The 121896-nt window shown below is 41.3% G+C and overlaps 4 protein-coding genes and 2 pseudogenes across 7 annotated transcripts; 3 read left to right on the forward strand and 3 right to left on the reverse strand.

Annotated features, from left to right (window-relative positions):
- Positions 1-50074: 50074 nt before the first annotated feature.
- On the forward strand, positions 50075-50629 carry LOC308422881 (deubiquitinase DESI2-like; annotated as a pseudogene). Its single transcript has one exon. The product of its transcript is annotated as a deubiquitinase DESI2-like (transcript).
- Positions 50630-56801: 6172 nt separating this feature from the next.
- LOC308423044 (cystatin-A-like) lies at positions 56802-64990 on the forward strand (the record flags this gene model as incomplete). Its single annotated transcript, XM_080919667.1, has 3 exons — positions 56802-56867; positions 62186-62287; positions 64865-64990. 3 exons carry the CDS (start codon positions 56802-56804, stop codon positions 64988-64990), a joined length of 294 nt encoding a protein of 97 aa, XP_080775793.1.
- A 10216-nt stretch (positions 64991-75206) lies between these two features.
- Positions 75207-93764, reverse strand: MIX23 (mitochondrial matrix import factor 23). Of its 2 annotated transcripts, XM_080918986.1 has the most exons (5): positions 93349-93764; positions 83826-83951; positions 81676-81822; positions 77366-77425; positions 75207-75475 (listed from the first exon to the last, which is right to left on the reverse strand). In XM_080918986.1, exons 1-5 carry the CDS (start codon positions 93397-93399, stop codon positions 75425-75427), a joined length of 435 nt encoding a protein of 144 aa, XP_080775112.1. In that variant the 5' UTR covers positions 93400-93764; the 3' UTR covers positions 75207-75424. The 2 variants fall into 2 exon arrangements, with proteins under 2 accessions (XP_080775112.1, XP_080775113.1); XM_080918987.1 differs by lacking the exon at positions 83826-83951.
- A 73-nt stretch (positions 93765-93837) lies between these two features.
- Positions 93838-118770, forward strand: FAM162A (family with sequence similarity 162 member A). The gene is made up of 5 exons (XM_080918857.1): positions 93838-93959; positions 110374-110496; positions 112307-112415; positions 116444-116552; positions 118514-118770. Exons 1-5 carry the CDS (start codon positions 93926-93928, stop codon positions 118604-118606), a joined length of 468 nt encoding a protein of 155 aa, XP_080774983.1. The 5' UTR covers positions 93838-93925; the 3' UTR covers positions 118607-118770.
- Positions 102515-102875, reverse strand: LOC308422569 (replication protein A 14 kDa subunit-like; annotated as a pseudogene). Its single transcript has one exon. The product of its transcript is annotated as a replication protein A 14 kDa subunit-like (transcript).
- Positions 118771-120127: 1357 nt separating the features above from the next.
- Positions 120128-121508, reverse strand: WDR5B (WD repeat domain 5B). Its single transcript, XM_080918856.1, has one exon. The coding sequence runs from the start codon at positions 121137-121139 to the stop codon at positions 120159-120161; it is 981 nt and encodes a 326-aa protein (XP_080774982.1). The 5' UTR covers positions 121140-121508; the 3' UTR covers positions 120128-120158.
- Between the last annotated feature and the right edge of the window lie 388 nt (positions 121509-121896).

Raw genomic sequence — 121896 nt, forward strand, 5'->3', positions numbered from 1 at the left:
CAGCAAGCCAATAGCCAACGTCAAACTAAATGAAGAGAAACTTGAAGCAATCCCACTACAATCAGGGACAAGACAAGGCTGCCCACTCTCTCCCTATCTATTCAATATAGTACTTGAAGTTCTAGCCAGTGTAATTAGGCAACAAAAGGAGATCAAAGGGATAGAAATTTGAAAGGAGAAAGTAAAGATACCACCATTTGTAGATGACAGGATAGTATACATAATATCTCCCAAAAATCTCTGAGTGAGCTCCTACAGCTGATAAACAACTTCAGCAAAGTAGCTGGATACAAAATTAATTCAAACGAGTCAGTAGGTTTCCTCTATTCAAAGTATAAATGGGCTGAGAAAGAAATAAGGGAAACAACACCATTTACAATTATAATAATAATTGTAATTGTAAATATAATACCTTGGGGTGATGCTAAACAAGCAAGTTAAAGTTTTATATGGCAAGGACTTCCAATTTCTGAAGAAATAAATCACAAAAGGCCTCAGAAGATGAAAAGATCTCCAATGCTCATGGATTTGTAGACTTAACATGTAAAAATGGTGATTTTAACAAAAGCAGTCTAAAAATTCAGTTTAATCCTCATCAAAAATTCCAACTCACTTCTTCACAGAGTTACAAAGAGCAATCCTCAAATTCATTTGAAATAATAATTTAAAAAACCAAGATATTGAAAACTATTCTGAACAATAAAAGAACTACCAGGGAAAACTCTTTGCCCTCTAGTTAGTCTAGCTAAGGGTTTATCAATCTTGGCGATTTTCTCAAAACAAAAACAGCAACAAAAAAAAAAAAAAAAACAGCTCTTGGTTTTGTTGATTCTTTATATAGTTCTTTTTGTCTCTATTTGTTTGATTTCTGCTCTGAGTTTGATTATTACCTGCTATCTACTCCTATTGGATGTATCTGCTTTTTTTTTTTAATTCTAGGGCTTTCAGCTGTGCTATCAAGCTGCTAGTGTATGCTCTCTCCAGTTTCTTTTTGGAGGCACTCAGAGCTATGAGTTTTCCTCTAAGTACTGCTTTCATTGCATCCTAGAAGTTTGGATATGTAGTGTTGTCATTTTTGTTAAATTGTAAAAACTCCTTGATTTCTTTCTTTATTTCTTCCTTGACCATGTTATCATAGAGAAGAGCATTGTTCATCTTCCATGTGTATGTGGGCTTTTTGCTATTTTTGTTGTTATTAAAGACAAGCCTTAGTCTATAGTAATCTGAAAGGATGCATGGGCATACTTCTGTCTTCTTGTATCTGTTGAGACCTGTTTTGTGACCAACTGACTGTGTTGTCAATTTTGAAGAAGGTGCCGTGAGGTGCTGAGAAGAAAGTATATTCTTTTGTTTTTGGATGAAATGTCCTGTAGATGTCTGTTAATTCCAGTTGGTTGATAACCTTGCTAGCTAGATTTTTCCTGTGTCTTTCCTTATCTTTTTTGATAACTTTTGGTTGAAATTTTATTTAATTTGATATTAGAATAGCTACTTCAATTTGTTTCCTGGACCCATTTGCTTGGAAGGTTATTTCCCAGCATTTTATTCTGAGGTAGTGTCTGTCTTTGTCTCTGAGATGAGTTTCCTGTATGCAGCAAAATGCTGGATCCTGTTTATGTATCCAGTCTGATAGTCTGTCTTTTTATTGGGAAATTTAGTCCATTGATGTTAATAGAAATTATGGAATTATGATTTTCATTTCCTGTTATTTTTGTTGTTAGAGGTAGAATTGTGTTTGTGTGCTTTTCTTCTTTTTGGTTTCCTTGTGTGATTTTTTGTTTGTTTGTTTTGTTTTTCATTGGATGTAGTTTCCTTCCTTGTGTTGGATTTTTCCATTTATCATTCTTTGTAGGGCTGGATTTGTGGACAAATATTGTGTAAATTTGGTTTTATCCTGGAATATCTTGGTTTCTTCATCTATGGTGATTGAGAATTTTGCTGGATATAGAAACCTGGGCTGGCATTTGTACTCTTTTATGGTATGTATGACATCTGTCCGGGATCTTCTAGCTTTTATAATCTTTTTTGAGAAGTTTGGTGTAATTCTGATTGGTCTGACTTTATATGTTACATGTCCTTTTTCTCTTACAGCTTTTAGAATTCTTTCTTTGTTTCGAATATTTAGTGTTTTGACTATTCTGTTTTGGGAAAAGTTTTTTTTCTGGTCCAATTTATTTGGAGTTCTGTAGACTTCCTGTATGTTCGTGGTCATCTCGTTTTTGAGGTCAGGGAAGTTTTCTTCTAATTTTGTTGAAGATATTTACCATGCCTTTTAGTTGATGTTCTTCACCCTCTTCTACACCTATTGTCCTTAGGTTTGATCTTCTCATTGTGTCCTGGATCTCCTGAACATTTTGGGTTAGGAGTTTTTTGATTTTTGCATCTTCTCTGTTTTGTCTATGTTTTCTATGTTGTCTTTGGCCCCTGAGATTCTCTGTTCCATCTCTTGTAGTCTGTTGGTGATGTTTGCATCTATGACTCCTGATTTCTTATTTTGGTTTTCCATCTCCAGGGTTGTCTCTTTTGTGTTTCCTTTATTGTTTCTATTTCTGTTTTCAATTCTTTTATCTGTTTGGTTGTGTTTTTCTGTAGTTCTTTGAGTGAGTTCTCCTGGTTCACCTGTAGTTGTTTAAGGGAGTTATTTATGTGCTTCTCCAAGATCTCCATCATTATCATGAAGTATGATTTCAAGTCTATGTCTTATATTTCTGGTGTGTTTGGCAATCCACCACTTGCTGTGGTGGGAGAGCTGGGTTCTGATGTTGCCAGATTGTCTTGGTTTCCATCACTTAGGTTCTTTTGCTTTCCTCTTGCCATCTTGTTATCTGTGATTATAGGTGATCTTGTTGTCTCTGAGTGGAGCTTGTCTCTCCTGTGAATCTGAGGGCCCGTAGCTCAGGAAAGAAATTGCTTCTGGGTGTCCGGCTCTTCGTAGACAGGCAGTGAGTTCTGTGAGTTGCAGTGACTCCATTCTGTCTCTGTGGGCTCAGGTGGGAGAGCTCTTATGAAACTATTCTGGGAGCTCAGCCATGTGCAGTCGGGTCCTGAGTCTTGATGGCGGTCACCCTGCCCTCTCACTAGGCAGGAAAGGACCCGATCCAGAGTGCACCATGCTAGTTTACCTCCAGGGGCTCCAGGCTATCCCTCCCTGGCCAGCCTGAAGGGTGTGTGGCAAACTCTCTGTGGGCTCAGTAGATAGAGCACTTGCAAGGCTGTTCCAGTGTCTCAGCCATCTGAGGGTGAGTCCTGAGTCTTGATGGCAGTCAACCGGCTCTCTTGTGTAGGCTCAGGTGGGAGAGCGCTTGCAAGGCTTCTCTGTGGACTCAGCCATGTGCAGACAGGTACTGAGTCTTCCGCTTAAGGATGGAAAGAGTTCCTGCTGCTCTTCTGAGCATCCAGGTACCTGTGCGCAGGCGAGCTGCCCGTCATGATGCAACTGGGCCCAATTGGGCCGGTAGTGTGCACCCCCGTTCAGTTCCACTGCTTGAACCTCGAGAGTTCTGGGCAGACTTTCCCCGGGTAGAATGTGGGCAGAAGAAGTTGGCTTGTCTTTTCACTTAGGATGGAAAGTGTTCCTGCTGCTCTTCCGAGCTCCTAGGAACCTGTGCACAGGCAAGCCTCCCGTCCCAGTGCAACTGCCATAGAACTAATTATATTGATCAGTTTTCTCTGTCCTCTCTAGGAAACATCGGAGTAAAGAAAAAGGGAGCTAATCTCCTTGTCCTTCACCTTCAAATTATTGTTAGTTTCATTCATTTGGGAGCTAGCCAGGCTGAAGAAGAACTAGACACCTTTTAAGCTTTACATAACACAGGACTATTAGAAAGGCTACATAACTTTTTCTGGCTATCATAAAACAATTACCTACAGAAGAGTAACCAGCAGGTTATAATGAATTAGGATGGTAGTCCATAGGGATGCTTAATCTCAGGTGATTTAAAGAGATGATTATAGCATATAGCATGCACTCATCGTATGTGAAACAAGCACTAAATAATTAAGCCATGAAATATTGTTTAAGTACAAAACATTTAATAACAGCCATCTTAGAAGCTGGTCCTCAACTAGAGTGGCTTGCATAGTGGAGAGAGGAGGCTTTGGCTATAGAGCAACAAATAGAACTAGGATCAGTTACTAGATGCATGTGAATATGCTGAGTTTCAAATGCAGATTCTGTTTTAGTATGTCACCTTAGATCAATGCCTAATGGTAGATTTAAATGTTTGAGACATTTACCAAGATATCCCAGGGCTCAGATGAAACTTTTAGTGATTTTTTTTCTTACAATGATTAACTTCACCTGTGAAAAGAGCAATATCAGATCCAGATGAAAAAGCATCTAGTAATTAAATCTTTAGCTTTTAAAAACATTAATGCTGACAGGCAGATCAGGCACACTGACATCAGGACTTGTGACCTGCCCACAGAGAACTGAGCGCCCAGGGGACACAAAGGAGTGTTCTCCCCACTGAGCCCAGGGGTGATCCCAAGCTCTCTCTCTCCACTGATTGTCTGGGGAGGACCTCCTAGAACTCTTGGGGCACAGGGATCGAGGTGCAGTCTGGGATCAGACTGGTCCAGCCTCAATCTCAGCCCAGAGGCACAGGCAGATCAGGCACACTGCCATCAGGACTCACAGCCTGCCTGCAGAGAAATGAGGAAAGATGCGGGAACACTCTTCTCACAGAGCCTATGGGCCTCCATCTACACCCAGAGCTAGAGCCGGTTCATTGCCATCAGAATTCACAACCTGCCCATAAAGAGCTGAAAATTGATCAGGACTGGCAGCCTGCCCACAGGTTGCTGGACACTCTAAAAAGCCGAAAAGGGCTCTCACTTCTGGGCACAGGGGTGAGTCCACATTTCCTTCCCACTGCCTATCCAGGGAGAGGCCACAAGGAACTCACAGGGAGCAGGAAGAGGTGCTCCCTGGGAGCACATACTTCTGTCCCAAAGCCAGACCTAGTCCAGTTTCATCAGGACTGGGCACTGCCATTGGAACTCACAGCCTACCCAGAGAGCCAAATACCCAGGAACAATCTCTCTCTGGAGACCACAGGCCCACAAACCCACAGGAGAGAAAGGCTTCGGTAAAAGACAACAAGATCACCTAGCATCGCAGGAAGCTCTGAAGAGCTGCAGGAGCACTCTGCATCCTAAGTGGAAGGGTGAGTCAACTTCTTTACCCACACCGGGAGAGGCCACCCAAAACTCCTGTGATACAAGCAGCAGGACTGCCTAGGAGGACACCTCCAGCCCAAGGCCAGACTCAACCCAGTTTCATCAGGACCTGCGACCCACCAACAGGTCACCAGGAGCTAATAAGAGCTGCAGGAGTGCTCTCCATCCTAAGTGGAAGGGTGAGTCAACTTCTCCTACCCCAGGGAGAGGCCACCCATAACTCTCGAGGCACAGGCAGCAAGCAGTACTGCCTGGGAGTGCTCACTTCAAGCCCAAGGCCAGACCCAGCCCAGGAGCATCAGGACTGAGCTCTGCCATTGTAACTCACAGCTTACTCTGAGAGAGAAGCAGCCAGGAGCAATCTCCCAATACCACAGGCCCACATACCCACAAGAGAGACAAGCACCAGTAAGAGAAAACAAGATCACCTAGCATCACCTATAACAAGATGGCAAGAGGCAAGCACAAGACTAAGAAATGGAAACCAAGACAACCTGGAAAAATCGGAACCCAGTTCTTCAACCACCACAAATAGTGGATATATCAACTCACCAGAAAAACAAGATTTAGTCTTAAAATCATACTTCTCTATGATGGTGAAGATCTTTGAGAAGCTCGTAAATAACACACTTAAGGAAGTACAGAAAAACCAGGAGAATATACAAAAAACAAGTTGAAGCCCTTATTGAGGAAACACAAAAATCACTTAAAGATTTAAAGAAAAGCACAAACAACCAGGTGAAGAAACTGAAAACAGAAATATAAACAATGAAGAAAACACAAAAGAAGACAACCATGAAGTTGGAGAACCTAGGAAAGACATCGGGAGCCATAGATGCTAGCAACACCAACAGAATATAAGAGATGGAGTAGAGAAACTCAAGGGCAGAAGACACCATAGAAATCATTGACACACAATTAGAGAAAATGCAAAAATCAAAAAGATTCTAACCCAAAACATCCAGGAAATCCAGGATATGATGAGAAGACCAAAGCTAAGGATAATAGGTATAGAAGAGGGCGAAGAATATCAAATGAAAGGCATAGTAAATATTTTCAACAAAATTATAGAAGAAAACTTCCCCAACCTAAAAAAAAAGAGATGACCACGAATATACAAGAAGTTCTCAGAACCCCAAATAGACTGGACCAGAAAAGAAATTCTTCCCAACAAATAATAGTCAAAACAACAAATACTCAAAACAAAGAAAGAATACTAAAAGCAGTAAGAGAAAAAAGACAGGTAACATATAAAGGCAAACAGATCAGAATTACACCAGACTTTTCAACAGAGACTATAAAAGCTAGACAATCTTGGACTGACATCATACAGATCGTAAGAGAACACAAATGCCAAGCCCAGGTTACTATATCCAGCAAAATGCTCAATCAACATAGAGAGAGAAATGAAGATATTCCCGGAGAAAAGGCAAATTTACACAATATCTGTCCACAAATCCAGCACTGCAAAAAATAATAGATGGAAACTCCACCACAAAGAGGGAAACTTCACCCTAGGAAATTCATGAAACTAATCTTCTTGCAACAAACACAAAAGAAGAAAAACACACAAACATAACTCTACCTCTAAAAACAAAAAGAGAAGAAAATAACAATCACTATTCCTTAATTTCTCTTAACATCAATGGCCCAATTCCCAGTAAAAAGACAGAGACTATCAGACTGGATGTGTCAAAAGGATCAAGCATGTTGCTGCATACAGGAAATTTATCTCAGCAACAAAGACAGGCACTACCTCAGAGTAAAAGGTTGGAAAAAAATTCCAAGCAAATGGTCCCAAGAAACAAGCTGAAGTAGCTATCCTAATATCAAATGAAATAGATTTTCAACCAAAAGTCATCAAAGAAGACAAAGAAAGTCACTTTTACTCATCAAACGAACAATCTATCAAGATGCACTCTCAATCCTGAAAATCTATGCTCCAAATACAAGGGCACCCACATTCATTAAAAAAAAAAAAAAAAAAAAAAAAACCCTCTACTAAAGCTCAAACCATGTATTGCAACATACACAATAATAGAGGAAGACTTCAACAACTCATGCTCATCAATGGACAGATCATGGATTCAGAAACTAAACAGAGACACAGAGAAACTAACAGAAGTTATGAACCAAATGGATTTAACAGACAACTATAAAATATTTCATCCTAAAACAAAAGAATATACCTTCTTCTCAGCACCTCACTGCACCTTCTCCAAAATTGATAAAATAGTCAGTCACAAAACAGGCCGCAATAGATACAAGAACATCAACATAATCCTATGCATTCTATCAGAAAACTATGAATTAAGACTGGTCTTCAATAATAACAAAACAACAAAATGCCCACATACACATGGAAGTTTAACAATGCTCTACTCCGTGATAACTTGGTAAAAAAAGAAAGAAAGAAAGAAAGAAATCAAAGACATTTTAGAATTTAATTAAAATGAAGGCACAACAAAACCAAACTTATGGGTACAATGAAAGAAGTACTGAGAGGAAAACTCATAGCTCTGAGTGCCTCAAAAAAGAAACTGGAGACAGCATACACTAGGAGCTTGACAGCACAGCTGAAAGCTAGAACAAAAAGAAGCAGATACACCCAAGAGGAGTAGACAGCTTGAAATAATCAAACTCAGAGCAGAAATCAACCAACTTGAAACAAAAAGAAAGAACTATGAAAATAATCAACAAAACATTTTTTGGTTCTTTGAGAAAATCAACAAGGTCAATAAATCCTTAGCCAGACTAATTAGAGGGTACAGAGAGAGTATCCAAATTAACAAAATCAGAAATGAAAGGGGAGACATAACAGCAGAAACTGAGAAAATTCAAGAAATCATCAGATCCCACTACAAAAACATATACTCAACAACATTGGAAAATCTAGAGGAAATGGACAATTTTCTAGACAGATACCAGATACCAAAGTTAAATCAGGATCAGATAAACCATCTAAGAGCCTCATAACGCTTAAGGAAATAAATGTGATCAAAAGCCTCCCAACCGAAAAAGCCCAGAATCAGATGGGTTTAGTGGAGAATTCTATCGGATTTTATAGAAGACCTAATATGTATACTCTCAAAAATGTTCCACAAAATTGACACAGGGAAGACTACCCAACTCATTCTTTGAAGCCACAATTACGATCAATCCTAAACCAAAGACCCTTAAAAAAAAGAGAACTTTAGACCACTTTCCCTCATGAACACTGATGGAAAAATACTCAATAAAATTCTTAAACAGAACCCAAGAAGACATCAAAATGATCATTCACCATGATCAAGTAGGCTTCATCCCAGAGATACAAGGATGGTTCAATATACAGAAATCCATCAATGTCACCCTGTATATAAACAAACTCAAAGAAACAAACCACATGATCATCTAATTAGATGCTGAGAAAGCATTTGACAAAATTCAACACCCCTTCATGTTAATAGTCTTGGAAATGCCAGGAATTCAAGGAACTCATACTTAAAAATAGTAAAAGCAATATACAGTAAACCAGTAGCCAAGATCAAACTAAATGGTGAGAAACTTGAAGCAATCCCACTAAATTCAGGGTCTAGACAAGGCTGCACACTCTCTCCTTACCTATTCAATATAGTACAGAAAGTACTAGCCAGAGCAATCAGACAGAAAAGGGAGTCAAAGAGATACAAAATCAAAGGGAAAAGTCAACATATCACTGTTTGCAGATGATATGATGGTATACTTAAGTGGCCCAAAAAATGTACCAGAGAACTCCTAGAGCTGATAAACAACTTCATCAAAGTGGCAAAATATAAAATTAACTCAAACAAATCATTAGCCTTCCTCTATCAAAGGACAAACAGGCTAAGAAAGAAATTAGAGAATTGAAACCCTTCACAATAGTCAAAAAGAATATAAAATACCTTGGTGTGACCCTAACCAACCAAGTGAAGGATCTATATGACAAGAACTTCAAGTCTCTGAAAAAGGAAATTAAAGAAGACCTCAGAAGATGGAAAGATCTCCCGTGTTCATGGATTAGAAGGATCAGCATAGTCAAAATGGCCATCTTGCTGAAAGCAATCTACAGATTCAATGCAATTCTCATCAAAATTCCAACTCAATTCTTCACAGAGTTAGAAAGAACAATTTGCAGACTCTTTTGGAATAATTTAAAAACCCTGGATAGTAAAAACCATTCTCAACAATAAAAATACTTCCGGGGAAATTACCATCCCTGACCTCAAGCTGTATTGCAGATGAACTGTGATTAAAAACAAACAAACAAAAAAAACAAAAACAAAAACAAAACTGCATGGTATTGGTATAGAGGCAGGCAGGTAGATCAGTGAAGCAGAACTGAAGACCCGGAAATGAACCCACACATGTATGGTCACTTGATGTTTGACAAAGAAGCTAAAAATTCAATGGAAGGACAGCCTCTTCAACAAATTGTATTGGTTCAACTGGCAGTCAGCCTGCAGAAGAATGCAAATCCATCCTGTCTTATCTCATTGTACAAAGCTCAAGTGCAAGTAGATCAAAGACCTCCACATAAAACCAGGTACCCTGAAACTATTAGAAGAGAAAGTAGGGAAAAGCTTTGAACACATAAGCACAGAGGAAATTTTTCTGAACAGAACACCAATGGCATATGCTATAAGATCAAAAATTAACAAATGGGACCTCATGAAGTTTGCAAGGTTTCTGTAAGACTAAGGACACTGTCAAGAAGACAAAATGGTAGCCAACAGATTGGGAAAGGATCTTACCAATCCTACATCTGATAGAGGGCTAATATCTGATATATACAAAGAACCCAAGAAATTACAATCCAGAGAATCAAACAATCCTATGAAAAAAATGGGGTTCAGAGCTAAACAAAGAATTTTCAACTGAGGAATACCAAATGGCTGAGAAATACCTAAAACAATGTTCAACATCCCTAGTCATCGTGGAAATGCAAATCAAAACAACCCTAAGAGTCCACCTCACACCAGTTAGAATGGTAAGATCAAAAACTCAAATAACAGCAGATGCAGGCGAGGATGTGGAGAATGAGGAATACTCCTCCACTATGGGTGGAGTTGGAAGCTGGTACAACAATCCGGAAATCAGTCTGGAGATTCCTCAGAAAACTGAACACAGGGCTGGAGAGATGGCTCAATGGTTAAGAGCACTGGCTGCTCTTCCAGAGGTCCTGAGTTCAATTCCCAGCAACCACATGGTGGCTCACAACCATCTGTAATGAGATCTTGATGTCTGTTATGTCTGAAGACAGCAACGGTGTACTCATATAAAATATATAAAATAAATAAACCTTTAGAAAACTGAACACAGTACTATCTGAAGACCTAGCTATTCTACTCCTGTGGATATACCCCAAAAATGCTCCAACATATAACAAGGACACATGCTCCACCATGTTCATAGCAGCCATATTTATAATAGCCAAAAGCTGGAAAGAACCCAGATGTCCTTCAACAGAGAAATAGATACAGAAAATGTGGTACATTTACACAATGGAGTACTACTCAGCTATTAGGAACAATGACTTTATGAAATTCCTAAGCAAATAGATGGAACTAGAGACTATCATCTTGCGTGAGGTAACCCAGTCACAAGAGAACACACATGGTATGTACTCAAAGATAATCAGATACTAGCCCAAAAAGCTCTGAATAGCTAAGAAACTATTCACAGACCTTATGAATCTCAAGAAGAAGGAAGGCCAAAATGTGGATGCCTCCATCCTTTTTAGAAGGGAGAACAAAACACTCATGGGAGGAAATACAAGGTAAAATAGAGGAGCAGAGATTGAAGAAAAGAGCATTCAGAGGCTGCCTCGCCTTGGGATCCACCCTATATTGCAGCCACCAAACCCAGCACTATTGCTGATGCCAAGCACTCTTCCTTAATGGCAAGAACCAGATAGAGATGCCTCCTCAGGTGCTCTGCCAGAGTCATAAGGATACAGCTGAGCATGCTTGAAGCTAACCATCGGTCTGAACACAGGGAACCCCACGAAGGCGCTAAAGACTGAAGGAGCTGAAAGGGGTTGCAACCTCAAGGGAAGGACATTAACCAACCAAACCCTTTACAACTTTCATGGTCTAAAACACTAACCATTGAGAACACATTGAGAGACCTATGTCTCCAGTTAAAATATAACAGAAGATAGCAGTGTCTGGCATCATATGAGAAGAGGCCTTTGGTCCAGTGAGGGCAGGTTTCCCAATGTAGGGGAATGCCAAGGTACTGGGGTGGAGAGGGTAATTAGACCAGTGCACCTTCATGGAGACTAGTAGAGGGGGGAAGTGGAAGAGGGATAGGGAAGGGGATAAATTTTCAAATGTAAATGCAGAAAGTAATTTTAAAAAAATATGGGTTTGGCAAATAGATAATGTCTTGTAAGAGTCAATAATTAACTGAAGAATTACATCCAGGGTGTAAATAGTATGTAACAGCCAGGAGTGTTTTATTTTGTAGAGTGCATCATGTTAGAGACTCCCATTACCATGAAAGAGACCTCAAAGTGAGCTATTGCACCTGATTTAAAGCACATTAATAAATATTCAGGGTAGGGGACCTCTAACTTAATCTGCTGAGTCTATCACCAGGGCCATTTTAGAACCATTATTTAGGCATATTGGCTACAAACTGTTGTTGTGGTAGACTGTACACTGTTGTTGACCTGTTGTCCTGGTTGAAGGCCAGAGGCCACGGCAGCTTTTGACTAGTAAACTATAAACATTATGCTCTTATATGGATAACCTGAGTTTCTAAATATGGTTTCTAAATTGTGAAGAGATCCTTAAAGAAAATACTTAATAATGTCAAGGCAGGTTGCTTAAGATCCACCCAAATTTATAAAGATAAAAAAAACTGTCTATGATGGATTTTACTTGTAGTTTCAAAACTGTTTGTCGTCCATACATGAAGAATAAAGTGGCGAACACCTTCTTTCAGTTTCCCCACCTCCACTCAACCTTATTTTTTATTTACTTACTTACTTACCTACTTACTTTTTGAGAGAGGGTTATTATGTGCACCAAACATCTGCTGTTATGGAACAAATTGTATAGACCAGGCTGGCCTTGAACTTCCAGATATCTGTCTGCCTCTGTCCCCCGCCCCCGCCCCCCCCCCAACTGCTAGAATTAAGGATGTGTGCCAAGTCCAGGGATTCTACTTTGGTTTTTGGTTTTTGGTTTTTGGTTTGTTTTTAGACAAAATTGCATGTAGCCCAGGTTGTCCTGAAACTTACTCTGTAGCCTAGGTTTTCTTTTTTTTTATTATTATTAGATACTCTGTATTTACATTTGAGATGTTATCCCTTTACCCCACCCCACTCCCATCTTCTTTCCTATCCATTTGCTTTCACAAAGGTGCACTTGCTCCTGATCACCCTCTACACCCCAGTGCCTTGACATTTCCCTACATTGGGAAAATGTGCCCTCCCTGGAACAAAAGCCTCTTCTCACATTGATGCCAGACACTGCTATCTTCAGCTACATGTGCAACTGGACCAATAGGTCTCTCAAAGTTCACACAAAGGTTGTTGTTTTAGTCCGTGGGAATTTTGAAGGGTTTGGTTGGCTGATAATGCTGTTCTTCCCATGAGGTTGCAGCCCCTTTCAGCTCCTTATGTCCTTTCTTTAGCAACCTCATGGGGCCCCTGAGTTCAGACTGATGGTTAGCTGCAAGCATGCTCAGCTGTATCTATATGACTCTAGCATAGTCCCTGAAGTGGCATCTCTATCTGGTTCCTGCCAGTAAGTACTTTTCAGGATCCGCTATAGTGCTGGGATTTGGTGACTGCATATGTGGTTAGCCTAGGCTTTTCTGAAAATCACTATAGAGCTTGAACATCCTACTATCCTGCCTGGATTACAATCCTGTCCTTGCATGTTTGATCCTTCTGACTCTGCTCCCCAAGGGATGGGATTACAGTCTTTAGGTAACTGATCAATTAATGGCCCAACTATTTAAATTGCTGTTATTCATTACTCGCTGTAGAACACCTGTTGGGTGTCAAGAGGGAAGTGCTAAGGATAACAGGGAATAGAGCACAGCAAAGGGACAGAGGCTTGCTGCTCACCCATCCCTGAGTAGTGGGATGATTCCATTAGAGAGAAGGGGTTGTAGACATGTTGAGTTCTGAGTGACAGAAACATAGATATCTGTTATCTTATTGTGTTCTTTTGTATTTAAATAATTCTAAAACAAAATAAGATAAAATATGCATATCTAAAAATAACTAAAATTTTTTCCAGGAGGCTAAAATTGTGTCCAAAATAAGGTTCTATATCACCTGTCTTTAGATTTACCAAACCCACAGAGTGTCTGGTAATCTCTATATAACATCAGAATCTTAGGCTGCTTCTTTGAAGCCTTTAAGTCAATGGACACTTTGTCAGTTTGTAGATTTCTGTGAGGTTTGGTTTACAGAATAGAAATAAGGCTGTCCAAATAGAAGGAAAGGGAGCTTTGCTTGAGAGACTGTTGTCAAACGTTCTTCAGTGAGGTACGGAGGTTTGTATCCAAGGTCTTTCTAACCAAATCCTAACCTGTTGAGAGGACTAACTATCGTGATGGTCAACCAGAATTTTTTCTCAATAATTTTATTTTTTCTAATTTTGTAATTTTAATTTCCCATAGCACCGTATCGATGTTGAAAACAATACAAATACAAAGATGCTCATTTTAACAGTTTATGCATGAGTACGTGTCACACCATTTTTTTGGGAGGTGGTGGTGGGGGACAGTTTTGACAACCGAACAAATCTAAGCTATGGACAAAACAGAAATCAGATAACTGGTCCTGACATTCCATGCCCCCAACATTTAATATATGTCACTCAACGGACACCTGAATCAGTTGGAAACACAGTAGCAGAACATTGATGTGTATCTCTACATTTCTAATCAATGTTCTGTGCAATAGAACTTCAGACAGAACACTGGGCCCACAGCTCAGACATCAGAGCCGCACCTGTAGGACTGTGTAACGTGTAATAAGACACAACAACTTGTTAGTTTTAAAAATAAACATTGTTATTTAATAATCAGAGAACTTTTAAGAGAATTCAAATGTCCTCATTCAGCTAATTAAATCTGAAATGTCCATGCATATTCTCAAAAGCCCAGACTAGCTACTTAGAATATGCCAAAGAGTCTAAAGTTAGAGTAATAGCCACCAAATTGTAAGGAAATATAAAAAATTAGAAAAAAAATCCATCATATATTATATTTATATATATTTACATATTAAAAAACCCTCAAAAGGAATATACTGTTTGATTTTTATCTTTTCCATAAAAAACCAGAATGATACTCTTAGAATATGGTTAATATATATTGCCAACACAAGCATCAGGAACTGAACCCCGGTGCTGTTCAACTGTGTCAAAGTAAAACCAATGAACATTTAAGCCAAGAGACTGATTATTAAGGCCATACGTAACTAACAAATCTAGACAAAGTGCTCCTAACTCTTAAATAATATTTTCTTGTTCTCTTTACCCTAAGTGAAAGATACTAACTTAATTTCTCCCCTAAGTCTTTGCAAAGCAAATCTGGTTATTTAAAAAGAAAAAGGAATGTGTACAAACCTAACCATGTCATTTTATAACATTTCCCTTCCATACCCAAGGAAGACCTGTCAGCCCTCTACCTTCCTCCCTCTCCCCTCACCCCTCACTGCTAAGCAGCCACTGTTTCCTTCTGTCTGCATTTGCTAGTTATTGACACTACATTGTCTGTATCTGTGGATGCACACTAATGGAATCACTGCTTTGATTATTTGTAATTGCCTTTTTTCTATGAACAATTTTAAATATTCATTAATACAACATCATTTTATACCTTTTTATACTTAGTAGAGCACCTTTTTTATAACATATTCTATGAATAGGAGCAAATGAACATATTGGTATAATATGTTTGGTTAGCTGGTTGTATGTTTGTTTGAAACAGATGGCTGCTATGTAGAGCCCAAACTGATCTTCAATTCAATTTAACTCATGATCTTCCTGTCTCAACCCTTTGAGCACAAGATTACAGATTGAGAAGGCTAGACTAATTCCATTACCTGCATCAAACTGTCAGTTCAGGAGACTATGCCTAGAAACTGGGCAAATTCAGGCAAGTCAAGGCAAGTCAGTTACTAAAACAAAACAAAACAAGAAAACCCTCTGCTTCAGGCAGCTAGTCAAAAACTGCCCTGCTCTCTGAAGCTACCCTACCACCTGACCCGAGACATGACAGTAGGTCAAAAACAGTTTCAAGGACACATTTGCAAGTTTCTCTCTAGGACAGGGAGTGTTTTTGTGTGATATGTTCTGTGTCCTAGTGCTGTGTGGGGATCTCAGGCAAGCTCAGACCTCCAAACATGGCTACTTTCGGGAAGACCATGCTACTGATGAACATTCACAAAGTTCCAGAAGACTTCAAAGGATAAGGTGACCTATGAGGACATGCATGTGAATTTTAATCGGGAAGAGTGAGCTTTGCTGGATCCTTCTCAGAAGAATCTCTACAAAGACTGGAGACCTATAGAAACCTCACTGCCATTGGGCTGGAGAAATGTCTCAGGGGTTGAGAGCACTGACTGCTCTTCCAGAGGTCCTGAGTTCAAATTTCAATGACTACATGGTGGCTCACAAATATATGTAATGAGATCTGATGCCCTCTTCTGGTGTGTCTGAAGACAGCTGTAATGTACTTATAGATAATAAAAAATTTAAAAAAAAAAAAAGAAACCTTACAGACATATAGCCTACATTTTTGAAGAGTACTGTGACTTGCAATAGGCTTACCACATTGCTTATATTTATAGGGATTCTAACAATTTGTATTCTTTTATGTCTTAGGAAATGCCTAAGACTAAGACTAAGCCTACCTACATTTTCAATGTTCTACAAGACATGGAAGGCATGAAAGGACTTCTATGGAGAGTAACTTAATGGGTAAAAGTGGTAAAGCCTCTGCATATGTGAGTCATACCCAAAGACAAGAAAGAACACATAAGTGAAAGGAACCCTATAAATGTAAACAATATGATAAAGTTTTTGTACAATGGAGTGATCTACAATATCATAAAAGAACACATAGAAAAGAGAATTCCTATGAATGTAAACTATGTGGTAAAGACTTTGTGGGAAGGAGTGATCTCCAAAGACATAAACAAACACACACAGGAGAGAAACTGTGTGAATGTAACCAATGTGGTAAAGACTTTGCAGGAAAATAGTGGTCTCCAATATTATGAACACATATAGAAGAGAAACTTTTTGAATTTAACCTATGTGGTTTTAAACCTTTTCCACAAAGCAGTATCTTCCAAATACATAAATGACCACATACAGGAGAGAAACTCTACAAATGTTATCAATGTGCTAAAGCCCTATTACAACACAGTTGTCTTCAAATTCATAAAAGAACATGTACTGGAGAGAAATACTTGAATGTAACTAATGTAGTAATGCCTTTACACAAAACAGTCATCTCCTAAGACATAAAAGAATACAAATTGTTAGAATCCCTATAAATATAAGCAATGTGGTAAACCTATTGCAAGTCACAGTACTCTTCAAGTAAATAAGAGAAGACTCATTCAAGAGAAGCCCTATAAATGTCATCAGTGCAATAAAGCCTTTGCAAATAGCAATCATCTTCAAATACATAAAATAATGCATAACAGGTGAGAGACCATATGAATGTAAGCAATGTGGTAAAGCCTTTGCATGTCAGTCATATTCAAAGAAATGAAAGAAATCATACTGTAGAGAAATCTTCAAGTGTATTCAATGTGATAAAGCCATTGCGCATTTCCATAAGTTTCATCAGCATGAGATAATCCATACTGGAGAAAAACTATGATTTTATTAAAAATGGTAAAATCTTTACAAATTTTACAAGTCTTCATTATCATGAAAGAGAAACCTTATACATGCATTCAATATGGTGAAGACTTTAAATATTTCCACAGTCATCATCATCATGAAATTATTCATGCTCTAGAGAAAGTCTATGAGTGTAAACATTGTGGTAAAGTCTCTGTGTTATGAGGTCTTCTCAGATCCAACACATTCAAACTCTGGTAACACAAATGACAGAAATTTATTGTAATAAAGCTGCTGCTAGGGCTGGAGAGACAGCTCAGTGGTTAAGAGCACTGACTGCTCTTTCAGAGGCCTTGAGTTCAAATCCCCAGCAACCATCTGTAATGACATCTGATGCCCTCTTCTGGTGTGTCTGAAGACAGCTACAGTGTACTCATATATAATAAATAAATAAATCTTTAAAAAAGAAGAAAATCGTGTATATATATATATATATATATATATATATATATATATATATATATATATATATATATATATATATATATATATATATATATATGCTGGATGCTGGCCAGAGGTCATACTCTGGTACCTAATACACCTGCCTCCCTACTGTGAGCCAGAATGTTATAGAGCTGCCATTCCATAGTCAAAAATTCTGATGCAGAATTATTCCTGTCTGTAAGAACTGCAGGAACAAACATAGAGAACAGCCTGAAGAAAGGAAAGCCTAGTGACAGGCCCAAATGGGGATTTGCATCTGTGGGAGCCCCCAAGTTGTGACAGTATTGCTGATGGTGTGATTACAAACAGTCCTAGCATGGCTGCCCCCTGAAAGGCCCAACAAGCAGTTGAAAGAGTCTGATGCAGATATTTACACTCAACCAATAAACACAAACTAGTAATACGTGCGATTGATTAGGGAAAAGCTAGAAGAAGCTGAGGAGGAGAGCCACCCCATAACCTGGTCTCCCAGAATCCCTGAGACGCTGAGCCACCAACCAGACAGCATACACCAGCTGATATGAGGCCCGCAAAACCTATACAGAAGAGGAATTTCTAGACTAGGCTAAGAGAATATTACCTAACCCTCAACAGACTTGGGACACAAAGAGTGGAGATGTCCTGTGTGTTGGGTGGGGGACATCCATTTGGAGATGACAGGAGAATACATGAGTTATAAAACAGTCGTGAGTTGGTTGGATGGTAAGGGGGACAAATGCTGGACTGTTAAGGAAAGAAAAAAAGAAAGAAAGAAAGAAAGAAAGAAAGAAAGAAAGAAAGAAAGAAAGAAAGGAAGGAAGGAAGGAAGGAAGGAAGGAAGAAAGAAAGAATAAAAACAAAAAAGAAAAACAGAAACCTTTGTGCCAAGTTACAGCTACATTTTCCCACCAATCAAGGTTTAGGGATAGGGTCTTATGTAGTTGACGGTGTCAACTGTCATAGAATGTAGGTGTCACAATGTAACCGGTCATATCTATTTGGGTTTTGGTGGTGAGGAACAGGAGTTATGTTTTGAGGAGCATGTGAGGATTAGCAGAAGGCATTGTCAGAGACAGTCATTATGTTTTCCAGAACAAAAAAATGAGTAAGTGGAGGGAGTCTCCTAATGGGACGTCGCCACATTCCCTCTGCTTTGAACCTGCGTATGGAACTTCACCATACGATTAAATGGAGGGTGAGTAACAACAGGATATACAAAGAGTGCTGTCATTTGTTTTGTTTGTTTTTATTTTTTATCTTGCTAGTTCTCAGTTATGGTAGATTGGTTCTAATGCTACGGGTGATAAATTGGTTCTTAAATCGCAAGAGAATGCAGCATTTAAGACACTGATATTCCCTGCTCCCAGCTGGTTCTAATGGGCAAAAAAAAAATTGCCAGCTGGCAATGGCAAGGCCGGGTGATAGGCAGGACTTTTGGATTCGTGGGCAAGAGGACCAATGGAGATTGACATGGCAGAAAAGTAATTGGATGCAGGATTGAGGGGTGGAAAAGACAGAGTACCAACCCTGTAAAAGCTGGGGAAGAGTGGCCCCATTGGACCCTCCCCCAATTGCTACTGATGTAATAGAGATGAGATATGAAAATTAGTAAGTAATAATTTAGGAATATAAGGGATGCCATTAGCAATGTGGAAGTTTGGGCGTGGCTCAGCAAATAAGCTGACTTAGGCTTATTAAATAAAGTTGCTTGTGTATTTGCTTCTTTCAAAAATCCATAGCATTTGTAATAGAGCCAGAAATGTAACCAATGTAAACAAAGCCTTTGTAGAAAGCAGTTGAATCCAATATCATGAAAGAACAAATACAGGAGAGAATTCCCATGAATGTTGAAAATGTGTAGTAAAGCCTTGGTATGAAGGTGTAATTTCCCAGTACATAAATGAACACATAAAGGAGAAAAACCTTATCAATGTAACCAGTGTGGTAAAGCTTTCTCAAAAGTCAATATTCATCAAATACATAAAAGAATTTAAAACAAATTCTTTGACTGTAAGCAACGTGGTAAAGCTTTTTCACAAAGCTATGGTTTCCAAAATCATAAAAGAACAGATAGAAGAGAGAAACTTGTACAATTTCTACATAACTGACATAAGAGAATCTCCTGGGTTATCCTGTGAGCTCTCACTACAATAGAGCTAGGAACCCACCTTAGTGTTGGGACATCAAAGCAGGTGCTAAGGAGGCCAAAGTCAGGGATATACTGTCTAAATTGAAAAGTGACTGCAAGGGGTAAGAGGACTAAAGTAAGAGTATTTGTTGAAGGAAAACAGGGCACATCTCCAGAAGGTGCTTGATTACCCTTTCTCTGGGGAAACTGGGCCGGGAACTTGCTGCCTACACTCTTTTGGTGACCACTGGTGTTGTTTAATGTTTCCTGGGTGTATTGAGCAGATGGTGCCAGATAAAAACAAGGAATGAAATAAAACTAAAGATTGTTTGTTACTATAAACTTCACTTCAGTGCAACATACTAATAAAAATTTACACATGATTACATTTGTAAAAATACTGCTGTGTTCTGCAGTCTGAGTGCTTCTGACATGTTGGCACCCGCCAACTTCTGAGAGCTTGTCTCCTGTCTTCCATACAAAGTGGGCGTGCCTTGGTTATGGAGGTGAGCAGAAATCACACAGTACCTAGATAGGGATAAATCTCAGGCATATTATACTCCACTGTTCAGCATAAGCATGAGCCACACAGTATTGGACATTTTTGCAAGAGTAAAAAAAAAAAAAAACTTTATATTTAGTTGAACATCCAACCCCAATGGTTGGTTCTATTTAACAAGAGCCTATGCCTTTTTGATCTGTGCCAAGGTCACATTGCCATCTCCTGGTCTCTTCTGGATTTGGAATGGTAAAACTCCTCTTGCTTTTGCATTGATCACCACCTCTGTGAGTATCATTCAAGGGGTCCCAGAAGAGATCCAATTAGAACCTCATCCTACTCCAGTAATAGTTCTAAAATATCCCTAGTGATTGACTCAACAAATTAAGATAGAGGTCCCCTACCCTGGAATTCTCCTAATGAGCTTTACATCAGGCCTGTGAGCTTAGTTCTATTCAAATTAACCCTTAACCCTGGTGGTGACTGGGTGTCTCTCCTACCTTTTGCCTTACATATCCTAAAAACAACCCCTATACTTTAGGTTCCACTCCCTTTGAGATCCTATATGAGAGGCTTCCTCCCATACTGCCTAACCTCCAGTCTGATATCTTAGCAGAATATGACCAACATAAGTTTTTTTAATCCTTAAAAGCCCTCTATAGAGTCTAGAAAACCCTTTGTCAGGCCATCCACAAGATTTATAAATCTGTTTCTCCTCCTAACCCTCATTGCTCTGAACTAGGTGAAAAAGTCTAGATTAAGAGACATAACCACAAGACTTTGGAACCTCACTGGAAAGGACCTCACACTGTGATCCTGACAAAGCCTATGGCCGTTAAGTTGGAAGGGATCAAGACATGAATACGCCATCCCTTCTTTAAGCCTGCCAGAGAGCTATATGATCCAGCAGTTGAGGTCACAGCAGAAGAGATCACAGGGGAACTGCCCCAAGAACAATGACAGGTCCATCTGCTGAAGCTGCTGTTCCAGTGCTCCTGATCCTTCTTGCTTGCTGCTTATTCTCTGCTGCATAAGCCACCAGCCCTTTTACTATCTGGGTGCTCCCAGGGGGCAATGTAACAACCTTGTCATAAGTTCATAGTGGGTGGAAAGAGACTACCAGTTCTAACTCCTCTCATCCTAGACTTAACACAAAACTGTTGTTTACTGGACAGAGACTCTACATTGAAAATAAGATATCCCCAGCCTATCCCAACCTCTAAAACAACCTCTATCCTACTGTTATAGATACATGTTGCCCCCAGAGAATGCTTGGTGGGCTGGTACCTCAGGGCTTACTCCATGCATTTGTGTCCTGATTGCAAATAGAACTGAGGATTTTTATATCCTAGTACAGCTTGTACCCAGAGTGACTTATTACTCTGGAGAGGATGTCTTCAACCAGCTAGCACCTCCAAACAATTAAGTTAAAAGGGTGGCCATTTCTGCCTTGTTACATTATTCTCTCCTTGACATAGGGCTGGCTAAAGCTGCAATTCCTACAAGGCCCTACAGATGGTGATAGATACAGATACATAAGAGATCAAAAAAAAAAAAAAAAAAAAAAGTCCATCATAGCCATGCAAGATTTCGTATCCTCCCTGGAAAATGTAGTCTTACAGAACAGAAGAAGACTAGACTTACTATTCCTCTAGCAGGGACAACACTGTACAGTTTTAGGTGAAATATATTGTTTCTATGTTGAACATTCAAGGTTGGTTAAAAAAAAGTCTATGGCCTTGATTAAAAAGAAACTAACACACACACACACACACACACACACACACACACACACACACACACACACACACACAAGTTAGCTTTGACTTGTGGTCCTTAATAATCAAAGTTTCAGTTAGGTTTGTAAGGAGCATATTTATTCTCAAACAACAATACCAGCCCTTAGAAACATCTCAAGGTTCAAAATGGCCCATTGCTGACAGAGGAGAATAAGAAGGCTAGGCTGAAAACATGACAGGCTTAAAATTGGCCGTTCAGGAGACTATGCCTAAATACTGGGCAAGTCCAGACAAATCAGTTAATAAAGAAAAAAGAAAAAAAAAAAAGAAACTATCTTCAGGCAGCTAGTCAGAAACTGCCCTGCCACCAGAAGCTGCCCTGCCACCAGAAGTTGTCTTTGTCACTTGGCCTGAGACAAGGACAATAGGTCAATAACAATTTCCAGACATCCCCAGTAACAGTTTCCAGTCTAGACACCCTGATGATGTCTCTTAACTGTTTCAAATCATAGACTCAACAGACTGAGATAGAGGCCACCTACTCAGAAAATTCTCTGATATGCTTTAAATCAGGCCTGAGAGTGTTAGATCCTCAAAGCAAAGACCCCAACGCTCCATCCCAGGAAAAGAAGCACCTCAAATCACTCACGAGAAGCGGTCTTGATGCAAACTGCAAGAGGATTTTTATTCCAAGTGCGCTGGGGCCCACAGTCGTACACCACACCGGGGTAGAAGACTGCAGACCCTGAGTGCAAGATTGGGACAGCTTTTATAGGGTTCACAACAAAGCCCACGAATCCCAAACCAATCCTGGCAAAGCCCTCAAATCATAAACCAATCATTTTAAATTATCTAAGCCCACACTCTAGGGACCAATCGTGTTAAACTATCTAAGCCCAAGCTCCATGGACCAATCAGTTCCCTGTAGTCTCAGAGGTCTGTATTTGTGCGGTCTCCTGAGTGGGGGTGACAATGGCACTCAGGATAAGTCACTAGGACGGGGGGCTTCTATGGTGCAAGCAGTTTGCCGAAGCCAGATAAGAGTTAAGTCAGCTTATCTCCTGTTAACTTACTAGGCCCGGCTCTCGTATCCAAGGGCCTGCTCTATGCTCTTTCACCCAGTTTCATACAAGAAGCAGGCTCTGGAACAGCAAGGAGTGTGACCTTATATCTACTTACTGGCAGAGAGCAGGGTCTAGAATTTGAGTTATTTAGGGGTTCTTAGGTGTGGGGATTAAGGCTCCTTTAGAGTAAGGTAACTTGGGGTCCTTGAAGGGGTTAGGCTATAATTTTTATCCTTTCAAGAGCTCTCTTCAGGGTCTCTTTCTTGGTAATGGGAGTAACCAATATGATACACTCTACAAAATAAAACATTCTTGGCAGTTACATACTATTTAAACCAGGGATATTATTCTTTAGTAAATCATTGACCCTTACAAGACATGTATTACTTTGCCTAACCCACATTTTCATAATCTTATTATATTTGAAAATTATAGCAATATATATTTATTATTGTAAGGCTTTTATGAAATCACATTTGAGGTTTTATAAAGATATGGAGAAATATATATAAAACATAGCTTTTGGCTGGGCAGTCCCTCAGGCAGCCTACCTTCTCTGCCATGTGTCTATCCATGGAATTCTCAGTGCCCACATCCCAGCTCTGTCCTTTCTCCCTTCATCTTCCTTCTGTGTCTGTCTAGTCCTCTCTGCATCTGCCTGCATCTCTGCCTGTGCAGACATTCTACCCATTCTCCTCTTCTACCTCCAAGCTATCAGCCTCCAAGCTATAATGCAAAAAGCCACACTGCTTACCCTACCAGCTGACATTAGGGGCTATATTGGGGACTATATGGCCTTCACCAGGGCAGCTTGCCATTCTTTTTGAAGCAGGTGAGGATGTGACAAACATTTAAATATACTGCTAGACTGGCACTGGGTCAGTTAACAATTGAAAGCACAGGGACACACTTTCTCATAGCTAATAAAATATTTGTAGGTTTTCCCAACATTTCCCCCCTTTAGTTAAAGAAATGGCTTTATCTGTAATAACAGTATATTATATACAACAAATAACTATGAGAATTATTAGGGTAAGAATTATTTTTACAGTGTTCAATCCATTTGTATTTGGCAACTAATGGAAAAAAATATTTTAAGCTGGCCCACTGACGTCAGGACTCAGCCTGCCCGCAGATTGCTGAGCACCCAGAGAAGCTTCAGGACCATTCTTCCTCCTGAGCCCACACGTGAGCTTCTACTTTCTCTCCACTAACTATCCAGGAAGAGACTGCAAAGAACTCTCAGGGCACAGGTCTATTGGAGTTGCTTGGGAACTGACTGTTCCAGCCCTCATCTGTACCTGGAGCCAGAGCCAGCCCACCACCATCAGGAACTAGCAGCCTATCCACAGAGAGCTGACCACAGGAGCAATCTCCCTTCTGAGCCCATAGGCCTAAGACCCACAGGAGAAACAAGCTCCAGACAGAGACAACAAAATCATCTAGCATCATTAAAAAAATGGCAAGAGGCAAGCACAAGAAACCAAGACAACCTGGCAACATCACAACCCAGTTCTCTTACCACAGCAAGTAGTGAATATCCAAACAAACCAGAAAAACAAGAGTTGAACTTAAAATCATACCTCATGTTGATGATGGATAGCACCCAGAAGTATATGAATAACTTCCTTAAAGAAACTGAAGAAAAGATCACTCAGAAACTGCCTCACCTTGGGATACACCATATATGCAGTCACCAAATCCAAACACTATAGCTGATCCCAAAAATTACTTACTGGCAGGAAGCAGACAGAGATGCCCAGTCAGGGACTATGCTAGAGTCATATAGATACAGCTGAGCATGTTTGCAGCTAACCATGAGTCTGAATTCAGGGACCCCAATGAGGTTGTTAAAGAAAGGACCTAAGGAGCTGAAAGGGGTTGCAACCTCATGTGAAGAACAACATTATCAACCAACCAAACCCTCTAAAATTCCCATGGACTAAAACACCAACCTTTGTGCACACTTAGAGAGATCTATTGATCCAACTGCGTATGTAGCTGAAGATGGCAATGTCTCATCATTGTGAGAAGAGGCTTTTGTTCCAAGGAGGGCATGTTTTCTCAATGTAGGGGAATACCAAGCCAATGGGGTGTAGGGGGTGATCAGGAGGGAGTGCACCTTTGTGAAGGCAACTGGAGGGAGAGGGGAGATGGGAACGGGCAGGGTAAAGGGATGACATCTCAAATGTAAATACAGAGTATCTAATTTTTAAAAAGCAAAATAAAAAAATGAAAGAATACACGTAAACAAATAAAAGCACTTAAAGATGAAAAACAAAAATCACTTAAAGAGCTATAGGAAAACACAACCAAACACATAAAAACAATTGAAAATGAAAATAAAAACAATAAAGAAATCACAAAGGGAGACAACATTGGAAATTTAAAAAAAAAAAAAAAAACTAAGAAACAGATCAGGAGTCATAGATGCAGCATCAACAACAGAATACAAGAGATGGAAAAGAGGATCTCAGGGGCAAAAGATACCATAGAAAACACTGACACAACAGTCAGAGAAAATGCAAAAATAAAAAGGCTAACCCAAAACATCCAGGAAATCCAGGACACAACAAGAAGACCAAACCTAAGGATAATTGGTGTAAAAGAAGGCAAAAACTCTCAACTAAAAGGTCCAGTAAATATCTTCAAGAAAATTATAAAAGTAAACTTACCTAACCTAAAGAAAGAGATGACCATGCACATACAAGAAGCCTACAGAGCTCCAAATAGATTGGACCAGAAAAGAAATTCTTCCTGACATGTAAAAGTCAAAAAACAAAATGTGCAAAGCAAAGAAAAAATATTAAAAGCAGTAAGGGAAAAAGGACAAGTAAAACATAAAGGTAGACATATCAGAATTACAACAGACTTCTCAAGAGAGACTGAGAGTTAGAAGATCCTGATCAAATGCCAACCCAGATTACTATAGCCAGCAAAACTCTCAATTACCGTAAAAGAAGAAACCAAGATATTCCAGGACAAAAGCAAATATAAAAATGTCTGTTCACAAATCCAGCCCTACAAAGGATAATAGATGAAAAACTCCAATATAAGAAGGGAAATCACACTCAAGGAGAAAAAAGACAATAGTCTTCTTACAACACACCAAAAGAAAAACACACACACAAAAATAATTCTACCTATAGCAACAACAATAACAGGAAAAAAACAATCACTATTCCTTAATTTCTCTGAACATCAATGGACTCAATTTTCCAATAAAAAGACATAGACTTTTTACATACATAAACAGGATCCAGGATATTGCTGCAAACAGAAAACTCATCTCAGTGACAAAGATAGACACTACCTCAGAGTAAAAGGCTGGCAAAAATAAATTTCCAAGCAAATGATCCCAAGAATAAAAAGCTGGAATAGCCATTCTAATAAGAGAATAAAAAAGATTTTAAACCAAAAGTTGTAAAAAAGATAAGAAAGAACACTTTTTACACATTAAAGGAAAAATCTGTCAAGATAAACTCTCAATCCTGAACATCTATGTTCCAAATACAAGGGCACCCACATTCATAAAAGAAATTCTACTAAAGCTCAAAGCATATATTGTACCTCACACAATAATAGTGGGAGACTTCCCCAGTCTAATTAATGGACAGATCAGAGGCAGAAACTGAACAGAGACAAAGCAAAACTAACAGAAGTTATGAACCACATGGATTTAACAAACATCTATAGTATATTTCATCCTAAATCAAATATATATATACCCTTTTCTCAGCACCTCAGGGTACTTTTTCCAAAATTAACCATATAGTTAGACACAAAAAAAAACAAAAAAAACAAAAAAACAAAAACAAAAAAAAAAAAACCAAAGAAAAACAAACAAAAAACAAAAAAAGAAACTTAACAGATACAAGAAGATCAAAATAATCTCATGCATTCTATCAAATCACCGTGGACTAAGGCTGGTCTTTAATAACAAAAAGAACAAAAAGCCCACATACACATGGAAGCTGAACAATGCTCTACTTAATGATAATTTGTTTAAAAAAGAAAAAAATGAAGAATTTTTAGAATTTACAAAAATAAAGGCACAATATACCCAAACTTATGGGATACAATGAAAGCAGTGCTAAGAGGAAAACCCATAGCTCTGAGTGCCTCCAAAAGGAAATTGGAGAGAACATACACTAACAACAAGACAGCATACCAGAAAGTTCTAGAACAAAAAGAAGCAAATATGCCCAAGCAGAGTAGATGGCAAGAAATAATCAAACTCAAAGCTTAAATCAACCAAGTAGAAACAAACAAACAAACAAAAACTATACAAAGAATCAATAAAACCAGGAGCTGGTTCTTTGAGAAAATCAACAAGATTAATGAACCCTTACCCAAACTAACTAAAAGGCACAGAGTATCCAAATTAACAAAATCAGAAATGAAAGGGGAGAGATCACAACAGAAACTGAGGAAATTCAAGAAATCATTATTCCTACTACAAAAGCCTATACTCAACAAAACTGGAAAATCTAGAGGAAATGGACAATTTTCTAGACAGATACCAGGTACCAAAGTTAAATCAGGATCAGATAAATCATCTAAACCGTCCCATAATACCTAAAGAAATAGAAGCAGTCATCAAAAGCCTCCCAACCAAAATGAGACCAGGACCAAATGGGTTCAGTGCAGAATTCTATCAGAACTTTATAGGAAACCAAATACCAATACTCTCCAAAATATTCAACAAAATATAAACAGAAGGAACAGTTCCCAACTCATTTTTCAAAGACACAATTATGCTCATACCTAAACCACACAAAGACCCTACAAAGAAAGAGAACTTCAGACCAAATTCCCTCATGAATATCAATGAGAAGGTACTCAATAAAATTCTTGCAAGCTGAGTACAAAAACACATCAAAATGATCATTCACCATGATCAAGTGGGATTCATGCCAGGGATGCAGAGATAGTTCAATATAAGAAAATCTATCAATGTAATCAACTATATAAACAAACTTAAACAAAAACCACATGATTATTTTATTAGATGCTAAAAAGCATTTGACAAGATTCAACAACCCATCATGTTAAAAACCTTGAAAAGATCAGGAATTCAGGACTCAAATTTAAACATAGTAAAAGCAATATACAGCAAACCAGCAGCCAACATCAAAATAAATGGTGAGAAAATTGAAGCAATCACACTTAAATCAGGAACTAGACAAGGCTGCCAACTCTCCCCCTACCTATTCAATATATTACTGGAAGTCCTATCCAGAGGAATTAAACAGCAAATGAAAGTCAAAGAGATAAAAATTGAAAAGGAAGAAGTCAAAATATTGCTATTTGCAGATGATATGATAATATACTTAAGAAACCCGAAAAACTCTACCAGACAACTCCTACAGTTGAAAAAGAACTTCAGCAAAGTGGCTGGATATAAAATTAACTCAAACAAATCAGTAGCCTTCCTCTATGCAAGGTGAGAAAGAAATTAGAGAATCAACACTCTTCACAATAGTCACAAAGAATATAAAATATATTGGTGTGACCCTAACCAAGCAGGTAGAAGATCTATATGACAAGAACTTCAAGTCTCAAAAGAAAAATTGAAAAAGATCTCAGAAGATAAAAAGATTTCTCATGCTCATGGATTAGAAGGATCAACATAGACAGATACCAGGTACCAAAGTTAAATCAGTATCAGATAAACTATCTAAACAGTCCCATAACACCTAAAGAAATAGAAGTAGTCATCAACCAAAAAAAAAAAAAAAAAAAAAAAAAAAAAATCAAACCTCCCAACCAAAAAAAAAAAAAAAAAAGCCAGGACCAGATGGGTTCAGTGCAGAACTCTATCAGACTTTCATAGAAGACCTAATACCAATACTCTGCAAACTATTCCACAAAATATAAACAGAAAGAACACTACCCAATTTGTTCTTTGAAGTCACAATTAAGGTCATACCTAAACCACACAAAGACACTACAAAGAAAGAAAACTTCAGACCAATTTCTCTTATGAACATGAATACTCAATGAAATTCTTGCAAAGCGAATCCAAAAACACATGATCATTCACCATGATTAAGTAGGTTTCATCTCAAAGATCCAGGGATGGTACAACATACAGAAATCCATCAACATAATCCACCATATGAACAAAGTCAAAGAAAAAAACCACATGATCATGTCATTAGATGCTGAGAAAATATTTGACAAAATTCAACACTCCTTCCTGTTAAAAATCTTAAACAGATCAGGAACCCAAGGCCCATAACTTAACATAGTAAAAGCAATATACAGAAAACTGGTAGCCAACATCAAAATAAATGGTGAGAATATTAAAGCAATTCTGCTAAAATCAGAGATTAGACAAGGCTGCCCACTCTAACCCTACCTTTGCAATATAGTACTGGAAGTCCTGGCCAGAGCAATTAAACAGCAAAAGAAAGTCAAAGAGATAAAAATTGGAAAGAAAGAGTCAAAATATTACTATTTGTCGATGGCATGATAGAGAACATTTACAGCTGATAAACAACTTCAGCAAAGTTGCTGGTTATACAACTAACTCAAACAAATCAGTAACCTTTCTCTACTCAAAGGACAAACATGCTGAGACAGAAATTAGGGAAAAGATACCCTTCAAAATAGTCACAAACAATGTAAAATACCTTGATGTGACCCTAACTAAGCAAGTAAAAGATCTGTATGACAAGACTTTAAATATCTGAAGAAGGAAAATGAAGTAAACCGCAGAAGATATAAATATGTCCCAGGCCCATGGATTGGAAGCATCAACATGGTAAAAATGTTTATCTTACCAAAAGCAATCTACAGATTCAATGTAATCCCCATCAAAATCGCAACTCAATTCTTTTTAGACTAGGAAAGAGCAATCTGCAAATTCATCTGGAGTAAGAAAGAATCTAGAATAGTGAAATTTATTCTCAACAATATAAAAACTTCTGGGGGAATCACCATCCCTGACCTCAAGCTATATTTCAAAGCAATTGTGAAATTAAAAAACAAACAAACAAACAAACAAACTAAAACTAAAACCGCATGGTATTGGTACAGAGTCAGGAAAGTAGATCAATGGAACAGAATTGAAGACCCAGAGAAGAATCCTCACACCTATGGTCACTTGATCTTTGACAAAGGAGTTAAAAACATTCAATGGAAAATGGACAGCCTCTTCTACAAATGATGTTGGTTCAACTGGATGACAGCATGCAGAAGAATGTAAATCAATTCCTTCTTATCTCCTTGTATAAAGCAAAATTCCAAGTGGATCAAAGACATCTACATAAAACCAGATACACTGAAACTATTGGAAGAGAAATTGTGGAAGAGCTTAGAACACAGAGGCACAGGGGAAATTTTCCTGAGTAGAACACCAATGGCTATGCTCTAAAATCAAGAATCAACAAGTAGGACCTCATCAAATTGTAATGTTTCTGTAAGGCTAAGGACTCTGTCAAGAAAACAAACTGGGAAAAGATCATTACCAATCCCACATCTGATAGAGAGAAAATATATACAAAGAACTCAAGAAATTAGACTCTAGAAAATCAAATAATCCTATTAAAAATGGGATACAGAGATAAACAAAGAATTCTCAACTGAGGATATCAAATGTCTGAGAAGCACCTAAAGAAATGTTCAACATTCCTTGTCATCAGGGAAATGCAAATCAAAACAACCTCACACCAGTCAAAATGGCTAAGATCAAAAACTCAGATGACAGCAGACACTGGCGACAATGTGGAGAAAAAGAAACACTCCTCCATTGTTGATGGGATCTTTAAACTGGTACAACCACTCTAGAAATCAGTCTTGCCTCAGAAAATCGGACAGAGCACGTGTGTCCTGAAGACCCAGCTATTCCACTCCTGGGCATATACCCCAAAGATGCTCCAACATATAATAGGAACACATGCTCCACCATATTCATAGAAACCTTATTTATAATAGTCAGATACTGGAAAGAACCCAGATGTCCTTAAACAGAAGAATGGATACAGAAAGTGTGGTACATTTATACAATAGAATACTACTCAGCTATTAGAAACAATGATTTTAAGGAATGCCTAGGCAAATGGATGGAACTAGAAAGTATCAAACTGAGTGAGGTAACCCAGGAACTAAAAAAATCACATGGTATGCACTCACTGATCATTGGATACTAGCCCCAGAAAGCTCTGAATATGCAATAAACAGTTCACAGACCTTATGAAGCTTAAAAAGAAGGAAGGCCAAAACGTGGAAGCCTCAGTCCTTCTTAGAAGGGAGAACAAAACACTCATGGGACGAGGTACAGGATCAAGTGGAAGAGCAGAGTCTGAAGAGGGTATCCTTCAGGGGCTGCCTCACCTGGAGATCCACCCCATGTGCAGCCACAGAGCCCAAGCACTATCACTGATGCTGGGAGGTGCTTGCTGTCAGGAACCAGATAGGGGTGCCTCCTTAGGGGCTCTGCCAGTGTCATACTGCTGAGCATGCTTGCAGCTAGCTATCTGACTGAGCACGGGAACCCCAGTGAGGATGCTGGGGTGAGGGATAAAGGAGCTGAAGGGGATTGCACCCTCATGGGAAGAACAACATTGTCAACCAACCAAATCCTCCATGTCTCTCATGGATTAGGACACCAACCACTGAGCATGCACTGAGAGGCCCATGGCTCCAGTTGCTTATGTAGCAGAGAATAGCAGTGTCTGGCATCATTGTGAGAAGAAATCTTTGGTCCAGCGAAGTCACAATTTCCCAATGTACGGGAAGCCAAGGCACTGAAGTGGAAGTTAGTGCACCTTCATGAAGACAGGTAGAGGGGGAGGGGTGGGCAAAGGGAACAACATTTTAAATGTAAATACAGAGAATAACTAATAAAAAAAATTTTAAATAAATAAAGAAAAAGAAACTCAGATTGGCTTTAAAAATATGTAATGGATAGTCCCCATATCTTTTTATTATTATTATTCTATGAATTTACATTTCAGATGTTATCCTTGTCCCACAATCCCATTCCCCCTCTCCCTCCCATTGCCTCCATGAAGGTGCTCCCTCTCAAAACTACTGTATCCCACCTCAGTACCTTGGCATTCTTAAAACTGGGAAAACAAGCCTTCACTGAACCAAAGGCCTCTTCTCACACTGATGCCAGAGAATGCTATCCTCTGCTGCATATGAACCTGGAGCCATGGGTCCCTCCATGTGAACTCATTGGTTGGTGTTTTAGTCCCTGGAACCTGTGGTGGGTTTGGTTAGTTAATCATGTTGTTCTTCCCATAGGGTTGCAGACCCTTTCAGCTCCTTCAGTTTTTTTTTTTTCTAGCTCCTTCATTGGGGTCCCCGTGTTCAATCCTAAGGTTAACTGCAAGCATCCTCCTCTGTATCAGTATGGCTCTAGTAGAATCTCTGAGGAGGCATCCATTAAAGGTTCCTTCCAGTAAGCACTACTTGCCATCAGCAAAAGTGCTTGGGTTTAGCGGCTACATAGCTGGGTGGATGCCCAGGTGAGACAGTCTCTGGATGATCTTTTCTCCAATCCCTGTTCCTCTATTTGTTCCTTTATCTCATCCCATGAATGTTTTGTTCTCCCTTCTAAGAAGGACTGAGGCATCCACATTCTGGCCTTCCTTCTCTTTGAGCTTCATAAGTTCTGTGAATTGTTTATTTATTCTGATCTTTTGGGGCTTATAAGTGAGTACATACCGTGAGTATTCTTTTGTGACTGGGTTACCCCACTCAGGATGATAGCTTCAAGTTCCATCCATTTGCCTAGGAATTTTATGAAGTCATTGTTTTTAATAGCTGAGTAGTATTCCATTGTGTAAATGTACCATAATTTCTGTATCCATTCCTCTATTTAAAGACATCTGGGTTCTTTTCAACTTCTGGCTATTATAAATAAGACTTTTATGAACATGGTGGAGCATTTGTCCTTGTCAGATGTTGGAGTGTCTTTTGGGTATATGCCCGGGAGTGATATAGCTGGGTCCTATGTCCAATTTTCTGAGGAACCACCAGAATGATTTCCAGTGTGGTGGTTGCAGTTTACAATCCCACCAACAAAAGAATGTTTTTCCTTCTCCACATTGTCACCAGCAGCTGCTGTCACCTGGGTTTTTGATCTTAGCCATTCTAACTGGTGTGAGGTGAAATCTCAGGGTTGTTTTGATTTGCATTTCCCTGATGAATAGGAATGTTGAACATTTCTTTAGGTGCTTCTCAGACATTTGATATGCTCAGTTGAGAATTTTATTGTTTAGCTCTGTGCCCCATTTTTAATAGGATTATTTGATTCTCTAGAGTCTAACTTCTTGAGATCTTTGAATATATTGGATATTAGATCTCTATCAGTTGTGGGATTGGTAAAGATCTTTTCTTAATCTGTTGGTTCCCATTTTGTCCTTTTGACAGTGTCCTTTGCTTTACAGAAACCTTGCAATCTCATGAGGTCCCATTTGTCATTATCTTCTATTAGTTTCAGTGTATCTGATTTATGTGGAGGTCTTTGATCCACCTGGACTTGAGCTTTGTCCAAGAAATGATCTATTTACATTCTCCTGCATGCTGACAGCCAGTTGAACCAGCATAATTTATTGAAAAGGCTTTCCTTTTTCTACTGAAATTTTTAACTCCTTTGTCAAAAATCAAGTAAGCACATGTGTGTAGGTTCATTTCTGGGTCTTTAATTCTTTTCCACTGATATGCCTGCCTGTCTCTGGGCTATTACCAAGCAGTTTTTATCACAATTGATCTGTAATACAACCTGAGGTCAGGATTCCCCTGGATGTTGTTTTATTGTTGAGAATAGTGTCTGCTATCCTGGGTTTTTTATTATTCCAAATGAATTTTCAAATTGCTCTTTCTAACTCTATGAAGAAATGAGTTATAATTTTGATGGAGATTTTATTGAGTAAATTGCTTTTTGCAAGATGGCCATTCTTAATATGTTGATTCTTTCAATCCATGAGCATGGGAGATCTTTCCACTTTCAGATTTCTTCTTCAATTTTCTTCTTCAGAGACTTGAAGTTCTTGTCATACAGATCTTTCACTTACTTGGTTAGGGTCACCCCTAAGGTATTTCATATTGTGTGTGACTATTTTGAAGGGTGTCTTTTCCCTAATTTCTTTCTCAGCCAGTTTATCCTTTGTGTAGAGGAAGGCTAATGATTTGTTAAAGTTAATTTTATATCCAGCCACTTTACTGAAGTTATTTATCAGCTGAAAATGTTCTCTAGTAGAATTTTCTGGGTCACTTAAGTATACAATCATATCATCTTCAAATAGTCATATTTTGGCTTCTTCATTTTTAATTTGTATCCCGTTGGCCTCTATTTGCTGTATGATTGCCCTGGATACTACTTGCATTACTATATATAATAGGTAGGGGGAAAGTGAGCAGCCTTGTCTAGTCCCTAATTTAACTGGGATTGTTTCAAGTTTCTTACCATTTGGTTTGACATTGTCTACTGGTTTGCTGTATATTGCTTTTACTATGTTTAAGTATGGATGCCTGGTCTTTCTAAGACTTTTAATATCAAGGGGTGTTAAATTTTGTCAAATGCTTTCTTACCATCTAAAGATATGATCATGTGAACCTTTTTTTTTCCTTTGAGTTTGTTTATATAGTAGTTTATATTCATGGATTTTTATATATTGAGCCAGCCTTGCAACACTGGGATGAAGCCTACTTGATCATGGTGAATGATTATTTTGATGTGTTCTTGGATTCGGTTTGCAAGAATTTTATTGAATATTTTTGCATCAATGTTCATGAGGGAAATTGGTCTGAAGTTCTATTTCTTTGTAGGGTATTTGTGTGGTTTAGGAATGAGTGTAATTGTGGCTTTGAAGATTGAGTTGGGTAGTGTTCCTTCTATTTTGTTAACTTGTTGAAGAGTATTGGCATTAGGTCTTCTATGAAAACCTGATAGAGTTCTGCACTAACACCATCAGGTCCTGGGCTCTTTTTGTTTGGGAGGCTTTTGATGACTGCTTCTATTTTTTTAGGAGTTATGGGACTGTTTAGATGGTTTATCTAATCCTGATTTAACTTTGGTACCTGGTATCTGTCTAGAAAATTGTCCATTTTCTCTAGATTTTCCAGTTTTGTTGAGTATAGGCTTTTGTAGTTGGATTTGATGATTTCTTGAATGTTGTCAGTTTCCGTTGTTATGTCTCTCCTTTCATTTCTTATTTTGTTCATTTGGATATTCTCTCTGTGCCCTCTAATTAGTCTAGCTAAGGGTATATCGATCTTATTGATGTTTTCACAGAACCAGCTCCGTGTTTTCTAGATTCCTTATATAATTATTTTTATTTCTATTTAGTTGATTTCAGCTCTTAGTTGATTATTTCCTGCTGTCTACTCCTCTTGGGTGTATGTGCTTCCTTTTGTTCTAGAGCTCTCAGGTGTGCTGTCAATCTGTTAGTGTATGCTCTCTCCAGTTTCTTATTGGAGGTGCTCTGAGCTAAGAGTTTTCCTCTTAGCACTGCTTTCATTGCATTTTATACATTTGGATATGTTGTGCCTTCGTTTTCTTTAAGTTCCAAAAGGTCTTTGATTTTTTTTTAATTTCTTCCTTTACCAAGCTATTGTTGAGTAGAGCATTGTTCAGCATTCATGTGTATGTGGGGTTTTTGTTGTTTTTGTAGCTATTGAAGACAAGCCTTAGTCCATGGTGATCTGATAGGATGCATGGGAGTATTTTGATCTTCTTGTATCTGTTGAGGCCTGTTTTGTGACAGACTATTTTGGTCTATTTTGGATGAAAGTGTTGTGAGTTGCTGAGAAGAAGGTATATTCTTTTGTTTTAGGATGAAATACTCTATAGATGTCTGTTAAATCCATTTGGTTCATAAATTCAGTTAGTTTCACTGTGTCTCTATTCTGTTTTTGCTTCCGTGATCTGTCCCTTGATGAGAGTGGGGTGTTGAAGTTTCCCACTATTATTTTGTGCAGTGCAATATATGCTTTGAGCTTTGGTAGTTTCTTTTATGAATATGGGTGCCCTTGTATTTAGAGCATAGGTGTTCATTCAGGATTGAGAGTTCATCTTGATATTTTTTTCTCTGTGATGAGTAAAATGTGTCCTTCCTTGTCTTTTTGATAACTTTTGGTTGAAAATCTATTTTATTTGATATTAGGATGGCTACTACAGCTTGTTTCTTGGGATGATTTGCTTGGAACTTTTTTTTCCATCCTTTTACTCTGAGGTACTGCCTGTCTTTGTTGCTGAGATAAGTTTCCTATATGCAGCAAAATGCTGGATCCTGTTTATGTATCCAGTCTGATAGTCTGTGTCTTTTTGTTAAGGAAATGAGTCCATTGATGTTAAGAGAAATGAAAGAATAGTGATTGTTTTTTCCAGCTATTTTTGTTGATAGAGGTAGAGTTACATTTGCATGCTTTTCTTATTTAGTATTTGTTGCAAGAAGATTACTTTCTTGTTTTTTCTATGGTGAAGTTTCCCTCTTTGTGATCCAGTGTTCCATCTATTATTTTTTTGTAGTGATGGATTTGTGGACAGATATTATGTAAATTTGGTTTTGTCCTGGAATACCTTGGTTTCTCCATCTATGATTGTTGAGAGTTTTGCTGGATATAGTAATCTGGGATGGCATTTGTGTTCTCTTAGAGGCTGTATGACGTCTATTTAGAATCTTCTAGCTTTCAAAGTCTCTGTTAAAAAGTCTGGTGTAATTCTGATCAGTCTGCCTTTATATGTTACCTGTCCTTTTTCCCTTACTGCTTTTAGTATTTTTTTTTTTGTTGTTGTTGTTTTGAACATTTGTTGTTACAACTATTATGTGTTGGGAAGAATTTCTTTTCTGGTCCGATCTATTTAGGGTTCTGTAGGCTTCTTGTATGTTTATGGTCATCTTTTTCTTTAGGTTAGGTAAGTTTTTCTTCTATAATTTTTTGAAGATATTCACTGGACCTTTAAGTTGGGAGTCTTTGCTCTCTTCTACACCTATTATCCTTAAGTTTGGTCTTCTCATTCTGTCCTAGATTTCCTGGATGTTTAGGGTTAGAATATTTTTAATATTTGCATTTTCTCTGACTGTGTGTTGATGTTTTCTATGGTATCGTCTGCCCCTGAGAGTCTCTCTTCCATCTCTTGTATTCTGTTGGTGATGCTTGCATCTATGACTCACAATGTCTTTCCTAGGTTTTCCAACTTTAGTGTTGTATCCTTTTGTGATTTCTTCATTGTTTCTATATCTGTTTTCAATTCCTTCACCTGTTTGGTTGTGCTTTCCTGTAGCTCTTTAAGTGATTTTTGTGTTTTCTCTTTAAAAGCTTCAATTTGTTTGAATGTGTTCTCCTTGCTTTCCTGTACTTCTTTAAGCGTGGTATTTATGTGCTTCTCGGGGATCTTCATTACCATCAGGAAGTATGATTTTAAGTCTAAATCTTGTTTTTCTGGTGAGTTTAGATATCCACTATTTGCTGTGGTGGGAAAACTGGGTTCTGAATGTATCTGGTTGTCTGGGTTTTCATTTCTTAGGTTCTTGTGCTTTCCTCTTGTCATCTTGTTATTGGTGATGCTCGGTGATCTCACTGTCTCTGACTAGAGCTTGCCTCTCCCATGGGTCTGTAGGCCCATGGTCTCCAGAGGGAGATTGTTTTTGGGTATTTGGCTCTCTGGGTAGACAGTGAGTTTTGATGACAGTGCCCAGTCCTGATGCAAGTAGGCTGGCTCTGTCTTTGGGCCAGAAGTGTCTGTTCGCAGACAGCACTGGTACCTGTGCCCTGAGAGTTCAGTGCGGCCTCTCCTGGAATAGACAGTGAAGGAGTATGGACTCACACCTGGGCCCAGGAGTGAGAGCCACCCTGTGGCTCTTCTGGGCGCCCAGAAACCTGTAGGCAGGCTTGGTCCCTATATCTTTGTTATGTTATAAACTACTTTGAGAATGCACATCAGGCTGTCTTCTTTGTAGTGTAAAATTAGAGAAGCTTAGAGCTTCCATCAGTGTAATACTCCCAGTGGTTTTGAAGCATGAACCTAGGACCAAGACCTTCAGGATAAGAACTGCCAGGTTTTTTTTCCTTTTAATCAGAATAATAAAAGTTTTGTGTTCAACAGTAGATATTGTGTTGTGCTATCCCTTCCTATCTTAATCTTCAAATGCTACTAACCAAAGTTTACCATTACATATGTCATTCTGATGAACATTATATAAGCCTGAACTTGTGCGTGTGTGTGTGTGTGTGTGTGTGTGTGTGTGTGTGTGTGAGAGAGAGAGAGAGAGAGAGAGAGAGAGAGAGAGAGAGACCACACTGACTTCTTAACATAGGTGTGAGGAAAGCTTTCTGTATTCACAAGGTAAAACATGATAACTATCCAATCATCCAATGGATTTTAGGGTCTCCCACTTGCAAGTATCTTAATTAAAGAACACTGATAGAAGTGAAGCTACAGTTGAGACAACAGATAAAAATTGAAACCGTGTTTGATGGAGGTCCCAGTCTAACTTTAATGAAGTAATTTAATCCAGAGACAATTTGAGATTTGTACTCAGTGGCCCTGAATTTTTCATATTTCTCATTGGTTTTCTCTTCAAGCAGTAGTCTGACCTTATGAGAAGAAAATAAGAGATGATGTTAGGGCTGTGTTGACTCAGTTTATCTAAGTCACAAATCTGGGAACCTGATCCTGCTGAGAGTCCTCAGAGATGCTGATGAGTGTTGGCTGGCTGTTCAAGCCTCTAGCCTCTAATCTCAGAATTTGGAAGACTGAGGGAGGAGAATGTTATTTAAGAATGTTATTCAGCTTGAGGTATATTGAAAGTTCCAGGCTAGTTGAGGCTACCTACTAAATACTGCTTTAAATATCAACACACACACACACACACACACACACACACAAAGCAAAAAAAAAAAAAAGTGTACATAGTCATGATTTGCAATGAACAACTCCAAGAGGTACATCTATATTTGATCAATTACAAAGTAAGTGACTCTTAGTGTAGATTTTCTCTGGACTCCTTCAAATCATTCAAGGGACACAATAACCCTCTCTGGCCTGACACTGCGTGGGGACCTAACCAACCATAATCTCAGAGGAGTAGATTGAATTTCCTGACATAAACGGGTCTTTCTGTAGTATCTGCCAAGGGAATGATTGCTGTGATTGAGAAAATGCTTCCTAAAAACACAGTTTACTGCCTGCATATCTGCCTCCCAACACTGTAGTGGGAGTTGTCCCATCAGGCTTTCTCCTGCAACACAGGACAGGTGAGTGACATCTGGGAGCTGAGCCACCACAGTGTACCTGTTCACCTGACAGTAAAGGGGTTGGCAGCAGTGCCTAATGTCCTGTTATCTTAAACCTGTGATCATGAAACAGTGCTTAATTAAGATTTTTTCTATAAAATTCCCTAGGCATTTTGATTTCCTCTACACTATTAATTTGGAGGAGTAGAGCTGGTTTCTTTCAGTGCTGTATTTAGCTTTAACATTTTGTAGCCTGATGCTCAAAACACAAGGGAGACTGAAAATTTTTTGTGGTAGAGGCTGAGCAACTGGTGGGAGGGAGACCTGGGCTGCCGGGGAGCAGAGAGATCTCTGCGGAGTGCACACGGAAAGTGCACACCCTGCCTTGCCCTGCCCTGCCTTACCCGATCCAGTGATTGGGAACAGAAAATTAGAACTTCTGTTTCCACCTGGAGGCGACTTCAGGACACAGAGCAGAGCCTGGCCCATCTGCCACCCAGAACGGCGGCTCGTAAAGGCAAAGCAACTGGTGGGTGGGAGACCTGGGCTGCCGGGAACAGAGAGATCTCTGCGGAGTACACACGGAAAGTGCACCCCCTGCCTTGCCCTGCTGTGCCGTGCCTGATCCAGCAACCAGAAACAGAACGTTGGAACTTCTGTTCACACCCGACGACTCTGAGGCATAGAACAGGGCTCAGCCCATCTGACACCTGGACCAGTGGAAAACCAGGGACACAGACCAGATACAAGGGAAAGGCAAGAACATATCACTGACAACAAAATGGCAAGAGGAAAGAGAAAGAGTATATCCCAAGGAAACCAAGACAATCTAGCAACACCAGAACCCAGCTCTCCCATAACAGCAAACACCAGAATTACAAACACTCCAGAAAAAGAAGACACAGACCTGAAATCATACCTCAAGATGCTGATAGAGATACTTAAACAAGAAAGGGAGGAAAAGCAAAAAGATTCAGAAGCTTTTAAAGAAGAAACAAGAAAAACACTAAAAGAACTCAAAGAACTAGAGGAAAACAGAACCAAAGAAATAAAGGAATGGAAGAGGGAAATTAAAACAGAGATTGACACAATAAAGAAAACACTAAAAGAGATAACCCTAGAGTCAGAACACCAAAAAAAGAAATCAGGAGTCACAGAAGCAAGCATTTCCAATAGATTACAAGAGATCGAAGAGAGAATCTCGGGGGCAGAAGACAACATGGCAAACATAGACAAAACAGCCAGAGAAGATGCAAAAAACAAAAAGCTCCTAACCCAAAATGTCCAGGAAATCCAAGACACAATGAGAAGACCGAACCTAAGGATAATAGGAATAGAAGAGGGAGAAGAGTATCAACTAAGAGGCACAGTAAATATCTTCAACAAAATCATAGAAGAAAACTTCCCTACCCTCAAGAATGAGATGACCACGAGCATAAAAGAAGCCTTCAAAACTCCAAATAGGTTGGACCAGAAAAGAAATACCTCCCGACACATAATAGTAAAAACATCAAGCGCCCAAAGCAAAGAAAGAATACTAAAAGCAGTAAGGGAAAAAGGTCAGGTAACATATAAAGGCAGACCAATCAGACTCACACCCGATTTCTCAACAGAGACTATGAAAGCTAGAAGAGCCTGGACAGACATCATGCACTCCTTAAGAGAGCACAAGTGCCAGCCCAAGCTGCTATACCCAGCAAAACTATCAATCACCATCGATGGAGAGACAAAGATATTTCAAGACAAATCAAAATTCACACAATATCCGACCACAAACCCAGCACTACAACGAATTATAGGTGGAAAACCCAATACAATGAGGGAAAATACAGCCTAGTAAAAACAAGAAAACTCCTAAACAAGAAAACTAAAAGAAGAAAAAAACACAGACACAACTCAACCCAAAAAAGCAATAATGGCAGGAAACAGAAACAACTATTCCTTGATATCTATTAACATAAATGGTCTCAACTCCCCAATAAAGAGACATAGACTATCAGACTGGATTCATAAACAAAATCCAGCCTTTTGCTGCATACAGGAAACTCATCTCAGAGACAGAGACAGACACTATCTCAGAGTAAAAGGGCGGGGAAAAACTTCCAAGCAAACAGCTCCAAGAAGCAAGCTGGAGTGGCTATTCTAATATCGAATAAAGTAAATTTCCAACCAAAAGTTATCAAAAAAGATAAGGAAGGACACTTTTTACTCATTACCGGGGAAATCTGTCAGGAGGAACTCTCAATCCTTAACATATATGCTCCAAATAAAAAAGCACCCACATTCATAAAAGAAACCCTACTAAAGCTCAAAAATACATTTCACCCCACACAATAATAGTGGGAGACTTTAATACCCCACTCTCACCAATGGACAGATCAGGGAAACAGAAACTGAACAAGGACACTGCAAAACTAGCAGAGACTTTGAACCAACTAGAATTAATAGATATATACAGAACATACTATCATAAAGTAAAAGAATACACCTTCTTCTCAGCACCCCATGGCACCTTCTCGAAAATTGACCACATAATTGGACACAGAACGAGCCTCCATCGATATAAGAAGATTGAAATACTCCCATGCATTCTCTCAGATCACCATGGTCTACGGCTGGTCTTTAACAACAACAAAGACAACAAAAAGCCCACATACACATGGAAACTAAACAACATTCAGTTAAAGGGTAGCAGGGTCAAAGAAGAAATAAAGAAATTAAGGACTTTCTAGAATTCAATGAAAACGAAAACACAACATACCCAATCCTATGGGATGCAATGAAAGCAGTATTGAGAGGAAAACTCATAGCCCTAAGTGCTTCCAAAAAGAAACTGTAGAGAGCTTACATCAGCAACCTCAAAGCACAGCTAAAATCCCTAGAACAAAAGGAAGCAGATATACCCAAAAAGAGTAGACGGCAAGAAATAATCAAAATTAGGGCAGAAATAGACCAAATAGAAACAAAAAGAACCATTGAAAAAATCAACAAAACAAAGAGTTGGTTCTTTGAGAAAATCAACAAGATTGATAAACCCCTAGCCAGACTAACTAGAGGGCAAAGAGAGAGTATCCAAATTAACAAAATCAGAAAGGAAAGTGGCGACATAACAACTGAAACTGAGGAAATTCAAGAAATCATCAGATCCTACTACAAAAACTTATACTCCACAAAATTGGAAAATGTGGAGGAAATGGATGAATTCCTAGACAGATACAAGATCCCAAAGTTAAACCAGGACCAAGTAAACCATCTAAATAACCCTTTAACACCTAAAGAAATAGAAGAAGTCATCAAAATCCTCCCAACCAAAAAAAGCCCAGGTCCAGATGGGTTCAGTCCAGAATTTTATCAAACATTTATTGGGGATAGAACACCAATATTCGCCAAACTATTCCAAAAGATAGAATCAGATGGAATATTACCCAACTCATTTTTTGAGGCTACAATAACCCTCGTACCTAAACCACACAAAGACCCTACAAGGAAAGAGAACTTCATACCAATCTCACTTATGAACATTGATGCAAAAATACTCAATAAAATCCTTGCAAACCAAATCCAAGAACACATCAAAATGATTATTCATCATGACCAAATAGGCTTCATCCCTGGGATGCAGGGATGGTTTAACATAAGGAAATCCATCAACGTAATCCACCATATAAACAAACTCAAAGACCAAAATCACATGGTCATCTCACTAGACGCTGAGAAAGCATTCGACAAAACCCAACACCCCTTCATGTTAAAAGTCCTGGAAAGAACAGGAATCCAAGGTTCATACTTAAACATAATAAAAGCAATATACAGCAAACCAACAGCCAACATCAAACTTAATGGCGAGAAACTTGAAGCAATCCCACTAAAATCAGGGACTCGACAAGGCTGCCCACTCTTTCCCTACCTATTCAACATAGTACTGGAAGTCCTGGCTGGAGCAATTAGACAGCAAAAGGAGATCAAGGGGATACAAATCGGAAAGGAAGAGATAAAAACATCACTCTTTGCCGATGACATGATAGTGTACTTAAGTGACCCCAAAAATTCCACCAGAGAACTCCTAGAGCTGATAAACAAGTTCAGCAAAGTGGCTGGATACAAAATTAACTCAAACAAATCAGTAGCCTTCCTATACTCAAAAGACAAACATGTGGAGAAAGAAATTAGGGAAAAGGTACCCTTCACAATCGTCACAAAAACTATGAAATACCTTGGTGTTACTCTAACTAAGCAAGTGAAGGACCTGTACGACAAGAACTTCAAACCTCTAAAGAAAGAAATTAAGGAGGATCTCAGAAAATGGAAAGATCTCCCATGCTCATGAATTGGAAAAATCAACATTTTAAAAATGGCCATCCTACCAAAAGCAATCTACAGATTCAATGCAATCCCCATCAAAATTCCATCCCAGTTCTTCATGGAATTGGAAAGATCAATGTGCAATTTCATATGGAATAACAAAAGACCTAGAATAGCTAAATCCATCTTCAACAACAAGAAAACATCTGCGGGAATCACTATTGCTGACCTCAAGCTATATTACAAGGCAATTGTGCTGAAAACTGCATGGTACTGGTACAGAAATAGGCATGTGGATCAACGGAATAGAATAGAAGATCCAGAAAAGAGCCCTCATGTATATGGTCACCTGATTTTTGACAAAGGAGCAGTAAACATTCAATGGAAAAAGGACAGCCTATTCAACAAATGGTGCTGGTCCAACTGGCACTCAGCATGCAAAAGAAAGAAAATAGACCCTTTCTTATCTCCTTGTACAAAGCTCAAGTGTAAGTGGATCAAAGATCTCCACATTAAACCAGATACACTGAAACTATTAGATGAGAAAGTAGGAAAAACCTTAGAACACATAGGCACAGGAGAAAATTTCCTGAACAAAACACCAATGGCTCAAGCTCTAAGGTCAAAGATCAACAAATGGGACTTAATGAGATTGCAAAGTTTCTGTAAGGCTAAGGACATCGTCAAGAAAACAAAACGGCAACCAACAGAATGGGAAAAGATCTTTACCAACACCACATCAGATAGAGGCCTAATATCCAAGGTGTACAAGGAAGTCAAAAAGCTAGACACCAGAGAATCAAATAACCCTATTAAAAAATGGGGTACAGAGCTAAACAAAACGTTCTCAGTTGAGGAACACCGAATGGCCGAGAAACATCTGAGGAAGTGCTCTACATCCTTAGCCATCAGGGAAATGCAAATCAAAACAACCCTGAGATTCCACCTCACACCAGTCAGATTGGCCAAGATCCAAAACTCAGATGACAGCAGATGCTGGCGAGGCTGCGGAGAAAGAGGAACCCTTCTCCACTGTTGGTGGGGTTGCAAGCTAATACAACCACTCTGGAAATCTGTCTGGTGATACCTCAGAAAATTGGATATAGTACTACCTGAAGACCCAGCTATTCCACTTCTGGGCATATACCCCAGAGACACCTTAGTAAACAACAAAGATATATGCATCACAATGTTCATAGCGGCTCTATTTATAATAGCCAGAAGCTGGAAGGAACCCAGATGTCCTTCAGAAGATGAATGGATACAAAAATTGTGGTACATATACACAATGGAATACTACTCAGCCACCAGAAACAATGACTTAACCAAATTCTTAAGAAAATGGCTGCATCTAGAGAATATCATCCTGAGTGAGATAACCCCGTCACAAAAGAACAGACATAATATGCAGTCACTGATAGTGGGATGCTAACCCCAGAGGCTTGCACTCCCCCAGAAACAACTCACAGACTGTATGAAGTCCAAGAAATAAAGAAAACAAAACAAAACAAAAAAAAATATTTACAAAACAAGAAAACTTTAACTATTTCCATGTTACATTTTGTTTTACATGTACTTTAGCTTATTGTAACTATTAAGTTTTCAAGGCATACTATCAAACCTTGAAAAAAATCAAGTACTGACTAAAAAATATATTCATATAGTTTTATGTAAAAATTATGTTAAAATCTGAAAAAAAATACTGACAAAAAATGTATAATTTTAAGCAAAAGAAGTTTAAAATCTGTACATTTATCTTTGTTTTGTAAAATAAAGTTGTTTTTAAAAAAAAAAGAAAATTTTTTGTAATGGTTCATGGCTATGTATCTTTCACAGGGATTTAAGCCTGAGGCCCGGGCTTTCACAGAGTAGGCAAGTTAGCTGTATTCCTTCCCTCTAATACCTGCAAAGCTCTCCAGGGTGCTAAAGCTATGCAGTGGAAAGAACAGGATAGTTTCTTATTTAGATGACTCTTGAGCACTTTGAGTCTTGGTTTCATTATCTAAAAATAGGATGGATTGCATCCTTGCCTGTCTGGGGGCTTTGAAGATGAACTGAGAGGTGGGACAGAAACCAAGGCTTTTAAAACAGCAAAGCTCTTTCTAGGGTGAGGTGGCCTTGTTAATATCCATGTCTCCTTCTACTTGCCTAAGATGCAAGGAAACATTTCTAAATAAACTTTATCACTGAAGTTGTGGGAGACAGGTGGTGTCATTAGCAAGATAAGCCTTTCCAGTAACTACCTAACTTAAAACTTATATGATCGAAGAATGTTTTATGTATATATCAAGTCCTCAAGGAACTAACGAGAATAACATGTACAAGAATTATCCTAACTAAAAGAATGACACACTCAGTAGCCCTTGTCACTTTAAAGGCTAGAGGCAAAAGGTTTATCTAAATGTGAGAGGTTTGGACCATTTGAAGAAATAGCAAGACCACTGTTTCAAAAGAACAGCTATTTTTGGATAATCAGATGATTAGCTATTAAACATAATAAAAAATCTGCAAAGATTTCTTTATTTTAAATAACCGTATTTTTCTCTCTATCCCTATAGAGCCCTGGATCCTGGAATATGTCAGTGGAATTTTTATTTCAGCCAATCTAAATATCAACTGGGCCTCCTCTGTGTTTACTTGTTTTTGAAAAACTTTTTATTCAAAGTATTTTAGTCCTTTTATCTCTTTCTTCTTAACATGAAATTGAGGACATTTCATCGGCATCCAATTTAAGACTCTAGAGCCTCCAAGCTTTCTAGGATGCCTCATATCTGACCCTACAAGAAAAGTGAAATCATGGGTGAGACTGCCCACACTTCCAGAGACCTTTTAAGAAATGTGGACACGCAAGCCCATCTAACCCTCTTCTGTCAGATCTGCATGTAGAGCCACGGGTGACTTGTGTGCACACTTAAGGTTGACAATACCAACTTGATGTGAGAATTGTAATGAAGGTATAAAGATTTAATATTCCTCGAAAATAAAACACTTCGAGATATTTATTGAAATAAACATGAATCAGAACTATTTAGCCTTAAATATTTAGTCATTAAATTTAGGCCTGTGACCCCTCTCTAAAATATTCAGTGCCCTAAGCATGAAGGCTCCCATCTGTTCTACTCACATCAAATCTGACAGTGCCTAGCGTGGTGGCACATGCCTGTAATCCCAACACGTGAGAAGTGAGGCTGACGGGGTGCCTTGAATTTGAGGCTAGCCTGGGTTAATTACACACTACACCATCTGGAAAAACTACATGTGAAACATACATAAGAACAAACCAGCGGTCAACAAACCAAACTGATCTTGACCTCCAGGATGATGTGGTTTCAGAGAGGAAAACAAGTTAATATAAGAAAATAAGATGACAGATTACAAATGTACCTTCATAATTTGAATGCATTATTTCTCTTTTGTAAAACACGTGACATGATACATTTTTATTATTTAGATGACAGTAAGGCAAGATGTATTAACCTGCTAGAAATATTGAATTCTATTTTGACAGTGATGGTTTGGTGGGCATTGCATCCTGGAATCAGCTCAGGAATTCTTGATAAGCTTAGGAACCTTCACACATCAGCTTCAACTAGTGGAACTGGAAAATTCTATCAGTAATTAGAGCTCCTGGGATCAGACACATGAGGTTTAGAGATAATCCAGCATAAATTCACCTTCAACAACTGGGGAATTAGAGGCTGCAGTAAAGAGTGGCCAATTTTACTATAGGGGTGTTAAAATTACTCTGGTTTAATGTTCCTCTTTTAGCTGTATCAAAGTCTGAACGAAGCCCATATATTTCTGGTTTCTGTCATTTCCCACACTCTTAATGCAGTGCGGAATTGTGAATCAAATTATGAAAGTTTGGTTTGGGATCAAAATTTTTCCTGACGTACATCAACTCACCTTGTCAGCAGTCTCCTGAATTTCTGGTATAGCAGGTCTGGTCTCTGACAAGCCTCCCTTTATTGTTCTGGTGTGTTGATTCATTGCTGAGCAGGATGCTGGGAAGAAATGATCTGGCAGGCATGAAGACTCAGGATTTTAAAGGTGTCTGTAAACTCCTCCTCTACAATGCATTATCTCCACAGCATCTCAGGGACTGGGGAGGTGAGTGTGGTCTCAGGCAATCTTACTGCATCCCTGAGAGGAGATGTGGAGTGGAGTTGGGGGGAAATGAGGTGGGGTAGTGAACAAGCGTGTGTGCCCAGGACTTGGGTGTGGTGAGAACGCTTCCTCCCTACACTCTCAGTGCCAAAAATGTCATGCTGTTGTGTCATGTGAGGAAAGACATGTGTAACCTGATTTCTAAAGGTGGTAAACCTCAGAGTTCTTTAAAGAGAATACTTAATGATATCATGGCTGGTTGCTTAAGATCTACCCAGTTTTATAAAGATAATAAAACTGTCTATGGTGGATTTGTAGTTTCAAAAATGTTTATCTCCAAGCATAAAGAAAAAAATGGAAAATACCTTCACTTCTGCTGCTGTTGATTCTCTGGGGGTTTTCTTGGTGTTTTGTCTTGGTTTTGTTCTGTTTTGCTTTTTGAGTCAGAATTTCTCTGCTTAAAAGTCCTGGCTGTCCTTTAACTAACTCTGTAAATCAGACTGGCCTTGAACTCACACTCTTCCTCTGCCCCACAAGTGCTGGGATTAAAGACATGGACCACCATGGCCAGTGATTACCTTTTTTTTTCAGTAGGCCTTGCATGTAGCCCAGGATGTCCTAGAACTCACTCTGTAGCCCAGGCTGTCCTAGAACTCACTCTGTAGCCCAGGCTGTCCTGGACTCACTCTGTAGCCCAGGCTGTCCTAGAACTCACTCTGTAGCCCAGGCTGTCCTAGAACTCACTCTGTAGCCCAGGCTGTCCTGGACTCACTCTGTAGCCCAGGCTGTCCTAGAACTCACTCTGTAGCCCAGGCTGTCCTGGACTCACTCTGTAGCCCAGGCTGTCCTAGAACTCACTCTGTAGCCCAGGCTGTCCTGGACTCACTCTGTAGCCCAGGCTGTCCTAGAACTCACTCTGTAGCCCAGGCTGTCCTGGACTCACTCTGTAGCCCAGGCTGTCCTGGACTCACTCTGTAGCCCAGGCTGTCCTAGAACTCACTCTGTAGCCCAGGCTGTCCTGGACTCACTCTGTAGCCCAGGCTGTCCTGGACTCACTCTGTAGCCCAGGCTGTCCTGGACTCACTATGAACCCAGAATTCCTGGCTCTTCTGCCTCCACCTGCAGAGCACTGGGATTCCAGGCATGGCCTTGAATGTCTGATCTTCTGCCTCTGCTTCCCAAGTGATAGGATTGCAGCCATAGGTAACTTGTCAGGTAATATTCCGACTATGTAAAAGGAAAGGCTTCACTTTAGAAGAAATGCTGATGTCAAGAGGGAAGTGCTGGGATAACAGAGAATAGGGTACAGCAAGGAACAGAGGCTTGCTACTCACCCATCTCTGCCCGCTGAGGAAATGCCACTGAAGAAAAAGGGAATAGACAGGAACAATTCTAAGTGACAGAGACATAGACATCTGCTACTTTATTGTGTTTTTTGGTATTTAAACAATCCTAGAAATCAAGATAAACGTGAATATCTATAAGCAGCCAAAATCCTTTATGCCAGGGGGTTAAGACACTGTCTTTAACAACAGTGAGGGTGGGGAAGCCTGATAAATCACCTTCCTTTACACTATAGAACCCAGTCACTGGGTCAGATTTATCGGTTTGTTGATTTCTATGAGGTTTGGCTTATAGAAAAGAAATTAGGCCTTTTAAAATGAAGGAAAGAAAACTTTGCTTGAGAGACTGCTGTCAAACATTCTCCACTGAGGTGCAGAGGTTTGTATCTAAGGTCTTTCTAACCAAACCCTGACAATGCTGACAGGATTAACTACAATGATGATCCACCATGGCTCTAATAATTGATTTCACTGAAGATAGAACTTTGCCTTTACGTGCATGCAGGCTTTCCTTGAATACCTCGTCTAGTCCATTTTGATCTTGAACTCATGATTCTGTCTCTCAAATTCTGGGATTATAAACATGTGCCTTTGTGTCCAGTGCTAGCATCTGCTAACTTTAAATGGCTTGTTCTTGTAACTTACTTTAGTGATGTTGAGTCTTAAAAAAAAAAAAAAAAAAAAAAAAAAAAAAAAAAAAAAAGACACATTGAGGATGTAGGTCGGGGGTAGAGCTCTTTGCCAACCTTGCTCAAGGCACTAGGTCAATTCATAGTATGACCAAAAAAATATATTCTTTCCAAAGGCAAATCATAAAACCCTTCCCTTGAAGCCCCCCATAAAACCTAGAACCTTTGTTCAAAACGTCCCCGAGCCCTTTTGTGTAGATTGCTTAACCTGCCTTGCCTGGTAGCGGGTCGTAAAATCATTCTAGGAGGGATTCAGCCAAGTACCATAGAGATGGACCTCCTCACAGATAGACCAGGAATCTGAACAGACCAGGATTGGTGGTTCTCCTACCCAGTCTCTCACCCGGAGGCCATAAACCTCCCCGCAGTTAGCTGTCCATTTTGCGTCAAATGAATGCAATTTTCCAAGGAGTCCTGTGTCATTGGAAACTTTAATTACGAGGTCAAGCCCTGCCTGAGGCGCCTGGCCCACGGGGGTGGCAGCGGCCTCCACCCTGTGGATATGGAGCGGAAGATGGAGGCTAACGAGTTAGTGATGCTCCGCCATCTACGTGTACTGGATGAATGAATACACCTCATCTATTGGAATTGGAGTTTTTCATTCTGGAATTGAAGTCTATGGCAAAGGACTTGCTTATGGTGGCCATCCTTATCCTCTTTCTGGGATATTTGAAATTTCCCCCCAGGGAATGCTTCTGAGCTGGGAGAAACATTTAAATTTAAAGAAGCTGTTGTTCTAGGGAATACAGACTTTCTAGAAGGTGCTATAGAACGGGCTGTAGAAGAACTGGGGAAAGAATATAAAGCAATGGCTGCCATCTGATGCACACAGACTGTAATCTCTTTTCTTCAGTTCTCTCAGATTCTCTGTGGGAAAGAGCTTCCTGGCTGGACCAACCGGCTGGCCCGCTTCAGCTCCTGCATACCCATTCTACAGAGTTGCCTCCCAGAGGAGTGGCTCACTCCTGCGGCACTCCAGTCTAGCATCTGCCAGGAACTCCAGGATGAAGTGGAAGAAGCAGAGGATGCAGCCGCAACTGCCAGAACTGGGCTTCACACCAAACTGTAAGCTCTCTCAAGTCAGGCCTTCAGCTGCCTCTGGCAGGCGAGTATCACTAGAGAAAAAGAAAATAGAGTACACGTCGTTTGGATATTTTTGTATGCAAAATGGCTCTCCCCCAAATCCCAGTTTTTCAGCTCAGGATTTTATTTGTAATCAAAAGCAAAACACCAAAAAGAAGAAAAATCACTTGGCACCTTTGTATGAAGCTGCCCTCTTTTACTTTTTAACCCACTTGTACCTTTTGAACCCACTTGCAAATTTGGACTCACCTCCTCTGTTTTATACGAGCTCTGTTAAATTACGTTTCCAGTATTTTGTACCACTGTTTACAAATCTTGCGTGGACTTCTGCCGCCGTGAAAGAAGAATATCCTCATCTTCAAGAGTGAGGCAGATCATCTCTGTACACCTCCTGACAGCTGCCAGAGCACGGCATAAACAGTAGGTACAAGGACAGTTCTCACCACCTCCTTACAAGCTGTCCCTTAGATCTGCCTTTGTTTTATTGCCATTTTTGGCACCCAGATACAGGAATCCAAACCTGCCTGAGATGAAGGAGCGCTCACAGGCAGACGGCTTGGGTCCTGGGTCCGTTCCTCTCCATGCCCTTCTTCCCATTCTGAATAGCACATTTCCCAAGGTGCCCGTGGAGCAACTAGTTTCATCCCAAATATGCCCACCTCAGCAGGATGGCATTTTTGTATCTGCCTGGCTCGAAGCCCCTGATTCTTTAATGAAGATACTCTTATAACTGATGAGTGGTTTTGCACATGTGTTAGGAGAGGGGCTTCATTTTCATTTTGATACTTTTGAAACTCCTCCCTGTACAGGATATTTCTGGTGGGGTGGGAGTATCCTAACATGGGTGGGGTGGGAGTAACTGTTTGTTAACTAGCCAGGCTACCTTCTGTACTGGACATTGAAAACTAGAGTCTAAAACACACCCCAAAGGCAATTCTTAAACATTTAATACTTTGTGTACACCATATCAGAAATGGCTTATTGGAGTTTCTTGGTTCATGATGGGAGTAATTGCACCTTATAATAGAGATTCTATTTTCATTGATATCTTATTGAAAAATCATATTTTTGTGTGTCTTAAGTTTATCTTTTTATGTTCTCAAATGTATGTCTCTTACATAACATGCTCTTAAGAATGCAGTTTGCTACAGATTAAGTCTCTAGTAAGGAAGTCATCTGTTGGAGTCCAACCCCAACTGACCCTTGGATGTAGGACCAATCATTACATGTCACAGTCAATGTTCTTCTGCCTTGAGAGTGAGTGTCCTGTGTAAGTAGTGGATGCAGGGTAGGAATATCCAAGGCACTGACTGAAGCCTTAGATATGTGGTTAGTGTAAGAGTCACATTCTCTGTGTGAGGATGTCTTTGAGTAAATTACATCTTTAACTTTTCCATGAGTTGATTTTGATTGATACTTATTAACATAAGTGCACATTCTTTATAGGGAAAGTGAACCTTGAGTTATTGAACACTGGCCTGGGGAAGATGAAGTCATTTTGTGCTGTATGAAAATGAGACTTAGGACAAAATACGAATGCTCCCAAGAGGTGTTCACTACAAGAGCCCATGCCCTCAGCCTAGCTTAGTAGGAGATGCTTGGTACAGTTGACTTGGGTTTTTTGTTTTGTTTTGTTTTGTTTTGTTTTGTTTTGTTAATAGTATGGACCGTGGTGTTTTCTAATCCATTGAGATATAAATGTTTTGACTCAAGGAAATGAGCCCTCAGTTAGACATTTGTTGGTAAATAACCTGGAACATCTCTGTGCTCACCCACATTTCAGCAGCTCAGCACACAAGTGACTTTCCATTCTCATGCCTGACTGTGATATTTAAAGTTTGAAGTAGTTTAAAAGTCTTCTAGGAAATAAACAGTGCATGTGCAGGTCGCCTGAGAATCAGGATACAAGATTCCTTGCACTTTAATGTACCTGAGGTTGAGAGGGGAAAAAATCTCATTTAATGAGACCTTCTCTACAGTACAAATTAAAAATGGGTTAATTAACTTTGCTTTTCTTGCCCTCAGAAGAAAGCAATCTTATTCTTAACATGAATTCATAAGAAAATCCCAAGTCAGAACTCTAGTCATGAATTTACATGTGATCTATGAAGTCAGACACAGCTTTTGTAGTTGCAACCAAGTGAAACTGTTCCTCCTGGTAGGTGCTTGAGCAATAGCAAAAGATCAGATAGCTGGTTTCTGGTGCTTGTTTCAAATATGCTTGGGCTTTTTAAATCCTCATTGGGGGCACTGGCTTTAGAAGTGTGGCTTAGAGGGCTGTAGAAGGTGGTAATTGTCCTAGAGCACCTCCAGCCTGAACTCCAGCCAACTATTGCTCTGACTCACAGCAGTAGCATACCTACCCATCACCAGTACCTTAAAGAGCAGGGAATTTCAGGTTTAGTCTGCAGAACTCTGTTTCCATGGCTTCTTCCATCATAAGACAGGTAGAAACTCGGTCACTGCTTCATGGGTCTAATCCATGTGTCGTCTTATGGCTCCATTATATATTTACTGTAGTTTTGGTGTGTGCTATGTTTTCTTTTTAAATAACTAATTTTAATTTTTTCAGCAGTTGGCCATCCTGTCATTATATCCCATTCTTGCCAGTATAGTTTGAGACTGTAGCCTGATTATTGGACCTTTGTTGTCTGCTTGGCCTATTCACACACATCTCCACTGTCAACAAGTGGGACGGCTGTCAACTGATCTTCATGGACCTGAAGAGAGTTTCTGTGCAGTTGAATGCAAGTGTACTGTCATCCACAGTGTTTATAAAACACCAGGAACCTTCATTTTTACTACCTTGATATAGCATTGGGTTATCATGTTACAGCAATGAAATACACTTATTTATTTAAAACTACTTTTATAAGAAAAAAAACTTTGATTATAAAACAATTTGATGACACAAACCTGCCCCACTTCTCTTCCTGTGCCGTATGTTGTTGTAGGGGTGTGGACGAAGGAAGGAGAATGAGCCTCATCTTCTTGAGTGCCCCCACATGACATTCATTTTAGGTGTAAAGTATGCTTCATTGACACACCTTGCTTTTCAAATAATTTTCCCTTATTTGTGACAGTGTTTCACTGAGTAGCCACAGCTGGTGTGGAAATCACTATGTAGATCAGGCTTGCTTTGAACTCAGAAATTTCCATGTGCCTCACATGTGCTAAGATTAAGGGTGAGTACCACCATGCCTGGACGACAACCTCAGAATGCTAGTATGGTGTACATATGCTTGGCCCAGCAAGTGGCACTATTTGGAGGTGTGGCCTTGTTGGGGTAGGTGTGTCACTTTGGGCATAGGCTTTAAGGGCCTCGTCCTAGCTGCCTGGAAATAAGTCTTCTCCTATCAGCTTTCAGACGAAGATATAGAATCCTCAGCTCCTCCTGTACTGGATGGTGCATGCTCCCACCTTGATAATGGACTGAACCTCCGAACCTGTAAGCCAGTCCCGAATGTATATTGCATATGAGTTAACATGGTCATGATGTCTGTTCACAGCAGTAAAGCTCTAACTAAAACAAATGTCAACATCTGGTTCTTTGTAGTTGTCCATACAATAAATACAGCAAGAGCATGAAGAACCAAGGCATGTTTTTTTTTTTAAGTGTGTCAAAAAACATATTTCAAAAATTGGCTCAGTGCAAAATGAATCATTACAATGAATATCATGTAGGGGCACATGAGACGGTAAGACTCATCCTCTTTTTTCTAAGGTTTACACTCCTATGGCAGCATACAGAACAGGAAAAAAAGACGGGGCAGGTTTATGTAGTCAAAGTTTAAACTAAGAGGAAACATTGAAAATTGAGTTCTAAATACCCAAGAACAGCAGCTGCCTAGTTTTAACATTTTTATCTGACCCAAAATGGACAACTAACTGCAAATGTGACTGGACAGGGAGGTTAGTGGGTGACTGGTGAGAGACTGGGTAGGAGACCCAGCAAGGCTGGTCTGCTCAGATTCTTGGTCTATCTGTATGGAGGTCCATCTCTATGGTACTGGGCAGAACTCCTCCTAGAATGAAGATTTCATGACCTACTACCAGGAAAGGCTGAGCCAGCATCCTGGTCACGATCATTTCCTACACAAAAGGGCAGGGGGAATTTTGCACAAGGTTTCTAGGCTTTATGGCTGTCTTCAAGGGACTGGGTAGAGTTCTATGATATGCTTTGGAAAAGAATGATTTTTATCTTGGTGGTACTAGGGATTGAACCTAGTGCCTTGAGCAAGCTTGGAACAGAGCTCTAACACTGAGCTACACCCCCAACTTTAAGGTGTCATTTACTGATTCTGAACATCAGCAAGAAATTTTCAAGAACAAGCCATTTTAAATTGACAGATCTTAGTACTGGGCACTGAGGCACTTGTTTCTAATTTCAGGATCTGAGAGGCAGATTCAAGTGGATCATGTATTCAAAGTCAAGATGGAGTACATGGGGAGTTCAAGGAAAGCTTGTGCCTCATAATAGCAGAGCTCTGTCTCCAATGAAATCATCTATTAGAACTCTGGCTGACAATCATGATTGTTATTCCTGCCAACTTGACAGGATATGGTTAGAAAGAACTTGGAAATCAAATCTATACCTCACTGAAGCATGTTCAGTATTGAGTCATTTAAAGTGGGAATACCCATCCTAAATATAGGTGACATCATACCATGGTCCTAGACGGAACAAAAATGAGAAAATGAGCCAGCACGTGTCCTTCTCTGCCTCCTGACACCAGACATATGAGACCAGTTGCCTCTCACCTACAGCCATGCCTTCCCCACCATGACAGACTGGCATCATGAGCCAAAAATTCCAACTGTTACTGAAGTCCTGGTTTCTTCATGCTTAATGGTCAATATTTTTGAGACAACAGCTAGTCAGAAATCCAGGGTTTACCCCAAGGAAGTGCTTGAGGACTTCACAGCAGAGGAGGGCTGTCATCTGCAAAGTTTCATCTTGACCAACTTAAAGGGTACAAAAAAGTTGTATAGGGGAAAGCACATAGCAGAAAAGGAAGCATGCAGTGGATCTGCATTATTCCGGGCACATAGCTTTGTTTCCTTCTCCAAAGCATCAGAACATATCAACAGACAATGGCCCCTCGAGACAAGTTCCCTTCCCTTCTTTTTAGACAGCTGTGTTTCTTTTCTGAAAACTAAAGCTCCCAGGAATCTACAGCCTGTGTCAGTTGATGCACAGGATTTTCTTTAAAGAAGTCTACGAATCTGGTGTTATATAAAGATCACCAGACACTCTGAGTTCTGTACATTTCACAAAAGGAGATTTAGCAGTTTTGTTTTGTTTTGTTTTGTTTTAACAGAGTCTTAGCCTTCTGGTAAGAAGGTCTTTGATTATTCTTAGATATGTGTATTTCACATTTATCTTGATTTCTAGGATTGTTTAGATACAGAAGAACACAAGTCATGTCTTTAATCCCAGCACTTGGGTGGCAGAGGAAGGCAGATGTCTGTGAGTCTGAGGCCAGCCTCGTCTACAGAGTGAGCTCCAGGAGAGGCAGCAGCTGCTTCACAAAAAAAAAAAAAAAAAAAAAAAAAAAAAAAAAAAAAAAAAAAACAAAAAAAAAAAAAACCCTGTCTCAAAAACAAAACAAAACAAAACATTATCATCAAAACCAAAAACAAGAAAAGCAACAGTAGCAGAAGAAATGAAGGTGTCTGTGATTTTATTATTCTTGTTTGGGAATAAACATTTTAGAAACTGAAAGTAATAATCCACCATAGATTTTTATTATCTTTTTAAAGTTGGGTGGATCCTAAGCAATCAGCCTTGACATTATTAAGTATTCTCTTGTCTTCAAGGCTTAACATATTTAAAAACTCAGGTTAGACATGTCCTTCCTCTTATGACACAGTAGGATGACATTATTGGCACAGAGACTGCAGGGAGGAGCCATGCTCACCATGCCTGAGTCCTGGACACACCTACCTGATCATGCCCACCTCATTTCCCTCCAACTCCTCTCAGGCACGCAGTAAGCCTTGCCTGAGGCCACAATCATTTCCCCATTCCCTCAGATTCTGTGGTGACTGTATGTTACATAGGAGGAGTTTATGGATACCTTTAAAATCCTACGTCTCCCTGCCTGCCAGATCATTTCTTCTCAGCATCCTGCCCAGCGAAGAAGTAACTCACCAGAATGATACCTGGAGGCTTGTCGGAGGCCCGACCGGCCACACCAGAAATCCAGGCGATTGCAGACAAGGTGAGTCGATGTACTTCAAGAAAAAGCTTGGTCCAATTTTTTTTTTTTTTTTTTTTTTTTTTTTGCGAATTTGATTCATAATTTCGCTCTGCCTTATGAATGTGGGATATCATGGAAACCAGAAATACAGGTTTTGTTCAGACTTTTATAACAGCTAAAATGGAACATTAAGCCTTTCAGGGTAATTTTAACATCCCAAGAGTAAAATCGGCAAAGCCACACTCTGCTGCAGCCTCGGTTTCTGAATAGCTGAAGAGAAATCCATCCAGGATCATCTCTGACCCCAGGAGCTCTAATTACTGATGGAATTTTCCAATCCCACTAGTTGAAGCTGATATATGGAGATTCCTAAGGTTGCTAAGGAACCCTGAGCTGATTCCAAACCATCACAGTCAAAACAGAACTCAAAGTTTCAAACAAATGAATACATGTTGCTTAACTACAACTGATATAAAAAGATGAGCATCGTATTCCATATTTTACAAAGGAAAAATGCATGCAAATTATAGAGGTGGGTTTGGAATCTGTCACTTTGTTTTCTTAAATCACATTGTTTTCTTCTCTGAAGCCAAATCATCCTGGCAGACAAATCAGTTTGGCTTGTTATTTATTTGTTTCTCTGTGTGTTTGTTTGTGACTTGGTTTTACTAGATGGTCTAGCCTGCAGGTAACTCAGACTAGCCTCAAACTCAAGACACTCCTGCTGCCCAGCTTTTCAAGTGCTGGGATTACAGGCTTGTGCCACCATCAGTTTCTATGTGAGTAGAACAGATGGGGAGCCTTCATGCATAGGGCATTGAACGTTCTAGAGGGGATCACAGGCCTAAAATTAATAACTAAATGTTTAAGGCTAAATAGTTCTCCCTAATGGGTTTATTTCAATAGTTTGGAACATTTTATTTTTGAGGCATATTAAATCTTTATACCTTCATTAGAATCCTCGAATGAAGAATCAAGTTGGTACTGTCAACCTTAAATATGCACATGAGTCACCTGTCACTCTAGATAAAATACTAATCTGATGAAGAGAGCTTCCAAGAACTATTCCCAGGTCTCTGGAAGAGTAGACACTCCTACCCATGACTCCATGTTCCTGTAGAACCTGATATATCTGCCATCCTAGAAGACTTGGAGATGGAGCCTTAAAATAGGAAACCAAGGAAAAGTCCTCTATTTCACCTGTAAGAAGGAAGAGCTAAAAGAACCAACTAAAATAACATGCACAAAAATGATCTCAAAAACGAATATACAAATGAGTCATAATTGATTTTTATGTTGACTTAAATAAAAAATCCCCCTGAGATATTCCAGGAACCAGGGCTCAAGGGAGATAGACAGGGAAATACAGTTATTTGAAATAAAAACTTATTGCTATTTTAATAATGTTTAATAGTTGATCATCTGGTTATCTAGGTTCTTTTGAAATAGGAGTCTTGCTTTTTCTCAGAGTAGTCCAAACCTCACAGGTTCAAGTGATTCTTTTACCTCTAGCCTCCCAAGTACCTGGGACTACATAAGTGTATCATCCTTCTGGCTAAGATATTTTTGAATATGATATTTTCATTAGTTCTCTGAGGATTTCATATATACATAAGATGTATTTGTATTTGATCATATAATTTTTAAGTTAGGACGCTACTGAAGGGACTTATCTTGCTAATGACACCATCTATAGACACATATTGAGTAATAAAATTAATTTAGAATTGTGGTCTTGTGGTTCCAGAGAAGCAGAATGAGACACAGATATTAACAAGGTCATCTCACCCTAGAAGGAGCTTTGCTGTTTTAAAATCAGCCCCACCTCTCAGTGGACCTTCAAAGACCTCAGGCAGGCAAGAATGCATTCCACCCTAGTTTTAGAGGATGAAACCAGACTCAAAATACTTAAGATTCACCCAGATGAGAAACTAACCTGTCCTTTCCCACTGTACAGCCTCAGCACACTGGCAGCTTTGAAGGTATTAGAGGGAAGGAATGCAGCAAACTTGCCTTCTCTATGAAAGCCAGGGCCTCAGGCTTACATCACCATGGGAGATGCATAGCCAAGAACCATTACATAGAGACATTTCCTGAGTCTCTCTGAGGTGTTGAGCATCAAGCTACAAACTATAGAAGCTACATAAAGAGCTGAAATAAATGGCCTCCACTTCCCCCAGAATAAATAGTGTAGAGGAAATTAAGATATTTAAGAAAATTTTTTAAATAAAACTTAATTAATCACTGTTTAATGATCACAAGTTTAAGGTCAAAAGCACATTAGGTGCTGCTGTTAATCCCTTTACTGTCAGGTGAGCAGGTACAGTGTGGTGGCTCACCTTCCAGATGTCACTCATCTGTCCTTTCTTACAGGAGACAGCCTCAGGGGACAACTCCTATAAAGTGTTGGGAGGCAAAGCAGCAGGCAGTAAACTCTATTTTTAGGAAGCATTTTCTCAATCACAGCAATTATTCCCCCTCCAGAGAACAATGCCATGGGGCATATACTACGAAAGTCCTTGTTAAGTCAAGATATTCATTCAGTCTGCTCCTCCAAGATTATGGCCTGTTGGGTCCCCACACAGTGTCAGGCCAGAGGGGGTTATTGATGATCTGAGGGGGCCCAGAGAAAATCCCCACTACCTGTTATTTACTTTGTACTTTTATACCTTTATATTTTAAGATACATTTTTTTTTTTAATTTTCAAAAATCCACTGTTAAGTGGTCTTAGAAGAGAAACTTGTGGGTGTTAGCAGGCTCCCACCAGGGAGGAAGGAAGGAAAAAATTGGAACAGTCCCCACATAAAGAAGAAAAGGACCACAAAGAAATCATACCTTCATGACTTGGGAATTGAGTATCAAACCCACAGAAAGGCAAGCAGAGGCACTGGGATTGGGAGGATGGAAGAAATTTCAGGGGAGACAGGTATTCCTAAAGTCTGTCCTTCAGAAAACATTGATTATCAGGTGGCAAGGTGGCTCAGTGGCTCAGAACCCCCATGATGAAGTTTATGATTGCCAGGCAGTATTAACACAGGTCTTTAATTTCAGTACTCAGGAGGCAGAGGCTGGCAGATCTTTGAGTTCAAGGCCTGCCTGGTCAACAAATTGAATTCTAGAACAATAGTCAATGTCATACAGAGAAAAACTTGCCTTGAAAAAACAAAAAGAAAAAATAATGTTGAGATATAGATAGATAGATAGATAGATAGATAGATAGATAGATAGATGATATAGATAGATAGATAGATAGATAGATAGATAGATAGATAGATAGATAGATAGATAGATAGATAGATAGATAGATGATAGATAGGTAGGTAGGTAGGTAGGTAGATACACACACACACACACACACACACACACACACACATACACACACAGCACTGAGTTGCTAAGTAGGGAAGGAGGACATCAAATAGTCTCTGCCCTCAGGGGAAAAAATTACAAAATAGACTGGGAAGTAAGATTATCATAAAATAAAATAAAGAGACATGCATATTCCCACCCATGAAAAACCAAACCATGTCCAACAATACTGCCAACGAAATAGCTGGTTTCAGTACCAACTCCAGATTGCAGCTGGTAATCTTTTATGATTTATGTAAGCAGCCATTGGATGAGAATTTCAAGTATGTTTATCAGAGGAAAAGCAATGTTATTTTAAGGATTATTTTTAGAAGCACGGGCTGTGATTACATATGCAAATGTATGTGCCTACTGCGCATGCTCATCTTCACCTCAGAAACCTGGCTGATGAGCACCACCCTTGGAGAACACGTTAAGCATGAGCTTCATTGGCCAGGAGGACACCACACAAATGCCTCTGCACTTTAGCTACTCATGGCTCCATTGACGTGTCTACAGATTTACGTTCCTTTCTCTCCCACCTAAGCTTTCTGGTCAATTCTGTTGTCCCATTCCCGGAGACCCTGCCTTTCAGTCGCACGAGAATCCCAAGGCACCTACCCTCCAGTCTTGTCAGAACATGCCTAAATCCACTTGGTCACTTGTCCAGGGTGGATGTTTTTCTACACTCCTCCACTCTGACTCTTGTGATCCTATGATCTATGACATCTCAATCTTCAATTAGAGATCACTCCCTCTGCCCTCCCTCCACCTCCACTTCTGCTCCAGGGAGTCATAGAACCACAGAAAGCTCACCCTTCCAGCGTGATGCAAGAATATCCATCTCATCAGGACCCTGGGGACAACACAGCATCCCTGTAGTTATATTTGCTGTTGTTTTTCTAGAGGTCTGTACCTTCTGTCTCTGTCTCCTACCCCACCCTGCCTTCCATGCTCTTTCCAGCAGGTTTCTCAGTTCTTACTCTGCTTGGAAAATTGCTGGCATCTAGCAAGGGAACACCCTAGCTCATCGTATTGCTTCAGGTCTAACTACTTCCTTCAGTCCTACACCTTCCTTCCCTCCACTTGGTCTAGTGACTGCATTTTCTTGTGCCCTTCATGTTCTTCTTCATATTTCCTTCTAAACGTATCAGTTGACAAATGTCCTTAGGACACGTCCTACTAGCCTTACCATTTTTTTTTTTATTCTGCCCTCTGAATCCTCTTTTCTTACAGGAAATTTCCTTTAAATAACATCTGTCTACCTTGCATCCAGCATCTTCTATCCATTCTGCTATGAAGAATGATTGCAGGTTAGGGAAATGCATTGGTGTTGATGCCTCCCTGGCTCAATGCTTCAGATCCTAGAAAACTAACAACTCAAATATTCACAGCAATTGGAAACGCTGGAACGACTCTGGAGTAACTGTATTTACTGGTGCCCCTTCCCTAGGGAGGACAAAGTGACAAATGCCTAGTCAGACACTGCAAGGACAGCAGCAACCGGGTACCACACAAGCCCTGTCTGTCACACCAGGCTCCATGGATGGCTTCTGACACCTTCCAGTACCCCTCCTGGTGCTTCACTCGGCGTCAAGCTACTTTCTGATTCTCAAATTATCACTAACAATCACCCCGCTCACCTCTTCTCCTACTTCTCAACTTTCCAACATCACTTAGGTCCATAGAATCCCACATTAAAAGACACAAATCAGTCTTACTACAAAGGGGAGGCCCTAAACTGTGACTGTTTTGTAATACTGCAGTGATTTGATGTTAAATCAGCCTCATGCAATATAATTTGACTTTTTGCCCTGTGTAAAGGTTTTTTATTGAGGAAAAAAAAAATCCTCCTTTAGAGACTTGAGCTACCAGTCCAGGCACATCAACATCTCTGAGCACTCTCAGCAAGACGAGGTTCCCAGATTTGTGACTCAGGTAAACTGAGTCAACACTGCCCTAACATCGTCTCTTTCTTTCTCCTCATAAGGTCAAAACACAGCTCGAAGAGAAAACCAATGAGAAATATGAAAAATTTGATGCTGTTGAGTATAAAACTCAAGTCGTCGCTGGAGTCAATTACTTCATTAAGGTTAGATGCCGACCTCCCTCAAGTACCGATGTGATTGTTTCCTATTGCTCCAACAGTAACTTCGCTTCTACCACTGGTCTCTAATTAAGTGTAAGAACCCCAAATCCATCCAATGACAGGATATTTATCTTGTATTTCCTCATGAATACAGAAAGCTTTCTTATGTGGTTCTTAATTTCTAGAACCCTATAGAAAAACAAATGGTGTAAGAGGTGAGACATTGGTTTGTGGCCACGTTGTTTGTTCCATCAGATGGATGTGGAGGTTAACATTTTAGTGTATGGGACCAGTGTCTTAAAGCATTTTCCACCTCATAACTTCCTAGTTCTGTGTGTTCAGATTAAAGGCTCCTGAAAAGGACTTCAGTCATTAGCTGAAGGAATAATTCAAGACAATTTAATCCTTTAAATGGGTAATTATTAATATAATTTAAGTAATTCTTTTTTATTATTTTTATGCATATGAGTGCTCCATCTACATGTATGCCTGCATGCCAGAAGAGAGCATGAGGTCCCATTATAAATGGCTGTGAGCCAGTATGTGGTTGCTGGAATTGAACTCAGGACCTCTGGAAGAGCAGTCAGTGCTCTTAACTCCCGAGCCATCTCTCCAGCCCCCAAATAACTCTTTCCACAATTCAAGCAGGTCCAACTGATGGCACTCCAGCTACAGTTTAAGACATAATATTTTATAAAATACATTTTAGGAGCTGAAGAAATGACTCAATTGTTAAGAGTGAATGTGACTTTTGCAGAAACCCCAGTGTCCAGCATCCACATCAGGTGGCTCACAACCACTTGTAACTCCAGCTGTAAGAGATCTCTGGTCTCTGAGGGCACCTAATCCTATGAGTGCATAGACACACACTCATACACACATTTTTAATTTAAAACAAATTTTATATCAAAAATTAAATTACATGGTTTCCTGATTAAGTTCTAATGAAAAAGATATTTTCACACTCTTGTGAATCAACGTCAAAGGAACCAATTAAAAAATTCAGCTGTGGATTATAAGTAGGAGCTGCATCTATCTCTTTGTATTAAACAATGTCAATTTTGACTCAAAAGGTAATAGTCAAGTGCCTTTCCCTCTCCTGCTTTGTCATTGGAACACAGTTACATTGCACAGTTACATTTTTTTAAATTTAACTATATGTTTTTAATGTGTTTGGTTTGTTCGTTCGTTTGTTTAATGACATGAGCAGAGCTGGCCAGCTCAAGATGGCCACTTTCAGTTCTGGGTTGTATATTAGGACTGGAAAAGCTCAGTTTAATCAAATTTGAGTTGCTGGTGTGTTCCATGCCTGAAGAAACACGTGAGCGAACCCCAGCAGTGTCCTCAGAAGGAATGGCTTCCTTCCATGATCTTTCTTCACATCTGAGAAAAAAAAAATTTTTCAGGAAAAACGATTATATTGAGAGATAGGAAATTTTTCACTAAAGTTGTGATTATTTTAATAACTTTGATTATCCAGATATGAAATTTTCATATTAACTCCCTCACATATTTCTTTTTAGAATTTTCATCAGAAAATTATCTTGGCAATCTCTTCCCTTGACCGCACTACTTCAATGTGACTTGCTTGCTCCCCAGACCCATCCCCACACCCGCACCCCGCTCCTGGCTCTCTCCCTAACCCTCCATTCTGCTACTGAGTCTTAGTTCCCTCATTCCTCCCTGCAGGCTGGTTGTTGGCCCCACTGCTCTCTGCCACTCACTAGATTATATTTGTTAAGGGTATAATTTGTTAATTATATTCTGTCTGTCTTGAATCCCCACTGAGAAAGTAGTAAAGGACCATAGGACCCAATGTTAGGTTGTCCCAGGATTGACCTTTGTCCTACTGCTCTACTTGTTCAATCTGTTCATACATGTTCCATATGATCCCAAGATCTCCTCCCCTAAGTCTAATAACCCCCTACACTGAACAGTGACGATAAAAACCCAAGGTGGGCTTAGGATGTGCCAGGTACTGTTCTACAAGCAAGCCATGCTCCTCTTTACCTAATCCTCACAAAAAGCCATAAAACAAAACCCACTTTTTCTCTCAGTTTAGAAGTCAGAAAACAGAATCACCAAAAATATAGGCTACCCTCTCTTCTTGTTTCAGGCATCAAGAAAATAAAATATAATTCTGGAATGTAGTCTGTGCCAGGATTTTAATGATAAGTCCAATAAATGAAATCCGGATGGAGAAATGGACTAGTGAATAGGCACATTGGTTCTTGCAGAGGACCTGGGTTTGGGAAGCTCACAATTATTTCCGACTGCAGTTTGGGAGGATTTGACACCCTCTTCTGATGTCTTTAGGCACTGCATGCATGTGATGAACTCAAGAACAAATAAATTGAATAAAATTTTTTTCTAAAAATACATCCAGGAAATATGTTTTCTGCCATACTGCTAGCTGCTCTCTTTCCTAACATACAAGTCGATGGGAATTCAGTTCATGGGTTCTGGTCTGGACATTAAATCTTAACAAGAAAGAAAATCTGTCATACAATGGACAGCCATGTGAATAATTTCTTTTTCTTTCTCTCTCTCTTTCTTTCTTTCTTCTTTTATGTCTTTCAGATGGATGTAGGGGGTGGTTGTTTCCTCCACGTGAAAGTCTTCAAGGGTCTTTCTGGAGAAGATGATTTGGAACTTAGTGGTTACCAGACTAACAAAAGCGAGGATGATGAGCTGACCTACTTCTAAGCAGCAAGTTCTAAAGTTACTTGATTCCACTCATTGTAAACAGATGTGTCCATCAATAAAGAAATGTGCTTCAGATAAGTGTTTTCCTCCCTCGTTACTCAGTATTGTGTTGATTATACTTCCTAGACAATTATATTTTTAAGTATGGAATGTTTCATGAGTTTGTGTGCCATCCTTGGGGAAGACCATGGTAATCTGTGTATCATTCCAATTATTCATACACATGCTGTCATAGAGGACAAAGTGTTCATGGTTCAGCATAGACAATCCACAATGAACAATACCAAGTGGAAACCTTATGAAAACTATGGCTCAGTTGCAACTGTGTAAAGGATCTTATCACCCCATCCTCACTGCAGGAACATAGGTGGCTGTCAGGGAAGCACAGTCCTCACAGTCCTTGATCCCTTCAGTAGGTCAGAGCCCAGCATGTCATCTGTGCCTTCGTATTTGAAATTTAGTTTGGTATTTTACAAGACAGGTTTTTAAATAATCATAACTGATAAAGAAGCTGCCCTCTCTCCCACCCCCCCCCCCATGTTTCTCTCATACATGAGAGTCAATTGCATTTCCCCCATCACCTACAAATGCTCCCTATAGCTCACTAGTGCAAACAGTAGTGTTCACTTCCCACAAGGCCATTCTCCTGCACAGCCAAAACCCAATAATCAAGACCAGAAAATGATCACTGATGGCACACTGACATCTAGTCCACAGGTGCTGCTCAAGCCTCTCAAGTTGCTATAATAATGTGCTTTTTAAATAAAATGTAGTAAAAAAAATATTTTAAAAATCCCAGCATGGGGTTTTTTCCCACCTTAGACAAGTTATGGTCTCAGATGAAAGTTAGACATATAGCCTATGTATTTTCATATGTCTTAGGCAGCATTATAGCTGACAACTGTCTACCCTCTATAACCCAAGTTATTACTATGTTTCATCTGGACTGCCCTTATTTCCAATGAGACAGCCCTCTGGACCATGTTCTCTTGGCCCCTATCCCATGATAGCTCCCCCCCTCTCCTCCAGTTCCTTCCCTGTGGTCTCTAGTCTGGGGAACCCTAACCCCCCACCCCACTCCATCCACCCACTCCCATGTCTCTTCTCCACAGCTATTGGCTGCTGGCATCATTATTTACCAAATATAATTAACTGGGGGAGGGGTCCCTCGGGCTATATGCAGACTCCAAATCTTGGAGGGCAGCATTACAATAAACAGTAAAAGACAAAACTTCAACAATTCCCCCTTTTAGTCCAGGGGGAATTCACACTAGTGAGTACCAGGAATCTAGTTAAAGGCTCTTTTCTCTTAGATAAAATTTGAACACAATTATAACAATTATATAAATTATAAGGTATAATATGTACTTATAACATCAAGTCTATCATATTTAACAATTTAGATAAATTATTCTGTCATGTATCCTAACTTAAAGAGTTTAGAAGTCTGTACCTAAGTCATGTTTGATTTTAACTTAATTACCATCTGAAAACCATCCTTTCAAGTCTAGATCATTTTCTTTAGTGTTAATCAACTTAAGTTCAAATGGGAGATCATAACCAGTATTCTACCCTGCCAGAAATTTGAGAAGGAATTAAATATTACCAGAATATGTAGGAAGCACAAAGATTCAGTGTCTAAACTTAAACAACTGGCAGGTACAGCCTTCTTGGCTCTCTGCCTCCAGCTACTCTCTGGCCTCAGCAGCAGCTGCAGCTCCCCACCAGGGACTCCGCTCACATTCCCAGCAACCCAGTAAAATCAAGACTCTAGAGGCTTGTAACTCATCAATCAGATTTATATCAATAAATTCTCACTCCACAAAACCTCCACACAATAAACTCAGATCCAATTGATATGATATGATCTGCCCACCTAGATAAGACAAATTGTCCTATAATAATCCACCACTTATCAGATATTCATAGCTACCGGTGGCTATTTAAAACCACAAGGAGAAGGAGGAGGATCACCTTCTTCCTCCTCCATCTTGGCTTCTTCCACTTTTCTCTTTTTTGCCTTTCTAAAACTCTGTCCCTGCCCATCTTTTTCAGTGCCTTGCCCTATCTGTGCCTTGCCTCATCTACATATCAACCACACTCTCCCCTTTTCTCTTTTCAACCGCCTTCCCTTTGTCTAAAAAAGAAAGGATAGTGAAGAGGAAAGAAAAGATAGAAATCCCCGAATCTAAGTTCTCTATTTAGTTTCCTCCTTGTCCAAATTTACAACCATTTCCAAATTGTCCCTTAAAATGACAATATATCTATAGTTTATAAAATTATCTAAACTAGGCACCCCAACTTAAGAAATTGTGTCAATGATTTTCTATGATTGCTTCTTGTTGAGTTAGGGTGAAGAATTTTTTTTTTTTTTTTAAGGACTGGAGAAGGGCAAGAAAATTAGAAAAAAGAAAATTAGTAGACTTAAGAAAGCTATCTGTAGCATTTGTTGTCCGGTTTCTATATGTTGAGAAAGTTCAGGGCTTAACTGAAATCCTGACTGGAACCATCTGAAAGTCTGAATGAATGAGGTAATCAGGGATTAGCAGTAATTCCAGAAGCTGTTCTGGGAGAAAGTCTCTGGAAACAGCATCGGGTGAGGCAGGATTGAGCAAGGAGCTAGAACAGCAGGTCATTTCAGCATTCCCAAGGGTGAAGCTTGTCAGAGCTGTATTGTTGGTATTTAATTCTGTAATATATGAATCCCATAACCAATATTTAGATCTATTTGTATGGATAATACGAGGTGCACAGATCACTTAAGGATGAATTTTTCTCTTTGTTTAAGCAGGTGAAAGACAATTATCTTTTTTATAAATTAGTTTGATCAATAACCAAATTGCAATAAATCTTTATTCATGCCATATGAAATATGTCATGATGAATTATAAGGATTCTGTAACTAACAAGATTTACTTGCTTTGTTTAGCTGAAGTTTTACCTAGAGACATTTTTATGTCTCAGCCAGTTTCAGGGCTGGTCCCATGTAGAGGAATCAGCAATTCATGAAACCTGTCCTGTTTGGTCTTCTTGAATTTTTCTTTCCTGTCTGCAGCCAAGATCCTTAGGGGGTCTCTCTCTATCATGTCTAATCCATATTACTTTGGGGTCCAAAGACTTTTCTCCTTTCCTGTTGACAGAAACACAGAGCCTCTCTCCGAAATAGTATGCCCTTGGTTCAGCAACGCAAAATCAACTGATTCAATTCAACGCCTCCTTTTTCTCTAGGACTGTTCTTTCCTATACATTTGTATTTAATTTTATCTCCTTCTATTTTTTTGAATAAGTCTATTATCAAGTCAGTATATGGGCCACATGTCAGCTGAGTGATCCCAGAATTTTCACAGAGCCCTCATTCGAAGAATGCTTATGATAGCATTGACTTCTTAAATTTCTATTATTTTTTTCTATTCCCATCTTATGTATTTAACTTCAATTAAATTCCCTTCTATTTTCTGTATAGGCCTGTTCTCAGGCCAATATTTGTAAGCTAAGTGACCCCAGAGTTCTCATGGAGCCCATGGGCAAAAAACCTAGATGCTTAAAATAGTATTGACTTTTTAAATTTCCACAATATTTTTATTCCTATCTTGATGAGGCCTGCATTCTGTTCTCTGGGTGGCCTGTCATCATTTCCCAGAAGGGTTTGTCAGCAATCATGGCTTAAGTGGCAGCTAGAAGCATTTGAAAAGGCCTTGACTGTACGAGACCATTGAAGCTATTATTCATTGATCCATTAGTTGTTCTGACATATGTTACCTTATTTTCTCGTGTCTGTAAGTCTCCAAAATTCTTCTTGGTAGTGATTTCTACTTTTACAACACTGTAATGTTAAAACAACAACAAAAAGAGACATTTGCATGGTATCAATCTTCCTTAATTGCTAGACTTCTCTTGTAATCTGGTATAGAACATACTGAACAATGGTCTGTGTAGTTTGTTAGGTCAATTTGGTCAAAATTGTGAAGTCCAGAGTTCTTCTATTGATTCAGTCTGGACAATCTGCCCAATACTGAAAATGGTATGTGGAAGTCTCTTGCTATTGTTGTATTTATTTTGTTGACATTGTTTTGAGACAGGGTCTCACTGTAGCCTCTGCTTCCCTGAAACTCATGATCATCCTGCCTCTACCTATGGGGCACTGGACAGCTGCTGTGCGCTACCAACCCCAGAAACTTTCTTTTACTGTATGTTAATCTATCAACTCCCTCAAAATCTTTTGACGAACATTTGCTTTATATATTTAAGTGCTTCTTGGTGATGGTGAAGCTGTTGTACACTGTTGATGTACCCATCCCCTCATTATGACTTTTATAGCCTCTTTCGTCACTTTAAATCTCAAGTCACTTTGTCAAGACAGGCCTCAGCACCACTGCTCTTGGTTTCTATTTTTGTGAAATACCTTCTCCTGTCCTTCCACTGCCAGTCTTTATGTGCTCTTAAAAGTTAACAACTTCGGGGCTGTAGAGACGGCTCAGTGGTTAAGAGCACTGACTGATCTTCCAGGTGGTCTTGAGTTCAATTCCCAGCAACCACATGGTGGCTCACAATGATCTGTAATGGGATCTGATGCCCTCTTCTGGTGTGTCTGAAGAGAGCAACAATGTACTCACATAAAATAAATGAGTAAATCTTTTTTTAAAAAAATTAATAACTGGAGGAAATAAAGAGACAAATAGAGGACCAGGGATTAGAGAAAAGATCAACCAGAGACAGCCTCACCTGGGGATACACCCCATATGCACCCAATAATCCAAGCACTATTGCTGATGCCAAGTAGTACTTACTGGCAAGAATCTGATATGGATGCCTCCTCAGAGGTTGTGCCAGAGATATACTGATACAGAGGAGGATGCTTGCAGCTAACCATCAGACTGAACATGAGGACCCCAATGAAGGAGCTAGAGAAAGGACTGAAGGAGCTGAAAGGGTCTGCAACCCAATGGGAAAAACAAAATTATCAACTATCCAAACCCCCACAGCTCCCAGGGACTAAGGAGTTCACATGGAAAGACCCATGGCCCGAGGTACATATACAGCAGAGGATAGAATTTTCTGATATCAATAGGAGGAGAGGCCTTGAGTCCAGCAAAGGCTCATTTTCCCAGTATAGGGGAACACCAAGGTGCTGAGGTGGGAGAAGGTGGTTGGGAGAGGGAGCACCTTCAGGGAGGCAATGGGAGGAGGGAGGGGATTATGGGAAAGAGACTTTTAAAAAAGATTTATTTATTTATTATATATAAGTACACTGTAACTGTCTTCAGACACCAGAAGAGGGCATCAGATCACACTATAGATGAGCCACGATGTGGTTGCTGGGAGTTGAACTCAGTACCTCTGGAAGAGCACCAGTGAGCCATATCTCCAGCCCATTCACTATCTTTTCATTGGAGAATGTAAGCCATTTGCATTCAATGTAATTACTGACAGTAATGACTTATGTTGCTATTGGGCTGTTTTCTGGTTGTTTTGTAGATAAGTTGCATCTACAAGAAGGTGGAGGCAATGGGAACAGGGCAGTCAGTACCTTCAGCACTATAAAAGATCAAGAAATTTCTCTGTAGGGTTATGCTTCTACTTCAGAACTTTGATTGCTACCCAGCTACAAGGGAAGTTGGGCATCCGATAGACAGAGCTGGGGTTCTATCAGTAAAGGGGAAATGGAGTGTGGGACTAGCAGTATCTCACACATTCTGAAAACTTGGAAAGCACAAGGGGTTCACAAACAGAAGAAAGCCAGCAAGTTGAGGGTATGACAAAGACCCGATTGTGGAAGTCCACATGAGGGACATCTAACCTGAGAGGTAGGCATGGCTTAGTGAAGTGAAAGCCAAGACAACAGGTAAGAGCTGGTCAGGGGAGAGTGAGCAAGCTTAGACATTCGAAGTGACACTGGGTCCTGGCTAGAAGCAGAAGGCAGGGGAAGGGGACAGAGGGCTCTGTGGAGTGATGGCAGGAGGGAGCCAGGGCATCAGGGACATCCATCTAAAGAAATCTGTATTTAGCTTTAAGTTAGTGAGCGGTCACTGAGGGGCTTTTCATGGGGCAGCTTTTGCTTGCTGGAGTTTTAAACTGGAGTGGAAACAATTCATTCAGTAGCAATCATTTCTAAGTACCAGTGGACTAGCTATCCCCCGGTAGTGAATCAGGAGGGAGATGGTCACCCAGGCCTTATCATCTCTCTTCCACAGAGTACTCTCAAGTGGCCACTGCATCTAGGAGCTGGCTGCTTAGATCTTCTCCCAGCGACTGCTAGAAAATTCTTATAAGATATTGAAGGAAAAACCAGAGGAGAGTTTTCTTAGACTCTAGCAAATTATTTCTACCTGGAACAGCAGTTCTCAACCTGCGGGTTTCAACCCCCAACCCTTTCACTGGGGTCACCTAAGGCCATCAGCATATCAGAAATTTACATTAGGATCTATAACAATGGCAAAATTATAGTTATAAAGTAGCAATGAAAATAATTTTATAGCTGGGGGTCATCGCAACATGAGGAACTGTATTACAGGGTCACAGCATTAGGGAGGTTGAAAACCACTGTCCTAGAACGTAACTTTAAACTGCTATAAATACAACACTGAAGTTGATAAAACAAACAGGTAACATAGTAAAACCAATAAAATGCAGAATGTAAAAATCATAAGTCTTAAAACCTTATCATTAAAGCCTCAGGGGCTCAAGAGATGGCACAGCTAAAAGTGTGTGTCGTACAAGAAGAAAAGTCCTTTGGTCCTCAGTTGGGACTATTAAGGCAGGACCCCAGGGCTTGCTGGCAGCCATTCTATCTGAATCAATGAGCTCCAGGCTCAGTGAGGGACCCTGTCTCAAAAGACTAGGGTACAGAGAAAGTGAGGAAGACACTAGACATCACACACGGAAAAGCAAACCTTAAATGTTCTCTTTGGAGCACCATAAAACTTATCTCTGAGAACCAAGGTTTAAAGGAGTATAGGCTGCAAATGGTGAAGCACACTTTTAATCCCAGTACTCAGGGCCTGAGGCAGGAGGATCACTGCAAATCTGAGGCCAGCCTAGGCTAGTAAGACTCTGACTCACAGGAGCATGGCCAGGCATGGTGGATCGGGCCTTTAATCCCAATCAGGATGCAGACGTTGGCCAGTCTCTTCAAGTGCAAACTCAGTCAGCCTTGTCTACATAGTAAGCTATAGGCCAGCATCAAAGCATGTATATGCACACATGCACACACACACACACACACACACACACACACACACACACACACACACACTGGCATGCACATACACGTGCTCAATTCATTAACCTCCCAAGAACATAGAAGTACAAATCAGAAGTTGTATCATCACACAAAATATTTTCTAAACCATCTATTTTACTCAGTTTCTCTTTCTTCTTTCCCTTTCTCCACACAGATAAAAGTTGACCTTGCTGGAAAAAAAAATTATTTTCTACTTTCCTTATTTTTTTTCAATGTTTATGCTTGGAATGAATTCTAAAGGTTTGATGAAATTTAGAGTATTTCACAAGGCTAATTAAGTATATATACAAAGATCACAAGTAAGCTATCTGACTCTAACGTTTGATTAGACGCCCTAACCCTAGGTAACATGGCCACTTTATAACTGAAATGAATCTCCTGTTTATATGTTATTCCTGAATATGTGGGACATTAGCAGACTACTTCAATAATAATAGTACAAACCGCTCCATTCCCAAATAGCTTACATTAGAGACTAACATATTACAACGTCCTTAATTACAGTCCTGAATATACTTCATCACCTAATTAAATTAGCTCTTCTAAGGCAAGGGCATCATGTTCCCCGACCAGCAATCATCTATGACTTCCCTGACTTCCTGATCTATATTTTTGCACAGAACCTCGCATAAACGTTTCTTCATGAGCCTGTCTTCTGCCAAGTAAAAGTCAAATTCGTCTCTGAATATTGGCCTGTTGTTTCTCTCAAGTAAAAGCAGCAAATCCAAACTGCTGTGAGGTAGGGATTGTGGACAGGGGTTTCAGCGAGCAAATCTGCCTTCCAGAGGGATGAAGGAGTTTCATCTTCCAACCTGAAGCCTTAAATGCTATTGACACAGGTTTGGTGTATTTGTTTATACTAATTCACTCACTCCAAGCTGAGGTAAGTGCTCAATTAATGTCACACTGGATTAATCTGGGCACCCTAGCATGACTATATGAGCCAGAAGGCACTCTGATGTGGCCACATAGGAGGCTCAGACAATCTTAGGCGAGAATCTGATTTTCCTCGAGAATGCCATCAAGATCCTAGCTGTATCTACATTTGAATCATCCAGACTTCTATCTCACATCACTTAAAAATTGTTACAGACCAAATCCACAGAAAAGATTTTCAATAATGTCCTCTTAATTTTTTTTCTCATTAAAAAGGCTAGGTGGTAATTATAACCAACTTTTTTGCCAGATAGGATTTATGTAGCTCACGATATATAGACCAGGCTGACCTGGACCTCAGAGGTCAAGTAAGCTGCCTGCCTTACTTCCCAAGTGCTGCGATTAAAGGTGTGTGCCACCTTAAGATCTTTTCTGTTTTGGAGTGGGGGTGAAGGAGGAGGCTGGAGATCAAATCTAGAGTCTTGTATGTATTAGGTAGGTAAGCACTCTCCTGAGCAAAGTCCCAAAAGGATATATCAGTATCTCCAACACATATAGACACTAAAAAGTTCTGTCGATGAAACAGGGAACTCTTCTGCCTCCATGGCTGACTTCCTGGAACATAATCTGATGAAGATCATCATGCTGCAGGCTCAGAAGCCAGACAAGCCAGAGCCGACATGCTTAATTTAAATCATGACTAAACAGAATCCAAGCCAGCAGCACATCTGTCCTCCCTAATCACATCTGTGACTGCTACATTACAAGGCAAGAGTGATAGATCAGCCAATTGCCTCAGAGGAAAGCAGGATTATGGTAGAGCTAAGAACCCTTTAAATGCAGCTGGTCTGGCTTATAGCAGGAAAGAAAGTCAGAGAGACTGCAGAACCGTGAAGATTTAAAACACCATGGCTAATGTAAAGATGGAGAAATAGGGCCCGTATACTGAGAAATGCGGGGAGTCTCCAGGAACAGAATGGGACTTCAGTTTTATAACACATGCCTCTAAATTCTGCCACCAAACTCCATGAGCTCAGAAGCAGTCTTCCCCTGCTTCTGTGGACACAAACGCCAGTCTCATTCGAAGCTGCACCCAGCTTTCAGTCTATCTGGACTTTGGAGCACAGCAAATATGAATAGGATGATACTAAGCAGCTAACCTGTGATCGTCTGTCCCATGGCCACTGAAAGCTAGTTAGTACTTGCAGTACAAAGTACTTCTCTTCACTGCTGGAATCCTCAGATCCAACAGGGCTCTCACTTTAGTCATTTACCCTTTTCCCTTTCTAGAGCTGATGCTTTTCTTTCTGTCCATGGAAATCTGTCCAGGAACCAACATCAACCCCAACCCAAATTAGTTTTATATGTAAAAACAAGATAGATGTTTTTTGAGACAGGGTTTCTCTGTGTAGTCCTGGCTGTCCTGGAACTCACTATGGCTGGCATCAAACTCAAGAGATCCTCCTGCCTCTGCCTCCCAAGACCTGAGATTAAAGATGTGCACCACCACAGCTTGGCTCAAGACAATATTTCTTTTATGAGACAGGTTCTTGCTATATAGTTCAGGATGGTCTCAAACTCATAATACTCCCACATCAGCTTTCCTCAGTATTGGATTCCGGGCATGAGTCACCACACCCTGCTTTATAAGGAAAACCAGTATTTGTTTGGATAGGATCCAGGCTGATTTTGTCATTTTTTTTTCCTACATTTATTTTTATTTTAGAAGTACAGGAATTTTGCCTGAATGTATGCCTGTGTATCACATGTGTGCCTGGTGCCTACAAAGGCCAGAAGAGGGCATCAGATCCCCTGGGACTAGAGATACAGACAGCTGTGAGGTGCCAGGTGGGTGCTGGGATGGAACCTGTCCTCTGGAAGAGCATCCGTGCTCGGAACTACTGAGTATCTCTCCAGTCTGATTCTGCTCCTTTAAAATAAACCCAAATGACAAATACAGAGAAATCAATCTATAACCCAAATCTATACTGATAAATCTGTGAAACTCAAGCAGATGACATGGAAACTCTACAGACTCTTGGAGGACTGACATCTCAACTTGCAAAGCCACCAAATAAATATGTACCAGAGTCAGAAAATTATTTTAATAGTTACAAAACATTTTTTACAGAATCGGTATAAAATAGCAGTTGATTATTTTATAATTATGAGAATTAGACTTGAGGTCTTGGCTGAATGGGGCTGAACCAAGCAAAGGCCTTGGCCTGCTGGCTCAGAGCCCACACTCGGAAGCTGGCCCTGCTGACGTCTGTCATGCTCAGGCAGTGAGATGACTGGCTCATTTTAAAAAACTCTCTCTACTCATTCTTTGGAGGCTTGAAGTGAATTCGGCAGCGTTCATTAAACACCTAAAACATTCAAACAGAAACAAAAGTCACCCAGATATACTGTGTAAATCAGGCCTGGATATAAATTCAGAACAACAGATTTGGAGGATGTTACCATTTTTGATCCAGGACTAGGAAACAGAAAGTTTCTTTAGCACACCAAATTACGTATATATACCTTGGTAACATTCACTAGACAATTTCAGGGCCCATTTGCTGGCTGGACCTGCCTTCTGCTAAACTGTGTGTATTTATGTATTTCTTGTTTATTTCATCAAAAATTGTTTTGTTGCTTCCTAAAATTTGAAACAACATATCATAAATGTTGAGAATGCCTTTATGACTACATGGGGCTATGCTACAGAAAGTTTTTGGTAGAACAATTCAGAGAAGGTAAAAGGTTTAAAAAGGCTAAGGGAGCCATTAGCATTCTTATGTGAGAAGACTTTTGATGTATGTTAAAGAAAACACACACATCATACTTCTGTTCTTTAACAAAGGCAACTCAATATAATGAGAAAGTCACAGGCATGTAAAAGCACCCCCCACCATGTAAAGGACCTCAAATCAGAGGCAGATGCTCACTGTACACCCTGAACTGTTTTAAATTTTCTATTGAGTCAGGGTTTTGTTCTGTGGCTCATACTGACCTTGAACTTGTTATATAGCTTGGCTTGGCCTGAAACTTAGAATCCTCCTTTAGCCTCTTGAGTTATGGGCCACCAAGCCTGGCTAAATTGTGACTTTTCTGTGGGCTGATAGACAGAATAACACCCTCTCAATGCCTAAGTGCAGCCACTGTTAAGTGTCTTGAGAACACTTAGGTTTGCTGGAATGTAATACCACTGTACTGAAGAGCACTTGGGACACCACATCCAAAAGGTTTCACTCTATCACGATTTGCATGTACCCAGATCCTCCAGACAGGCTCTCAAAAGCCAGGTATCTGGCTTACCCTTCTCCCATCAAAGTCCCAGAATAAATATGACTTCTGAGAATGTATGAATACACAGTCATTGCCAAAACCTTCCAAGCAGCACAGCTGATGCAAGGACAAGTTCAGGCTACGTTTTGGCAAGGGTGGCAGGATAAAGAGATGCCATAAGACACAAGTTACAGTCTGTAATTTAGTCATGCCTTCACATGCTGTGAGTCTTCTTTAATTTAATGACACAGTAAAGAGCTGGCTACAAGTAAGTAGAAGGTGACTTCACTTACGACTTTAAAACAGTTAACAAGCCTGGCCATGTATATAAAATCTGGAAGGTCATACACCAAGATATCAACACCACTTTGCTTAATGATTACATTTCTTTCTAGTTTGTGAACATTGTGAAACAAAATTATTTCTGTAACAAAAGCTCCTATCGAGATAAGCAGTTATTAAATGCCCAGCAGCTAATATTTAACCCCAAGCAGATTTAGTAGGAGCAGGGCAGAGCTAAGTCTGCCTGATCTTTCCTTCTCCTGGGACGTACTTATCTGAGTGTCTCCTCTCCTTAATGTTCCCTGTGTAAGTGCCTTCAGTGAGACTCAGTGGACATTAATGGACACAACTGCAGAATAATGCTTGCAACTCTGACTTTATGAAAAGTAACTGCACAAGGCTAAGTTTAACAAATAACCTCTGTAAAAGTTCTCACTCAACTACAGTAAGAACTGATGTTAAACATGCATAATTAGTGTTGGGAGACACAAAGAATGTATCTAACTCTGCTCTGTAGGTGGTCACAGAACCCCATGTGCCCATAGAGCCATTATGCTTGCACAGTGAAGTTAACAGCACTCACACCCTCAGCGGCAGCTGGGGCTTCTCTGTTCTCAGAGCCTGCCTGCACTGCCTCCCCTGGCTGCCTCCTGCTTGTCCAGCTTCTCTCCTACTTCTCTATAAAAACCAACAGTATTTCCTACCTTCCAGCTCCTGTCATTTACCACTTCTTCGACATTTAGTTCTGACTGCATCCATTTCAACTGCAAGAGAAAACAAAACAAAACATCCTGAACTGTGGAGTTAGAACTGCAGTCCCAGGGCTAGAGATGGTGAGGGGGTGGATACAGGCAGATGCTGGGGACCTGCCTCAAAAACTAAGATGGAGAAAAGACATCCTACATAACCTCTGGCCTCACACACACCATCTCAGGAGACCATATCCCCACATATGCACGCATATACAATATAAAATCAATTTCTGCAAAGCATATGCAATATGCATTAATTAATAAGCTGTCATTTTTGTTTGAGCTCTCAGAGACACTGGCCCTGGAAGCACTGTCCCTCCACAACTCAGACCCAAACATGTCTGTCTCCAGTGTCCTGTGTATAGGGATGAGCTGGCCTTACCCACTCTGTGACAGGGAGGAAAAGAGCAGCAAACCAGACCAACAGTAGTTTCTCTAAAAACAAACAGAAAGTAAAGCACTTCTAAAGGATGTCACCAATGCTTCTGTGAAGACAGTACCATGCCTCCAGGGGAAGGCAGCCAGAAGCTCAGCTATAAGAAGCTCATCCATGGAGAATGCTCACTGGCCCTGCCAGCTTACTGCCTCCACCTGTCAGCTCCTGCTGGGCTATGAGGGCAAATCTGGTGAGGTTACTTCCCCTCGTTAGGATCTGTTATTCCACCTGGAAGCCTCACTGAAGGGACACTGGGCTGCCTGGGACTCCAAGTGGAGAAATTCAATGGTGTTCCACGTGGGGTGGCAGTAAGACCTGTGATGGAGAAAGTGAGGATGTACCCAAAGAAACCAGGCCTCCCGTGTGTCTACTGTTGATCAAGGGAGAAACATTTTCTGTACCTAACACTGGCTACAGGCTAGCACGAAGGCAAGCGTTCTCAGCTCTCTTCTGCCTCCTCTTGTCTTCAAAGCACTGACTGCAAAAGAAACACGGACACCTCTGTAGGTGTTTGTCAGGAATTTTATGTGACCCCTGCCCCTGGAGCACTGAGGTATAAAAATCCAAGATGTTTGCCTAAGGGCTGGAGATGGCTCAGCAGTTTAGAGCACTGACTGCTCTTCTAGAGGTCCTGAGTTCAGTTCCCAGCAACCACATGGTGGCTCACAACCATCTGTAATGAGATCTAATGCCTTCTTCTGGTGTCTGAAGATAGCAACAGTGTACTCATACATACAAAACAATATTTTCTTAAAAAAAGAAAAAAATAAGTTTGCTTAAGACTTGCAAAAGACAGAGAAAAAGACAAACAGAAAATTAATACCAATGGGGTACAGATAATCTTAATTTGCTACATCATGCCATATATAGAATTTGAATTCAGTTCTTATTTAAAGAAACTAAAAACAGTAAGTAGGTGAGAAAGATGCTATGGAGGTGGAAAATATAAGGTAAGTTTTGATAAGGAAAGTTAAAAAGAACTTTCTTTGTTCTCTTACTATAAAACTTTAAGTTGTTAACATGAAACCTGGGGTGAGCTAGTTCGGTGTTCCCAGGCCATAGTCACACATTTGGTTCCAGAATAAGCTAGCTCTACTTGAAAAGGGGTTGGGGGTAAGAATGAGAATGTTTTAGATAAAAAGGATTTTATATAGTAATGCCTGGAATTTTCCAAATAAAAAAGATTAAAAACAAAAAAAACAGAGACCTAATATATAAAAGGCTGGAGTAGGCTGTACAAGGTTTGTGGAGGATGAGACTTAAGATGATATGCTTGGCAATTAAAGTTTTTTTTTTTTTGTTTTTTTTTTTTTTTCCTTCTACAGGCGTTTATTGTGGGTTTGATTGCAGTAGCGAAAGGCAATTAAAGTTATTAAGATGCCTTCCCACTTACTAGCTTGTAACTTCAGAGCTGCCAGTTAGTCCCTGCATCCTCGGTGAATGAGGAAGGCCTGGAACTTCTGAAGGACTCCTTCAGATTCCATAACCACACAGCTGTAGTATTTCCTCATCTGCTGCAGCATTACTCACAACTGCCCTCACTGGCTGGGAAGCAAACCTGCAAACCTTACGTTTAGTCACTGCTTGCTTCCGATGTCCCTCCCTGTAGTCCATGTGGCTGTGCCTTCCAGGCACTAAGGGCAAAGGGGCAGATATGAGGGCTGAGCAAACAGACACATAGTCACTCCCAATGACAGGGCTTTGCTGGACTCTGCACTTCACTAGTAGCCCTACTCTGACGTTTCAGTGTGACTTAGCAGTTCTGTCCCACACCTGGTCAACATCATTAACTCATGCAGGAAGTAAGGGTAGCATGGCTGCTACATGCTCACACCATCGCTAGTTAGGACCCACTGGGCTGATCTGGACAGCACAGGCTGTGTCTTTCCTCCATCACTAGTGAAGCTAATGGATGACCTTTCCTCATAGTGGAGGACAGGTTTGCAGTCATGTTCTCAAGGTAGAAAGCTCAGAGCTACTTATACCCTACAAATTGTACAAAAGAACCTACAAATGACCCTGAACATCACGGGGAAGAACAAGGCCTATTTGAACATGTTCTCTACCTAGAGACTCCATCACTGAGTGAGCAGAATAGCTGAGAAAGCACAGCAGCCTGGCCTACTTGCTGTGTGCCCCTGTGCATCTGGTTATACCTGCTAAACAAACACCAAGCTCCACACTACTTACTATTAAAAAAAGGTTCCACATTTGCCTTTTCAGTCATCTGACACTCAAGAACTATAAGTTGCCCACTGTGCTATCTTAAACAGACAACTGTATTGATGACTGTATGGTGGTCATGTAAGAAAAGTCTCTGTTATTAAGAAATAATAAATGGGCTGTTGAGATGGACAAACGGGTAAAGGTACTTGCTACCAAATCTGATGACCTGAGTTTAATCCCAGGAACTCATGTGCTAGAAGAAAAAAGAACCAGCTTCTCCAAGTGGTCCTCTGACCTACATACATACATACAAATAGATTGAAAAATAAGAAGTTATAAAATTAAGGGTGAAAGGATACAAGTCCTTGAAATCATTCTAGAGAAGAGTATGTATGTATCCACAGGGGAGAGGGAAAGGGAAGGAGATGAAGACTGTGAGGCAGGTAAACAAGGGATCAGGGAGATCTGCATGGGAGACCTTTACGTTGTTTTGCAACTTTTCTCTTAAGTTCGGAATTACATAAAATTAAAATGATACCTAAAAGTTCCCTAGAAAAAGAATAGCAATGTGTTCCACGTAACAAAGTGTAGCCAGCTCTCTGTATGATCTGTGAATTCAATCAATTGAGGATCAAAAATACTTGAGGTGAAAATCCCACACGTACCAAACATGGATACTCGCACTAGCTGCAGTCAGCACCTGCGGGCGACTTAAGTACAAGGAGGCTAGGAAAGAAGTAAAACGCAAACGCCATGCCATTCCCATGTGGGAGCTGAAATCTGTGGGCTCTGAGAGCACAACTGTCCTGTAAGCCACAAATAAGCCCTAGCCGTAACTCTGCCTCATTAACTGTACTGCGTGAGGAAGTTTCCTTTCACATGTCGATCGCTGAGTGAGCACGAGTTTTAAATTACCTTTATAATTTACTTAGTGTATGTGTCTATCCACAGTGAGCAGGTGTGGAGGTCAAAGGAAGACTTCTGACACACTCTCACAAACTCTCTCACCCACCCACCATTCCTCTCCCCCCACCCCGTGTGAGTGTGTGTGTACGCACGTGTATGAGTACACAAGTGTGTACATGTGAGTGGAGGCCTGAAGTTCATGTCATGTGTCTTCTCCACACCACACTCCACTTTGCTATGGCTGGCCCTGGTACTAGCCAATTCTCGACTGTCTAGCGAGCCAGCTTGCCCAAGGATCCCGTCTGCCTCTGGAGTGCTAGGACTGCAGGTGGCTGATAAGCCACCCAGGATTTTTGTTGCTGTTCTTGCTGTTGGTTTATTTTAATGTATTTGTTTGACAGTGGCCAGCAAAGGAGATCAGACCCTCTAGTATTGGAGTTACAGACGGTTGTGAGCCTCCATTGGGTGCTAGGATTAAAGCCAAGATCCTCTGGAAGAGCAGTCAGCATTCCAAACTGCTGAGCCATCGCTCCAGGCCCAACCACCCAACTTGTCCAATGGCTTTTCAAGGTCCAAACTCCATAGCATAGAGTTCTACCTTCATAGCAAACAATTTATCCACAGATTCATCCTCCCAACCCTGTCCTGATCATTTTTTAAAGTAATAACCATAACTTACTTGAAATTGTGCACATTAAAACTCCATTTTGAAGGCTATATTTGGGGACCTTTGCCTTAGAAATGCTTATCTTACCTTTGTCTGTTCTTTTCTAAGTTGCTTTAATAACGTTAAGTCATCCAGGTTCTTTTCTCTCTCTTCTCGGAGACTTTTTACTACTGCTGAGGTCTGGGCTATACAGTTCTTTATAACTCTGTCCCTACTGACGTGAGCTGCCATCAACTAAAAAGACAAAAGAATGAAAAGGAGAAATCACATTAATTTGTTACATTTTAGTATTGGAAAAAAATTGAGACTTCAGGAATCTAATAATTTTAAAAACAATTTTTAAAAATCTCTGCAAGAGAAAACTGTTGGTTGGATTGCCTAAATCAGCTAGGATGGAAAGCCTCAGAAGGTGCGGAGGATGAGGCCAGGGTGCTTCCTTCCATAATCCAGGCCAGTATCTCCTGCTCCTCCATCCCACAGTACCCAGGCGGGCTTGCCCTTCGGCCTCCTGCCCATCCTTGCTCTCCTCACCACCCCTGCATGTGTTCCTCTACCTCACTTCTACCCTACCGCTGACTGTAGTCTCTCCTTTTTTGTCTTTCCTAGCTGGTATCTGTCTCATATTACTAACAAGGGAAAGATGTGAACAAAGGGATACGGAGAAATTCTTAGTTACAATAAAGAAATATAAAAAATGTTACATTTAACTATGCAATCAGAGCTTAGTGGCTGCACCAGTTGTGTGCGTTGACTGCAAGGATAACTGACAGAAGCATCTCATAGCCCTTTCTCTGAGTAACACATTCAGCAAGAGAGCCTCTCCCCTCTTGCCTTGGGTAGGCAAGATGTAATGGTCATGGTTCAAGTTCCTCTTCCACTCACGCCTGGGGAGGTCTCAGTGAAGTTATTTAATTTTTATTATGAAAAGCCTTTCGAGGTTAACTTTCTAAATTTATGCTTTAGCTCTCATATTCTTTCCTATAAAGAAATGTCACCATTAGGGAATGCAGATATGTCTTCATTCTATAAACAACTTTGGATGTTCTGGACTCCTTAAGAGACGACACTCAAGAAGAGATCTTAGACCTAACCTCTAGAACAAAGTTACTTGAAATATGATAATGAGCACTCTGTCAAGTGTATCAAAATACACAGAACCGTACTTTTCTAGTTCACTAATCCTCTACAACACTATGAAACTGAGGCAAAGGGGGGGTTATACAAAATGCTCCGTCAGCAACCTAGGAAGCAGCGGATGTGAGATCCGCATTGCTGAGCTACTATCAACCCCGTGCTAACAGAAGACTGGACAAGGGAAGAACTAAGCAGTGGCCACTACACAGGGGGAAGAGCCCAGAGTGACCACACATTTCCAGTTCTTTAGTCAGAGATACCTCAAGACATAAATGCACTACCAAACATCCCACAGTACGTTAGGACTTGGAGCTCCCCAACACACTTGCCATGACTAAACCATAAAAACACCACACCTTCTAATTTTCCAAAACCAGTCATTTACCTGGTTGCTCAATAGAATGACAGACTTTAACTAAACAAAGAAAACCAAACCTAAGATGCCAGTAGGTAGTGTTCCATATTTGATAAAAATTTGTCCATCAAATGACCTTCTTCCACACCTGCAATCCACTAGAAATCCACACAGTAACCATGGTAGGAGAGTATAAAAAAGCATGTGCCATTTGAGTTTTAACTTCCAACTTAATGGAGGGGCATCAGTAAGGTATGACATGGCTGTACCATTTCCTTCTCCTTTTGCAAATTCTAAAGAGGACTGGAGCAGATAAGGAGAGGGCAAAGCGTCAGGAAGGTATTTGTTAATACCTGTGGCTTTCTCTTCCCTTTCTAGCATACACTTCCTCTCTCCTTCCTGACAACAGAAACAACAAAAACATAAAAGGCCCGCAAGGCTTCCACTGTTCTTGCCATTAGGTGCTTGGCCTCTTGGGACTGATTCATTCGAGGTCCTTGTGCTCATCCATGCACTGTGTATTTACACAGAAGGCCATGAGCACACGGGCCAGAACACTGCTGCCCGCTCTTACAGCCACCTCTTCACAGATTTGTGCGCACACCACACCATGTCTGGAGCTGTAGAAACCATATCAAAATCAGTGTGCTCCCACCTTCAGGTGTATACAAGATGTCATGTGTCAAAGTATATATCAAAGGTTATAAATAAAAGAAACAGTAAAGAGAGACTCCAGAGATAAACTTACAGATTCGTACAGTTGTTTACAGGTTTGGCTGGCATCGATTTTCCCTGCAAAGGAAGCTGTTGGAACCGTAGTGTTTAATTCATGTACTATCCTGTCATCAATTGTCCTCATCACCTTGAGTAATTCCTATATATATTTAAAATAAAAGAACAGATAAAAGAATATAATCTCAATGAAACGGTAAGTGATAAAAGTCAAATATTTAAGCAAAAGGAATAAAACTTGGATCTTTTACATAAGAGGATAACAAGACACACAGTACTAGCAAATCTTTCTCTTTAACACGATGAGAGGTGGGCGTGTACCGGTGATTCTAACCGAGGACTCTGTCTAGCGCTGTGGCTCAACAGTGAAATCCACTGTCTGCCATGATATTAAGCAAACTCTATCTTCCAACTCCAGCACAAGGCCAGAAAGGGCTCTCCAACCTGAATACCACTATCTAAATCCACAGGAGCCCTGCTCTAGCCTAACTTTGTAAATGTGGGGCTGGGGGACACAAGGGCAAGGCTGGTCAGCTCATAGATGCAAAGCAGCCCACCGCCAGCCTTACCTTGCAGATATTTGACTTTCTACTATGACTGTAGGTATTTTTGTGATTAAAAACAACAAATTTGATACTAGAGAAAAACACACTTTGGCTTTTTTATTCGCTAAACTGGTAGGAATTAGTTGTAGCTTTTCTTTAGTAACCCAGGTTCACATTTCTCCAGGCTTAGCTTTCCTCCAAAGTTTCCAACTCATAAAAACCCAATCCAAAGAAAAACAATACAAAAACGTATTTATTACTACCGAGTGGCTGGAGATGTGGCTCAGCAGTGGTGCACTTGCCTACCTCCTGGGAGGCCCTCAGTTTTATCCCCAGGAACCTACTGCATCCCAGAGAGAAAAGTCCAAGGAGCTCAGAGTATACTGCACAGCACAGGTGCTCCCCACGTCAGGCTTCTCCTTCCTCACTGCTCACTACAGAAGGGACAAACTGCACTGTCCTCAGTTAACAGGACCTCTGGGCTGAGTTTCAAACTATATACACTTCTTAACTGTAGCACCTCCTATAATACAGCACTCCCCACAAAATGTACCAGGAAAGAACAATCACATTACACCATAAACTTCCAAATCACCATTTGACCTCAACATGTGTTAGAGCAAACTTCACCTGATCATGTTTCCCTCAACATACCATCCCCCTTCTTTTCCTTTGTCAAAGTAAACCCAAGACTAAAAGCAACATTTTCATTTCCCCCTCTTACTAGTTACAAGCATTCCTTATCATTAGTGAGTGTCAGTCTGTCAGGCCTGCATCCCCTGTATCTAGACATGAGCTCCAGCTGTGCCACACAGGAACTCTGGTGGTTGAAGACAGCTCTCCAGAAACTTGTGAAATGTTTCCATCTGCCCTAAGGAGTCATTTCTCTTGCCTGTGGAAGAAGGGACATGTTGTATATGAAAGCCCATCAGTCTCCAGGCTCCCTTGGTCCCTACTCACACATTCTTGTTCTTCATCTAAAAGTCCCCCCAGCTACTCATCCTCCTTAAACCCCCACCCCCTCCCTACCTCCCAGCAAAGCTCTCGGCTGTCACTGTCTCTCCCCCTCCCCCTCTCTGATAGCCCTGGCCATGACCAGTTTTTTCCTTTCTCTGTCTCTCTCATTCACAATAAAAACCTTCCTCTTAATCATTCCACAGAGTGGCCATTTCAGTGGTTTCTTTACTGCACCCTTCACATGCCTTCCTTATAGAAAAATTTAGAAAAATATTTAATTACCCAAAGTTAGCCATTAGCAATGTATTAACAAGTTTTATTACTTTATACGTATTTGTGAAGTAACATTTTGAAAAATGACAGTGAACACTTTGCCTGTGTTACTAAAAACACTGGACACCACCCTAGTGCTGGGAATCAAACCCAGATCCTCATGTACGCTAGGCAAGTACTCCATCACTAAGCCACTCTTGGTTTCCTTGAAGACACTTTTAATAGTTCTATAAATACTCTGTCTGTGGAGGAGTCAAAAATGTACTGCCATTTACAACCATTTAATCAGAGCAGAGTCTGAATTCTGTTCCTACCACTCCATTCACCTTAAACTGCTGAGTATTTTAATGGCCTGTATGTAGATGATCTCAATACAGAAACAGAGTAGCTTTCACAATTTTCACAAGTTACACACATAAATCACAGGGCAGACTTGTGAGAAAGCCCAACAGATAAAGGCACTTGCTGCCAAGCTAAGTTCAACCCCCAGACCCACATGGTGGAAGGAATCAGTTCCCACAGGTGTCCTCAGACCTCCACTCACTTGAGTACACTGCACATGATTCCCTTCTCCAAGTAAATAACTTAATGAAAACACCTCAGGCAAGTAAGGCAAAGTTCATTATCTTGTCTCCGTTTCCTGTATTTTATTTTGTTGACAGTATTCTTTGCAAAATTCTTAAGGGAAAATCTCAATAGAATTCTTAAGGGAAAATCCCTGGGCAACTATCACTTTAAATAGTATGTCATATAATGTAGGATATACAATGTCTACCAATAGTAAATTCCAAACAGATGATGGTAGCACTTGATGAGTGAGAGGGAAGAAAACAGCTGGGTGTGGTAGCACAAGTCTGTGATCTGAGCACTCAGGAGGCCGAGACAGGAGAACCAGGAGCTGGAGGCCAGCATGGGCTCTGTAGCAAGAGTCTATCTCTAGGAGGGGGAAAGACAGAGCCAGCCTAACCTACAATAGGACTGCTTTTTCCCACATCCCCTTTAAAAATCTCCTTCCAATTCTTCTCTGTTCACAGTGACTTATCTTGTGGCCAGGTTTCAGTTGCACGTCTTGGATAGTTTCCCTTGGCCAGGAAAGCTCTCGGCAACTTCCTTCCTTGAACAGTGTAACGGAGGAGCAGAGTGTATCCTTTTACTAACTCACAGGCCACTCAAACAACAGCTGCTGATAGAAGTACCGTGGGGAAGAGATCCCTAATCCCACAGAATGGAACATGATCAAATTGGGATTAAGGGCTATTTTGGGTAGGAAGATCAAGAAATGCCTCTGACAAACACTGGATGTTCTCTCTCATATGCAGATCGTAGCTTCAAATCTTACAGCATTGTGTTTAGCCTGGGATGCTGCAGAGACCAGGAAGCTACAAAGGGGACATAGGGGACATTAGAGAGAAGGAAGAGTCTTAAGGGAGGTGTGACAGTAGGCCACAAGTGAAATGGGAGTAGGGGAGAAGACTGGAACAGGCCAGAGAGAAGGCAGAGAAGACAGTGTAGAGGAAAGTGTTAACTGAAAATTATGAATTACGAAAATTCCCTAATGAAATTTACTTTGTAAGCTTTTAAAAATAGAGTTTGCTTTTTGAAAAGTTTGAAAAGAGGTACCCTGCATGGGTGGATAATGGTCCTCCCAGAAGCCATACATTATACAAAAATCCCAATGCCAAGTGTGGAATACCTCCCTTCAAGCTGCTAGTCAGTGAGACCCGAGAGCCCACCAACAATCCAGGTGACTCTTTACTCCTGGTTGCCCATCAGACTACTTGGGAAGGTCCAATTGCTGAAGACGCTATACACTTTGGTCACAGGACATAAAGACACCAAGATGAAACTAAGCAAGACTCATGCTCCGAGGTGGCTTAGCTTTCACACAGCTACAAGGTGCTAAGGTTCCTTGGGAAGAGAAGTCATGAACAGCCTTACCTAGCTGTGGGCACCATGAATTACAGTGACGACCTGCCAGGCTAGAGGTAAGTAACCACTCCTGCAACAGTGGCAAGACACATGAAGATAACCAACTATTTTCTGATTGGACTTGAGACCTGCTCCACAGTAAGAGTTCATACCTGGTGTTGTAAACCCAGTTGAGAAAGCATGGCTGAACAGGTCACAGGCCCTACTCTGGGAACCTGCACCTGTTGTGTCACTAACAGATGTGCTGTCAGGACGCCTCTGAAATACACATGCTCATACCCACGAGCTGTGCTGCTCTCAGTTGTCAGCGAAGCAGTGTGAGCGTCTTTTTGCAGTGGATGGCAGCTAATGCAAAGACTCATAATTGGTCAGAGTGCTGGCAATAAGTGACTATTGGTTGCTTGGCCCTAAAATCTCTAGTCACTCCAAGGCTCAGGCACCACAGAGAAGATGGTGGAAGAATGTAAAAAGCCAAGTATGGAGAGGGGCGCTGCAAAACAAAGTTTTCTGAATATTATCAAGGCAGAAAAGAGCAAGAAAAAGAGGAGAAAGGAGGAAGAGAAAGAGGAAGATAATAAAAATAAGTGGGTTCTAGCATGGTCTTTTTCTTGTCGATAAAGCATTTAACCTCCTGTATAAAACTCACTCCTATTAAGGAAAAACAGTGAGATCTGAAACTGTAAGATTTGTTTTTAAGGCTAGAGAGGTGGCTCAGCGGTTAAGAGCACTGGCTGCTCTTCCTAAGAATCCAGATTTGATTCCTACCATCTACACAGTGGCTCACAGCCATCAGAAACTCCAGCTCCAGGGGACCTCACACCCTCTTTTAGGCTCTAAGGGCACCAGACATGCAGGCAGTGTACAGACATACCTGCAGGCAAAACATATAAATAAACTGTAGCATATGTTACAGGATTTTAATCTTTTCTGAGCAGCACAGGAAACAGTGAGATGCTCTGAGGATCTGAAATGGCTGCCTAGAAAGTGGACACTAGCACAGACAAGCAAAGAGACTGACTAACACAGCAGTGCAGGCCAAAGATCACACAGCTTAACATTTGCTGAGCTTTTACTGACGCTGAACTTTAACCAGTTTTTTAGTCTAAATACCTGCAATAACTTTTATCATGCTAAACGAATCCTCCCAATAAAACAACGTAAACACACTATTAAGGTCTTCACACAGCAATGGAATTTGTCTGTACTAACTGGCAGTGAATCTACTTTTTAAACAGTATCAGCATGTGCGGCTGCATATGTACTATGGCATGCATGTACTCAGAGGACAACTTTGTGGACTCGGTTCTCTTCCCAAGTTTATACAGGTTCTGGGTATCAAACTCAGGCTGCAATTAGGCCTGTGTGGCAAGCACTTTTACCTGCTAAAAACCATCTGGCTGTCCCTGAACCCACCCACTACTACTTTTGCAATCTTACCAACAGAATCTATAAATGAGGCCTGCCAAATACACCATTTTCCTCCCTTTCCTGTGTACTAGATTACCAACCTATGACCTAAAACTGGGCTTTTGATACAGCAGACACTAACATGCAAGGTTACTTAAATTGAAATTCTTAATTTAAAACCTTCAGTTACCACAGCGTACTTCTGCTGAAGAGCTACATGTTAGCAGCAAGTACTACATGCATACAGCACAAATGCAGAACATTTCTTCCACCGCAGGAGTTCAACTGCACAGAGCCAAGCAAGTGAAGCTGCATGTTACACAACTCTGAGAACCTGAGCTCGATCCCAAAATCCACACAAAGGTGGGAAAGAACCAACTCCTCAAACCGTCCGTGGATAAGACATAGGTCCAAATGTGTGTCCTGTACTCTCCCACCATGCACACAGCGACGCGGTAACATTTTAGAAGAAATTTTTAAAAACACAATGATAGTATCTGTACTGATGCAATTTGTTCCAGGATTGCTGAGAATTATAAGTTATTATTAAATGTCATGAGTAGATTACAAAGGCCAAACCTCTCACCAGGCCCATTTCCTTACAGTGGAAGACGCATTGAGCTCTTATGTCAACTCCAGGAGGACCTAGAACAAAGGCTGGGTAGTGTAAAGTCAACTTAAAATCAATATGTTCACCCAAGTAAATGTTCCTAATAGAAGTACAGAAAACCATTCTGGAAAGAAACAGTGAGTTGATTTTGTCCAGAAGAAACATGACTTGGTTCTCAGCTGGGGAGAAAGAAAAGGTACTTCAAAGTGAGTGACAGGCACAGGGACGAAGCATGGGAAATAGGAATAAGTTAAGAGTAGTGACAAGACAGAGGGTTCAAATACATGCTAGATATGGAAAGAGGCCAGGAGAAAGAAGCATTTGGAAGACTCTGTCTAGAGGCACTTTAGAAGTTTTGTTGTGTTTTGTTTTGTTTTCCAAGACAGGTTTCTGTGTGTATAATTCTAGCTGTGCTAGAACTCACTATGTAGAACAGACTGCCCTCGAACTCAGAGACCCACCTACCTCTACCTCCCAATTAAAGGCATGTACCACTACTGCCCAGCCTAGAGATGGTGTGCCATGCCAAGTCCTTAGAGCTTAAGATTTTAAATTCAAGAGAACATAAAAATGACTAATGAAAGAAAACTTATCCTAAAGTCTGCAAAAATCACAAGTCCCACATGCCTCTGACTCCTAAGTGCTGAGATTAAAGTTCTGAACTACCACACTCTGGTACACAATGTTTTGCTTGCCTGGCCCTTGACTGTGTTCTCCTAAGAGTCTAAGGAAGTCAAAATTTTTCAAGTTTTTGTAATACTGGTATAAAAAAAATATACTATGCTAAAAAGTGTATCAAATATCATCATGTACAGGGCATACTTGACAAGGTGATAACTGACCATCGCTGTATTATTTTGTATTTATGTATTATCATGCTATTCTTTCCATCATTACTTCATTTTCCTTCTACTTCGCAGCTTCATAGATCTGTTTACTGCATCCCAATTGCACCAAGAAGCCATGACAGGGATTGGCTTAAACCTAGATAAGGCCTAATTACTGTTCATATTTGCACAACATAAAATCACCTGTACCACATTTCTCAGATTATATCCCCATTATTAAGCAATGCATGACTGTACAGGAAATGTTCTGCTGTGTGCAATTACCTCTGCCTAGAATTCAGCTGGTATTATCTAAGGCTCAACTCAATTATGACCTCGTTTTCTTTCTTTCTGAGTTCTTATGCACTAGTTCCAGAGTCTTCTTCATGTTTTAATCCTCATTTGAAGCTCCTCATCACATACCCTGTCTACCATAGTATCTACCAAAGCCTGGTAGCTGGTGAATACCTGGTAGTGACTAAATGTTTACCCTGGAATGCATGGGAACGCCCTAAGTCCTTGTAGGCAAGGCTTTTGGGGATGAAAGTTAAATAGAGGTCACAACCTGGCACAAAAATAATTTTCAGGTACTTGAGAGGCTGTGACAGGACTCTTGAACCAGCGTTATTGGGGTCAGCCTCAACATAGTGAGATCTTGTCAAATACACACAGACACATACAGATACACAAATGGAGGCCAGTAGGGCAGGAACCCTAATCTGCCACAACTGGGGTCCTCATTGGAAGAGGAAGAGATATTAGTGATGCTGCTCCAGCTGCACAGACAAAGAAAAGGTATAAAGACAAGGTGAGAAAATGCCCTGCAAGCCAGGAAAAGACCTTACCAGAAGCTAACCCCAACACCACCCTAATCTTGGACTTCTGGCTTCCAAAACTGCAGGAAACCACATCTGTGTTGTTTAAGCACTTAGAACTGTAGTGTTTAGTAATGTCAGCTTGAGCAGGCTAAAAATGTACCCAAATAGTTATTGAATATGTGAACATGAGATATGAGGTATTCGTTTTAAACTTTTGGGGGGGGGGATTCTATTTCACTTTGGAAACAGGATGTCTTCTGGGAATGTTGCAGTGAAGAGGGGAATACAAAAAGTTTAAAACTCTTTTTGATATCTTTTAAGCATAAAATACATAGCTGTGTGAAAACAAAATCAGAGTTACTAATAGTTGGAACGTAACAGAAAGTGACAGGAAAGCCCATGAGAAAACTTTTGAAGATAAAAGCATCAATTTTGATGTTGACATAAGTTTCCCTTACAAGAATATATCCGTATCAAGGAAGGAAGAGTATTTGTAAATACCTCTGCCTTACATAATATGCAACATAACCATCCAAAAATAGTAAACAAGTCCTGAGCTTTAGTTAGTGATATGCATGCAACATATTTAAAAGTACTCTTGATTTTTGTTTCAAATAACTTTAAAAACCCTTTTTCAAATTAAAAAGTGGACTAATGGGTTGAGAGGTAACAGATATAAATAGAGAGAATTAAGAGTCAGAGCAGGTATAGCAAATCACTGCCCACAGAATTTTGATGTGGTTACACAGAACATTCATGGTACAATTCTTTCAACATCTCATAATTATGGGGTAAAATCCTACCTAATATTCACAACAACAAAAAAGACATGACTTTCAGTTTCTTTCCACTGACATTCAGTGCAGGGCTTTCCACAGTTAGGATACTTATATACAAAGTGACCTAACAGCTCTTGAGAATGTTAATTTTGATTAGTAATTTGTGAGAAACCCAGTCAACCATGACTTATAATTTTACCAAATTCACCTAAATGTAAATGCCATACTAATGTTTTACATTATTACAGCACCTTCATGTATGTTCTGGTTCTGTGAAGGAGTGGGAACAAAAAGTAATGCCTATTTACACGGAGATTAAAAGATACACTAAGGCTGGTTCTGGGTAAACAGGACTTTTAATTTTTAACTCAGATGTTTATTAAATCTTTTGACCAAGGGACTGGAGAGAAGGCTCTGTCTGTTCTTGCAGAGGCCTCAGGTTCAATTCCTAGCGCCCATTTGTTTGTAACTTCAGTCCTAAGGGATACAATGCCCTCTTTTGGTCTCCATAGGTACTGCACAGATGTGGTGCACAGACATACATGCCCACAAAACACCGGCACACATAAAAATAATAAATTTTTAAAATCTTTTGGCCAAACTACTTGCCAAATAAATCAGTTTGATGAGGTTATCTTCAAGAATACCACTACCTACAAGCTATTCGAAGTATTAAGGTTACTACTACAGATAGGGAAATGATGACATGTTTAACAAATTTTACCATCTTTACCTAAAAGGACACTTTTAATCGTCGTGTTTTCTTTAACTTCAACTCTAACTTAATAGCAGAATTGTCATTGTAAATTGATCAATAACCGGATCGTTATTCTTGGGTATTGGACCTTTGATATTTTTAGTACAAAAAAGACACATTTTCCTTAAGTGTTACATCTTCTCTCAGGATCAAGAAGGCAATAGCACAAACCAAGTATTTAACTTAACCCTCCCTCTAAACTTGCAAATACTCGTTGTCTCACTAAAAAAAAAAAAACGAAAGGCGCTATGCCAAATATTTTGTTTTATCGAGCACACAAGGTCTCTCACTTTTTCCTCTCCCACAAAATCTCAATTTAGAAGTGGGAGAGGAATGGTAGAAGCTGGGAACGAAGTTCAGAAAACTGCTGAACTATTAACAAACCCGACCCACAGCTTCAGAGCTCGGCTTTACCACTCCGGAAAGATCCGGAGGGCCCCAGGCACCTCCCTGCACTGTGCACCTCCGCTTCCCAAGGCCACCCTAGCCCCCATGACCTCCAAAAGTTCCCCTATAAAAAGCTCTGGACAGTCTGCTTTTCCTACAGTTTGCCTATCCTCCCTCCCAGACCAAAGCACCGACTAGGATCTGGGGACAAAGGCTGGACAAGCTTGCCACGTGAGGAAAACCTCTTCACCTGGAACTCGGCGAACTCTTCACAGTTCACACCGCCACTGGGCGCCGCCATATTGGACGAACGCGAGGACCCCGCAGCTGGCCAATCACCGTGGAGCAGAGGTGTCCGCGGTGCTGCCTGACAGCAAGTACTGTTAGCCCCGCTTGCCTTCTACTCTGAACCTAAAGCATAGAGGAATGAGACCTCGAAGAAGCCTTGAGATACAAGGGCGTTTAGGGCGGTGAGAACTAGATGTTTTTTAAAACATAGGCTCCCCTCGGACATTCCCTAAGCCAGGACGCCATAAGGCCCTGGTCCCCGACTCCCTCCGCATGTGTGACTCGCTTGAACAGCTCTAAAACACTACTCAGCGCTTCACAGTTGGCAGGCATCGCCCTTCCTCCTCCGCCTTCATGCCCGAGCAGGCAGGGCGCTTGGCGGGGTCCTCTGCTCGTCGCGCACGTCCCGCACGCCCGCTGCGTCACGCCAGCATGCCCCGCCCACCTCGCCAGAGCCCTCCCCACGCGGGCACCCGGTGACATTGAGCGCCAGCGCCGCGGCCGCCGTCGGGTGCTGTGCGTCGGCGGAGCAGGCGGCCATGTGGAGCCTCCGCGGCCTGCGCCTGGCGGCTGGTGAGACGCGGGGCTGCGGGTGGCAGGAGGGGGCATCACCGGAGGGGGTGTCCTACTTACTGCAACCGCAGCGCCTTAGCAGACGCGGGAGGCTGGCCGAGACCCCGGCATCAGGCGCTCCTTCACGCAGCTCCCTTCTTAAGTTAGTGCTTTGATGCCTCTACCTGGTCCTCATCCTCCTGTGAGCACCTGCTCAGAGTTATCCTTGGAACTGATGCTTTCCACCCTAATTTTCTCCTATCCGCTATTCTATCTGTGCCTTCCTACTTGGCTACTTGTCCCTCCCTCTTGAGGTGAGGGACTCAAAGATCTCACAGAGTACAAGTAATTGTTGTCTTAAGATGTGGGTGGTAGTACATACTTTGAAACAATAGCGTGATAAGTGCCTCGACTTTCTTAGGGGAAAGTGTTATGCTAATGTAAAGTCTGTAGCCTGTTTTCTCTGTAAACATTGGAGCGTTTGAGTGTTTTGGAGTGTGGTAATTCAAGGCTCGGGGAAATCTAGAGAGCCTTGAATTATCAAGTTGAGCAATCAGAGGGTTTGCAGCTTGTATCTTGAGGGTACTTAATACTTGAACACTGACAATACTTACTTTTCTAGACTGTAGCACACGTCATGGAAACCTAAAGTGCCTTGGAAGATTTCCGATGTTTCGGAACTTCGCTATTGGGCCTCTAACCAAGACAGAATTCCTTGCACAATTTAGCAACAATTTATTTTACTTCTGACGGGGAATATTTTAATAGCACACCAAGGATGTTATGGGCAACCCTCCACCTCCGGGTGGTCTGTGAATGTCTGATGTGTTGTGAGCACCTTCCAGTGATTTCTTTTTACCTTTACCTGTTTTATTAATAAAAGCGCCTAATGATTTAAATTATCTGATCTCTCCCGTGGCCCCCTTGGGTCTTATTCTTCATAAATAAGTCACAGGGCTAAGTAACCTGTGCAGCACCACTTGGTGATAAACTCGAGGCCAAAGGAGGGCAGTGCATCTACATTTCTGCTCTTGCTGCTTACATATACCCGTGTGTATATCATATGGCCAGTTGGAGCTCTTTTGTTTTGAGATTTGTGAAATCTGCACACATGAAGTGCAGATGTGTTTGTGAAGTGGGCATACAATTTCATATACAAATGGACTTTCAAGAACCGATGGCGGTTTGATAAATAACATTGACCAAGCTTGTGGTAACCCAATTAGAAATGTAATGTAGGCATTGTTTTCTTACCCAGAATATTATTCAGAATTAGGTACTGTTCTGGGTGAATAACGTTTTAGATGCCCCAGCTCATTTTAAGCAGTAGAGCTGTGCTTAGCAGCCTCCTTTGGCACTCCTGGGTGGACTCCCTTTGCAAACAACCTAGAGGGTTTATGGGCTTTAGTTGCTTGTTGTATGAATATAGTTGTAGATGTAGGTCCAAGTTGTTACAAAGTTGCCACAGGTCTTGTGAGCCTCTGAAATCAAGTTCTGACTTTTGTGATCATGTACTAGTAAGAGAAAGGGACGGAGGCTTATATCCAGCAGTTCGGGTTCTAATAAGAAACACAAATGTAAGACCAGCTTCTCACCCACCCTGTGACTTCCATTAGCATCAAGATTAGCTTTGCCTTATTTTTACTAAATTCTCAGCTCTTATAAGTATCTGTTAGTACATATTGCTTTGATGGAAGGACTCTAGGAAATATCTTGAATTAAACAAATGTAAGGGGAGTTTTCACATCTCTTTTCTCCAGAAAGTTAAATAAAATAGATACAACTTTTAAAGTATTGTATGTTTATTTAGATGTGTGCGTGAGTGTGTTGTGTGTGGATGTCTGTGTACACATTTTGTGACCTTGTGAAGGCTGGAGAAGGACATAAGGTAGGCTGCTGTCCCCCTACTTTATTCCCTCGCTGAGTCTGGAACTAGGTTGGCAGCCAGCAAACCCCAGAGATCCTCAGGCCCCCAGCCCTCACAGTGTTGCTCCTTACAGCACTAAGTAGCCACACCTGATTTTTTACCTCTGTATAAGGGAGGCAAACTCTTACTGATCCAGCTCCTCGGCTCCAAAACATTGTAGCTTTCAATAGGATGATTGCGTCAAAAGAATGAATAGACTTACCATAATATTCTTCATGCCATAAGAAGTTCTGTTGCCCTGTGCGATAGTGACTTGCCAACTTTTTCACTGACCTCATTTTCATTACTGTCACCAGTGCAGAAAACCTTGGCTTCTCCTGTCTAACCCATACCCCAGGGCACTGAAGCCAAGCAATGTTTTAGAAGCCGTCTAGTCCCTTATTTTATGCAGATAGGAAAACTTAGGCTACTTTTTGCTTTTTGAGGCACTGTATCATTATTTATCCCAGTTGCCCTAGAACCCTTAGCCTTCCTAAATACTGGGGTAAGCAGTGTGTACCACCACCCCGGGCTAGAAGGGAGTTTGCTTGCTAAGGGCCACATAGGTTCAATGCTGAGACATAACATACTTGTCTCCTACTCTGATTTTATTTTCAGTTTGCTCCTTCATTGTTCTTTTATTTGTTCTTGCAACCAACCGTAAATGAGATCACATCCATTGTAACTACTTTTATTTTATCTTATTTGCTTATACTGATCCAGGTGGTGTCGGCAGGTTTCTGTTTGAGCATACACAGTGTGTCCCATACAGCCCACTTCCTAGGGCTTTTTACTGCAGTGTATAAACCAGCCCATATAATACAGCTAGAGAGCATACAGTGTTAGGCTCTAGATTATGAGTTCTGCTGAGCTGGGTCCTGCTGGCATTGTACGCATCCCCCAACTTCAAAAAGAGTGATGTCATATTGACACTTGAAATCTGCTATGGTCACTGGTAAGCACTATGGCTAGGGGTTTCCTGCTCCTTCCTTCTTCCCAAGAACCTGCACACTACTCCCTTTAGAATTCAGAGAAAGGGAAAGGTTAGTGAGATAGGATTATCAACTAAAGGCTCCAAGGAAACAGGAAGGGTGGCAGTGATTTGAGAAAAGAATTTATAAGTATGGAGAGGTAGGAAACAGAAAGGCAGCAAAGGAGAACTCAGATGACCTTAGGGCAGTAGGTGAAAAAGTGTGAGCTTGTAAGGAGTTTGGACCAGATGAATTTTAGCAATAAGAGAAGGCTTCAGAGCCTAGGTCTTTTTTTTTTTTTTTTTAAAGAAAACTGGAGCTTTAAAAAGGCAGCTATGTACAGGATGCATTACTGTAACCTGGAAAGATTGTGATATAATGTGTGATGTAAATCATTCAGTGGTTAACAGTGCTTGCTGCTCTTGCAGAGCACTGGAGAACTAGAATTTGGCCCCAGCACCTATGTGGGCCAGCTTCCAATTACCTGTAACTTCGGCTCCAAAGACTCTGATGCCCCCTTCTGGATTCCACAGACACATGCATTCACATGCAAATAATTAAAAATATTTTTTAAGATAATATTTATTTTGTGTGCATTAGTGTTTGCCTGAATGTATGTCTGTGCACACATGCATGTAGTACCCATGGAGGTGAGAAGAGAGTATTGGATCCCCTAAGACTGGAGTTACAAATGGCTGTGAGCTGCCGTGTGGGAGTTGAGAATTAAACCCAGGTACTCTGAAAGAGCAGCCGCTCTTAACACTGAGTTCTCTTCAGCCTGTACAAACACACACACACACACACACGCTCTCGCACACACAGTTGGGAGGGAGGAAGATAAAGAACAGAAAACAGGAATGCCTTCAAAGACCTGTTAGTTGGGCAGAGTAGATGCATTACTATGTTCTAGGTATTATTAATAGGTTATAGGTGATGATGAGATCTCAGTTAAAGACCTGTGGACCTAAGAGAAGAAAAATACAGAAGCCATTGTAGTGAAGTAAATTATTAAAATAGAATAGAGGAATTCTAGCGGGGAGGCAGGAGCTCAGAGTCAGCTCAGAACACACCCAGGCACTAAATTCTCAGCAGATATTTACTACCCCAGAGGGACAAGCATCAGGGGAAGTGGTGTGTCTCTGGATAAGACAAAAACAGATAGAAAGCAGGTATCTCTGCTGAAGTGGTTTTTAAGGGGAACTATGCTAGGACAAGTTGGTAGGTCCTGGTTGTACAGGTTAACCAGTGTCACCAAAAAAACGAATTTTGATTGTCTGACCTCGGTGTTTAGTCTCAGGAATGAGTCAGTGACCAAGTAAGGGAATAGACATTGAGGGCTAGCTTTAAGAATGTAATCTTAACAGTGTTGCAAGGGAAAGGGCAAAACCAGTCTGCAGTGTTGGGCCTGCTAGAGAGCCCTTCAAATCCTCCCACAGTGGCACAAAGTAAGGGTAAAGGAATTGGAAGGGAGGTCCTAGCATAGCCTAAGAACGGGAAATAGAAAAGAGGATCCAAAAAGATAGGACTGGCAAGATGGCTTAGCAGGTAAAAACATTTGCCACCAAGCCTGATGACCCAGTGGAGGTGAGAACCAATTCCTGCAAGTTGGCCTCTGGCTTAATGCCATGCCATATACTTGCATGCACATATACAAATAAATAAATTTAAAATAGTAAGACATGGGTCATTTAGATGTGAGATAAAGGAAAGTGCTGGTTGGTTTTTGTCAAGTTGACACAAACTAGAGTTACCTGGGAAGAGGAAACTTCAGTTTGGAAATTTGCCTCTGTCAGATTGGCCTGTGGTCTTTTCTGTGGAGCATTTTCTTGATTAATGATTGATGTGGGAAGGCCCACCCCACTGTGGGTGGTGCCAGCCTTGGGCAGGTGGTCCTGGGTTGTATGGAAAAGTAGGCTGAACAAGCCATGGGAAGCAAGCCGGTGCTTCATGGTTCCTGCCTCTGCTCCTACTTGAATTCTTCCCTGATGCCCTCAATGATTGGCTGTGATTGGGCCGTGTGAGCGAAATAAATCCTTTCCTACCAGGTTGCTTTTGGTTAGTGTTTCTATCACAGCAACCTACAGCAAGGCAGACAGAGAAGAATGTGGAAGATAATGGAGGGAGGGATTGAGCTCTTGAAGAAGGATAAGATAGAATCCAAAGACAGCAAGGGTAGGAGAAAAGGGGCTAATGGTGGGGGTGTTGAGTAGATGGGGATCACTACACTTAAGCATTTCAGCGAAGTCAAGGTCAGTACATGCCTCTCCGTCATTCGTCTGATCTATGAGAGAAAGATTAGTATTTTATTTATAGGACCTGTTGAAATGGTGAATGTTTTCTCCAAGAGCAGGGACTCTCCATTTTACTGTGGCATTTGGCAGGAAAGCTGGCTGTTTACTGTTGAACTATACACATTGCTTCTGTCTTCCTGACAGCGAATCATTATATAAAGAACTGGAATTGTAATTCTGTCCTTTGACCCTCCACTGTCGGGGTCAAGTTCTTAGAGGATGATCAGAAATACCATTAAAGCTGTTTATAGAGGAGGTTACAGGTTCAGAAGGCTGAGAACACAGGAATTCAAGACCAGCGTGGGCAACAGTGACTCCCCATTTCAGGGACAGACAGACAAGAAAGGCTGTCTGGCTGGGTATGATTAAATTCAGGTAAATCTGTGTTGGATGTTATACATGTATCAGGTATTTCTGATATCCAGAAATATTTTTTATAACTTTGTACCATGATAAGGATACAGTATCTGGTTATGAAAAATAGGCTTGTGTGCATAAGAAAGTCTGGAAAGAAACACAGCGGGTTCTCCCTGGGAGCTGTGGTGGGCGGCACCTTCACTTTTTTTTTTTTTTTTTTTTTTTAAGATTTATTTTATTTATGAGTATACTGTGGCTATCTCCAGACACACCAGAAGAGGGCACCAGATCCCATTGCAGATGGTTATGAGCCACCATGTGGTTGCTGGGAATTGAACTCAGGACCTCTGAAAGAACAGTCAGTGCTCTTAACCACTCTCCAGCTCACACCTTCACTTCTACACTGTGCCTTTATGTACCCTGAATTTTAAAGGTGGTTTTGTTCTTAAGGTGGGCTGATGCTGTTTGGCAGGAAGCAGACAGTGGACAGTAGGAGGTGCAGATAGTAAAGGTCAGGAGGCTCTCAGATGGAGGGGGTCACTAATTCAGAAAGAGAGATTTGTGTTCTTCTGAGCCTGCTGGGAAGGATGAGAAAAACAGATGGAGTGGGGAGCCTGTTTTCTGTTATAAAGTAAAGGCCTTGAGAGTTTCACATAGCCAGGGTTGGGAGTGTGCAGGCTGGGGGGGGGGTGACTCCAATCTTGTTGTACTTGAACCTAGAGATTCTAGTAGCTTTTTAAAACCTTTATTAAAAAACTGGCCAGGTTCCAAAGATTTATTTATAAATTTGTATTATTTTTTCAGTCTCAGAAAAATTTTCCCATGGAACTAATGTTACAAATGGTAATTAGGAGTTCAGCCAGCCTGCAAAACTCAGTGTCAGTCTGTCCTCCAGTTCCCTCTGTCCTGCTTCTCAGCACCTGGTTCTTCCCTGAAATCACAACTCTCCTGTTTGCTGTCAGCCGCTCCGGGCTGCAGTGTAGACATGCTTTCAGAAGGATTCCTCCTCCATGTCTGCTCCTCGGCCTGCCCTGCTTTCTGCCCTGAAGATGTATCTAAAACACTCTTCTCTCTCAGCTCCAAACTGCTCTGCATGTTTGGCAAGCTTTGGGGATGAGGGGTTATGGCAGATGCAAAGGTTCTCGGCTGTTGGGGAGGACGAGAGCCACAATACCCTGAGCTAGAGGGACTTGGTCTAATATTGTCACTGTTTTGGGAGCCTGTAGAGAAGCTCTGGTGCCATTGGCATGGCCTGCCAAGCGGTTCCCTTCAGTGCCACACACAGAAGCAGCTCAGGCCAGTGTCTGCGCCAGGAAGAACCCATCCCCCGGCAGAATAGCTGCAGATGTGAATTTCCGAGCCATTGGGTCTGATTCTGAAAAGGCTCAGTACAAGGAAATAGATCTGGTTTGTTTGTTTTGTTGTAATGAGCACTCAGGGCAGCTCAGATTTGCCTCTAATATAGAAACCAAATCAGCGTGTAAAGCAAGCTTTTTGAACCAGAATGCCAATCCGTAAAAAGTGCAATTGCAAAAAAAAAAGTGCAACTTACTTATTCTGTTAGGTCTGCTGAGCACTTATAAAATTTAACAATTTTAATAAATTAAGAAATATAATATTGATAAACTGGTATGTAGGGACTTGGCTATCCCTGGAATACTGTATGACTTTCCCCCCCAATTTCAAATTGGCTCTGATTCACATACACACAGCTCCTCAGATCTACCCAGAAGGAAACAGGCAGTTGAGGGTAAGGTGAGAACCACCTAGCTATTCACCTAAGATTTTCAGCAGGACATGGATCTTCCAGCCACGGTCATGGCAGTTCCTGCCTTGGAACATGAAGAAAAAGAGAATGAGATGTCTGGGCAGTTGTGCCAGGGTGGCACAGTGGGCTTTGGTCATCACTGTGGGACACTCAGAGGGAGGCTGGGTGCTGTGGAAGAGAGGCATGCACAGGTTTCCCCCAAGGGCCGTGAGGAGATGAGCTGTAGGTCCATGCACACAGCTTGTCAGTAAGCACTGACTGTTAGGGGCTACGTGCTCTGCAGATGCACTGCACTGGGATTCCAGCATCTGAAGTAATGGATTGATCGCTAACAATGAAGAGAAGCAAGCAGTAAAACCCAGCTGCTGCTTTAATGAAGGCTTTGTGAAGGAATTTCGGACCCAGCCAGAGGCAAAGGCATTAAGCTTTACAGATGCACCCCGGTGTCTTAGTTTGACTGGGGAAGCTAAGATGACTCCGGAGTTAAGAGTACTTGTTCTTACTGAAGACTCAGGACCAGTTCCTAGCACCAACGTGGTGGCTCAAAACCTCTATAACTCCAGTTCCAGAAGATCCAGTGTCCTCTTCTGACCCCCAAGAGCATCAGGCACATGCGTGGTACACATGAAGGCAAAATACTCAAACACATAAAATTTAAATGTGCATGTAAAATAAAAAACTAAAAACTTGGGGAGGAAATTTGGCTTACATGCCTCCGTCACAGTCATTGAGGGAAAAACAGAATAGGAACTGAAGATCGTGGAGAAGCAATGCTTACTGGCCTGCTTCTTTTTCCAACCTAGGACCACCTATCGGGGATGTCACTGCCATGGTGAGCTGGGTCCTCCCACGTCCATCATTAATCAGGAAGATGCCACAGCCTTGCCTACGGGCGATCCGATGAATGCATTTTCTCATATTAGGGTTCCTTTATCTCAGATGACCCTAGCTTGTATCATTCACAAAGCCTGGGATGAGCAGGACCCACAAATGGTGGTGGTGGAGGGGATTATGCCACATGAGAACTGCACATTAGAGCTGCTCAGGAATCTTTTTTTTTTTTTTTTTGACCAACAGCACGATATTTTTATTATTCAGACCATATATTGAAGTACCAATTTAAAAAAAGTTATAAAGACTTAGTTGTAAACTGTCGTATTATATTTACAAAGAAATATATTTAAAAAGAGCAAATTAAATATTAGAAATTATAGGAGTGTCTCCCTTAAACTGGAGGAGTTGTTAATAGCCTTCAATTCGACTCACCGGTAATCTAAAGAAATTCAAGAAGCTAATTCATGTTGTGTAAGCCCTAAAGGAAAAAACTGAGGAAACTCATTGATAATCTTCACAGCTGCATTGTAAAGTTCAAGATCAAAGCAATGACAATCTTCCTTAAACCGGATATAGGATGCACACAGTATGGCCGCCTTGGCTGTGACTTTTCCAGACACGATTCCAGAGATGTCAAGTGGCTCCACCAATTCAATGGTTCCATTTTTTTCTTCTCCATCTGAAGGAATAAACATTTTCCCGGTAGGATGAGTCTTTTTCAGCTTCCCCATGAAGCACACGGGCCTGTCGATGTACCGTGTTAACATGCTGGTGTTGACACGCTTTGGGGAGTTCCATTCTGTCCACCATGATTCTGCCGCCAACACTCACAACTCGAGGAAAGCCAAATATCACTGCTCAGGAGTCTTAAACCATTGATGGCAGAGTTCAGAAGGTCTGCAGCTGGCTGTGACAGTCTGGATCTCTATGAAGCTCCTAGATGAGACTGAGCCAACACTGCCCAGACTTAGCAGTGTAGAGCATTGGTTTCCAGGTGTCTGTCACACTGTCCTGAGCAGCTGTCAGAATGGATGTGGGTGTCTGTCTGCACCTCAGAAGTGCAGGTTTGCATTGTGTAGGTGTGGGTGGAAACTGGCTACCCTTCTAACAAGCTCCTTGAAGATTGCCAGCCACACTTGAGAGCAGGGTTAGGCCAGCAGTTCTCTGCCTGTGGGTCTTGACCCCCACAGGTTGCATATCAGATATTTTCATCACAATTCATAACTAGCAAAATTACAGTTATGAAGGAGCTGGAAATAATTTGATGGTTGTGGTCCCCACAGCATGAGGAATCTTATTAAAAGGTCACAGTGCTGTGAAGGTTGAGAGCCACTGACTTAGACTAACAAAACAGGTTTCATCATAGAATTTTCTCCTTGCCACCAGGACAGAGTAATCATATCAGCACATCTTGATTATACCTTGAACTGAGCACATTTCTGTGCTCAGCCATTTTTTTCCCTCTACCATTCCAGTTGTATATTTATTGTCATGAGTGAGATAACTTCCAGGTCTCTAATTGTTTTCATGTACTATGTCAATGAGTAAGTCTAAGGTAAAAACAATATGTGAAGAAAACTCAAGCACCTATGTTTTGTGTGTGTGTGAGTATGTGTGTGTGTGGTTTTGGTTTTTTTTTTTTTTTTTTTTTTTTTTTTTGTCTTTTTGTTGTTTTTCAAGACAGGGTTTCTTTGTGTAGCCCTGGCTATTCTGGAATTTGCTTTGTAGACCAGACTGACCTTGAATTCAGAAATCCAAGTGCGGGAAATAAAGGTATGTGCCACAACCACCTGGATTCTAAAGAATATTTTTATTTTGGAATAAGTTTGCAGAAACTTGTATAGATGGTGCACAATTCTGTTTGCCTCGTAATCAGTAACTTCCATAACTGCGACGCATCATCAAAAACAAGGAAGTTACCATCAGTGTATTATACCAACCCAAGTGCAGCTCTCACTCCTCATTGGAGATGCTTGTTTTCTGGTCCAGAACCTGGTCAGTCTGAGATCCTACATGGCATTTAGTTGTCATGAGTCCTTAGTTTCATCTGGGTTGAGGAAGCATCTTCACATTCTTTGGTTTTCATGACCTTGATAGCATTAGCCAAGTGTTTTAAATGCCTCTCAGTTTGACCTGATATTTTCTTTCTTTCCTTTTTATAATTTTTATTTTACATGTTGGTGTTTTGCTTACATGTATGTCATTATGAGGCTATTGGATCCCCTAGAACTGTAGGTATAAACAGCTGTGAGCTGCCATGTGGGTGCTGGGAATTAAAGCCAGGTCCTCTGGAGGAGCAGCCAGTGTTCTTAACTGCTGAGCTGTCTCTCCAGCTTGATACTTTTAGATGATCAGCCAAGATTACAGGTTTTGGAGAAGAATATCTGATACAAAGATAAAGTGTCTTTCTCTTCACACCATATTATAGGGGTGACCCATGGGACTTAGGGCTGATGAATTTTTAACCTTAGCCACTCAGTTTCTTCCTGGAGGTTGCTGTTCTTTTCCTTTCTATAGTCTGTTTGTGAGCAAATCACTAAATTGAACCAGTGGGGTAGAGATCTACATACATTTTAATTTTCTGGAAGGAAAATATATCCCTTTTCCCCATTTATTCATGCTGCTACTTACATTAGCATGAACTAATGAGTTAGAGCCGGTTGCCATGTGTATTTTAAGTCTCTAGCCTGCATGTTCTCAGATCAGTTCTTGTGTCTCTTTACATGTTCCTTTCCGTTAGTTTGTTAAATTGGTTTGTTTTGCTTTGTTTTCGAAAGAGTCTCAACATGCAACTCTAGCTGGCCTGAACTCACTGTGTAAACCAGGCTGACCCCGAACTCACAGAGATCCCTATGTCTCTGCCTCCTGCTTCCGAGTGCTGGTTCTAAAGGTGTGTATCACCATATTTGGCTCCGTTTGGTTGTTTTTGCTGTTTTGTTTTGTGTTTATTTAAGCAGTTCCTTATTTTTGGAATAAAAGATGTTCCAGGAACTTCTTATGCTCCCTTTGTGTAGATCTGTCCTTGCTTTCCGAGGAGCCCTGATTCCTTGTGCTATAGAGTGGTATTTAGGAAGCAAGACCTGAGACTAGTGTGTCCCTTGTTAAGTGCAGAGGTGTTACTGATTCCAGCCTGTCAAATGGTTAGAGGGAAAAACGTGTTCTTGGATCCCTGGTGTCCTGGTGATTATGTCTGCTCTTTGTAATGCAGCTTTACTAGTTTTGACAAGTGCTGTGGCTTTTTAAAGTGAGTACTGTCAGACTTTACAAGCCATTGACAGATCTTGACACCAAGGAGAGAAACACTGTCAGATAGCCTACAGGTCCCTTTATGGACACTGTCATCACTGATCTCTAGAGTTTAGTCACATCCCAGGCTGCCCTGTGGTGAGTTATCTCTAAGATTTTTAAGGAGCCTGAGATTCAAAACCAAATTCTATCCATTTGTCATCCTGGACTGAAGCACATTTTTATGGAAAAGGACTACCAGAAGAGAAGTCAGTACCTCAGCCAGCCTCACTTCCACCTCTGTCTAGACCCTCACCCCCAGCCACCAGTTAGCAGCGATACTTGTGTGGCAGAGATTTTCAAATTGTGAGTCCCTAGACAGGCTGTATCAGCTCTCTAGGACATGTTAGAAACACCCATCCTTAGATCCACCCATACCTACTGTGAGAAATTTGGGCAGAGCGGTCCAGTACTCTCTGACTCTGATAGACAGTTTGGTCCAGTCAGAGCCTTACAGGCAGCCATGTGGACTTCCTGCTAGGGCTCTGGGGACTGAGCATTGGCTGGTCAGCCAGGGACAGACAAGGCTTCAAGTACACCCACAGGGTTAAAGGGCTGTTTTTCTTTTGTTTTCTGTGTTTGTAATTTTGATCTACCAGAGAATGGAAAATTTCTGTCTTGGATATCTGGGGCAATGTGTTTTATCTCTTAGAAACCAAACAGGAAAGTTAATGAAACGTGGCTTGTTTGTTCTCTCATTTCATTATAAAATAAATCGAAATCACAAGCTCAGCAAGTAACATTTGAAAATTATGTGTATGTTCATCTGCTATATTTCTAAGGTGTATAAATATCATATGTGTATGTTTTAATCAGCATTTATCCTTAGAGGGAGGTAGACGTTATTATGGTAAAGTATGAAGCAACAGCAAGGAGCGGTTGGGCAGTGTTTTTGATGTAGGTAAATATGTTCAAATCCCGAGCCCCATTTTTGTCCCGGGTACGTCTCTGACATCATAGTCTACTCCTCCCCCATCCTTTACGCCCTCCACCTTCAGGGGCCTGTCTGTGGTTCCTAAACCTACAAGTGACATTCTCAAAGAGATGCCCCCGACTAACTGAAATGTCACATACTCATTTCAAATACACAGACACATCATGCCCCAATGTCCCCTTCATTTTATATTTTTCTCTCTTTGGCAGTGAGCTTCTGGTGTGTGGGGGTGTGCTGTTATATCTGTCTCGCCCCCATTTGTGGAGTTGGGGTACTGGGTTCTCAAAGTGCAGTCTAGCCAGCCTGTTAGAAATGGACCTCGCGCCTGAGTGTGGTGGTCATCCTAGCCGAGGAGGTGATTTCCGTAAGCTCAAAGCCAGCCTGGGATGCATCATGAGGCCCCGGATGAAAAGGGGGAGGGGGAAGAGAGGAAAAAGAGATAACACTCGAGGTCAGTAGCTGTGTTGTGTTTCAAACAGGCCAGCAGCTGGCTCTGACACTAAGGTTTGAGGAGCTCAGCAGCTGTACTTCTGTCTGTCCTGTGAAGAACTGAGAAGCTCTTCTCCCAGCCTGGTAACATGGTCAGGTCTACTGCCCCCTTGGGGTACAGCTGAGAATTGCTCTAAAGATTACTTTTAGTGACGTAGGAACATGAACCAAATGGTAGAGCCTGCTGTGAGTCACATCTGCCAGACACTGCCACTTGTTTTTCCAATTAGCCCTCAAATCAGATCAGCCCTGGTGCTGTGATACTGCATTACCACATTCAGAATGAGCAAGTGACAGCAACTGCCTTATCTCCTCTGACATGCGACACCTGCCGCCCTTGGCTGAGGCAGTCACAGGCTCAAATCGCAGACATAGAAGAGGAAATGAGCAGGGTCATTAGGAGCAGTCACCATAGGTGGCTTTGCACAGAGGGCAGATTCTCTTGGGTCAGTGAGACTTAGCGCTAACTGGGTTTGCTTCATTCTCTGCGTCACAGCACCCTGGAACCAGCAGCCCCAGTTGTAGCAATAGCAGAAGCTGAAGGCAGAAGAGATTAGCGGCTCCCCACCTGGACCCCAGAGGTTTCTTACCCTTTGATCTGTGTAGCAGTTGCAGGAGCCTTCCACTCACAAAGCTTGTGTTTCACCTGATTCTAAGCTGTGCAACAGCTTTGTCCCTGGGACGTTTATGAAAGACTGTCTGTGGCGCAGACACAGTGGCCGGATAAACAAGCACAGGCATTTAGAAGGAAGAGCTAGGGAAGGTGTTCCTTCTGACCTGACAAGCTCTGGCGCACTGCTGGGGTGGAGTGCAGGAAAGAGTATGTGCACCAGGAACAGCCAAGGGCAGCTCCAAACCCTCACACCTGCCTCATGGGGGGTCTGTGTAGGTGGGGAGATGGGAGCTGCCTAGCTGGAGTAGAGACAGGCTTCATCCCTTCAGGACTGGCAGCAAACGCTCCCAGACTTATTGGCGGAAATTTTGTCTAATTATCAGGTGACCACTAAGCAGAAATATCTGTGGCCAACTGTCTTAGTCAGGGTTTGTGTTCCTGCACAAACATCATCACCAAGAAGCAAGGTGGGGAGGAAAGGGTTTCTTCAGCTCACACTTCCACATTGCTGCTCATCACCAAAGGAAGTCAGGACTGGAACTCAAGCAGGTCAGGAAACAGAAGCCGATGCAGAGGCCATGGAGGGATGTTGCTTACTGGCTTGCTTCCCCTGGCTTGCTCAGCCTGCTTTCTTATAGAACCCAGGTCTACCAGCCCAGGGATGGCTCCACCCACAATGGGCTGGTCCCTCCCCCCTTGATCACTAGTTGAGAAAATGCCTTACAGCTGGATCTCATGGAGGCATTTCCTCAAGGGAGGCTCCTTTCTGTGTGATAACTCCAGTTTGTGTCAAGTTGACACAAAACCAGTCAGTACACCAACCAAATACATGAAGAATACAAGATAATACTAAAAGTAATTATATGCCCAAAATTACATAAAGTAGTTGAAATGAATACACCTAGAAAAACAAAAAGTACTGAAACTGAGTCAAAATAATGTTTTAAAAATCTGACCAAACACTTAAGGAGAATTAGAACTAGTTCTGTACAGTTCCCAAGGCAGAGGAAAGGGCTGGAGATGCAACTCAATGTAAGGTGTTTACCTAGTATGGCTACGGGTGTGGGGGGTCCCCAGTAAGGCAAAGAAAAAACAGCAAAAAGGAAGGAAAGAAAAGACAAGACCTTTTAAGCAGGTCTTATATAGGTCTTATTAATAGGTGTTTAATCACAAATTGGTTAAATTATTTATATAGAAAGTGAAAATTTATGACTAAAATGTATTTCTTAAAAGTATTCTTTAATGAAGGTATCTATTTCTTTGCTGGCTAACTTTTTGTTGACACACAAGCTAGAGTAATCTGGAAGGAGGAACCTCAATTGAGAAAATACCTCCATTAGATCAGACTGTAGGTATTCTCCTAATTAGTAGCTCTAGGGGAGGGCCAAGTGCCCATTGTAGGTGCCGTCACCCCTTGGCTGTGGTCTTGGGTTCTATAAGAAAGCAGGCTGAGCAAGCCTTGAGGAGCAAGCCAGTGAGCAGCATCTGCATGAGCTCCTGCTTCCAGGTTCCTGCCCTGTTTGAGTTCCTGTCCTGACTTCCTTTGAGGATGGACTACCATGTGGAAGTGTGAGCCAAATAACCCTTTCCTCCCCAACTTGCTTTGTTTACCAAAAAGGTTTTAGAATGGTGACAAACCACGAATGTCCCTGTGACGTCTCTAAAACCATTCCCCAGATCCTTTTGGAGAAATGTGCACTTTCAACTTAGGGGTGGGAACATTCAGAGTGGGTCTGGGACGTGTTGTCAGAGAGGAAGGAAGCTGTCAGCCACCACTTATCTCATGTTGAAGGAACTCAGGAGCCACCCCAAAGGTCCCTCCAAACCAAAGATGGGAGCATTTGAGGACCGCCAGATAAGGGACTATTTACACATTATGGTGCAGACACTCCTTACACCACTTTTAAATAGAAGGTCACGTGTGTGTGTGTGTGTGTGTGTGTGTACATGTGTTTATTTGTGCAAGCATTTATCCCACAATCCTATTGACCCTGTGGACCAAATGAACGGAAAAGGGTGCTGCCTTCCTGCAGTCCATGATGATACAGGAGGCAGTTACCTTTGTGAGCACACAAAGGAGGGGTGGATGGGAAACTTTGTAAGGGTTAACCTGGGGTAACCTGGGCTGGTCAATTTGGTATCACTTGGAATGGGGAAGGAAAGAGGCTTAATGTTCTTTAACAAAGTCTCATTGTGTAGCAGAGAATGACCAGAACTCAGCGTCTGCTTCCCAAGTGCTGGGGTTACAGAAAGGTGCTGCCATGCCTCGTGGCACCCAGGTCTCCCTGGTGCAACAAGAACTAGAAGTTGCTAAAAACTTTAGCTTGACTCTCAACATGCCTCAGATGCCTGTCTTTAAGAGACAGGAGTGATACTGCCTTGCTGTCCTTGTGACGAGACATGCGTGGAAAGTACCGGCACCGACTTTACTGATTTAAAATGTGCTGTAAAGTTCTCTTCTCTTAATTGGCAGAGTGATTGATTGTATTTTAAAGCAGAACATCTTTGACACTGTCATCTTTCCTCCATGTGTGTAGCTTGTATGCTTTACTTATATTCTGTTTTCTAAGAGAGCTGAATTGTCTGTTTTCTTTGCTTGTTCCTTTGATACAGAGTAGCCCAGGCTTGCCTTGAGCTGCTCACTGACCCCAGCAGGCCTTAAATTTGAACTCCTCATGCCTCAGTCTTCCAAGTACTGAGTCACCACACCCAACTTTTATGAGTTAATTTGTGTTTTGTGTATATAAATGAAAACTTGCAGACTTGTCCTTTCTTCTGGGCAGGAAGGGTAGTGTAAGCAGGGTCTAGCTATACAGCTGGCCTGAAACTCTGTGTAGCCCAGGCTAGCCTCAGACTTCTGATGATCCTCCTATCCCTCCCAACTGCTAGGAATACAGGCCTGCACCACCACATTTAACCACATGCTGAAATTTCTCATCATCAAAAAGTATCAGACTTTCTCTCTAAAATATGCATCTTTCTTTTAGGAAATTGTTTTAGGTTATATGAAAGAAATGCTTCCTCGTCTCTAAGGTTTACCAGAAGCCCTGACTTGAAGAGGATCAATGGATTCTGCACCAAGCCACAGGAAAGTCCCAAAGCTCCAACCCGTAAGTTCTTACTGCTTTATCCATTTGTGGAATAGGTAGCCCGTACCCTTTACAGTCAGAACAACCCGAAGAGGTGGGCCAGTGTTTCTCGTGCTCAGTCATGGAGCTTTGCCCTTCTTACTGTGCATGTCGTTGGTTATGTTTACAGTGCACAGCTGTCTTTCTCACCCATTCTCACTTTCTCACTGAATCTGAAGCTCGCTGGCCTGCAGACTGGCTGGCTAGCAAATGCTCTGCCTTCCCGGTGCTGAGATTCTAGATGTGCACTCTCACTCCTGGCTTTTCTTTTTGGAAGGTCCTGGGAATTGAACTCATGTCCTCGCGACTGTCTGAGTCATCTCTGCCACATCAAGCTGTTATGTTCGGAATGAAATGTAATGAGTTCTAGGTTTGGCCATATGTGTTCTACACACCTGAGGCTAAGCGTGCTCTCGTTCCTGTCCCCACTGTGGGAAGGAGGGTGGTGCACAGCGGTACCAGCAGCTGGACTTGTTTGCAGCTCCTTCCTGTGAGTGCCCTTTGGTGGCTCACCCTCCATAGAAGCTTATCTTTCCTCCTTACTTAGTGGACCTTCTCAGGGGACATTGTTTCATTCAGACTTGAACAGACTAAGGTGGCACTTATGCCCCTTTCCTCCCTAACTAGCTATCTTCATAATGTTTTGCTAACAGTACCATTGGTCTTAAGTCCCCCGGGTCTGAGGTTCTTCCAGAATCCTTCCCTGTCTTAACTCTGGTTCAGAACCTGTCCCCTCACTTTTACATCAGAGCTCTCTCCTGCTTGGACTTTGTGCTCAATCTGCATCTTCCCCTCTGCTCTTCCATCCAGTGTGAAGGCAGGGATGAATAATGCCTTTGCTGCTTCAAAGTACTCGTCCCAGGGCCACTGTGGTGACTGGACTCTGTAACCCATGCACTTAGGTGTAGTGGAAATTAGTTAAACTGCTTTGTACTCCCAGCAGGTTGTGCTCCCAGCCATCCACCAGAGTCCTCTAGATTTGAAAATGAAAGACACACACACACCAGTTATTTTTAATATGCCTTGACGAGCTCAAAGGCTGAGCAGTTCTTGTCCTTCCCACTGCTAGCAAACACTTCTCTGGTACTTCCGAGTTAACTTCTTTTAAAAGATATTATTAAGATTTATTTATATGAGTACATCATCACTGTCTTCAGACACACCAGAAGAGGGCATTGGATTCCATTACAGATGGTTGTGAGCTACCATGGGGTTGCTGAAAATTGAACTTAGGACCTCTGAAAGAGCAGTCGGTGCTCTTAACCACTGAGCCATCTCACCAGCCCCAGTTGGAGGCTCTTCATTGATAAATCAAAAACCAACTGGGGACAAGGACCTTCAGAAGTGTTGGGACACAGAGATTCCCAATTTTGGGGGCCAGATTAATTCAAAGAATTAGAGTTAGAACTAATCGCCAATACTTAGGAGAAAGTGTCAAGCAGATCTCTTCCTTAGTGTGGGGTTGAAGGACTTTTAATGTGATCTAAACTGATAGGCCTTATTCTTATTGTCCTGGAGACAGGCAACCCTTGCTGGTCATCCCTGCTCATCCTCTCCATCTTCATAGTAGCTGGGGCTCACCTTCTGCCTTAGTCCACAAGCGTTGTGGAATGTCACTTGGGAAAGAGGCATTCTGTGCAATCCTACTCACATAACATGAAGCTCTAGATCGGCCTGAATCTCCTGGTGTTTGTGTTAATGAATAACTGAAAGATACAGACAGCATTTTTTCATTGCTTGATTTGAACATTAAAGTCTCAAGCCAGATTCCTACCTGTTTTTATCCCCACAGAGACTTACAGACACAGGGTGCCACTGCATAAGCCCACAGACTTCGAGAAGAAGATTCTGCTGTGGTCAGGCCGCTTCAAGAAGGAAGAAGAGATCCCAGAGACGATCTCGTGAGTGTTGAGCTGAGGGCTGTATGCAGTCTGCACTTCTCACTGGTCTGTAAAGGAAAAAGCAGAGTGCCTTTGAGTTCTGTCTAAAACTTACTGACCAGATGTGGAAACATGTCTCATTCTCTACATATTTCCTCTTTGGCAAGTAACCAGAACAGAGGATGTTGGGGAACTGTTTAGTGTGTTTCTTAGTGACTGAAGGATTTGTCGGGTACTGGGGTCAGCGGATGTTTAGGTACATCTAGCTCCAGAACAGTGCAAAATGGTAATACACACTACTTTAGTTTGTTTTTAAGCTTAGCATAATGAACGTAACTACGTCCGACAAAATCCACACAAGTGTCAGCCTTAGGAGTAATAGTGTTTTGATGTAACTGCTTTAGATCTTAAACATCTTCCAAATGCCCACAGGTGGGGACTTTCTTAGGAAGTCATAGAAACATTCAGAGGGGAGACCAAGGCAGGCAGTGGTTGCTCATGTCTTAGTCCTGGCACTTGGGAGGCAGAGGCAGGTGAATTTCTGAGTTAAGGGCCAGTACAGTTGGTCTATAGAGTTCCAGGACAGCCAGGACCACATACAAAAACCCTATCTCAAAACCAAAATGGGGGAGAGGGGGTTACAGCCTCATGAGAGATCACCAGGGATCCTCTTCAGCTCTCTCTTGCTTCCTTCAGGTTAAGTGCTGCTGCACTCCCATCCTCACACTTCAGCAGGTATCTACCTGCATAGGCCCAAAACCAAAAGAACATAATCTTGACTAAAACCTCAAAGACCCAAGCAAATCAAACCTGGAACCCATCCTATGCTGGTCAGCTTGGGTATCCCTCCCTGGCAACCAAGAGGGCTTTCGTCTCCCACCTGCCTCCTTAACCCTCAGCTGCAATTTAGACTTTTCCAGAATTTCTGAGTGATCTCTGCATGTGTTGACACTGTACTGGAATATTTTGGGCTTCATGAGCTACCATGTGCGCTGAAAGATGCCTAACAGCATCCCTGTTCTCTTCCTCCTGATGCCAGCCTTGCTCTCTTCAAGAGTGTCGCCAGGCATTGTCACGCATCCCCTGGAGCAAACCCGTCTCTCGGGTGAAGCATTGTTCAGCCTTGTGCTAAGGGCCCTGACTGGCCAGCACGTGGGCCAGGAGTGAAACTCTTTGCCCTGTGGGCATTCTCCTCCTCAGAGTAAGGGACTTAACTAAGTTTCCTGTCAGCAAGAGCCTATTCCTGGGCCTTCTGGCTCTGGTCTCAAGTCACGGTTGAAAAAAAACCAGGCTTTGAGAGCAACACATCTTATCCAGATAGACAGGTTGTATCTGCTTCAAGTTCATAGAGCCTGCCGCTCCTGCTGCTGAGTTAAAGCTTTAAGCATTAGAGAGCACATTATCATCACTGGAGGATCACAGCAAGAAAGCCACAGTCTTCCTTAACCTAGTTCTTGTTTATGCCCTGTTTTTTTTTTTTGATAATATCTTAGCAAAGACAAGATGATCTATGGGGGGTGGAGGGGGAATATGAGTGCTGTTCCGTGCTTGTTCAGCGTACCTTGTCTCCCTTGTCTGATTCAAGTATCTTCTCAGAACTGATACTATCTTGCCTTCCATTATTATCATTATCTGAGGATTTTATACGTACATAAAATGTGATTTGATTTAATTTAGCCACTTATTCCTCCAGTTTCTACCATATTTCCTTCCAGCTTAATGTGATTTTTTTTTTAAACCAACCTTGTTGCTTTTGAGATGGGTGGCAGCTGTCATGACCATATTTAAATATGTCTATGCCACTGTTTGGGGAGATCATAAGTTAGATTAGTTGACCAGTCACATAAAATGGTGTTGGATCAGTTCCTTTTAAGTTGCTTCTATAAAACACTGTGACCAACCCAGCTTCCAGAGGGTTAGGGTCCAGCAGGCTGCACATGAGACTGGAGCTGTGGGCTGATAGCTCACGTGACAAACTATAAGCAGGGAACAGAGAGGGTGAACTGGGAAAGGCATGTGGCTTTTGAGACCTCAGAGCCTGCCCCCAGCTTCATACTTCATCCAACAAGACTACACCTCTTAATCTTCCTCAAACAGTGCCACCTACTGGAAACAAAGCCCTGATTAAAGGACAGAAAGAATCCTAGTTCTGTGTCCTTGCCCAGGGATAGACATGACAAGGTTCTTGTCTGGAGCTAGGGCCTCAAAGGACTTAAGGTTTTGGCTCCTGGAAACCTGCCTTTTCCCCTGAAGAAACTGGAATTGTCAGTCCCACAGCCACTATAAGCTTGATCCGACACCCTTAAGACAGCCTGTGTCCCTTTCATGCAGCATTGCTTGATTAGCTTCTTGCTGACTTCATCCATTGTGTGATAGCATCTACCGACTGTCCCATTCCCCGGCCACCCTTCTCACAAACTCTGTAAGATTCTGTACTTTTTAATAAACTTGCTTGGCATAAGCCATCAGCTTATGCAAGGCCTCCTGGTCCTGACTTTCCATCTTCTTTATTCCCTCATCCTCAATCCTTCCCCTTAGAAACCCATCACTGAAGAACAGCCTGCTGGTCCAGGTCAACCAAGTACTTATTTGCTATAGACTGTGGGAAGACAGTCTCATTCAAATCATCACACCTGTTATAATATTTTTGTAGCTGGCGAGATCTCCAGTGATTTTAGTTAAGCGGTTAAGCATTCACTGTCTTTAAAATTTGTCCCTGGTTCCTTCTATCCTGCTGGCCCAGCTTCAGTGCCTCGCAAGCCCTAGCTCTTACCTCACATTGTGTGTGTGTTCAGGGTCCTGGGAATCCAACTGAGGTACCTTTGCCGATGTACCAGCCTCCTCTTTAGACTCTTGCACATTAAGCCTCTTCGGTTATGCCTGAGAAATTCCCTGTTAAGATTTGTAGGTCAGCAGACAGGTTATGAAAGCTACTTTCTAGGTACTTGCCAAAGAGCACAGGCTCCACTGTCATTCAGTTTTGGGAAACCCTTCATAACAAGATTAACACTAAGGAATCATTGGTAAGGGATTGTTTCACTCACCAGGGTTCAAAACAGAGCTAGATTACAGGCTGGAGAAAGATGACGATTTAGTGCATTATTTGAAATAAAGCCTAAAGTTTCTTTTGTTTGGTTTGGATTGAGACTGGTCTCTGTGTAGCCCTGGCTATCCTAGAACTTGCTGGGCAGAACAGGTTGACCTTGAACTCCCACAGTTGCTCCTGCTTCTGCTTGGGTTCAAAGCTTGTGCCATTATTCCCAGAAAACATGAGTTTTGTCACGAAATGCATTTTTAGAACTGATAACATAGTTTCTAAACCTCCCCCAACCCCAAATCTAAAACCAGAGTAATCAGGGATGCAGAGGTGACTGGTTAAAACACTGGCTGCTCTTACACAGAACAGAGGTTCCATACCCAGAAGCTACAACCTTCTGTAACTCTGGCCTACAGGATCCAGATCCAGTGCCCTCTTCTGGCCACCTCAGACATTGCATGGGTCTGCTGCACATACATGCATGCAGGCAAATACCCATACACGTGAAGTTTAAAACTGGGTGAAGAAGGGCCGGGTGTGGTGGCACTGGAGAGGCAGAGTCAGCAGATCTCTAAGTTCAGTGCCAGCCTGGTCCCCAGAGTAAGTTCCAGAACACACAGGGCTTCAGAAGCTACACAGAAACCCTGTCTTAACCCTCTATCCCCTCAAAAAGTGAAAAACTGGAGTACAAAAAGGATACTAACTCTTCCATGTTTGTTTTCTTTCTGAATTGTGTTTTTGCTATAACTTAAGCTCATAGCAAAGCTTTTTTGAGAGAAGAATGAGTTCAAGCCCAGCCTGGGCTAGAAAGCAAGAAAGGCCCTGTCTCCAAAAGGAACAACCAAAAAAAAAAAAAAAAAAATAGAGTCAAGAACTTGGATCCTCTCCAAGGTGCTATGAGGTCCCTAGGTCCTAGCTTCTATTTTCTATTTACAGATATCACTGTGTAAGTTGTGGTAAACAGAGCATTTGAAAGAGAAGGGTTAGTAATGTTTTCTTCTTCTCTTACTAGGTTTGAGATGCTTGATGCTGCAAAGAACAAGATCCGGGTGAAGGTCAGCTATTTGATGATTGCCCTGACAGTGGCAGGGTGCATCTATATGGTTATTGAGGGCAAGAAGGTGAGTGGGCTCCCCTGTGTCGCCATGCTTTCCCCAGGATGGAGGAAGGTGATGGGATGTACATGCTGGCGTACTGGCTCTAAGACGACTCTGTGTTGATTGACTGACTGGATGCTTGCTGCGCTCCAGGCTCACAACAGCTTTGCTAGAAAGTAGATGCTGTCACAAGAGGAGGAACTGTGGCTTATGACACAACTTCAGTCCCTTCATCCCAGTAGGTGGTCGGAGAAAACTAAGACTCATCCTCGGTGTCCCACATGTACGCCGTAGCACGTGTGTGTCTGTGTACCTGCACACACGCAATAAATAACTAGGTATTGGCACCTTGCCCAGAGCCATGCGTCTCCCTAATGACAGAATTTGAACTTAGACATAATTGAGGTATGAGTAAAATTCCTCCTGTACATAATGTGTGTTCTATAGCACCAACTGTTAAAGTTTCCTTTCTGGATGTGAGACCCAGAGAGCTTTTTCATCGACGGGCTTTATAATGAAGGTACCTGAAGCTTACACATGCACATACACCTTCCAAAACTCACATAGTAAGTAAAGAGACAAAAACTTGAAAAGAAAAAAGAAAACATTTAAGTGTTTTATTAAGCCATCTTGTTATTAAGATATAGTTACTTTGGGGGCTGGAGAGATGGCTCAGTGGTTAGGATCTCTTGTTGCCTTTGCAGTGTGTACCAAGGTTCAGTTCGTAACATCCACATGGCGGTTTCTAACCATCTGTAACTCCAGTTCCTGGGGACCTAACACCTTTTTTTGGCCTCAACAGGTACCATGCACACATGTACATGTACATACATGCAGGTAACTATGAATACACACAAAATAAATGAGTAAAATCTAGAGTGTGTACCTTGAATTAGACAATCCTGTGTCGTAGCTTTCACACAGATATCCTTCACTGTTAGTCCACATTGAAAGGATACTTCTAAAGAACTGCCCGTCAGCTGATCTTGTGCTGAGCAATCCACAGTAGAAAGGAAGTGAACTGGTGGCGCTGGCCCTGCAGTCACATAAAAGCACTAATCATTTCAGTCTGGCCTCATACAAGCACAAAGGGCCAAGGGTGCTGACCTGGGTGCAGTTCTCTTGAAAATGAGCCTGATCTACTTCACTTTTCCCATCTCCCCGTTTGACCTCTGACCTCCCACTCGTGGTTCTCAGAATGAACCCTTTAGAAGCCTGTGCACAGGCACATGGATTTCTAGAACTCGGAGAAATGATCTTCAGAAGCAAATTCCTCTAGGACGTCCCCCAGCACCTTCCAAGCGTGTGTGCTAGAATGAACCTTTGAGCTAATGTCACTTAGAAGAATAAGTGAGTTACCATCATGCTTTGTCTCCCCTCTGTTTTCTCCTCCCACCAAATTCTTCACACATGAAGTAACACGGATGTCAGAAAATCCCAGCCTCTGAGGCTGCTAGACACACGTCCTTGACATAATCACTGGTCTGATTGTATAAGCGCCACACGAGTTTAACGGTTCTCAATGAGGGAGGCCAAAGAAATGGAGGGGGCTCCCCTGATGCCAGTTGCTTTGAAAGGGTGAAGTTCAGGGAAAGATGATTCTAGAAGTCATCAAGGGTAACATTTCAGTAAGACCTGGGCCTCCCAAAGCTGAATGTTTTTAGAAGAAAGGACTAGGAAGGGAGGGAAGTGTACGCACAAGTTAGGGAAGCAGAAAGGAGAGCGAAACGGAGATGAAGTGCTGTACAGTGTAAAACGAGGGGAGGATGTGAGGACACAAGACTGGAGAGAGGCCACGGGTGCAGAGCAGGGCAACTGTGTGCTTCTCTCTCAGACCGGGGTGGAGGTGTGTAGAGCGCATGACTATCCAGTGTGCAGGCAGCTGAACACTCCTGGCCCGTGCTGCAGTCAGCCTGCTGTTCTCGGCACAAGGGGGAACAGCCTTCCAAACCTGCCATCACCTCTTCAAATGTGCTTTCTTTTAGGCGGCGAAAAGACATGAGTCTTTAACAAGCTTGAACCTAGAAAGGAAAGCCCGTCTGAGAGAGGAGGCAGCTATGAAGGCCAAAACAGACTAGAAGTACTTGTGCCAGATTTGGAAAACCCAGGAGTAAAGTTGCAGCAAGAAGCCTGCTTTAGAAAGGATGTGATCTGAGACCCACTTTGCAGACATGCGCTTTGCACAGACATATTCCACGTCCCTATTTCTGCTGTAGAGAAACAAATACATTTTCTTAAAGAATGACTTGTCTGTGTTTTTTGTTGTTTTGATCCAAGTAAAACCTAACCGCCCCACTTTGCAAAGTGAAAAAGAGGCAAATGACTTCAGGTTTAGTCTGAAATCTCTTCTTTGGAGCTTCAGGTATATTACCTAGCTTCTACTTGCCTTCTAAAGAAGCCAGACATGGTCTAGCAATGCCAGCAAGCGGAGGCATTTTGAAAAGCCTGAGGCTGGAAAGGTGGCTCAGTGGTTAAGAGCACTGACTACTCTTCCAGAGGTCCTGAGTTCAATTCGCAGCAACCACATGGTGGCTCACAACCATCTGTAATGAGATCTGATGCCCTCCTCTGGTGTGTCTGAAGACAGCTACAGTTGTACTCATATACATAAAATAAATCTTTAGAAGAAAGGAAGAAAAGCCTGAGAGTAGTCTGGCCTGGTTTTGAGGAGCTTATCATTCGTCATGGACTTCTGGTAAGGACCAACTGCTACCTACTAGCTCATGGCTTGGCTCCCAATTAGTCCCTTACTCGGGGAATTCCATTTTGTACTTAAGAAAATGCCATGCCTGTTCTTGTCAGTGTTGGAAAGTAAACACTTATATCAGTACCTCTTCATTAGCCTTGTCATGTTACCAAGGTGTCTGGTATCCAGGCAGTGTCTGCTGTAACACTTCACTGACTCACACGCCTTCCTAGTGCTAACAGTTGACGTGTCACTATAGCCACCAGACACACTAGCTCTCAGAGTTAATAGCTGTAACTTTGAAGTACCACATGCCACTGAGAACTTGATGAGACACATGAACAATGGAACACCGCCATTCAGAATTTAATGGTCCTGATGCCGCCTGTGCTTTTTGCCTTTGCTTCATTTTAGGTATTAAATGCTTTGGTTTTTTTTTTTTTTCCACTTGCAGATTTATAATTAAAAAAGTGCTGTGTGTGTGTTGGATAGTTCATCATTTGTAGAACTAGACCATGACTTATTATTGTCCCCAACTTGACAGATTCATTTGGCAATTTGATGCCCCATCATGTAGAATAACAGCAAAAATATGCAGGTGACACGTAAAACATCTCCAATCCTCTCATTACCTCCCTAATGACCTCCCAAACCAGAGGCTACAAGTCCTTCCTCCTCTCAGTCACCTTTCTAGATAGTCCAAAAACCTTCCCCCTCTGGGAAAGCTACTGAAAAAGAGACATTGTCCAGGGACAAACAAGATTCCTAACAGGCCTTGAGATTAGCACTCAGAAGCCCTAGGTCCTAGATTTTTACAGGGGTCTCGTTTTGCAAATTAAAATGTCTCAGACTCACAATTTGTAAAGCCATGCCATAATCCAGAGAAAGCAGCCTTTTTATTTTATTTTGTGTTTAACTTGACTTTCCTCGCCGGCTGCCAGACTTCAGTCGTCATTTGACCACACTTTAATTGTCTTGTCATTCTCTAATGCTGCTGACGCAATGATGTTTTCTGTAGGGTGACAGGCGGCTGAGATCACAACATCTGTGTGACCTTGTAACCTCTGCACAATCTCTTTAGTCTGAAGGTTCCAGATGTAAACCATGTTGTCCTCTGAACCAGACACAACCCACTTTCTACCAGTAACAGAGAAACTGGCAAATATACAGTATTTCTCATTCTTATGACCAGTGTATGTCTTCAGGCATCTGCCCCTGCTGTAATCCCACAATTTAAGTGTATTGTCCAAAGTTGCAGTGAGAATGTATTTACCATTTGGAGAAAATTTTACAAAAGACACTGGAGGGTTACCTTCATCAGCAAGTGTTCTTAAACACTGGCCTGATGCAGCATCCCAAATTCTACAAAGACCATCATAGCTCCCAGACACTATCAAGGACCCATTACAATTAAAATTCACGGCAGAAATAGGGTCCGAATGAGCAAACAAGGTCTTGAGGCACTTTCCTGTTTTCACTTCCCATATTTTTACACTCTCATCAAAAGATCCAGAAACGATGAGGTTGGATGGTGGGTTGAAATCACAGCAGAAGACGAAATCACTGTGCCCCTTCAGTGTTTTCAAACATTTTCCAGATCTCACATCCCATAACTTTAGAGTCTTATCGTCTGAGGCAGAAACCAGAAGACTAGAATCTGAAGACCAGGCAACATCTGATATTTCCAGACTGTGACCACAGAGTGTTTTCTTACATTTCCCATCATATGCTCCCCAAATTATAATTAGTGTATCAGCTGAAGAACTTGCTAGCCACTCGCCATTAGGACTAAATTTAACTGATGATATGGCCGCCGAGTGTCCCGCCAGAGTAAGTCTGAGAGCGTAGTTGGGTTTCTGCGGCTCTTCCTCGCGCTGGGGGTTAGAGAGGGGTGACTGTGTTCTCTCTGCTGGTAGATGAGCCATGAGTCCGGCTCTACAATTTACGCAGGAGTTCGGCCCCGAACCTTACAGAAGATAAAACTTGCCGTTGGAAGGCGGACGGATTTGATTGTGACATTGGCTCGTCTTTAAGGTCCTTTCCCAGTCAGCAGCGATGTTTGGACCACTCTCCTCTTGCTTTCTTCGATAGTGTCACAGATCGCGGTGGTCAGGGATCCACTCGTACCGGGTGCTGATAAAGGACTAAGCCGACCCGCGAGGATTGAGGAGCTGCACCTGAAGTCCTCTTCCACGCCCTCCCCAGCTCCAAAACGTGTGGGAACAGTGAGCAACGGATGACGTCACACAAAACAGGCTTTGAGAGGCTAAAGTAGAGCCCAGGACAACACAAGGTACACAGCCTGCCAGGCTGCGCACGCGTAGAAGGAAACCAGCATTTGCTTCCGGTTCTCCGGAACAGGAAGCTGACACTGAACCCGATTTTTTCCCGAGAGGCTTGGGTGCAGGAAGGGGCGCGGCAGGCACTTTAAGAAGGCTGTGCGTATTGAGGGATCCTCTACCCGCACCCACCCCGACTGAATTTAGCTGGCACAAGGTCTGCTTTTGTGGCTAGGAGACTGAAGCAAAGCCAATGCACAAACCCTAAGAACCCAAGATTATGATGGGAGCAATCAGAAAACCTTTAGGTTTTAGCCCACAAAGTTTATGCTTCCATAGAAAATACAGTAAACCAGGTTCTTAGTATGTCAGAGCTATGTCTTATCAATAAGGCAAGACTGCG

Source organism: Micromys minutus (assembly GCF_963924665.1).
Source record: "Micromys minutus genome assembly, chromosome: 7".
Classification (NCBI taxonomy): Eukaryota; Metazoa; Chordata; class Mammalia; order Rodentia; family Muridae; genus Micromys; species Micromys minutus.

Excerpts from the sequence above, each read along its gene's own strand:
- MIX23 (XM_080918986.1), bottom strand. The coding sequence starts at position 93,399 with ATGGCGGCGCCCAGTGGCGGTGTGAACTGTGAAGAGTTCGCCGAGTTC. Across the intron at positions 77,426-81,675 it reads TTAGAAAAGAACAGACAAAG|TTGAAATGGATGCAGTCAGA; the intron begins GTAAGATAAGCA and ends TTTCTCTTGCAG. Across the intron at positions 75,476-77,365 it reads TAAATGACAGGAGCTGGAAG|GTGTTTAATGAACGCTGCCG; the intron begins GTAGGAAATACT and ends TGAATGTTTTAG.
- FAM162A (XM_080918857.1), top strand. The coding sequence starts at position 93,926 with ATGTGGAGCCTCCGCGGCCTGCGCCTGGCGGCTG. Across the intron at positions 93,960-110,373 it reads CGGCCTGCGCCTGGCGGCTG|GAAATTGTTTTAGGTTATAT; the intron begins GTGAGACGCGGG and ends TCTTTCTTTTAG. Across the intron at positions 116,553-118,513 it reads TGGTTATTGAGGGCAAGAAG|GCGGCGAAAAGACATGAGTC; the intron begins GTGAGTGGGCTC and ends GCTTTCTTTTAG.
- WDR5B (XM_080918856.1), bottom strand. The coding sequence starts at position 121,139 with ATGGCTCATCTACCAGCAGAGAGAACACAGTCACCCCTCTCTAACCCC.